A 144,179-nucleotide genomic window follows, 5' to 3' on the forward strand; every position below is an offset into this window, starting at 1 on the left:
CCCTGGTGAAGCTATGTTGACTGCCCCTCATAACCCTCTTATCCTTGATATGCCTTAAGATGGCACCAAGGATAAGGTGTTCCATCACTTTCCCAGGGATGGAGGTGAGGCTGACCGGTCTATAGTTACCCGGGTCCTCCTTCTTGCCCTTTTTGAAGACTGGAGTGACATTTGCTTTCCTCCAGTCTTCAGGCACCTCTCCCGTTTCCCAAGACTTGGTAAAGATGATGGAGAGTGGTCTAGCAATGACTTCTGCCAGTTCCCTCAGCACCCGCGGGTGCATCCCATCTGGACCCATGGATTTATGGATGTCCAGATTGCTCAACTGATCACTAACCCATTCCTCATCGACTAAGGCAAACCTCTCCGTCGACCTGACTTCATCTAAGGTCTCAGGGGTACAGGGCTCTTCAGGACAGCCTGCAGCAGAGTAGACAGAGACAAAGAAGGCATTCAGTAACTCTGCCATCTTTGTATCTTCTGTCACCAGGGCACCCATCCCATTCATCAGTGGGCCTACATTGCCTCTGGTGTGAGTTTTGTCTGCCATGTATTTGAAAAAGCTCTTTTTGCTGTCCTTGACCCTTCTCGCCAGGTTTAATTCTAAGGAGGCCTTAGTCATCCTAGCTGCCTTCCTACATCCTCTAGCAGCAGCAGCCTTATATTCCTCCCAAGCGGCCAGCCCCTCCTTCCATGACCTGTAAACTCTCCTCTTCCACTTGAGCATACCCAGCAATTCCCTATTTAGCCACGCAGGTCTCTTGGCCCTCTTCCTTGACTTCCTACGTGTCGGGATGCTCCGATCTTGAGCACGGAAAAAGCAGTCTTTGAATGTCAACCAACTATCTTGGGCCCCTTTACCTTCAAGCAGCCTTGCCCATGGGATTTCCCCTAGCAATTGCTTGAAAAGGCCAAAGTTTGCCCTGCTAAAGTCCAGGGTTGCAATTCTACTTGCTATTCTACTAGTCCTACCACACAAGATCCTGAATTCCACCATCTCGTGGTCGCTGCAACCAAGGCAGCCCTCAACCCTTACTGCTTCCACCAGATCCTCCTTGTTAGTGAGGATGAGATCCAGCAGCGCAACTCTTCTGGTCGGCCCATCCACCATTTGCAGGAGGAAGTTATCATCCATACACTGGAGGAACCTCCTGGACTGCGGCTGGGTTGCCGAGTGGTCCTTCCAGCAAACATCAGGGAAGTTAAAATCCCCCACGACGACCATGGCCTGTGACTGTGAGGCCGCTCTCAGCTGCCTGTAGAAGGCCTCGTCAACTTCCTCACCCTGATCCGGTGGTCTGTAACAGACACCTACAACAGTATCCCCCCTGCCAGCCTGCCCCTTAATTCTCACCCACAGACTCTCAACTCGCTCGTCATCTGTCCCTGGACAGAACTCAGTGCATTGTAGTTCCTCCCGCACATAAAGAGCAACCCCACCACCCTTCCTGGCTGGCCTGTCTTTCCTGAAAAGGACATAGCCCTCGACGACTATATTCCAGTCATGTGAGCTGTCCCACCACGTCTCTGTAATTGCCACCAGATCATAGTCTCCTGACTTAACACAGGTTTCCAACTCCTCCTGCTTATTTCCCATGCTGCGCGCATTGGTGTACAGACATTTCAGGGAGCAAGCTGAGCACACCGATTTCACCCTAGGATTATAGGAGGCCTCCCAGTCTTCATTAATTCTGGAGCACTACCCCACTGGGGCAAGCCCAGCAACAACCCCGTCCCCCTTCGAATCTAGTTTAAAGCTCTCCAAATGAGCCCTGCTAATTTGTGCCCCAGCATCCTTTTGCCTCTGTGAGACAAACCTTTCCCACATGTCATTGTCCAGACTGGTGCCCTATAAAACCAGCTGTTATCAAAGAATCCAAAGCCCTGCCTGTAGCACCAGCCTCGAAGCCAATTGTTTATGAACTGAATCTTCCCATTCCTTCCCACATCATCAGTGGAAGATGGAAGGAGTGAGGAGAAGATCACTTGAGCCCCAGACTCTTTCACTATCCGCCCCAAGGCCCTGTAGTCTTTCTTCATCCCCCTCAGACTGCGGGAAGCAGCTTCCTCCCCACCTGTCTGGAAGACCAGCAGCGGGTAGTAGTCTGTCGGGTGCACCAGGTTGGGGAGCGCCCTGGTGATATCCCTGATCCGGGCTCCAGGCAGACTACACACTTCCCTATGATGAAGGTCAACTGCATATTGGGCCCTCTGTTCCTCTCAGAAGGGAATCCCCTACTACAATGACCCTTCTTTCTTTCTTAACAGAGGCAGTCTTGAGGTGCAAAGTCGACCCCCTTTTCCTGTGTGGCCTTGTGGGTTGGCCTTGCCCCACATTCTCACCTACCTCTCCTTCAAGATCCAGGGCCTCAAACCTATTACGGAGGGACACCTGGGGAAGCAGGGCAGGAAGGGGGGATGGTTTCCCACGACATCGAACTGGAACTCGCTTCCAACCCTCATCTTTTTGGTCCCCTACCTCTGCGCAACAGCTACAGGGCAGGGGCTGTCTCGGGCCATCCCCCTCTGTCTGAGAGGGCAGGGGATCCTTCCCCTTTTGGGGGGTATCTCCCTGTAACCGTTCCAGCTGGCACGCCAGGGAGTTACTCCACCAGTCGATCTCCCTTTCACACTCCCTGATAGTCCTCAGCGTCTCAACCTCCTCCTTAAGTCTTGCCACCAGGCTAAGCAGATCTTCTACCTGCTCACACCTCACACAGGTGGAATGCTGTCCTCCCTCCCCCGGCAGCAGCAGGCTCTGGCACTCCCTACACCCAGAGACCTGAACAGCCACTGTTTGGGACGGGGTCTCTGTCTGAGTTGCTGTAGTCAGCTTACTGCAAGCTCTCTTTCTGGAGGCAACCATATTGGTCCGCAGTCTGGGACGGCAGCAACACTACCTGCTTGCTCCTCCCTGCGCCCGGTGGGCAGCGGCTGCCCTCTCAAAGGGTTTTTCAAGGCAAGCAGCAGGAGAGTGGTCACCGTCACCGTGGGAACGCCCCCCGCCACGTCAGCCTCTCTCTCGCAAGGGCTGCTGGGGCTTCGGGGATCGGGAGATGTCGGGAATCGCGATGTCTCTGCGCTCTCCCCTCTGATTTTCCTAATCTCCGTTGACCCTCGCGGTCTCTGAAGCGTGCCGGCTGTGGCTCTAGCTAGGCTAGCTCCGATCAGCTGACTGATGTTTTCCATCTCTGCAAGTAATACACCAATATTTTATTTTTAGATTATTTTAATACTTTTTCTTGCAATAACACTGCACAACAATCAATACTGATTGTTCAGCTTGCACTATTTTATAAATAAGAATGAATTTAAACTCCAGTTGCTGCCTGAAATTATATTCATTCATTTCACGGCATTTGCGTGCTGGGCAAAAAATAAAGCATTCCCCTCTTCCATCTGACATTTTCCTTTTAAACATGAATTGCTTTTCCCTTAATACCTTATGTGAGATAATTGTGCATTAATGGCTTAGAAATTTATAAATAGCTGGCAGTGACCAGGAGGAGTTATTTTCAGTGGACTCATACAGACTATATCTGCACATACAAATGTTGATTACTGCTGCTTTTACTTAATTAAATTAATGGATGTAATCGTAGTAATGTTTTACTTTCATTGAAATGGATAAAGATGACAAATAGCTATGAAGTTGAATCTTAACTGCTTGGACTATGTCCTTGTTAGCTCTGTGGGTTGTTTTTTCTTACAAAAAAACTTTGAAGAAGGTTTCTCCTGCTCTTCCTGTTACAGGTCTTCAAAGTTACTCTTAAATCTGGTTATGGGCATTTTCAATAAAACTTGCTGCCGTTTATGTTAATAATGTTAAGGTGTACTTGAGAAATAGATGGGCCTTGTTTGTTCTGTAAGACATGCTGTACTTGATACTGAAAGAACTAGCATCCTTCTGTAACCATAAATAATCAATCAGGCTTATATCTCTGGAACTACACAGATTTGAACTTTGAAAGCAAATACTTTGAGGACTGTTTGCTTGCTGTCTTAGCTAAAATATACCCTTTCAGTGTGCAAACATGTTTTATAGCTGCAAGGATGTTACGTCATGAACCAAATGTAGAAGGTTATAGCACCGTATGTGAATAATTTCACATTACATATTTGATGTTCTCACAGTTCTTAAAGAGTAAAAGGCCTATGGTATTAGACAAGACATTCTTGTAAATAAAATGACAACAAGAAATCATAGTCTTCTTGGGCATTTCTTAATGTGCTACAGGAAGGGGGAAAAAAATGACAAAATTGTTAAATCTACTTTTAACAATACTTACAATTTATTATTCAATCAACTAGGTTGAATACTAGATGATCTTTAAGGTTCCTCCCAAACCAAAGCATTCAATGATTCTTTGTTTTTACAGTGTGTTCTGGAATTTTAGGGAAATACATAGAACTAGCTTTTACCTGTCTTCTGATACCAAGGCTTTCCTTTTTTTATGTTTTACTATTTGAAGGGTTGGGATATTTTATTTTTTTTTTTTTTTTAATCTTGACAGAAAACAATTCTGAAGTTTTATTGGGCAATTTAATAGAAGGTTCTGTGGTTTAGGAAACAGTTATCGGTAGACCCTCATTTACAGAAAACAAACAAATGAGGTGTTTTGTTTAGATTTAAAATAAACTCAAATTTTAAAGAATGCTACAACTACAAAGGAATATTAAACCAGTTACATCTGAAAATTGTACCTATAAAATATGAAATTTTTTATTATACATTACAAGACAGGAAAATTTGAACTTCTAGGGAAAAATTTGATGAGCTTTATCACATAGTAATTGACATATACTAAAACCGTATTAGTTGGCATTATTAAAGGTCCAAAGGCAACTCAGGAAATGCCATTATTGAGGTTGGTTGTGCTTATTTCTCTTTTATATGTGTCATCAGTTATTTTTCATCATGTGGCATTCTTATCAGGTTTCTCCTTTACTGAATGAAAACTGGCCTACGCTTCATAAGTAACTACTGTCCTTGTCCCATGGGCGGCCATACATCTCATTTGTTCTATTCTGCTCAAAGGGGACTATCAAGTGTTATGTTTTCTTTTTGCCATTCCTATGGTGCTCACCACTATACAGGATGAGTGTTTCACAATAACCTTTGTGAGAAAAATCCTCATTGCCTAAAAGTTTTATTTATATTTTACAAATAAGATGCTGAAGTATAGCTACTAAAGTAATATTTTCTATCTGAGATATGTTGCTGTAAATTCTTGGTCTTAAGACCTGGTCTTGCACACCAGGAACATTTTTCCACAAGTTTCAAGATCAAAAATTCAAAACTATATAGATTATGATTACTACTACTTTAAGCATCTCTAATAGAAGTAGAAATAGAAAACTGCTTCCCTGAGAGGCATACTTTCTGTTGGAATTCCATCTCTGTATCAAATAAGGCAAAAAATAGGTCACTATATAGTAGGCTTGAACCAATCCCAAAACAAGTCTATCCAGTGTGTAACTGGGGAAAATAGAGCAGTATGAACTAAGATAGTTGAGCACATAGGAATTACTAAAATACTTGGAAATTTCAATAAGGAAGAAAATTTATTCCTCTCTTTCAGCAGTGCACAGGTATAGAAGAAGGCCAGGTTGAGTTCTTAGCTAGAAAGGAGTGCTTTTTTCTTTCTTCCATCCTCATGTATACCAAGGATGGTCACGTCACTGTTTTCAGAAGATGATAAAGGATGGTTTATGTACCTTTGGCATCATTGTGCATAGTAGTTGTCTAAGGATTTTCTGCTGGGTGTGTCATCTGACATTTACAAAATTCTTTCATTAATATGAATGAAATATGTTTGCTTCCCATGGCAAGCATATATATTGTGTGCATGCACATGTCTATTCATCTAGGACACACATATATACAATTACATATGTATGGAATATTGATGTTAGAAATAATTTCTTTATGTTCAGTTCTGCCTTGAATGCATCAAAAGGAGTGTGGTCAGCAGGTTGAGGGAAGTGATTCTCCCCCTCTGCTCTTGTGAGACCCCGCCTGCAGTACTGCATTCAGCTTTGGGGACCCAACAAATGAAGGACATGGACCTGCTCAAGCAAGTCCAGATGAGAGCCATCAATTGCTGAGGTGAGTAGCTCGAGAGAGACGCCTTCAACACTGGAGCGGGGGGAAGCTCAGCTTCCAGGAGCCTCAACTCAGAGCGGAAAGAGCCACCAAGAGAGCCTCAAGTCCTCGACAGGACCTGCCCAGAAGCCGGCAGCTCAGCTGAAGTGAGCACCTGAGTCACAGAGGGCGGAACCAGGAGCAGAGGCGGCAGATTTAAACTGGGCATTATAGACCATTGCCAGTCAATTGCTGAGGTGAGTAGGTCGAGAGAGGACGCCTTCAACACCGGAGCGGGGGGAAGCCTAGCGTCCATAAGCCTTAACTCTGAGCGGAAAGAGCCACCGAGGGGGCCTCAAGTCCTCGGCGGGACTTACCCAGGAGCCGGCAGCTCAGCTGACACAAGAAGGGACTTGCAGGGGGCAGCACCAAGAGGGGTGGCACCAGCCCTGACTGGGTAAAAACCTGTCCCAGGGAGCACGTCAAACAGGGCTAGTTAAGGCAAAGTTTGTGAAGCCTTGCTATCAGCTGGACAGACAAATGGAAAAACCTGATGCCTCAGCTACAGGAGCTGACCGTGAATACCCCAAGCAGAATGAGATAGAGGAAGAGAAAGAACGAATAACTGCAAAACATCACTTGGGCGCATCTGAAAAGTAACATCCTGAATATGTGTGCTTTTAAAGTAGCTATTATTAGAGGCTGTGATTTTGTGTATAAAACCACCTGTATTTACTTGGTAGTTGCTAATAAGAAACTACACCTTGTATTGTATAGATTTGTCACTTGTAAAAGAGATGTTAGAGTACGGAAATTTGCAGTAGTTGCTAGAAAAGTGCTAAGGTAAAAGCTAGAAAGATTTTAATACAATGGTAGTGTTATAAAGCAGGTAATGGAACAAATTAAGAGGGTGAGAGAATTCCACTGGTAAGAAATTTCTTTGGCTAGTCCCTCGCTGCCATCAGCATCTTCAACATGCTGCTGCACCCCGTAATAGTTACTCTGCTAATGTAAATTTGTGTGTGCCTTGCTGTAGTAGCGACTTGTTACTGGATAAAACAAAAGGGGGGAGATGTGGAGACAGTGTTCTCACGGGAGAATGCATAATCGGTACATAAACTTTGAATAGTCCTGAAAGATACAGCAAGGCCATGAGAGGCTTGAAGAAGCTTAAGCAAGCAAGATAAGAGGCTGGAATTCACCAAGTCAATGAGAACTGTGGACTGTTGGCAAGCTTTCAAGGTTGAGTTCTCACACCTGTGTTTAACCAATTATATGCTAGTCACTAAGGGTCTTCAAGGCACGTATCCAATCATAATATGCCAAATCACTGTAAGTGCTTCAGCCGGGGCCTTGGCTCAGTTAAACAAGCTAGGCTGCTGTCTTGCTAAGCAGACAAATGCTACATTGAAGGCAATTTCTGATTTGTTGTTTGATGTTGACTCTGTAAGACATGCAACGCTGCAGAACCTTTTGTTGTTGGAACAGGGACATGGGTGTGAAGAGTTTGATGGAATGTGTTGTATGAATCTTTCTGATCATTCTAATTCAATAAATGCACAGCTGAAAACCCTGGCTCAGCTTACCCAGCAATTGCAAGTGAGCAATGACCTAGGGATAACTAAATGGTTGTCCTCATGGGGCATTACAGGTTGTCTTAAAACACTGCTATTTGAATGACTGCGCTTATGTATCATTGTTATTTCAATCCTTGTAGTTGTTAGACTTGCTTATAGTTGCGTGGTGAAAACAAGTAAACAGAATGACCCACAATGTTTTGCTCGCACAAAAGAAAAGGGGGGAATTGTTGCAGAATGGCTCCAAGAGCAAGGCCATGGATCCTTAGAGGCCTTGTGCGAGCAAGGCAAGGTGTAGGCCTCACAGGTAACAGGATACCGGATGTGGGAGGAGGATGTGAAGGAAGCTGTGTAGAACTAACCAATACTGTTCTGACTAGTAGGCGTGGCTAAACACCACGCGGATATAAGCGAAGTGCACCACAAATAAAGTAGAAGTTTGCTTATCACCCATATTGGGTTGGCGTGTCTTGCTTCTCCTCACCACTAACACGAAGGGTGGTGCCATAGTCAGGGGTTTGGGTATCTTGAACAAGGTACCCACGTTTGTAGGCCAGGTCTACTGGGGCTGGTGGAGCTGGTTTAATGGAAAGAGTAGTTTTGGTAGGAGTCTTGCCTGGACAAGGATGCTTTAAACTAAATGTGTTGGGAGAGGGGGGCATCATTCCATCCCAACACACCCAGTCAGTTGCCAACACCTATAATATAATGCTTGGAGCAACGCAGAGATATTCCAGCTGCTCCAGCCAATGAGCAGGCTTCATTTGGAGCTCGGCTCAGATGCCTCTATACAAACGCCTGTAGCATGGGGAGCAAGCAAGAGGAATTAGAAATGTGCGCACGTCTATGGGGGTATGATATAATAGGCATCACAGAAACGTGGTGGGATGGCTCCTATGACTGGAGTGTTGGAATGGAAGGTTACAGGCTTTTTAGAAAAGACAGGCCTGGCAGGCAGGGAGGGGGAGTTGCCCTTTATGTTAGGGATAGGCTGGAGAGTATGGAACTCTGTCTGGGGACAGGTGAGCAGTTAACAGAGAGTTTGTGGTTCAGGGTTAAAGGGAATATAGCTATGGGGGACATTACTGTTGGGATCTGCTACAGACCGCCTGATCAAGAGGAATCTGTGGATGAAGCACTTTACAGACAGATAGGAACAGCCTCATGCTCGCAGGCCCTTGTTCTCATGGGTGACTTCAACCACCCTGACATCTGTTGGAGCAGCCCGGCACAAGCAATCCAGGAGGTTCCTCGATTGTGTGGAAGACAACTTCCTTTTGCAAGTAATAGAGGAGCCGACAAGGGGAGGTGCCATGCTTGACCTCGTGCTCACCAACAGGGAAGGGCTCATTGGAAATGTGACGCTCCAGGGCAGCCATGGTTGCAGCGATCATTTGAGATCCTCAGGACAGTGAGAAGAGCGTGCAGCAAGGTCACTGCCCTGGACTTCAAGAGAGGAGACTTTGGCCTCTTCAGGAACCTGCTTAGTCAGGTTCCATGGGATATAGCCCTAGAGGGCAGAGCGGCTCAAGACTGTTATAACAATATAATAATATAATATAACCCCCATTTTTAAGAAGGGGAAAAGGGATGACCCAGGGAATTACAGACTAGTCAGTCCCACCTCTGTGCCTGGCAAAATCTTGGAGCAGATTTTTCTGAAAGGAATGCTAAGCACATGAAAACCAGCAAGGTTCTTGGTGACATCCAGCATGGCTTCACTAAGGGGAAATCCTGCCTGACCAATTTGGTGGCCTTCTATGACGGGGCTACAGAACTGATGGACAGGGGTAGAGCAGTTGATGTCATCTACCTGGACTTGACACTGTCTCACACAACATCAATCTGATGGATGGACCACTTGGTGGATAAAGAACTGGCTGGATGGCCACACACAAACAGTTGTGGTCAATGGCTCAATGTCAGGCTCCAGACCAGTAACGAGTGGCGTCCCTCAGGGATCGGTGTTGGGCCCGGTCTTGTTCAACGTCTTCGTCAGTGACATGGACAGTGGGATTGAGTGCGCCCTCATCACGTTTGCTGATGACACCAAGCTGTGTGGTTCGGTTGATACGCTGGAGGGAAGGAATGCCATCCAGAGGGACCATGACACAATTGTAACATGGCCTGATGCCAGCCTTCTGAAGTTTAACCATGAGAAGTGCAAGGTCGTACACCTGGGTCAGAGCAATCCCAGGCACAGCTACAGGCTGGGCAGAGAAGTGATTCAGAGCAGCCCTGCGGAGAAGGACTTGGGGGTGTTGGTTGATGAGAAAATGAACATGAGCAGGCAGTGTGCGCTTGCAGCCCAGAAAGCCAACTGTATCCTGGGCTGCATCAAAAGCAGTGTAACCAGCAGGTCAAAGGAGGTGATCCTGCCCCTCTACTCTGCTCTCCTGAGACCTCACCTGGAGTATTGTGTGCAGTTCTGGTGTCCTCAACATAAAAAGAACATGGATCTGTTGGAACAAGTCCAGAGGAGGGCCACGAGGATGATCAGGGGCTGGAGCACCTCCTGTATGAAGACAGGCTGAGAAAGTTGGGGCTGTTCAGCCTGGAGAAGAGAAGGCTGCGTGGAGACCTCATAGCAGACTTCCAGTGTCTGAAGGGGGTCTCCAAGGATGCTGAAGAGGGACACTTTGCTAGGGACTGTAGTGATAGGACAAGGGGTAATGGATTAAAACTTAGGGAACGTTTAGTTTGGATATAAGGCAGAAATTCTTGACTGTAAGGGTGGTGAGGCACTGGAATGGGTTGCCCAGGGAAGTTGTGAATGCTCCAGCCCTGGCAGTTTTCAAGACCAGGTTGAACAGAGCCTTGGGTGGCATCGTTTAGTGGGAGGTGTCCATGCCCATGGCAGGGGGGTTGGAACTATATGATTTTGAGGTCCTTTCCAACCCTACCTATTCTATGATTCTATATAGCCACTACATTTTCTTCAAATGAATTTGTACTTTGGGCCCACTTATTTTAAAGTGCAAATACACTGAAGGCAAGATGTATTTAGCTGAGTACACTTAAAGTTTTTTTCTGTCAATACCACCTACTATTTTCCTGGTCTACTTTCTTCTTGATACTGTTAAAGCATGTTCTTGAAAATTATCCTGCGATGATTCAGCAGCAGTTTCAATATAAAGAATGTCAGGGATTGCTGATCATTTGCATTTGGAATTATAGGGTGGGCATGAAGAATGTCATAAAATTTAGAACATATGAGTCATTGTACCAGAAATCCAGTGGTTAATAAAGCTTGTTTTTAATGGTGATCAGTTGTGGATGTTTGAGAAAAATGAATGTATAAAGTGAGCATGTAGTAATACCTTTACACAAGTTACTCCTATGGTCACTTGCAATGTAAAATCACAGGGCTTCTTGTGTGGTTGCAACTTGCATTGAAGAGCTTTTCAAACATTTCCTTTAATAGTTTTGTAATGCAGTTAAGCAATAAGTACCTAAAAAATCTTGAAGTAAAAGTCCAAAGTTTTAGGTGTGTTTTGTGGCTGAGAAATGAACTTCTTTTTGAACCTGGTGTTTGTTGGATGTTTATTAGATGTTTAGTTTGTTATTAGTTGTTTGTTTATTAGATGATTCCTGTTACATTATTGAAAAACACAGCAGTAGATATTTTATATCATTCATATTTTCACAGATATTTGTCACATTTCTGTCATCTGAAGAATATTGACCTGGCTCATTGTAACTCACAAACAAACCATTTTCTATTTTTGAGCATCCCTTAACCTCATTTTTCTAGGTTTACAAAATCATGTCTGCGGTAGAATGTGATAAGGACTGCAATAAAACCTTCAGTATAAGGACATGACAGACAGTAGCATAACAGTTTTTTGTTCTTTTCCTAATAATGCTTAATATTTTATTTACTTTATACTGTGCCACAGTTTTCCCACAATTAACTATTATAACTACAATGTCTCATTTATGAATAACTACGTCCCATCACTGCATCACTTCACATAAATTCATAATGATTTTATCTGTTAACTTACTGTCTAGTCATATATAGCTGCTATGTGTCACTTCAAATCTTAGGTCTGGCCCCTTTATTTATGGGTCCTAAATGTAATAATGATAACAAATAAACTTTCTTACCCCATTATTCACCTCCTTTTCCAGATCAGAAGATCAGATCATGAAGGATTCTGCTTTTAGCCTTCCTTTACTATGATTGTTGAATATGATCATTGCTTTTCTGTCTTTTGCCCAGATGAGGGCTTTCACTTTTATTCCATGGCAGCTTAATTTCTTTAGGAGTTTTGGTGAGATACCTTGTCAAACACCATTTGGATATTTAAGCAGACTATGAAATTTGGAATTTCCTCCTCTACATGTGACTGCCATGCTTCATAGCAAGTCAATGATATTCCTGAAGGTGATGAAATCTTGTGACTTTCCTTGTGAACAATCAGATTACTATACTCTCTGGAAACCAGCCAAAATTACAAATGTTCATGACGTCTGTAATTTTTTTTACAATGATGACATTCATGAGGGGAGATGCATACTAGAGTTGTGGATTTTAATTGAGTCATTCTTTATGCACCATTGTTAAATATACCGAAGATCCTCCATAAATTAAAGTTTGTCAACACTGTCATGACTTCCAAAAGTTTTCAGGAGTAACTGATTACTTAATTTCTTGGATCTTCTATATTTTTTGTGACTGTACAGCTGAAAGTCACACTTCTTTGTCATCCTATAATGTTTGTAACATAAAATATGCTTTCTAGATATAACTATTGGCTTTCCTTTAACCTTTTAATGAATATTACACACTTAGAATGTGTTCTGTTTCTCCAAAAGGGATAAACAGAAGACAAGCTTGCTGAAAGTTTCCACACACAGTACCTAAACATGGGGGTGTGTATACTTAGAAAATATTTTTCTTCTAATGCTTAATCAATAATGAAATTGCAGTGTTGCAAGCACTGATAGAAATGCTTACTAGTTTTTTTGCCAAATTCAAAATATATCTGATGCCTGGTTCGTAGGCAAAAATCAAAGAAAGAGTATTTGACATGTATCTTTTCAGAGAATTGTTTATTGAGGTTGACATCAACTTAAAGACAATGAAGTTTTCTCAAAAGTTAAATGTTTGGTTTGAAATATTTTTAAAAAGTTCACATTCAGAAAAATACAGTTTAAAAATTATATTTTTATTTAATAGTTATTACATCCCCTTAAAATGAAACAAAATAAAAATTAAAAAAATCTTATCTCCGACTTCTTGTATTTGTTGATTCCCTTGTTGTTATTACTGTATTTCACATCTTTATTTATGTGAAATGTGTCTTTTCAGCCAGTTCAAGCATATTCAAATAGAGTTTGAATAAGCTTCTAAAAAAACTGGAGTGGCAATAGAGAAGCCCATTGTTGGAAAAAAAATGTATTCACATGTCTCCTTATATTTGCTATTATCTCATTTTGTTTACTATTTACATAATGGTTTTTGACATAATAGATAAGGCTGTTATGAACAAGAGAAATTGTTTTAGCTTGAAGATCTGCTCATCTTGCTGTAAACAGATTACTGTTGGTGATTTCTGTGCTGTTTACATGAGTTTTATAGTGATAACACCATGTTTAAAGGCTTCTGAGAACTTCGATAGTCAGATCTCTAGTTCACTCATTTGACAAAAAGTAAGGAAGCCTAAACTCTTTATTTGATATGCTTGTACCAGATAATACTATCAACTAGCTTCCTAAGAAGTTCATTCATTTGTATTTTGAATAGTTAGTGATGGGCCAAAATAGTTGTTTTTTCCCAAATGTTGGATAAACCTAGAACACCGTAAAAAAATTCATTTCTGTTAGAATAAAGGCAAATCAGTTTGAAACAAACTGGGGCAGTGACTGGATTCACCTCCATTGTTCATGATTAGCATAGTGAGCAGCTCCGTAGCCCTTAACAGGCATTTTTGTAGTTACTCCAGTAGGATCAAATTATAAGAGGTTTGAAGGAGAATAAGATAGTAAATTTGGTTCTTTTTTCTTCGAACTTTGTGTGTTAGGTGGCAGTAATGTAATTGCTGACCAGTTTGGCCTGGGAATACTATTGCATGTGGTCAGCGAAAAAAATGGTGGAAATTTGACACCTTGTAACTAAATGAGTGAAAAATATATACAGGACTATCAACTGGTGGATATTGCCCAATGATGTTCAAAATGTGGATTTTCTTGATTTAGGTGCTTATTTTATTTCTTTTTTTTTTTTTTTAAAGTCTGTTTTAACAGTTCGTATGATTAACCTTTTCCCTGAAGGCCCTATGAAGTATCATTATTTTCGTTGTTAACATAAGATTTTGTACGCACCTCCTTTGACAAAATTCTTTCTTGGGAAAAAAAAAAAGAAAAAAGAATTTGCAATAGATTCGAAGAACGCTAAAAACGTAGGGTGTCCAGCTGCAATAGTTTTGATATGTTTCTGAATTCATAAGGTCTGTCTCATAAATCATTTGTAACTTCCACCTAAAATGCAATATTAATGTATTTTCTCATTATTTGGTGTGGTCCTGTGATATTTTTGTCAGAAGAATGCATAGAAAAGTCATTCAGACTAAACAGCACTAGAGTCTGGCTTACTGCACATTGTTGCATTTTGTTCAGTTTCACAGAATTTCACATGGCAGGACTTAGTGGGTACTACTTGGGAAGCAGGTGTCCTATTTTACATTTTCTCCAATTTGAAATTCTGGGAGTTTTACTTTCCAATTCCTTACTATTGAAAGGGTTCTAAGAAAGACATTGAGATAGTGTCATTGACTCCTTTCTTCTACCTTTCCATGACATCTGATCCTCATGACTTTTATCTTTTAATATATGGCCTTACATTTGACTAAGCTGTCGTGACTCATCTCTATCATGTAAAAGCATGGAGAACATTGTGGACTATTCTGTGACTGTATATAATATTAAGAACTGGACTCAGTTGCTTAAAAGATCTAGTTCCTAAAATAAATTAGATATAAGAATGAATTATGACTTCCTGAATGTTTTTTTGTGATTTGTCTGCACAGGTGACTGCATATTCCTATGCCCACTTTTACTAGACTGAGGTATTTGCACAGTAAAAAGCTATATATTTGCACAATGAAATACTATTTGCACAGTAACATGTATGTATGGTGCTGAAATTTATGTTTTTTCCTTCTCCTAAAACATACTGGGAAATAAAACTCCAAGAATATGGCAAGGGGTAAAAACAAATTTTCATTTATACTATTTATATAATGATTTTAGTTGTATGTTTATATGTTGTTATATAGTTCCACAATATATACTACTATTTTATTGAATAATGCATTCAGGATTAAATTTTAAATACTAGGTTTAAATTGTGCTGAATGATTACTTCCTTAAAAGTAGTGATAGACAAATATTCCATGGTTATTATTCAAAAAGAAGTACTGTAATGCAAATCAAAATGATAAGTCTTATTTGACATTTGCTGATATGTTTAAGGAGTGACGGAGATGTGTGCATTTTTTTTTTTTTTCTTTCTGGAAACAAAACAGAGATTCTTACCAAGTTATATTTCAATGTGTTGGCTGGACTTGTTTAACCAAAATCTTGTTCTAAACAAAGAGGTAAATCCCAGGTTTTTAAAATAATTTCAAAATAGGCTGTATTACAGCGTGTTTTATCTTCAGTCCTAATACATACCCAGTTAAATATGTAGCATGTCAATTGTCTCAGTGTTACTGCAGGCAGCAAACACTACTGGAAGTGTGCCTTTTGGCTAGTTATGTATTTAATAGATGAATTTTCTTCATTTGTTTCTATTACATGCTGTTGAATGACAAATGGAGATTAGGAAGGAAGAAAGAATTAGGTCCCTTTCACTAGATAATCATAGAGAAGATCAGCTGCTTGTACGGCCTGTGAGAGTTTTACAAAGCTTTGTAATGCTGATTATCTAAGAAGTTTTTTAATATTCTCAGAATTATTTTCTTTTCAGGTATATAAAAATTCCTTGGTTAATGAAAGTATTATTGGGTGAAATCAAGAAAAATCCATAATCTTCATAGGTTTTTAATAGATCAGATAGTTTAACTTGATATCAAGTCAATAAAAGTTTGGTCTCCACTACATCAAAATAGCTTTCATAATGGCACTGCGTTCAGCTTTCAACTTCATTGGATTTAATCACTCCATTAAGGAGAAGAAATATCTCATCAAATAAGAATGCAGCATTGAATTTTTGGAGGGACTAATATGTTTTCAGTATATGTTGATTTTATGCTAGTAAGAAGTTAAGAGAGACAGAGAAGGGATGATCCTTTAGATACACTTCTACAATAAATAAGTAAATAAGACTGTATACCATCCTGCTTTTCCTCTGAAATTATTTCATCTGAGCAATGTTTCAGAAATGCTGTGCTTGTTTACCAAATAGATTTGCATAATATAAAGATTGAAAGAAAAAAGAGACATCTTCAAATGTCTTGGGATACCTACTTTGTTTTGTGATAGCTAAAGTATGATTTCTGCTACAGTTGGTTAGTTACTCCAGTTTCTTTTCAGTAGACTTTTCTAAGCTATGAGAAAACTCAGTAAACTGGGGGGGGGCAGGGGTGGGGGGTGTGAATGTGTGTGCCCGCTATTTTTTCTGACACTTTGTCAGCCTTCAGCCTGATGGCTTTAAAGAAAGTTAGTTTACCCTCAGATGGCTGCCAGACAACACATGGTATTTTGTCATCAAATGATTTATCTTTGGGAAAGGCTAGTGCTTAAAAATGTTTAAGTACCTTTTTAGACTTTATCCATTGAAGTTACAGATCACCTCTGGTGATATAATTATGATTCAAAATGGAGAACTATAGAACAAATAAACTCAGTATTTTAGATGAATTTTCTGTGTTTGGTGGACTACCTGTACCAGCATGTCTTTACAATAAGGTAATTCCAGTTGAGACAATTTTGTTCATCTTTCTAGAAAAGAACATCATTAGTTCAGCTCAAAAATAAAACAAAATTTCCTTTAAAATGGCAAATGTAGAAAGTAGAACTTTTGAGCAAGCAAATAGGTCTGTAACTTGGTCCTCTCCCAGTGAACACAAGCACTTCAGACTGTTTTAAATGTATGGAGAATACTGCAGCATAGAAGTACTGTTGGCTATGCTGTCATTGGAGAAATTTCATGTTCTCTTCAAGCCTGGAACTCATGGCCAGAACAGGCAGGCAAGCATCAACATAGTTGTAAAAACTGGTTTATTTCTTAAAAATAAATACAAAAATATAAATATAAAACATTGGCAGATAGAATTTGATGAAATGAAGTTGCACAAACTTTTTTTTTTAAACCAGCTGCATATTACACTTATTAACACCACATGTACATTTTGTTTTAATTTTAATGTACAGAACAGGACATACTGGGCTTTTTCTTCTTTGCCATCTTAAAAGCTGCACTTGCAAGGATAGGACATGTACCTAACAGAAGCGGCTTGTACATGAGGTTGCTGAAGGGATTATCACCCTGTTCAAATTTTTGAAGGTAAGATATTACTTATTTTACTTACTAAAATGAACAACACTGAATTCCATAGCTTTGGCTCTTGGAAGGTGGTTAAATAAAATGCTGTCTATATTCCAAGTGGCATCCTACTAGAAAGAATGAATGACATTAATGGACAAATTTTAAACAAATTTTAAAAGGAAACCATTGTGCTGAGTGGCAGGAAAATATTCCTGGATATTAAATACTGTTGAGTGCAGAAGGTGTCTGTAAAATTACTTCCACTCAAAGGAAACAAAAATGTAGCCTACTGTAGGTTAAGAAGTGTCTTTGTCACTTTCTCCTCCACCATACATTTCAGCTAGCTTATTAAACCGAGGGCCCCATTCTCGCAGGTAATCATAGTTTTGGTCTCCTTCAGTAGTAGCTGACTCTAAGGAGCTCAAGGATTCAGCTATTGAATCATTCCCTTCATAGGCATAGGTTGCAAGCGAGTCATACGGTGGAGCAGAAGGATCAGTATCATGCTCTTTTAGCCTTTGGTTAATGAAATCTCGGACATCTGTATTATCTGGTGCTGAAGGAGTCCTCCGTGGTATAAATAATGTTTCAGGGATAATGTCTCTTCGAAGCTTCTTATCCTCGATAGCTGCAGGATTCCTCAGTGTACCAATATCAAAGGCTTGGGTGTCTTCCTCTCCACCGCCTTCATCATTATAACTCACAATGTTGTCTCTGATGTCCTCTTTAGAGAGGATCAAAGGCTCCTTCTTTCGTTGCCTCTTCAGAGCAGCAAACAGCACCACAATAACTTAGAGAGAAACAAAGAATGGGTAAAGATCTCTCTAACAGTTTCTTAGTAGCAAATCCACTGAGTACAAGAGCTGTATTTCACCAGTTCATTTCTGTCTAATAAATGGATAGACACATCTATCTGTATTATGGTAGCACATTAAGGTCTATATCAAAAATTGCTATTTTGCACACACATTGTGTGCTCTGTTTCACAGAACCATAAGCTTGTCTACATGTTCCTTCTGTAACTTCAATGAGTTTTAAAATAGCCAGGACTATTCTGAAGATCTTTTCCCCTTTTGTTAATCTCAAAGTATACTGTTAAAAACTGATCTGAGGTGAATTATACATCATTATGTGATATTCTAAAACCCACAAAATGGATGTTTTACAAAACTTAATTTTTTTTTTTTTTACTACAGCTGGATAGGCAGTGCTTTAATCTAGTAAAAATATTATTTACAGGCATCTTCTGTTTGAAATACATACTGCATGCTGACTTCATATAGTTATTTAAATAAAAAAGAGACATTCCCTCAAAAAATATTAAAATGAAAGACATTAATTTTGATTATGTTATTCCTTTTCTCTGATCATTTTTGGACAACTAGATGAAAGAACAACAATGAGCTTCTGGGTTCACACGGACAATTTTAACAGTCTGGAACTGGAATTCTTATTTACAATGCCCAATTCACAGACAAACAGATTATTCTTTTTTTTTTCTTCAAGTTGCAATTAAATTCTTCTTACAAAATCCATGATTATTAATTTTCACAACCTGCAGCTCTGTAAAATGAATCAGGCCTGAAGCATCTGTTCATGGCAGGAAGGATGCCTTTCTTTTTCTTACCTAGCAGGATAATGATGCAGAGGAGAATGGCAACCAGTGCCCCTGTGCTGAGTCCAGCAGGGAGAAGCAAGGCCTCAGCATTGCAGGACTGCATGTTCCCCCGGCTGTCGCAGGCACACACTCGAATGGTCAGCGTGCCAGTGCTGCTCTGGATTGGGTAATCGTTGTCCGATATCACCACTGGTAGAAGGTAAGTACTTATTTCATGTCGACTAAAGCCATTCCTTCTTGTCAAAATTCTGGCAGTGTTATCTAGATTGATTGAAATATACTGTTGTAGAGTATATGAATATAAAATGCATATTTACAGTACACGCAAACCACCATATTTTACACAATTGGTACTATTTTGAAACTGTTCCTGATATCTCTTTTCCTAACAACATTTCCACTTGATCAGAAAGCTACTTATAACTTTATATGTACATCTGGCTTGCTCCTCTGTGCCTCTGCACCAGCTTTGAGTGTGATTTGAAGAGGATTTCTCAAAGCTTAAAATGTTTTATATATTAATGCATCTAGTGCAGGACACAGTTCCAGTTCAGGGCTGAATTCCTGAAATGAAGTGGCCAACTGAGAAAAAATAACCTTCCACTTCACACTGTTTAACATGAACTCTGTTCTGAAAGATTGTTTCTATGTGTCTTCTCTGACAACACCCATAGGAAAGCTAGCTGCAAACTCAGTATGAGATTTTCCACACCAAAACACTTTCAACATACTGTAGAACAACGAATTATGTACCTTAGCATGTGGAGTATATTTTTGGGGGTAAAAATTGTTTTAGGAATTCAGAAGATGTGAAAGATGGTAAGTATTCCTGCACCATTTCGAGAAGTGAATTTACTGATCTCTATTTGCAGCATACAAATCTTAATTGCATGCAGTATACTTCAGTATCAAAAGCTGTTCACTGAGGGGCCAGAAGGCAGGAAAGGAAGAGAAGGAATGAACAATAGGGAGAGACTAGTTCTTCTAGGGCCACGACACTAGAGTGTGAGCCAGCACCTGAATTGTTAACTTTTTAGTCCAAAAGAGAGAAAATACATATTATCTTAATTAGAAGGAAAAATTAATTTTCATCATACTTCTGGATCTCTTGAGGTAAGTCATTAGCCACCTTGCCAGCCAACTTCAGGCTGGATTAAAGCAATCCATGTGCGAAAAGAATTACAAATAGGAAAGAAATAGCTAGGTCTGTACCTCTATACACTCAGGACCTAGGCAGCTTTATTTAAAATGCAATTTTTTTTTTCCCCCTAGTTTCCACAATGTGAAGCACAAAGTTTTCCTTTACTGCATACTTCATTGGTTTGGGGTATTTATTTTCACTCAACATCAAAAACTGTGTCTGGCATCTTTAAATTACTGTTGCTGGGGATTTTAGAAAGTACCCAAACTATTTTGATCCTTCATTTTCCCTACTGTTAGAATTTTTTTCTGCTGTTGTTTGCAGCCTGTTATTTCCTGAAATCTTCATTAGGAATAGAGTACTGCTCCTACCACCTCTATGCCTTTAAGACATATGAAGGCCAATACCATGTCCTCCCTCATTTATTTCTTCTGTAATCTAGAGCCCTCTCAGTTAGTCATACTGATAATGAAGGACAAAATGGGTGCATAGTTCCACTCCCCCAACAGAACCTTCTGAAAATTTTCTCTGATAAAGAAAGATTGACAAAGAATCAAAAGAAAAGCCGAAGTGTCTATGTGCTCAGAACCATTCTTTTCATTAATGGTCACAAAGAAGAAAAACAAAGACTGTGGAAATCAGAACTATGCAACAGAAGGCTGAAGAGAAAAACCTGAACTTGCCAGCTGAAGCCATTTTTGAAATCTTTTTGACTCCTTTGGTCAAGCATTTCATCTGGCTCTTCACACCAAACCAACACTTTTACTGATTTTCTTTACAACTTCTTTTATCACATTTTTGCCATGCTAATTTGTGCCACGTTAATTTTTGCCTCCCTTACACAGATAAAAATGTGGAAATGTACACGTCCCAAACCACAGACATTCACACAGAATTATTATTATTGCTAGCAGCAGCCTTAACAGCTTTTCTATATATTGACAGAAATCAAAAGCAGATACGCACTCCAGGAATGTATGCCAGAGAGTAAAAATAAAACTCTTTCTGTGAAACAGGCATGAATTTTACCTTCATTATCCTGAACAGTGAAGTTAGGGTTAACAGCAGCTAAACTGAAGAAAAATTTTTGTCCACCAACAGGGTCATCTTTGTCTACTGCACTTATGGTTTGAATAAGCTGCAGGGGAAAAAAGCAAGCAAACAAACAACAAAAAGCCCAACTACAACTAGGTTTTTGACACAGCTGTATGATTAAGAAGACTTGAAGTGTCAGACAACTTCATATTCAGGCTATACACACTTAATCTGTAGGTCATATTAACTGAACAAATGTTAAACAAGTGTATATAAAACCAAGATTTTTCTATTTATTAGTATACCAAAATACCCCAGTAAGATTCCTGAGAAGAAAAATGCCAGTTGGATTACATACATTTTGACTCTTGTAAAACATTGTAGCAGACTCTACAGATGCACCACCTCAGAGTGGAATGAAATTCTGATGTCACAATTCTCAGAGTAAGATGGATCAGGTCAGATCAATAGTTGGACTGATTGCTTTCTGCAATGACTACAAAAAAGTTTGGGTATTTAGGGGGAAGTAATGGCAAGCCCTTTACCAGCATGTATGTGTCAGGGTGTGCATGTGTGTGTGTGTGTAGAACATATGTGTGTGTTTTCACTGAAGTTTCTGTCAGAATGTCCTTTCCCAAACAAAATGCATTGTTTTACATATTTATTGCTTTATTTCAGAGTGGTTTATTTTTATACCATAGCAATAAAAACTGTACCTATGGCTGAATTTTTGTAGAAGCAGGCATGAATATCCAGTTATGTTCCTACGTTGGGTAACTTGTAGAAAATAGGTTGACCTTTAGCATAGATAACTTTTATTATTCATTTCTAATCCATTATTTTAAATTGCGGTGTTTTGTCAATCGTGGAATTACATCCGATTTCTGACACTACTTATTCCCTGTGTCATAGTTGTTAAACCCTGTTTGTTTTTCCTCTTCCAGTTCTTCCAAATGCAGCCACTTCTCAGTATCACAGCTTTTGTCAGGGCTGATCATTTTTAACATCAATAATTGCAATGTACTCCTGTTTGCCTTAAAAATGCATTACTAACTCCCAACTTCTTTCTGTGCATCCAGAATACACATTTCTTCATGAAAACAAATTTCTTCATGAGGCAAGAGCTGGATTTCTCTTAATACAGCTGCTTGCTTGCTTTCTCAACTGGAGTTTTGTCTTTCTCTAGATTCGTTTTCTCATATAAACATCTAATAACTCAGTTAACAAAAAAAAATCCCAGATAATACAAGCAAAGAATACTACTTGGGTTTAAGTAAAGAACCTTTTAACTATTTAGTGAGCAAGTAGCAAATAAATATTTAGAGGGTTTTGCGAAATTAAGTCAAGAAAACAGTAGTCCATTTTACTTCGTAACTGAAGACCATGAATGCAGTCACTGAAAATCAACTCTTCCACTTCTGAGTGTCCATACAATTTAAAAGGAGCATGTAGAATTTTTTTTGTAGCCTAAAATCTTTTACAGTTTAGAGGGATTGTTCACCTAGTATGGCACTGCCAACCACTATCCCTTATCAGAACAACAGACATCAAGAAAAGAACTCATATTAATTCTTCCATCCCTCACTTGTTGTAGCAATTAAAGCGCTCTGGGAACGTGTCTGTTCAAATAATGATCATGTTTAACCTTATGAAATAATTTTGAGGCAAATTCAGCTAACTTGCTTGCACTGGGGATTAAATAAGCTTGTGTTTTTTGTTGCAAGCATCATTTAGATATGAAAATGTAAGGATAATTAAAAAATGCCAGCAAACATTTGGTTGACTAAATATTACACAGTGTCAGTTTATTTGCTGATACATTTCATTAAAAGACGAAGTTTTAAGGATGATCTTAGTGAAAATGTTTAGATACATTGTGACATTTACAGCACCTCTAAGTTGTAAAATACATCACAAACAAAAGCATTATTTGCTTTGCTATTCCCAATTAGAACCTAAACTTTAAAATGCAAATTTATTTTGCAAATGAGGATATTACTGGAATTTCGCACTGGAAGTGCATTGCTAGCTCCTTCTCAAATAAGGCCACGTACACATTCCAACAGAGCAAGTACTCATCTGTTTGAGTATGGGTAGTTCTTGCAGTGTCACTGGTGCACTCGAGTTCCTCCTGTATGTCATCACAAGGAACATGCTATTCACCAGATTGGGAGCTCAGTGCTAGTGAAGTTTATTTAAGAGTTGGCCTTTGGTCTTTGGAGTGAGCAGCACCTTTCTGTTAACTTTTTGAAGCACTGCATGGTCACTTGTGCACTTTCAAGGCCTGTACATGAAGCAAGCTTCAGACAACACATACAAACACAACATAAAAACGAGCAAGAGGGAAAACAGATTCCTCTTGCATTGCTGAGAAATAATAAAAGTAGAGATGTAGTCAATTATATAGGTTATTTTGGTGATTTTTTTTGCTAGCCTACTCCATCTTTCCTGAAGACAATTACAGCAGCATCACAGATTTGCGTATCCTAAGATATCTTACTGACAGTTGAGCAAAAAAGAGTTATCACAGCTTCTGTTTAAGAGAAGGTTGAGGTCTGGAATCTGGATTTTTCTTGAATTTTTTTAAAATTTTTTTTTAGGTTGTTTTGTTGTTTTTTTTTTTTTTTCTTCAAAATAGCTCTATTTGTTTTACTTATTTTCTCCACTCCCCTTTATTTCACTGCTTCTGATCAAAATGAAGGAGACAATGAGCATCCCATTGTGGTACAGGAAATGCAGACAGTAAACTCTGCCTTAAAGGTCGTCTACAACACAGTGTTAGAGTAGGACAAAGTGGTGAACAACCAAAGGGAAGTAAAGAAAACTAATCAGTTTCCCATTTAAACGTCACAACATCCTTGCATCAGGTGCAGGTGCCCATGTGCTGTCAGCACCAGCAGCACCGAGGCCCTGCCCGGGCGTCCCCTGTGCGTAGTGGCCGGCGCTGCCAGGCGCCAGACACAGCCGGTCCCAGCCGGCTCCAACGGCCCCACCGCAGGACAGAGCTGAGCCCCTCAGCCACGGCCGGGTGCCTCGGGGAAAGCCTGGGTAAGGAAGGGCAAACGGTGCCCGGCAGCCAGGGCTGAGGGGAACCGGGTGAGAAACAGCCCTGAGAGCCCCGAGGGCAGAGCGGGAGGAGGGCAGGAGGGGCTCCGGGCGCCAGGGAGAGATGCCCCTGCGGCACCGGGAAAGACCCCGGTGGGGCGGGGGTTTCCCTGCAGCTCTGGAGAGGACCACATGCTGCAGATTTATCCTGAAGGACTGCAGCCTATGGGGAATACCCACAGTGGAGTTGGGAAAAGTGTGAGGAGTAAGAAGTGTCCCAGGAGGCTGAGGATTCAGCAGCTGTTGTCTTTTTCTCTTGGTCGAGTGGCTGTGTGGGCACCTAGCTGCTGTCCAAGGTCAACTCATGCATTCTTTTTCTTTTGGCAGGTCATTTACAAAGGGAGAAGAAAGGGCCCGTCTTCTGACCATTACTATAGTGAAAATGAGTATGTAGAAAAAACATTCTCAGCTTCTATGTACAGTCTCTCTAAAGCAGGGCTGAATTCTGTTTTCTACACTGATTCCTTTTACCTTAAAGAATCTTTGAAGTTGGCTGCTGAGCTGCCAGACGTGTGGCAGCTGGGAGCTGACAAAACCAGTGGGAATCCATCTGCCCAGATGCCCAGGCCTTAACTCTTTTCACCTAGGGGTGGAGGACAGCTGAACTTATTTGTATACTGGGCCATAGCAGTCCGGGAATTTCTCTCCTTTCTTCCCCTCAGCTCCTATTGAGTCAGCCTTGTACAGTTCCCACGGATGTCTGTGTCCCTTTATGCCATCACACCAAGGGTGTTCTCTTTTTTGGGGGGTCAAAAGAACAACCACCATTAAAATGAGACACATCCCTATATATTATAGTGTGTGTCTATATATGTGTATATATATGTGTGTATCTTCTATATATACATCTATGCAAATTAACTAAATGGAAATTTCAAGGGAAAATGAAACTGGAAAACTATAATACTCAGTAAAATGTTTGTCAGTGGGAGACAAGAAATATTTAAATGAATAGCACAGAATTCATGAATGGTGAAATATTGTAATAGTTTCAGTGATCTAACAGAAGATTTCAATTTGTTCAAACATGATTATGAAAAGGTGAAAGGAAAAAAAGTTAGCATAAATATGGGAGGAATCAAACTCAGAGCACCATGTTCAGTATGGATTGGTTAGATTCAATCTCAGGACAGCCTGAATTCCAAAATAACAAGTCTAATTTATGATCTGCCAGTAAGCAAGAAGAATATAATTACATTCAAATGGACTATTCATGTTATCTTGCATTGCAATTCTTTCTTTTCCTGTGGGTTTTTTTTTTAAATCACTTGCAACTTAGATTTTCTTTAGTAAAAAAAAAAGAAGTTTATAGGCCTTTTAGTAGACTTGCCACTTTTTTCCTGATAAAGGAGACACTTCTGAGGTCTGTAACAATTTGAATAAACATTTATGGATACATAAAACTTACTCAGCTTTTCATTTTAGCTTAAATGATTGTTGAGCGTTATTTAAACTTTTTGACAGCTTTTTCTGAATGCAAAAAGAAAACCAGTGGAATGCAAAAATAACTTTTATATTCTAAATTATACTGATCTGAATATTCTGGATAGCTCAGAAAAAATAGAGTTCCTCAAAACATGTTTATATGATAATATAATTGTTCTAGTGAACATTTCCTGTTCCCTCTATAGTCAGTCACCTGGACAGAGTAAGATTTGTGGATTAATGCATTTATTTTTTTTACCCAGAATTCTTTCCATGAAACTGGAAGAGGAAAATTCAGTGCTTTTAATTTTCCAATTCTTAATCTGTATCTCATATGGAAAATTATTACATGTTATTTTAGAATTTATAGAAGACATTGCAACTGTCAAAAGTTCTGTATGTTTAGTCACTGATTTCTGTTCACCTAACAGCTTGAATTCTCTTGTAACTGTCATGCCAGACAAATGCCCTTGCTTAGTATCATTATATATCTTATGCTTTATAAATTTGGGCCTGTTCTAATTTCCCACTGATATTACTTTAGAAAGAAGAATGGCAACCTGAATGTAAAATTCGTAATACAACCTGAATGCCACACCTGTAGGACTTAGAGAATTAAGATAAGTTGGCACTTCTCCCACATTCTGTTCAAAGGTGCTGAAATGATTGCACTGAGGTGCTACTGCTGCCATTTTAAGGGATTTATTATTGGCTGACTGTACCCTTGGACATGCGGTGCTGTAATAGGAAAAAAGTTTTTTAACCGTTCTAATAAGCAGCTGCCTATTAGGAGCTAGATAATAAGCAGTTCAGCCATTACACTTAAGCTGAAGTACACATTCTGTATCCTCTAAGAGGCAAAAAAAAGTATTATGTTACCAGTTCAGAAAAATGTATGTTTTCTTTTCACAAGTTTTTGGTGCTATAATAAAAGATGTCTAACATAAAAAAAAAGGTGTGACAGATGTATGTAATCACCATCAAGATGGATTGAAATACATCTGAAATATGTTATTTGATAGTTTTTAAAAATATAGAGGAAACATTTTGTAGTTGCATGTAACATCTTACTTGGTGAAGATAATAGCAAAACTAATTATGACCATGTCTCTTGGATATACCTACTGAGGATTTAACAGTAGTATAGGGTTAGCTAAACTAAAGTGGTAATTCACACACAGATGCTTTTGTAATATATTGATATTTCACTCTAAGCTTCACCTACAAAGCTACTTTGCTTTCATTTTTAACATTTCAAAAGCTATTTCAGACATGATTCCTCGCAGGTGACAGGCATGATCTACAATTAAGTGCCATAGCAAAACTGGAAAATGGGAAGTGTTTATCAAAGGCATACCTGTCCAGCTCTCGCATTTTCACAGACAAAAGTATCATAGAATACTGCAAACTGTGGGGCATTGTCATTAACATCCAAAATTCTTACATAGACAGGAACACGGGTGGCATCTTTGGGGTTGTCTGACAGAAGAGAAAAAAATTAGTTTATTTTTGTACTAAATGTGTTCCAGTTTCTTACAAATTTCATGAGCAATAGTCATAGAATCATAGAATGGTTAGGGTTGGAAAGGATCTTAAGATCATCCAGTTCCAACACGCCCTGCTAGGGCAGGGAAGTCATGCAAGATTAGGAATGAAACAGGTCAAAATTTAGCATACAAACTGATACCAGATACGAATCAGACCTCCTGAAAAATAAGATGTTTTGCTTAGGGTAAAAAGTAGATTAAAAGTATTGGTATCCAGTGAGCAATTAAGATTTCTATGTGAAAACAGGGACTGCAACTGTTAATAATTTACGCAAACGTAGTATATGAAAAGTATGCCCACTACTGTAATGACAAATTTGGTTATTTGGTAGGCTCAAGAGTATTATTCTGCTGTAAGGTTTTTATTTTAAAATTATTTGCCATTTGTTTTACACAGAAAAGATGTTACTGACTTTGAGCATTGTGCTGGTTTTGGCTGAGGCAGAGTTCACTTAAACCACAACATGCATATATGTTTTGAAAAATTTTCAAGCCTGATTTTCCTTTCTTGTGCTTTAGTAAGGGGGAGAAATTCCATCAAAGCCAATGAAAGCATCCCCCAAATAATATGGCAACAAATTGATTAGAATCAGAGTTTTTATGTTTAAATAACCATAAAAATGTGAATGTAAATTTTCAAACCTTAGGTTAAGAAACAAGAATAGTAACCTCCCCCTCTTGCCAAATGCCAAACCCTTATTATTACTTAAATGAGTTCTCATTAGTATAGGTTAATTCTGGAATACAAGTGTCCCTATTCTCACTTGCTGATCTAGTTGCCATACCAAGAATCTGAAATAATACCTAGGAGTAAAAAAAGTGCAGGCATTCCTTGGAATTCTCTTGGATATGATTTTGAAGCTTTAATTGAATGGGATAAGTAACAGTAGAGATGAATCAAAATTACAGTTTTTTTTTTTTTCTCCTTTTAAGCTGCTTCAAATAAAGCAGCAAACTTTCAGGAGTAGCTGGCGTTAAGTTCACTTGTTATTAATAACACCTTTGCTAAAGAGTGTGATGTGGATCTTTCTGACATCCTTGGTTGTTTAAAATGTCAGGTTTCAGGCAGTTTTTCATAGCCTTTTGCATTCTTGTACTAACTTTCCAAATAAATTCTGTTTGTAACACTGCTTTCCCATTGCATCATGCTTTACAGATAATATATTTAAAGACCTAAATCTCCCCAGTCACATTTTTCTCCAAAACTAACATACCACTTTAGAGATTGCTAACACTCCAAGTAGGTCCAAAATGTAAATATGTATAAAGTAACCCTACACGGAAATACATTTAGCACTGTGATACAATCATACAAGGATACTAAGCTTTTCATGATATAAATACTTCTAAAAAGTACTTGTACAATGCTGGACAGCACTGTGAAGTACTGTAAGCTCGGGACAACGCATTGTGAAGGAAAAAAAAAACACAACAAAAAAAAAGGCTTAAAAAATAAAAAATACAGCTATCAGGTGTGCTCAGTACAAGCAGCCTATTAGTCTGGACTGTAGAAATGGGAACAGGCCCTGCAGTGTAGCTCTTGCCAACCTTGTTTCACTGCTGATGAGCACTTTTTTTTTTTTATTTTTTTTATTTTTTATTTTTACTGATACAGAATTAACCCTAAAAAAATGCCAGTGTCTTTCAACACAAGTGATCTTCACTGGCTGATTTAAAAAATCAGAGCCTTGTCCCTTAGAAAATTGTCTGTTGGGTGATTATTATTAGTTAATAACATAGCAGGCTTAGGAGGATTTCTGCTTTTGTATTTCTAGTTTTAACATGAAAATATTCCAAGAAATGCTACAGTATTGGGATCAAACTGAACCTAACTTGTAAGATGTATTGATTGCAAGAGTTGTAAGTGTAGATACGATAGGAAGAGATAATGAAATTATTTCTAAGGAAATAAGGAAAACATTAGAGAAAAAAAATAGATTATCATCCTGACCTCTGCTACCTTAAAAGCAAAATCATGTCACTGTGCTCAAAGAAAAGTAATGAAACAGAATTTCATTTCAGAATGAACTTGAACATTAAAGATCAGTGTTGGATGTAGGTGAGAAAAAGATACAAGGAGGCAGCTGCTGTTAACTACCCCCAATTTACTTTCCCAGAATATGTAATAGAAAGGGGCAGGATGGAAGGAAGAGAGTGTTTTTCTCATGAAGTCACAGCTGTAAACTTTGCAGGCTAAGGAAAACTGAAAGGAAGAAGAGACCAAATTGGCTTACTGATCTCAGCTGCTATAACACTAAGATTGTGCCATTGTGATATCTCGCGGTCAAGTGGCTTAGAAGTATAGATGGACCCATTTCCAGAATGAATATTAAATATCCTGTCAAGGTCAGTATGACGATCCAGAGAAAACCTAAATATGGATAAAGAAAGGAAAAGTATTGTCATGATAGAAAATAGAGGAAAGCATACGTCAATACAATTTTTAGGTTCTATGTATTACATTACAAAGGTCACTTTTGAGAACACATATATTTAGTTTTTATAAACATGAAAATTCTCAAGGTTAATTCCATAGAATGAGGAATAAAAATTGCAAGAATTTCATAAATATACAATATATCTGAGCTTTTATAGACATATGAGAATCATTAAAAAAGCCAGAATTTCAGTATAAAAATTACAGGATTTTTTAAACCTGAAAGGAAAATTGTCTTTGATGTACTGTTCTTTCAGACTGAGACTGACAGCTAATTTATAAGCTTTTCAAAATTACTGTTATAAGCTCTGCTTCTGTACTTTAGAATGTATTAATTTACTGGAGCTCAAGTTTAAAAAAAATCAAGTTAAATAAAGTTCACATGCAGAACTTTCAAGAATATAATGATGTCAAGGGACATTCTGTGTTGCTATAGTTGCTGTACTTCCACAGGCAAAAAATTCTAATACAATATGGCAAAATGTATTGTTCTATTTTTTTTTGTCAATGTTTTTCCTTTTTTCTTTTTTTTTTTCTAATACTTAACACTGCCTTCAAAGTTAGGGTTGAACCTTTGATGTGGAATTTAACGTAGGATTCTGGCAGAATTGGGCCAAATTAGAAAAAAATGTCTGCTAGTACATGTGTACAGTACAACAGAAACAATTGCTCATATTTCCATGAACTTTTATGAGGGATCTAAATAGTTCATTAAGTGCATCTGGATTTATTTACACTATTCAACTAAACTGAACCAAATGAAAAAAAAAATGCTATAATATGAAAATAATGTCTGTCACATTTTGGTGGGTTTTGTTTGCTCACTTCACCACATACAGTAATATAAATATGTAAACCAAAAAAAAATTTCAACAAATAAGTGCAACAGGAAGTTGTTTGAACTCAATTTATAGAAAGCTGAACTTATAATTTTAATAAACAGAAGCTAATATTTTAAAATTAACAGAAAACCAGAAATAAAACCACAAACATGAATCAATTTTACAACCCAAAGCTACAAGATTTTTTTTAATAGCAGTATTAATGTATTACACAAACTTCTCTAATTTCAAAGTATGACACTTTTCCAAATCCTTTTTTTTAAATGTTAGCTGTTAATTTCTGGGGTAAACAGATAGTACTTTGTATTTAGTATTGATATTGTAACAAGTAAAATCCTGTAAATACTTATTCTAAGTAATCATTGTTTGAATGAATATACAAGGTTGTTCTGCAACTTGAGGAACAGAGCAAATACTAAAGAGAATTTGATCTGTGCTATGCAATTGCTTTAAAGTTCTTGTCTTCAACTAGATAGCATTAAATGAAAGCTAATGAAATTACTGTACTATGAACAGCATTATCAAATATATCTTTGATTTTTTTCTTCAAGCAAATTAAATCTAGGTTCAGTCGTCCCTGTCACTTTTTAGAAATTTCTTTGCCCTTATTATTGGTTTGCCTCACCTGCCTCTTCTAAATTTTCTGTGAGAGAATGAAAAGAAACATAAACAAAACATAGAAAAATTACATAAAATAATCTTTAGGTTGCTACTCTGTGTAAATAATAGTGATGATACCTGCAATACAACCTGATTCATCAAGTTGTGTCAGAAACAAATTAAGCTAATGCTCCAAGTTTGTTCTTTTTCCAGTCACAGTTTAGAAAATACAACTACTAAAACTGTCAGTTGTCTCATGCAATTAGAGTGGGTAAAAATGTAATTCTAAGTTATTTTTATATTCTTCAATTTCAGATGCTTGCTGTTGTCGCCTATCTTTTCCACACACACGAATCACCATAGAAGAAAATTAGATTCAGTTTAATTTCCTAATCCAGTTTTACCAGCTGGGCCTCATTAAGAAGTATGTGCCAATTGACTTTAGAGTCAGTAAATAAGGTTGTTTTGCCAGAATATAATTTTTGTACTTTGTTCAGTATTTCAAGACAACACACATCCAACTTGGACAGTGTTGTTTACCTGTTTCTTAAGGCTTATACAAACACACCCACCAACCTCACCCCTGCAAAATATAGCTTACTACATTCAGCTAGATGCAATGTAGTATGTAGGATCTAATAGTAGCAGAAAAAAATTAAAATATATTAATTTTTCAATGTCTAACTTCTTACTGGAGTATTACCTTATTGGACTTGAGGCCGAATCAGGATCCCGTGCCATCACCGTTCCTATAATTGTCCCCAGCTCAATATCTTCATGAACCTCAAAAAGGTAAGAAGATCTGCTGAAAATGGGAGGTTCATCTACATCTTCTACAGAGATTTTCACAATAGTTGTATCTTTGAAAGGCCCAAGATAATAGAAACGTGGATCCACATGGGTATTCTCAGCTTCTACTTTCAAGGTATAAAGTCGTCTTGTCTCATAGTCTAGTGGCTAAAAATGAAGATGATAACATTCATTAAATTACATTATATATTGACAGATGTTGACTCACATACATAATGGAAACTGAAAAGGACTCAAGCTTTGTCAGATCCTGCCCTGGGCTGGGAGAATCCCAATACAGTTTAAATTTTCCACAGCAGAGTAAAAAATTTCCATTGTTTTTAGAGGAAGTTCCTTTTCCTAAGTATTATTTGAATTATCATAGCACTACCAACAAAAAGATTTTTCAGTAAAAATCTACTGATTATTTACATAATTTTTCAGTCATTTCATGAGAATATTTAAAACTATCATACAAACATTTAAAATACTTGAAATACAGACTTAGAAATAGTGACATTTCAAAACAAGGTATTAATACTAATATTTCCCATGAAATACTAAACTCTTGGATACACAAAATGGCCGGAGTATCCTTATTGTCAAACAAATGTAAGTAGCCTTAAATATCAGCAATGTTTTATGTTTCTTTTAAGGAAGGGAAGGTGTGTCAAAGTTCTCAATATGTAGAGAAACAGTAAGAGCTTAATATTTTTCCATTTCATTTATTTTAATGAATCCAACATCAGGGATTTTTTTTTTTTTTTCCCAAAATAGATTTGACATTTTTGTCAGCGGTTCCTTTTTAAAATGGAAGAAAGAAAGGTTCAGGATTACAATTAGGAACCATTTTGAGTAGAAAAGAACCTTTATTCCTTCAAACTTTTCTGTCATAGATGCAAAGTGTTAGCTAATTAATGATAGGAAATGAGCAAGCTGAGAATTTACCTTTCTGACACAAAAAGACTCCCTGACCTACCTCAAAATCTCAGGGAAATAACAAACTGGTGGTTTTCATTCATCAGTGAAAAGGGTGATAGAAGACTTGTTTTGTTTTTTTTTCTGCCTACCTGCTTTAAAATACAAATTAATATTCATGAAAGATACCAGAAATTTAAATATTCTATTTAAGAGCAGAAAGTCCAGTGAAAGAATGAGTTTCCCCTTTGCCCCCAATATTTTTTTTTAATAGTATTTAGAACAGAAGGGAGAATATCTATGACTATAACAGAAATGCAACACAGTGCTGCCATTTTACCTAGATCTGAGACTATCAGTGTGTTTTATAAAGTGCAGCCTGCTGCTGTTAAGAGATGATGGTGTCAAGCCTATAAGAAAGAAGCCATGTTAGTTCTCCTTTATTCTAACTAGCTGGCTTAATTTGAAGGTGTTTCATGAAGATGTAAACTTGCTATGAGTACATTCACGTCAAGTTTGGACATATCTTCAGGCTATACTGCAAAACCTGGATTATGCTGGTATTCCAACATATCACTAGTAATTAACAAAACTGTCCCAAATATATGAAATTGTGGCAAAGCAATTATTTTGGCTGTCAGAATTTGTTCAGAAAAACTTGTACAGAAAAAGCTTTACTACATCAGGTATTAAATTCAGACTTAGTAACCTATGGGCTCAGTAAAGGAATATTAGCTGTAGTTGTTCACCACTGAAAACATAATGATAATCAATGTGGAAAAACAGTTAAAAAATATTGGCATAAATGAACAAACTGAGGATATCTTCTTCCTTGCTAGTTAATGCTGTTTTCTGTGCTGTTTAAATAAACTACTTATTTATCAATATGAGAAAGCATCCTGAAAATTGCAAAGCATGTCAGATTGTTGACAAAATAAGATCTTGTTCATTAGTATTTTTGGTGACATTTTTGGAGCTGCTGTGTTATAACAATTTTTTTTTTTTGTGCTTGATCAAGTTATTAGACTTTTTTCAAGACTATTGTTCGAATATAACAGCAGTCTGGTTTTCTTCAGTGTGAAAAATCGGAAGCAAGGAAGCAAGCAAGGAGCATCTCAAGGGAAGCCTTTGCAAACTTCTAGGAAGTGAAAACTGATCAGGCCTCTAACTCTGTATTTTAATTCCTTCCCAGATAAGCTGCAATGCTGACTATAAACATAGAAGAAAAGAGATTTAAAAGGAACACACTGATCTTTGCAGAACTTACCTTTTCCTTGTTTGCCATATCAGATATGCAGATACATTTTACAGTAGTGTTTAATTTGCTGTTCTGTGCTTAAGATTTGTTTTAAAAGATAATACAAACAGTATTTTATGTTAGAAAAACTGCCTGTACTCTTCAGAAACACTTCTCAAAATCGGTAGGAGAAGGACTTAGGGACTTCTGGAAGGGAAATTCATTTGAGAAGTTGTTGAGGATCAGGTGAATTGCATTTCTAAGTGTGAAATCTTACACTTCTGGAAGTGCTTTGACATGCAAGACAGAGGGCAAAGCTAAAGCTAGCCTTGAAACAGGGACACTGTCATTATTCACTGTTCATATGTTAACCAGCTGATGTGTCGGAAATAGGAGCAAAACAATATAGCTTGCTACTCCACTTCTGTGAGTGTGTTTGTGTTCTGGCATACACTGGTAACCTCACTTGATAAGAATATCCTAGAGAAGGAAAACATGTCTCGCAGTAGTGAGTGAACTTCATATTGCTTGCTGAAGAAAATAGGTTACACGAATAGTAAAGAAGCGTATTTGAAATCAGAGATAATTAGTACCAACACAGTGGGGATGGGCCATTTTTTATGTACTTTTCTGGAAATAATGCTTTAAATCTATGCTGCATCTCAGATATTGTTACCACATGTTACTTACAGTTCATCTTAAAAGAAAATAGTACCTTACTGATAGGGGATGCTTGCAAACATTAAGCAGTTAGAACATTTAATCTTATGATCTAGACACTTTTTTTGCAGTGAACATTTGTGGCATAACATTGACACAAAAATCATTTAGTGAATGTTCTTAACACCTTTCGCACAGTTATGATGCCTTCCTGTGTGTCCTTTTGTGTCACAATATCAAACATATCTGTTCCATCGCCATCTATTATTCTGTACTGTACTTCTGCATTTTTTCCAGTGTCTGCATCTGTAGCTTTGACGCTGCCAATGGCCGTCCCAACTGGGGAGGACTCGGGGATGCGGAGGTGGATGGTACCTAGCAAAGAAACAAAGAACCACTCAGGAGCCCCATAGGTGTTAAGTAAGACTGTGTCACACAATTGCTGACAGCATATTGTTCTGTATCTTTTTATGCTAGAGAACTCGTCAATTAATACTGGGGGGTGGGCAAAATGTGAGGCAGAGAGCAATGCAGAAGAAAACTTTAGGTAAAAGATTGAAAACAAAATCATAGGAAACAAATTAATTGAAAAACATTATTGAAAAGGACCTCTATTCTATCTCAAAGAAGAATCAGCTAGGTCTTCTGGTCTATGTCATCCCTCAAATATAATCTGAAAAGACTGCTCTCTGTTCTTTTCAGGCTTCACTCTGCCTCTTTCCCCTTAATATCTAAGGTATTTGGTTAACTTTGGGACACATCTATATAGATGTATACATTTATATTTGGGATATAGTAGATTTTACATCTATTTTATCATGGAAGCAATACCAAGAACAGAATCCCGTTCTCTGGCCAAGTCTAAGCAGCAGACTGACATTTCAGCTTTCAAATTTAGATAGTCAGATACAATATTAAATACATTTGAATGACATCTTAATGCAGGATAAGTTTTTGAAAATCCACAAGCAGACAGTATGTCCATACTTGTTAAACCAGTTAATTCATACTTAAATAAGGCTTATGAATATTGCAATTTTGGTTTTGTGCTACTTTCCTAGCTCAGTTGTATTCCTTTATTGTGGTCTCATAGAGCTGATAAGAAACATAGGAATAAAACTGTCACCATTCAGACATGCTGCAATAAATTAAAATAAGTATCTTACCATACTTTTTAGTATTCTATGTCCTAGCCTTACTGTGAAAACTGTAAATAAAAGGGTTGAGACCTTTGGTCCCATCTGTCAGAACATATGGTAGGAAAACATGTGGGACACATTATGCACTATGAAGAACTGTCAGAAAAAAGTTTTTAAATTAATGCAGATACAGCTGTCATTACAGAGATGAAAGTTAAGTCATCAAAGCTCTATTGAAAAACATTTTCTTCTTTATCCTCAGTTAACTGTTCCAAGATTTGCTTTTTTACTTACAGACTTCCTAAGGTAAGTAAGGTGAGTTAGAAAGACACTTAACAGTAACACAGAAGTGGAAATGGTAAAGGCCAGCAATCGCAACAGAAAAAAGTTGAACAGGCTACCCAAAACGCAGCACATTTACAAGTCATTACAAATAAGAAGTACAGAAAAGTACATAAAGTGAGTCATTAGTTTTGTGCAATCGGGAAGAATCATAGGCAGAGACCAGTGGCAAGGCAGAATGGGAAGACCACTGGCAACATGATCTTGTAATATCTTCAGGAAAGCACAGGTAAATCATGTGGAGATTATGCATGTCTCTCAACAGACTATATTACAAACAGGATACAGAGTGATATAGGAACTGTTTTTGTTTTGGAGAATATTCACTGAAAAAAACATATTGTTTATTGGGACATTTAAGACTTAGTTTCTCATTCTACAGAACTCTTTTTTTCTGTTTCAGTATGCTGTAGTTTGCCAACACAAAAAAAAATCCCAAACCAAAAACAAAACCAAAAAAAACAATAAAAACCAAAAACTCCAGCAAAATAAAAAAAACCAAACAAACAAACACCACATTCACATTTGTAATTAAATGTTGAATGAAAAATATTGAAATTTCATTTCTTCATATAATTTTACTTAGGCAGCTTTTGACATGAAACTGATATATTTTATGGCCACATACACTCCACATACTATGATTTTTTTTTCTCAGTTACATTTTGGTGTTTCAGTTGAGTGATTCATCTTGCATTTGCTCTGACATTTTCATTACCTTTCTCTAATACATAAATCTGTGTACTTTGCTACATTAGTGCATAATCTGTTTGTAATCACCTGATGGTTAAAAAAAAACGAACCAAAAACAGAAGAAAAACTCCTCTGCTCCAATTAAGTATTTATTCAGTACTGTGAGACTACAATGAAAGACCACCTTTTTCTCAGTTAATATTTGTATGTCATAGTTAGTTTTATAGTGTGTCAGCATTCCCCATATTTTTTTCTAAAGTGCTTAAAACTACATCCCTAAGCTATGCTTTTGTGGACACTACTTTGACTCCAACTGCAATAACTAGCTCTACAAAGCGATAAGAGCTCATATCTTTAATTACTAAAAAGATAGTTGAAACACAGAGTGAAAATAACCAGAAACCTATAATCTGAAAGATAATTTTATAACAAAATATTGATTTAGAGAAATCTTCACCATAGTATGAGAGACTGTTTTATTGTATTTGCCACTGAAGATAGTTAATGCACTGACTAAGTATTGGATGCAGCGAGTTTTAAAAACTGTATTATAACACAAACTATACCAAACTATAGTTATTCATGCAAAATTCTGCTGTCCACCCTTTTTCTCTCACTTCTTCTTCAAAGAGAGTAATTGTCTGCATTTACTCCAGTGAGTTATGTTCTTTCATTTGTCTGTCAGGAATAAAAATGGGAGAATCAAGGAAAGGAAAAGCTTTTCCATGTACTGAGGAGAGTGAAAATCAACTGGAAGATTAAAGTCTATCCACTTATGTCTGGAAATAACTTCAGACTGAAAGAATGAAAAAGTAAACTTATTCATGTTTACCCTTCTACCCATTTACTCTCGAATAGGCATATAAAGTAAAGGTGGATATTTTTATAGAGTAAAACAGTCTACAGTCTCACAGAAGATCCAAGTTGCTATAACTCAGATGCACTGAGTTTCAGTCAGACTCTGGCTCCAAGGTTTGTAAACAACTTTTTCCATTTTCCATTTTTTCCATTTATCATTGTCCAACACCATCTCCTTACTTCTGACAACACTTGAAATATTACAGTTGAAACAAAGCTCCAATACCTGCTACATCAGGTCCTTATCTGACTCAAATATGATGTTGGACTGCCAGATAAGTCATGTAAAATTGGTCTAGAAAGTTGATTCTATCATTCTAAGTATTAATTTAATGCACTGTTCAAGAAACAAGAAAAAAGGCCAACCCCAGGTGGAAGTACCAGCATTCCTTGCCTCCATGGCACCCGAGTTACCATATGCAAGGGCAACAGGACAAATTGTACATCAAAAAGTTGTGGAAATACCAAGAACATAAAGTAACAAATTACCAATAAATTCTGTCCAGAATAGGGTCTGTGTGGAAATGCACAAACTGTAAGTATTCAATTGGTCATGATTTTGATACGAAATCACATGGTGATAAATATCTTAGCTAAATACATATATATTAACTACAGTGCCAAAATGAACAAAATTTCATACTGCATTTGTGCTATAAAGAGCATGTAAAAATCAGAATCATTTGAAGCCAATTTTGTTATTTTGAGCCTGAAAACTGATAATCAGTAACTAGTGGATACAGTAGAGTTATACAGAAGAAAAAATAGGTGATGAGGATACTTTGAATACTTTAACTATTAAATATGTCCAAACCACTAGCAAAAGGCTTCAAATGTATTTAAAATGCTTCACCTTTAACAAGCTTGATGTTACATAGTTTAATATTTCAATTTTCCATAGAGACCAAGCTTGTTTTTATATTTTAGTTTGAGGATAAACAGTCTTGATAGCTGTACTATCGGAAGCTAAAAAGCATTATAAAGAGCACTGGTAAACTTAAGCTGTAAAAAAAAAAAAAAAAAGTTAAATGCCTTTTACTTTGGGAAATGTTCTATTAGGTTTTGTAGCACTGTAACTGAAAAAGTTCAAATCTGCTTGATTCCCTTCAAGTAATTTCTTTTCCACATTCTTCATGATTAAATATTTAAGCAGATACTACAATTCAAACATTTCTGCATATTTAGAATTACTACATGTTTTATTTTCCAGTGGGGGAGTGTGTAGGATTTAAGCAATAGGTAAGGAAAAAGAACATTGCTCTAATGCTCTTACAAGTCCACCTACCACTCCCTCCCATAGTACTGGAAAGTATTCCAGATTTCCTGCAGTTATATTTGACCATGTAACTAACAAGCAAATGCTGTAACATTTAATATACTGCTTTAACAATAGTGAATAAATCAGTACATAAGCCTTTTGTTCATGTGTGCCCCATAATCTAGATTTACTGTAAATTAAACCAGATGGTGATTGCTTAACTCTTCACTTTGAAGCTCTTACAGTGCAAGACAACTATTAAATGCAGCTTACTCTGAGGGAATCGAGGTGGATTGTCGTTGACATCAGTCAAAGTGATGTTGACAGTGGTGGTCCCTGATAATCCACCCATCTGGCCTCCCATGTCCTTTGCCTGGATAACTACTTGGTATTGCTCCCTGTTCTCTCTGTTCATGTTTGGCAAAGCAGTCCTGATGATGCCTTAAACAAATAAATAAATATAAAAATGTTAACAATCTCTTTATTTTTTATTTGCAGTAATCTGATGCATCTTTTTTTTTTTGCATTAGTCTGTGAAATATGTTTCTAAAATATTCACATTTTAAAGTACAAATTTCTGTTCATAAGCTTTATGAATAGCCTTCAGTACAGTCTTTTTGTTAAACAAATTTGCTCTGCATCACAGCTCCCTTTCCATTTCATGCTAAAAATGATTCAAGATATTTATGCACAAGTTTTATGAGTAGAAAGGACACCTTTTATTAGTGCAAGTGGAATCATTAAGAAAAAAACATTTTCTAGGACACAGACCTTTATTCTTGCCTTTATCATAAATGTTGCTACTTAGATCCTAAGGTATCAATAGTATCACTGTAAAGTTATTTATAATTCATAGTGTCAGCTGTAATAACTCTGTTTTGTATTTATTATAAGAATTATATATTACGAGAAAAAAACAATAAAGATTGTTTCATTTCAGTTAGGTTTCTTTTTTAAATAATTTTTTTCTTAGGTGATACAAGATTTTTAAAATGAAAAAAAGCCAACAGTTTATGCTAATGGAAATAATGTCAATTTGCCTGACCTGTTTCTGGTTCCACAGAGAAATATGGCTGTCCCTGAAGTATGCTGTAAATTATTCTGGCACTGTTTCCATATGAAGGGTCATCAGCATCCGTAGCTGTAACTTGCACCACAGAAGTACCTGAAACATCCAAGACAGCTTAGTTTCACATGGTACTAGGTAGAGGTCCCAGAACATCATTTCCCATGCAAGCAGACCACAAATAAAATTTCTAATAATGTTAATTGGACTTCTCAAATATATTTATGATCTATAGGCAGCTTCAGTACATTCTTCCCTATTTCCTACATGAATTGAATCTAAACTTCCCACAGGTGTGCACAAATACAGGCTGAGCAGAGACTGGATTACGAGCAGTCTTGAGGATAAGACCTTCGGGGTGTTTATCAGTAACAAGATCAACAAGAGCCATCAGTGTGCGTCTGCAGCTGAGGAAGCAAACCTCATCCTGGGCTGCAGGTCGAAGGAGGTGATCACGCCCCTGTACTTCACTCCCATGAGACCCCACCTGGAGTAATGTGTTCAGCTTTGGGGCCCCCAAAAAAGACATGGAATTGCTCAATTTGTCCAGAGGAGGGCCATGAAAATGATCAGAGGGCTGGAGCAGGACTCCTATGACAAGCTGAGAGAGTTGGCTTGTTAAGCCTGGAGAAGAGAAAGCTCAGGGGAGGCCTTGTAAGAGTCTTCCAATACCTAAAATGGGCCTAAGGAATGCTGGAGAAGGACTTTTTACAAGGGCATGCAGTGATAGGACAAGGGGGAATGGCTTTAATCTAAAATATTTAGATTAGGTATAAGAAAGAAATTGTTTACTGTGAGGGTGGAGAGACACTGGAACAAATTGCCCAGAGAATTTGTGGCTGCCTGTCCTGGGTTCAGCAGTAGCAGTCATTTTTCTCCTTCTTAGTAGCCGGTGCAGTGCTGTGTTTTGACTTTTGGCCTGGGAACAGAGCTGATAACACCGATGTTTTAGTCTGACCAAGGACGTTCTGAGCCTCATGCTCTGCCAGGGAGGAGGGAAGCCGGGAGGAAGCAGCCAGGACATCTGACCCAAACTGACCAAAGAGGTATTCCATACCACAGCAGGTCATGCCCAGGATGTAACTGAGAGTTACCCAGAAGGGCTAGGGCACTGCGGGGTTGGATGAGGTATTAGTCAGTGCTTGGTCAGGCTGGGGGGTGAGTTATCGGTCGGCAGGTGGTGAGGTGTTGTATTCTCTTCCCTTGTTATTTCTCTTATTATTATTATGGGTGGTAGCAGTAGTGATTTGTGTTATACCTTAGTTACTAAACTGTTCTTATCTCGACCCGTGGGAGTTGCATTCTTTTCAATTCTCTCCGTCCCTCCGGGAGTACGGGGAAGGAAAGAAAGAGGGAGGAAAGGGGGGGAGTGAGTGAACGAACTGTCTGGCTGGGTTTAAACCACGACACTGCCCCATGCCTGAAGTGTTCAAGACCAGGTTGGATGAGGCTTTGAGTAACCTGGTCTAGTGGAAGGTGTCCTTGCCCATGGCAGGGGGGTGGGAACCAGATGATCTTTAAGGTCCTTTCCAACCCAAACTATTCTATGATTCTATGAAAATAAATCTCAAACAATTGTATTTGCTATGTAATAAGATGTGTATAATAGTTACTGATGCCTTAGTCATAATACACGTACTAATTGGTGCAGTACACATACACATGAAACAGAACAAATCATACCAGCTATCCTCTCTAGCTGCAGTGAGCATGGCTGCATATACTCCCAATAAAATCTATCACACACTTCTGAAAATTGTAGATTTGACCCTTTTCCCTTTAAAGTCTGTGGGAAGAGATATGGGCTCCTTAATTTCATCACTCACACAGCGTGGTTTACTCAGTGGGTTGTGCTCAGGGTAATGTGTATCCCATTACCCAAAAGCAGCAAGGATGAACTATACTTTTAATGTTGCCTCAGCAATATGGCTTTTGCTTCCACCAGTCAGGTACCTGGTAAGAAAAGTGCAAGGGCAATGCTAGACTTCTGTGCTCCATTCAGGAAGCAGAAGCTGCCACTTTCATATTGGCTGTTGCTTGTAAGAGAAAGAGAAATGTGGTCTCTAGACTTACGCTGAGAGATGAGTAATTATTACAAAAAAAAAAAACCACTGTCTGAAACTATGCAAAGAAGGTAACAGGAGGAGTATATCAGGATATCAGTTATGTTGTGCACATCAACTGTCAAACCATCAGCTTGCCTTGTTTTGCTTCAGTTCAGTGAAGTCACTAAAGATGCTAAATACTATAAATACACTGATCTAATCAGAAGGCCAGACCAGAAATCTGAAGACGCTGAATATGATCAGTCCTGTTGGGGGGTTTAACAGCTGCAGAGTTAGTGTGACTTAGCCAGCACCACCAGGTATGGGTGTTGCTATGTCTTTTACACAGGCACAGGTTGCTTCTGATGAAGTTTATGAGTCTAACCTAAGTTCTATAGGACTGCATAAAGGAGACAGTGATGTGGACAATCTGAAACATATAAGAGCATTACAGGAGCTATGTTATTAGTAAGACCTATGAATTCTGTAATTTTCTCCTTGTATACTTGCAAATTTATTATACAGTAAACTAGAACTATACGGTGATGAACTAGGCCCAGAAATAAACAGTCATTTGTCAGATTATTGTAGTTCTCAGAAGGCATATTTTAACATAATTTTATTTATAATGTTAGAATCTCCCTAGGGTCCAGTACTATAATAGTAATTAATGTATTTGGTCCTTTTTAATGTGTTCTTAGCAAGCATCTTTGAACACCATACAACTATTAATGACTTTGACCTTACAGTGTAGACAAATTAGATAAGAATCACTGAAGATAATTAACTAGAAAAAGAATCCACAGAATATCCATTGTAAAGCAGAATTTGAAACTTACATTTCCTTTTCCTTACTCCCACTTATGTGATATTTAACTAGAGCATGTACCCTCCATAGTAAATTATCCATACAAATAACAAGTTTAATTAATAGGAATGTTCTGCTCTTTCTAGTGAAAAGCGAGGGAATAATAACACATGTTCTCCCCTAAAATAAACTGTTTAATGCAGCAGAATAACAGAGAAGAAGTGGAAAAGGCTCAATTTTCTGAGAAATCAATGTCAGAAAGGTCTTTGGCTACATGGTACTCCTGTAACTTTGAAAACAATAAGCTGGAAGCAAGTACATCAGTGGGTATTTCTAATTATTTTATGACGTTCCTTTAAGAAAAAATGTTTAATCTTGGGGGTATTTTTGGGGGGTTTGGTTGGGACTTATTTCCTTTTTTTGTCTCCTCTCCTGATGGTAGGATTTGTGTGCAGAGCAAAATCAAAGTCTGTAAAAAATCTAAAAAATGTAATACAATATTTTGGGTTTTCAAATCTTGTTATTATGGGTATTCTGAAATTCTAAGTCAGAAAACACAAAAGGTTTGGTGAGATAACTGTAAAAAGAAACAAATCTTTGTTTATAGGAAAAAAAGAAGTAAGTATTATAAGATAAATGCTATGGCAGAGAGGACTAAGGACTGGGAATTGGCAGAATAGCACTAATGAGGGAGTGTACAAAAAAAAAACTATGGAGAAAGACAAGCAAGTAGCTCTAACTGCTGTCTAAAGAGAAAGGCAAAAAGAGAACCACAGATAGAGATGACATGCTAACTGTGGGATGATACCCAACCTGTAACTCACACGTAAACCGAGAGGGAGATTACACTTTATGAAGCATATACTGATATCACTAAGTCAGAAGCAGAAGAGACCAGTGTGGGAGCATGACAGATTGTAGAAACAGCACTGAGAATATGGGATGCAATAAAGATAAGAAATGATTAGAAATACATAGGCTACAAGGGATGAATAGAGAAACAGCAACAAATAAAAGAATGTGATGATTAAAATAAAAAAAAAAGAGAAAAAGAGAGGAAAAAAAAAAGAGGTCTAAACAGCAGGAAGTTCTGAAAACTTGTCTAAAAGATACCAATAGGCAACAACCATGGGAAAAGCTGTATGGAGGAAAATAGACTGATCTGCGGTACTGAAAATAAACCTTCAAATGAGCAGAAAGAGACAGATAAGAATACGATGGACAGAAGATTTCTGTTAAATCCATAAGAATATTCTCAGTTACAAACTTTGAAAGTAAGGAAAAGAAAAAAAAGTGAAAGAAAATAAAACATCTAGTAATCATACAAAGACTGCAGGAGAACAGGAAGGATGTCTTTGAGGATACTGACCCAGATCCTAAAGTTGGCCCATTATCTCTGCCTTTACTATGACTAACGAGCAGCAGGAAAAAGTTGAACAAGATGACGAAGAATTAATGGGCTTTCCTTCAAATACTGTATTTGATAGTAGAAACAGTCATTCTCAGGTATCCATCTGACTAATACCACAGCTTGACTAAGAAATCAAGAATTCTGCTTCAGGTCTGAAAGAGGCTGGTGTATGGCTACATCATGATTTGGTAACTCAAGGATGGGGGAAGATGGAGTAGATAAAGACTTAATAGTCTCTTACCTCCTGGCCCCCTTTGTAGTACCTTATAGTACAAAGCATTGTAGGATGAAGCAAACCCTGTACTCCAAGGGGTGCACAGATTTCCTAATGCTTCTTGCACATTTTTGCTACTTGCACACTTCTGATGCTTTTGGTGAAGGAAGCAGGGCATTAGGAAATAACAGCCTTCATTTATGAATTGGTAATGAAATCCCGGTGATTAAAAGTTTATCAGTTTAACAGGTTATTAATCCTAGAATCATAGAATAGTTAGGGTTGGAAAGGACCTTAAGATCATCTAGTTCCAACCCCCCTGCCATGGGCAGGGACACCTCCCACTAAACCATGTCACCCAAGGCTCTGTCCAACCTGGCCTTGAACACCTCCAGGGATGGAGCATTCACAACTTCCCTGGACAACCCATTCCAGTGCCTCACCATCCTTACAGTAAAGAACTTCCTCCTTATATCCAATTTAAACTTACCCTGTTTAAGTTTGAACCCATTACCCCTTGTCCTGTCACTACAGTCCCTAATGAATAGTCTCTCCCCAGCATCCCTGGAGGTCTCCATGCAGCCTTCTCTTCTCCAGGCTGAACAGCTTCAACTTTCTCAGCCTGTCTTCATACGAGAGGTGCTCCAGCCCCCTGATCATCCTCGTGGCCCTCCTCTGGATTTGTTCCAACAGTTCCATGTCCTTTTTATGTTGAAGACACCAGAACTGCACACAATACTCCAGGTGAGGTCTCACAAGAGCAGAGTAAAGAGGCACAGGATCACCAGTTTCAACCTCCAAAGTAATTAAGTACCGGAGATGTGATATACTGATGAATGATATGTGCAAACTTGCTGAAAATGTAAGAAAAGAAATCCAGTATCTCTGAACTCTAGCTCTTATCTGCACTATACAATGTGGCTCTAAAAGCAATGAGGCATATGTAGTAAGATATGCTACAATGTCTGTCTTCTTTCTGGTATTCAGGTAAGCGCATACAGAACATCTCATTACTGTGGTTGAAGTACGCATGTGTATAAATAGACAACACAGTTGCAAACCTGCAGATCAGCTATGTTTTTGACACTTCTTAAAATAGAGATAAGAAGGGGTCCATAAGGATCACCAAGTCCAACTTCCTGCTCCTTGCTGGACTACCTAAAACTATATCATATTACCAAGAGCATCATCCAGACCCTCCTTGAACTCTGACAGGTTTGGTACCATGACCACTTCCCTGGGGAGCCTGTTCCAGTGACTGTGTACCCTCACTTCCCCTGATGCAGCTTCATTCAATTTCCTCATGTCCTATCACAGTTCACCAGAGAGAGAAGATCAGCACCTATTCCTTTGCTGCCTCCCTTAAGGAAATTGTAGACTTCAGTGACCCCTCAGCCTCCCTTCTTCAAGCTGAACAAACCAAGTGACCTCAGCTGCTCCTTGTAAGTGTTGCCCTCAGGACCTTTAACAATCTTGGTTGCTCTCCTCTGGACACACTCATGGTGTGATGTCTTTCTTACACTGAGATACCAAAACTGCACATAGTACTCAAGATGGCACTACAGCCATGCAGTGTAGAGTGGGGCAATCACCTTACTCAACCAGCTAGCTATGCTGTGCTTGATGCACCCCAGGACATGGTTGGCCTTTTTGGCTGCCAGGGCACACAGTTGACTCAAATTCAACTTGTCATCGATCCAGACCTACGGATCTCTTTCCACAGGGCTGCTCTCCCAATTTGTATGCATAACCAGGATTATTCCACCCCAGGTGGAAAATCCTTCACTTGCTGTGATTAAATTTCATATAATTGGTGGCTGCCCAGCCCTCTAACTTGTAAGTTAAGACCTCTCTACCCTTGAGGAGTCCAGCTCCTCCTAGTTTAGTATCACTGGCAAACTTACTTAATGTACATTTGACTCCTGTACACAAAACATTTCTGAAAACATTAAAGAGCATTGGGTTTAAAATTGAACCCTGAGAAAACTCATTGGTGACTGGCCCCCAGCCTGACATAACCCTATTTACTGTAACACCTTCAGCCTGACTTGTCAGCCAATTGCTCATTCAGTGTATTATGGATTTGTCTAGCTGTGTGCTGGAGAGTTTTTCACATAATTTTATCAGACAATGAAGTGAGACAGGCCTGTAATTACCAGGGTCTTCCTTCTTTCCCTTCTTGAAAACTGGGACATTTGCATTCTTTCAGTCAACTGGGACCTCTTCAGACTTCCAAGACTGAAGACGACTCCCAGATTTCTAATGAATTCTATTTGTCTCAAAAGTTCTACGCAGCGAGTGCTTCTAGAACATTTCTCCCCTTGTCCATTTAGCCTTTAGTTTTGAGATTACAGAGTAGATTTTTTTAAGTTGGAAAATTCAACCAGAAACGAATCAACTTTGAGGAATACCTCTTAAAATCACGACATCCGCTCATGGACCACAGATGAACACATGCCTCTAGGGATCAGCCATAAAGCTAAAAGCCATAAAGTGAAAAGCAAATTCTACCAATGAGATAGTCAGTAGTCTAGCAGCTGAAATACCACATTTATGAAATCCAGGAACATGGTAGATTTTAACCTAGTTATAATTCTCTAAATCAAGGTAATTTTATTGACAGAACAGTCTTATTTGTTTCAGTGTAACTATCTGGGCAAGACACAGGGTTGCTACTTCAAATGCATCCAAGATTTTTTTTTTTTCTTTTCTTAACTGTCATCCTGGGTTCAGCAGTAGCAATCATTTTTCTCCTTCCGAGTAGCTGGTGCAGTGCTGTGTTTAGGCTTTAGTCTGAGAAAAATGCTGGTAACACACCAGTGTTTTAGTTGTTGCTAAGTAATGCTCCCTTTGGTCAAGGACTTTTCAGTCTCTCATGCTTTGCCAGTAAGGAGGGGCAAAGAAAACAGGAGGAAGCAGAGACAGGACACCTGACCCAGACTAACCAAAGGGGTATTCTATACCACAGCACGTCATGCCCAGTATATAAACTGGGGGGAGTCACCCAGAAGGCCCAGATCACTGCTCGGGTCGGATTGGGTATCAGTCGGAAGGTGGTAAGCAATTGCTCTGTGCGTCACACAGCACTGTTTTTTTATTGATTTTTTTTTGGTTTGGGTTTGTTTTTTACTCTTTCCTTTTTAATTTTATATTCTCTCTCCTTGTTATTTCCCTTATTAGTAGCAGTAGTAGTAGTTTCGTATTATACTTTAGTTACCACACTGTTCTTACCTCAACCTGTGGGGTTTATATTCCTATAATTCTCCTTCCTATCCTGCCTGGAGATGGGAGGGGAAGGAGAGAGTAAGTGAGCAGCAGCGTGGTTCTGAGTTACCAGCTGGCTTAAACGATGACAACTATCAGTGTAATTTTTGGGGTACTTTGCACTTTCAAATTTTTATGATATATGTGGATGTACAGATACTCTGGAACCTCACATCCTAAGTATTTTAGAATCACTGAAATAATGTCTTGGATATTTGAGAACACTTAAGAAGATGATCTTTCTGGAACTGAGACTGACAAAAGTAGGAATAAATAGATCATAACTGAATGTTATAAAATAGCATAGTATGTACACACTGAGTCATTTTCTTAAAATCTTTCCTTGAAAATTTTAAGCAATACCTTCTGGAGTTTATAGAAAGAACATAAGAATTAAAGGGAAAGCTTTAAGGCATCTTATTTCAACCCTACTGTAATCTTGCCATATGCTTCTCTAGAAAACGTAGCAATGCTTTTTCAGGATGCTCTGCCTGAAGCTATATACATTTACAGAAATGCATGATTCTAGAGAACTTATCAGTAAATTAATAAATCAGTATTAACTTTTGTCTATTTTGGAACAGTGAAGAAAGAAGACATTTCAGTTCTTTCTTTATGTGGACTAGTTCGATGGAATTCCAGTATGGCCCTATGCAATCATCTAATAGATTTCCTCCTCAATCTTTTTTTTTTTATTTATCCTTTATACTAAAGGAATGTTTGGACTTTTAGTAATTATTCAATCACAAAATAAAAGCAGATTGAAATATCATATTAAGAATAGAAACACACATTGCTGCACAGCTTGCTAGGGCCATTCTCTTTCAGTATTGTATATTTCAGTATGTGTTTTCTTGCACTTTTAATACTTTCCAAAAGCCATGAAACTAAGTACTAAAACTTCAATACTTGTATACATACATGTCTTTGATCTAATTCAAGCAGTGATAGTAATTAAAATTGTAATAAAGGCCAAAAGAGTTACTGAAGTTATTGTGTGTTTTCTGAATATTAGAACATAGTATTATATCTACAGTTATACAATAAATAAATGAATATTATTTTTTTAAAAAGAAAGTCTATATGTTTTTAAGCTTTTTTTTTCTAAAGAATTGTATGTACTAATTAATAATAGTTCATATTCCAAAATGCCCTTGTTTCTGAATCTGACCAGCTGGCATGATCTAGGCCACAACTTTGTAGTTAAGAACTCAAAATACATTACAAACATAAAAAAATTAACTCAAGCAGCTGTTTAAGATCTGTGAAGCTGCCATTCATGAGTGAGTTAAGAAAGGAACTGAAAGCGCAAGAGGATTTGTCCATACACTAAAAAAAAAACGAAAGCAAAGAGAATAAAGAAGGTGTCTATTTTCAAGCAGTGTATCAGCAGCACAGGACTAAACATGTAACTCTCCTCAGCAGTAGAAAGGGAAAGTGGGGACAGCTCTCCATTCAATACTTATCACCACCTGGGACCTCCAGTGAAAATGAAAGAAAAAAATTACTGAGCTTTCAACACACTAGTTTAGTAATCTTATTTCAACAGTTCTCCAGGAGGAGGGTAATTCACCACTGACTACTTCTATTTATATTTATGTCCCGAATCACTGTAAATTAGTAATTTAAATAGTCCAAGTAGAAATCACAAAAATGTCTTTCTGGATTCAATTTCAATATTTGAACAAATAAATCACATGAAAAATACTTAACCCATCAGGCAGAATTCTGAGCATGACTGCCTTTTCAGGGGATGGAGAAACTACTCATCCAGCAACATAGCACAGGTGCCTCAGTATAAAGCACTCACCCACTATTGACATTTCAGGAACACTAGCAGTGTAAATTTCTTCTGGAAATGTTGGTTCATTGTCATTGATATCATGGATTTTGATGACAAACTCAGATTCAGGTTCCACTGGTCTCAGAGTTCTTCTATTAATAGCCTGGGCACGCAGGGTGTAAAAGGCTTTCTCTTCCCTGTCAATTCTCCGAGTAGCATGAATGTCACCTGTTTTCTCATCAATTATAAAAAGAGTACCAGCACCGTCTCCTGATAAAATGTATTTCAGCGATCCATCTCCCTTGTCCTGGTCAGAATGAAGCTGAAAAGGAAGAAAAATTAGAGCATTTTATTTAGAAGTAGTTTATTTGTTTTTAAAATAATTATTCTGTATTAAATAATTCTGTGTACAAAAGAACATGTTTAATACCAACAAAACACAGTAAACTTCAGTCACCATTGACTGGCAGTCATGATGACATACTGAAGCATTTTTTTCCTAACAGCTCCAAGAATCTTTTGACTTGACTGCTGTGGCAGATTTAGCTTTGCAGCAACACCCGTTCTCTGCTAAGAAACCTCTGCAACACAGTTCTTAAAGAAGATTCTTATGTTAATACTGACCTTTTTCTTCCTCAAAGAGATCCTATTAAAAATTCCCAACCTGCTGTGCTAGTTATAAATTCACTACGTAGCTAAAGACATGACAGAATACACAACAATTAAGGAAAAGAAACCTGGTTTGATGTCATACTAATTTAAAAAAAATCAAAACAACACATATTATTTATCTTTCTCCTAAATTGGAGAACATTTCATTTCAAGTTATTATCATTTTCACTCCATCAACTAATGTAAGTAGCCTGAAGGAAAGAAACAAATTTATTAAGCATTCAGTATTGATTTAATACTCATTATGTAAGTAATATAAAGCTTAACTTCATCTCTTAATGACCTGTGGTACTGACTGATTTTAGTACACCCATAACAAAACAAAAAGAAATCAATATTACATTGCTTTGTTCAGAACAGCAACGCGGCTGGTTCATTCGATCTTTTGCATACACTAACCATGATTTCTGTTGGAAAGTTCCTTCCAGTTTCACTGATTGCATAATTAACTGAAAGAATTTGGCATTCAGATTTATTTTCATCAAGAAATGTATACTTTTTTCTTTTGGAGTTCAGCAGAAGTTTCAAATCAAGTAGAAGCTCTGATTACAAAAATGAACTGCAAATATACTTGCAGTGTTCCTTGCAGAATCCTGGATCGAAGCATTTTTGGTAGAAATTCAGAAATTTATCATGGTTCTGAACTTTGATTTTCTAAATAAGGAAACTTTCAGTTCAGAAATAAACCTTGGGAAACACTGTAATTATCAAAGAATGACAAACTTTACTTACATTACATATGTGTATGTTTACTTTACAAAATATTTCCTTAATCTTTATTTGATTCTAAAATGAAGAGTAGGAAAGTAGATGTTAAGAAGAATCTTTCCCAAATACATCTTATTTTTTAATTTGCCTTCTGTTTCTCTTGCTGAATTCAAACTGAACCTTTCAGGCCATTCTTACTCCTTTTTTGGGAGTGAACTGTGAACTTTAACCCCTCATGCTCTTCTCTTGATGGCCCATTAAAGATGTGACTTCTCACCTTTCTAAGTAACATTCTTTTTAGGGGACTGGACAGTATCTTGCAGGCTGCAGCCCATTATGTAATGGCATTTAGTGTAACTAGTTCTCAAAAGACTTGTTTTCTTCTCCAGAGAGGAGGCACCACCTTATCTTCAAACATATTGCGGTATCAGAGCTTACTAGTGGTCCATGACCAGCATGGTATAATACAGTATTTTCACAGCAGAATGATGAACAGCAATTACAGGAGGTTGCTCCTCCTTAGACATGTGTGCTAGAAATACAAAACAAAGGACTGTTTGAGCAAGAAAGATTGGGAGGAGGAAGAAAATCTTTAAATTAAATGCAGTTTTCTCATGTGCTTTCCAAAGACAGATCTGGTATTACAGATTCTTACAAAAGTTGATGATAGTACATTGAGGCTGCAATGCCTGTTCTTTTATTCAGAAATCAGTAGAGTCTGGAAAAATCCATTCTGATAAATTCTCAATCTCCAGAATAGCATAACCCCATGCAAACAGTTCCCAGGAATATTTAACTCATGAATCATGCATGTAAATTGTTTTGGAGCGTGATAGTTATCAAAAGCATGCCAGGAACTAGTAAAAAAAAATTTAGTAATTCCAGTAACCATATTCTGATGCCTGAGAATGCTGCTTGGCACTAGAAGCACAAACACAGTGTAGTGATCAGAACTAAATCAGAAAATGAAGAAAACCCCTACACCACATATATATATATGAACAATTTCAAACAACTATATTTTTATCCAAATCTGGATTTAGAGCTAAATTTTTCAGCATACTTATTTGTCTAATACGTAAGGTAGCATCAATGCTGATGGTTTCTTACTGCTCCTCTGTAGCTAGGTGCATGTCAAAAATTTTTCCTAAGCTGATTTGGAAGTTTACTTACTAAGTAAAAAATTCTTACTAAGCTGACGTTTTTGCACTACTCACCTCTTACCTTCACCAAATTCAAATTTTATAGCTTTTTTTCAATTATATTAGCCAAAACACTGGAAAAGGAGCTGAATATAAGATTCTGAGACATCCACATAAAGGCTTTTAGGGAGCTGGTAGGTGCATTTCTGAGTAACATATTTATAAGGAATATCAACCTGCATAGTTCAGAACAACAACTGAAGCTATAACACTTTGCATTTTCTAAAGAATGTTGATAATTTCACTTTGGATTGGTAATCCAATTTGAATTTTATGCCTACATATAACAGTCTATCGTTGTAGGAAAACTTCAAATTCAGAATGACATTTCAGAAGGTCTTGTGGGTGCCCAGGAAATAAAAAGCTACATATATGACAAACAAGGCTTCCAGAGATAACTAAAGGAGTGAAAATGTTTATTATGTGTAAGTTAGAAAAAGAATAACTCTTATTTAATTTTCTTAGCTCTTCATGCAAACCATACATTATCAGAGGGCTCAAGAAGGCTAAAGACCAAGTGCTTGACAGCCTTTAACACTGAATCTTTACCCAGTTCTGAAATGCACGAGCTGTGTGTCAGACAGCACTGCAAAGTTTTGTCATTTTACTCTAGTATTAAAAAAAAGTTCTGCAAAATATTTCTCTGCTACTTTTAGTATAAAGTGTTTCCTATAGATATTTTGGCTAATGGGCATCTGTGATTCATGTCAGCCAAGCTGAGAAAAAGAGAGACATCTGTTTCATTTAGAAATTTTATTGCACAAAATGATCAGCTGTGAAGATGTGGTTTTGTTTTTGTATCTGTCACTGATATTTTGCAAACTCCCGTTTCAGTGATTTTTTTTGCTGTTCTTCCACAGAAACACTTCCTTTTTCAGCTGTCAGTGAAACGTACTTTATATATAGTTTTTCTCACTGTATAAAAACCAGGGCATCTGTTGGTTTTATTATATATAGCCCCATTTCATCTTACAGGAACTGCAATTACTGTGAAACACAATTTTGCATATCTGTACATCTACCTAAATTGGTGTAACAAACTTTTAAATTGAGAAAGATTTCATATACATGAAAAAGGAAGGTACTGTAAACCACTGGATATTATTAATTCTGTTGCTAAAGAGAAGATAGTTAAAATTAGAGATGGTAACAAAATGGATTGTTATGTGAATGCTTAAAAAGTAACTGAGTTACCAATCCAAGAAAGAGAGAAAAACATGTTTTAAATGATGGATTTCTTTTTTCATTAATTGCAAGAAAAAAACAGTTCATGAATATATATTATCTTATTCTTAAAGGTAATGCAACCAAAAATAAAATGAGCTAATGAAAAGATGCCACAATCAAATTCAGCTCAGTATCTTTTAGATCTGTAAAAGATCATTGTGAAACTTCTTTCAGAAGTCTTTAGATGAAGAACATAAGAATTCTGCTTTAAAAATTAGTTGAAAATTATAATGTGTGGATTCTATGTTAACTGAGTTCCAGTGATTAAAATCAAACCTGCTAATTACAGCAGTGTGGGTTTTCTTACCCCCACACACTTTGAAGTCCATCACAGTCTGAAATCTACTGACTGAATATAAAGGCCACGGACTTTTTTTGAATAGCATACAAAGTGTTAATCCTATTTTCACAAAAAAGCCAGAAGATGCTACTGTGGAAAACAGAGAGAAGATTAGTTTAGTCAGATATTTTAACATGCAAACTACTTCTGGAATTGGAGATTATTTATGACAACGCCAGAGGAAGACTTTAAGATTTGTCACACCTATTTCCGTTTGAATTTGAGATTCAGAAGTCCCTCTATGAATTTTCAGTGATTGGTATTCAGATAACTAGAGACCAGAATATATGATTAACCAGCCTTTAGTATGAATTCTTACTGTAGGCATTAATACAGCTCAATATGATTTTTATCTTAATTTAATATGCTATATCATATAGGAGAACTTCCAATCATAGAATCATAGAGTGGTTACAGCTGGAAAGGACCTTAAGATCATTTAATTCCAACCCCCCGTTTATGGGCAAGGATGCCTCACACTAGACCACGTTGCCTGAGGCTCTGTCCAGCCTGACAGAGTTTACAGTTTTCTATACTCTTTTCCAAATAACAGACTATTCCATTATCTAACTAAACACATTTTTACTCTCCTACTCTATAATAGTAATTTTTATTTGTCAAATCTAGAAAATGGGATTCTACTTTCTTCTGCAATATGTCTGTCAACATTTCAATTTAATCCAAGTATCACAGAAACAATGAGACCTCAGTACACTCCTGAATTACTCTTTTTATATTTTATTCAAACAAGTCCTTAATTTCTCTTAATTTTGACGTCAAATTTCAGGGAAAATTTAGCCTATTAAAATGTAACCTATGAGCTGTTTTCTAAGTAATCACATTAGCCATGTGATGCCAAAATATACCTGCGGAAGCGTTCACAATTTCACTCTGAGTTTCAAGAGCACATATAATATTAGCAGATTCAACAGGATAGAATAATAATGATAGTCTCTCTAAACATAATCTCAACAGTGAGCAGATTTACATGAAATCAGCAGAAAATAGTTGACACAGAATTCCCACAATGAACATATTTATTTTAGCCATCATGAACTGAATTATTAAATGATGCAATTTAATATTAGCTACTCTTATTTTAAAAGACTTTCAAAATAGCTCATATCCTGTGCCATAGTCTCTTTGTTGCCAGATTTAACCATCATGGCTTTGAGACAGATTTTACCCACCAAAGAGATTCACTTACTTCAATTTATCCTTTAGGTAACATTTAAAGAAAATCTCTTCAGTGATGCAAGGTTTTGAACTAAGTTTTAATGAGACATGTCACACATTTCATTTTCTCACCCAGTTATGTTGTCACTTTGCCAGTCCTGTGCTATTGTGTGTTATTTAAAACGGGAGACAAGCGAAAAGGAAAAAGGCACATTTCAAAGGGAAAACTTTTGTGAGACTTTGAAAGATAAAACGAGAGCAAACTAAAATGGAAGCATAGCAAGCAATGCAATATGAGGAGACCTCTGAAATTCTTTTGTTTGCTGAGAAGTAGCAACAAACAGAAATTAAAAAGTCCAGTCTGCAGTGCATTTTCAGATTATATTAGTTTACTTTAAATTTATTCATTATACAAAGGAAAGATAAAAATCATTGTTACCATTTTTATTAAGAAACATTAGAGTAGTTCCTTGCTGTTCAAGATTTTTGTTTGCTCCTACCAATGTTTTAAAATAGTAAGAGATAAATTAAAATTAATAATAAGTTTAGGATTTCTTTCCACATCCCTGGTGAGTCAATATCTATGACAAGATTAGAAATATTATTTTCCCAGCTCCCTAAAATCTTCATGACAAAGTGATATCATCTTCAAGATTCTCAGTTTCCACAAAATAATCATACAGTAAAGGTACTTTCTCATCACTAGACTTGGATTTTTGCTCATTACTGTAGCTTTTTCTAAATGCTTCACAATCTGGAGAAGGTAGATGGTCCTGTCACTGACATAATGTTCTAGGAGTTCACCTGAGAAAGGTAGTTTCTTTTTTTTACAACACATCACACGAGCAACAAAGAATCTCATACAGATGCACTGAGTCAACATTCCAATAACCAAACTCCCTCCTCAAGCCAAGGTCTTTAGCTGATGTTCAGAGAGCTAGAACAAAAAAGTTTCAGCTTCATTAGATTGTTGCAGCTTCTATACCATAAGGCACACAAGCATTGAGCTAGCATGATCTAGAGACTAATTGAATTTCATACACCAAAGAGCTCTTGCATGAGCCAATATGCATGCTCTCTTCCAATTTTATTGCAGTAAACACAGTCCATACACCAGGTGGACACAGAAAGTAGAGAAGTGCAGTGAAACTGAAGGATTAAGTAGTTTCCAGAACAGTATCTCTATTCCACTAAGAATTGGCCTAGAAAGTCTAATAAGCTAAAGCAATACATATCTTTCATTTACTGAATTCAGAACAGCTTTTATATATTCAAAAGCTTTGGTTTCGTCTGTTTAGCTTTGGTTTTCTTAAAAGGAAAAGTCACTACTAATCCTCATGTTCTCTGCATTAATGACAACAAAGAGCTAATTAAGAAGCAATTTCAGGTAATTCCTTTTTTTTTGTTAAAAAGATGTATTTTCTTTTTTTTATTATAGCTTATATATGTTTTCCTAAAGTATTTGCATTATTAACAATATAACCATTAAAACAGCATTAGTTTTTTATATATCCTAATTTACAATTTTATTTATACTAATTTACAATTTTCACTATAGATAAAAAGCATTACACGCTTTTTAAACAAATGCGGAACACTATTAAGAATAGTAATGCTTAGTCATTCCTGACGCTGGAGGCCATTTAAAAACACATTAAATAAGACCGTCTTTGTTTCCACCTGAAATCACCATAACATGTAGCTTGGTAAGAGCTGTGAAGATTTTCTACCTTTATTATGTGTTCATTTCTCTTAATGAATATTCTAAACTATATATACATATGTATATCTTTGGAAGAGATCTATTTAAAGGAAACAACAAATATACCACAGAAAACTGAATGACAATGTCTTCCTACCAGGAAATGGAAAGTGCCAGCTAAGGTCAGGGTGTGTGTGTGTGTATATATATATATATATATATCATAGAATCATAGAATAGTTAGGGTTGGAAAGAACCTTAAGATCATCAAGTTCCAACCCCCCTGCTATGGGCAGGGACACCTCATATTAAACCATATATATATATTAGAATTAAGGAATAAAAACCATTAAGGGGATATTTAAATGATTTCTCAGTGATATCCATGATAATCATAGAATCATAGAATGGTTAGGGTTGGAAAGGACCTTTAGATCATCTAGTTCCAACCCCCCTCCCACTAAACCATCTCACCCAAGGCTCCGTCCAACCTGGTCTTGAACACAGACAGGGACAGAGCATTCATAACCTCCCTTGGCAACCTATTCCAGTGCCTCACCACCCTAACAGGAAAGAATTTCCTTATATCCAATCTAAACTTCCCCTGTTTAAGTTTTAACCCGTTACCCCTTGTCCTGTCGTAAAATTTAATCCCAAAAAAGGGAAGGAGAGTAGACATATTTTTCATATGTCTCAGGAAAGTAATGATGAATCTGAAACGATGCTACACCTAATATTGTAAGATTTCAAACAATGAGGGACAAAGATGCCTTCAATAAATCTTGGCTTCATTTATATCACAATGACATCAGTGAGGCTATTTATGTAATAGAGGCATATTCCAGAAGCAATGTATTGATATCTTAAAACCCTACAGATGTAGTCAGGATTTAAAGGTAGATCTGTGAGAGAAGAGAGGTGGAAAATGTGTAAACCCTTAAACGTAACTCACGCTTTTATTACCTATCAGTTTTCCCTCTCCTTTTCGTAAATTACGAAATCCATTATTCTAGAGAATAATATTTTCAAAAAAAAACCCAACTAGCTAAATACCAATTACTAAGAAAAGAAGTTACAGTTTCAATCATAAGATACAATTACATTACAGAAGGGTTGAGGATTGTAGGGATCTCTTCAGGTCATCTGTTCAACCCACCCCTCTTCAAGCAGGGCCACTTAGACCCTGTTACCCAGGACAGTGTCTAGACAGATTTTGAGTATCTCTAATGATGGAGGCTCCACACCCTCTTTGGGCAACCTGTGCCAGTGTTCAGCCACCCTCACAGGGCAGAAGTGTTCCCTGATTTTCAGAGGGAACCACCTGCATTTGATTTGTGCCCACTGCCTCTGGTCCTGTCACCTGGCATCACTGAAAAGAATCTGGGTCTGTTCCCTTTGCACCCTTCCTTCAGGTATTTGTAAATGTTGATAAGATCTCCCCTGAGCCTTCTCTCCATTAGGGAAGAGAGTTAAAGCACTCTCAGCCTTTCCTCATAAGTGAGGTGCTCCAGTCCCTATATCATACTTAAAGCCGTCCTTCGCGGGAGTTTCTCCAGTATGTCCCATGTCTCTCTTGTAATGGGGTGCCCAGCACTGGACACAGCAGTCCAGGAGTGGCCTCATAAGTGTTGAGCAGAGGAGAAGGATCCCCTCCCTTGACCTGCTGGCAGTACTTCACCCACTGCAGCCAGTAGCCTTCGTTGCAGCAAAGGCACCTAGCTGGCACCTGGTTCATCCTGGTGACTACTAGAACCACCAGGGTCTTTTCTGCCAAGCTGCTTTCCAGTTGGTCAGCCCCCAGCATATCCTGGTGTCTGGGACTGTGCCTGCCTAGATGCAGGACTCTGCACGTAGAATCATAGAATAGCTAGGGTTGGAAAGGACCTCAAGATCATCTAGTTCCAACCCCCCTGCCATGGGCAGGGGCACCTCACACTAAACCATGCCACCCAAGGCTCTATCCAACCTGGCCTTGAACACCACCAGGGACGGAGCACTCACAACCTCCCTGGGCAACACATTCCAGTGCCTCATCACACTAACAGGAAAGAATTTGTTCCTTGTATCCAATTTAAACTTACCCTGTTTAAGTTTTAACCCGTTACCCCTTGTCCTATCACTACAGTCCCTAATGAACAGTCCCTCTTCAGCATCCGTACAGCCCCACTTCAGATATTGGAAGGCTGCTATGAGGTCTCCAAGCAGCCTCCTCTTCTCCAGGCTGAACAGCCCCAACTTCCTCAGCCTGTCTTCATACGGGAGGTGCTCCAGTCCCCTGATCATCCTCATGGCCCTCATCTGGACTTGTTCCAACAGTTACAAGTTCTTTTTATGTGGAGGACACCAGAACTGCACACAGTACTCCAAGTGAGGTCTCATGAGAACAGAGTAGAAGGGCAGGATCACCCTGTTCAATCTGCTGGTCACGCTCCTTTTGATGCGGCCGAGGATGCGGTTGGCTTTCTGGGCTGCAAGCGCACACTGCCGGCTCATGTTCATTTTCTGATCGACCAACACCCCCAAGTCCTTCTCTGCAGGGCTGCTCTGAATCTCTTCTCTGCCCAACCTGTAGCTGTGCCTGGGATTGCTTCAACCCAGGTGTAGGACCTTGCACTTGGCATGGTTAAAGTTCATGAGGCTGGCATCAGCCCACCTCACGAGTGTGTCAAGGTCCCTCTGGATGGCATTCCTTTCCTCCAGAGTATCAACTAAACCGCATGGCTTGGTGTCATCAGAAACTTGCTGAGGGCGCACTGAATCCCACTGTCCATGTCACCAACAAAGATGTTGAACAAGACCGGTCCCAGCACCGATCCCTGAGGGACACCACTTGTTACTGGTCTCCAGGCGGACATTCAGCCATTGACCACAACTCTGTGTGCAGCCAGCCAGTTCTTTATCCACCGAGTGGTCCATCCATCAAATTGATGTCTCTCCAATTTAGAGACAAGGATGTCATGTGGGACAGTGGTGTCGAACGCTTTACACAAGTCCAGGTAGATGATGTCAACTGCTCTACCCCTGTCCATCAGTTCTGTAGCCCCATCATAGAAGGCCACCAAATTGGTCAGGCAGGATTTCCCCTTAGTGAAGCCATGCTGCCTGTCACCAAGCACTTTGTTGGTTTTCACGTGCCTTAGCATGCCTTTCAGGAGAATCTGCTCCAAGATTTTGCCAGGCACAGAGGTGAGACTGACTGGTCTGTAATTCCCCAGGTCATCCATTTTCCCCTTCTTGAAAATGGGGGTTATATTTCCCTTTTTCCAGTCGTCAGGAACTTCACCTGACAGCCATGATTTTTCAAATATTATGGACAGTGACTTAGCAACTTCATCTGCCGGCTCCTTCAGGACCCACGGATGGATTTCATCAGGTGCCATGGACTTGTGTACGTTCAGGTTCTTAAGACGGTCTTGAACCAGATCCTCTCCTACAGTGGGCCTAGGGTCCTCATTCTCACAGTCCCTGCGTCTGCATTCCAAGACTTGCTGTCTGTAGAGTTCCTGTCTGTAGAGTGCTTCATCCACAGATTCCTCTTGGTCAGGCAGTCTGTAACAGACCCCCACAGTAATGTCCCTCATAGCTGTTCTCCCTTTAACCCTGACCCACAAACTCTCTGTTGACTTCACCTGGGCCTTCATGATGTTCCTGTCAGCCCATTTCTCCAGCTTGATGAGGTCCCTGTAGATGGGAGCACTACACTCTGGAATTATCAGCCACTCCTAGTTTTGTGTCATCTGAAAACTTGCTCTACCCTAATGAACCTGGTCCAGTGGAGGCTGTCCTGGAAAGGGCTGGGAGCATTTATCTGCAATGGCACCTTGTAGACATCTTATGGACACCTCAATTATGTACAGAATTACAATTACATAGTGAAATTTAAGTGGATTTTATCAGTTTTGTATTAAGACTAGGTAGGTAGCTATGATTCACATTTAAATTAAAACTTCTCCTACCATAGCAGCATATTATATTCCACTATCAGACTAAAATACCAAAATAATCAGACTTGGATATAAATTTTGGCTCAGATCACACAGAGTATTACCTGTTACATATATACATAAAAGACAGCATCAGATCAGTGAACTCTATTCCTCAGCTACTTTTACAGGATATATGGCATAAAGCCCATCCTGATATTTGCTGGTACAAATTAAGAACCAAACTACATTGTAATTGTTTTCCTTTGCGATATTAATTGCTGTATTCAAAAATGTGGTCTATGTACTACATCACTGATGAAAAATTATTTCTAACTTATGTGAACTCTGGTAATCAGCCGATAGGCCAGGTCAATATTTCCATGAAAACTTGCATGACTTCTCCGGTATTTGTAAGACATCAGAAGCATGCTTTTCCTAATCTCCCTTTTCCTAATTTCCAATAAAATATATTATATTGGTTATGCTGTTGGTGTTTGGGTTTTCTTCACAGTTTGGGTTGTTTGGTTTTTGCTGTTTTGTTTTTTTTTTTTTAAATCTTCTTAGTTTGGAGATTTATCCTGCTTTATCATTTATACCAAAAATTCCTATTCTTTTATATTTGTCTATAGAACCATAGAGAATTTTTGCCTTTTTTTTTTTTTTTTTAAGAATTAAGCCAGTTCCTGAAGCTTTAGTTCTTGCCTTGTGCACTAGTAGTGCCTACTTTTTTCTTTTGGAAGTAAAAAGAACTGTATACCGTTTGTAGAATCATAGGGTTGGAAAGCACCTTAGGGTCATCTAGTTTCAACACCCCTGCCATGGCCAGAGACACCTCACACTAAACCATGCCACCCAAGGCTTTGTCCCACCTGGCCTTGAACACCGCCAGGAATGGAGCATTCACAACTTCCCTGGGCAATCCATTCCAGTGCCTCACCACCCTAACAGGAAAGAACTTCTTCCTTGTATCCAATCTAAACTTTCCCTGTTCAAGTTTTAACCTGTTACCCCTTGTCCTATCACTGCAGTCCCTAATGAAGAGTCCCTCCCCAGCATCCTTCTAGGCCCCCTAAAGAAACTAGAAAATTCCTAGAAAAACTTCCTAATTCTGTTTTATGGTACACAGTCTTCACAGCACTTGAAATATTAGTTCTTGATCCTTCAGTTACTTTGTCTTCTGTAGCACACCATTATCCCTTTCTGGCAAATACACCAGTATTACTGAAATTTCTACCATTATTCTTAAATATTAAGCCTTGATTAATCCCATGCAGCTCTTTTCAGTGTCACACTGCTCAGCAGTCCTCTAGCTACTGCATTTATTTTATTTAGCTTTTACTAGACAACATGACATTCCTGACACATAGCCAATGGTCTGTCACATAACCTGACATAACTAAAGAGATAATTATCATTTTCCTTATCTTCCAACTGTATTAGTTATCTAGCAAATTCATTACCCTTTTCGAATGACCAAAGACATCTTTCTGAGTGTTAAAGGTATTTTTAAGTCCTCTGAGGAATCCCCTCCGCTGGCACCCTCACTAGCATCACTATGTAAAAATGTGGTCATACTCTTGCACAGTACTTCTTACAGGTGACAGGTATTTTCAAAGTACAGGAGGACTGCTCCATGAAAATTTGCAAATAAAAACATTAGTATCAATTTACAAAAGTCCTGTATCTTTCCTGGGTCCGCTCCATCATAGGTACTATTTGGCTATACCCATTTAGCCTCTCCTGAAGCTCATATATTCTATTTGTCACAATTTAATGTTTCACAAGTACCTCCACTTCATTAAAAGTTTTCTTAAATTTAAGTAACATGGCTTGGAAAACTGCATAACCCTGTCTATCTTTTCTCTTTCCTTCCTCAAAATAGATTTTCTGCAAAATGACATTTCTTTAAATTCCTACTCTTTAAAAAATTCAAATAGAACCCTCATTTTTTTTCTCCCTGCTTACCTCACCTTTTACACAGTTGCATTAGTCATTTTTCTCACCATTAAAATTTAAAATATCATTTTTATCATTTCGTACTAAGTTAATTAATAGCCACGATTGCCTAAGTAGTAATACTTTCTGATTATTATATTCATGTCAAAATAATATTCCTTAAATAATTCTACTTCTTAGAGATCCCATTTGTAGTGAAATTAGCAATCATAAAGACGGAGACTCAGAAATTTTCATTTATGTGTATTTTATATCAAATGCCATATCTCAAAAAAGGGTACTCAGAAGTTCTTTTTAGAAGATGGAGTTCTTAATAGAAGAAATCTTTATTGCTACTTCATATCTGCATATCAGGTGTAATTTATTCTACTAATTTATTCTAAGATTTATTCTACTAATCACTGTATTGTAGCATTCTAAATCATATGTCATTACAAAAACTGATTAAAACTTTTTAGGAAAAAAGCAGAAAAGTATTTTTATGAAATAAAACAGTTTTTAAACTTAATGAGAGAAAAGATAGTTATATGTATATAGATATTTAGAAGGTCATCTGCATTTGATTTAAAAACAAAATAAAATCAAGAGACAGAGGGGAAAAATAAAGGCCTTAAAGGATCAGCCTTTGAACTGCTGCTGAAACTACTGGCTATTTATACATTTATCATGGTAAAAAAGGTGTAGGTCAAAAATTTCTAAAGCTCTCTTTTCTATCATGATTTTTAATTCCTTGAATGAATGCATGGATGTACTGTGGTGAAGCAAACTCTACTTTTCCTGATCTATGACTCTGAATATAGATAATTTCAGTTTTATCAGTTCTTTCTTTTTTGGAATATCTTTTTTGTGACAATCAGGCACAATTTTAAAATTAAAAGAAAAACTGAACTGAAAGGAACTGGGGAGCTTAGAGTAAACTACTCCCCTGTTTCTTTCTTGTACTATTTTGAAACATGATGCCATTTTAAGAACAATACCTAATCAGATACAACCTCCGAGTCTGGAAGCCACCCAAGAGAGATACAACTCTTCTCTCTGAAGGCAGCAAAATGCATCTTATTGGCGATTTTACACCTCTTGGAAGGTGTCATAGCTTAGACTATCTTCCCTCTAAATCTTCCCAACAACTGATCAACAGTATTGCAGGGTTTTTCTTGGAAAGAGCAGAATTGTCTCTTTTAGAAATTAGTTTCAAAGTGGCAAATCCCTGCTATTAGGGGATTATTAAGTGAAAAAATACCCAAACACATTTCAAAGTAGTTTTCTCAGAGACTGAGAATGGCAGTGGCAGAAAACCTATCCCAGTAACTAGTAGGACCATACTGAACATTCAGTATCATCACTTAGAGTTCTCATCAAATTGATAAATGTCTTGCACTCAAGCATCAATGTGAAAGAAAAAGTTAATTTAATTTTCAATTGATTAATAACTCTGTTTAGTAGAATTTATTGTTTCAAGACTTATTTCCCAAACTTTGTACTCCCTACAAGAAACAGTATACAGTTTTAGTTTGTTTTCCTTAAGGAGATAAAGCAAATAATGATTAAAACCACCTCATGTTTTCCAGGATCTACTGCATCTTCCACGCACTGAATTTCAATTAAAGACCATTAATAGTGTTAAACTTATGTTTAACAGTGTTAAACTCATTAAATATAATACCTAAGGTCACATAGAGGCCAAGGAGAAATAAGAACAGAGTATCAAATTAGCATTTGCTTGAAAGTTGAGCAAATATAACTTTTAGAGATGACATCTTGCTTCATTCACTATAACTCTTCCAGCTATTATTACTTTTAATAGTATGCAAAGTACACATAAAACTGTACCACAGAAGTGAAAAAAAGCCCTGGATTTAGTGTTTAACTTCAAGCTGTTGTCTACAAGCAGATTTACTTTTGTCTACCTAAGACAAAGATATGTCTACCTGAGCAGTGTCTCACAGTTATTTTTCATGCGGTTCTTCTCTATTTTGGAGTCTTGTAGTCTCAGAGCACGGTTTCTGTCTTCTTGAGACCATGGTTCAGTTTTGTCATCAGGGCATCACTTGACATGTGACTCAGAGTTGTCTGGCAATTAGGTAGGTATAGAGATACATGGTATGAACCTGGAACAAACACTGATTTCATTGCCAGTGAAGATTTGGTGCAGATACAAACCTGGAACCATGGCATTTCCCCTCTTTCACCATGCTAGTTGTTAAAGAAGACAAGAAGACGCATGCATTTTTTTACAGCTAGATTAGCTCTATTAGCCAGAGAGTTTTTCCCTAGCAGAACCCATGAAGGCATTGGCAACCTCTGAGCTCTCTTCCTTGTGTCCAACTTATACAGTAATAAAAATATGCAACACACTACCTTTCAGTTCTGTCAAAACAGATATTCTCTGCTAAGATAGTTTGGATGACACCACTGTTAGACTACTTTTCTTCTTTTTTTGGTTTACTGTTTTCATTTTTCTATCCTTGCCTATGTTCTTCCTTCCTTTCTGATATGCTGTAGCACAGAATCATGTAGTTCCAACCACCCTGCCATAGGCAGGGACACACTCCACTAGACCAGGCTGCTCATAGCCCCAGCCAACCTGGTCTTGAACACTGCAAGGGACGGGGGATCCAGAACTCCTAGGGGCAACCTGTTTCAGTGTCTCACCAACCTCACAGTAAAGCATTTCTTTCTTAAATCTAATCTACATCTACACTCTTGCAGCTTGTCTTATTACTACTGGCTCTTATAAAAAGTCTCTCTCCAGATTTCTTGTAGGCCCCCTTTAGGTACTGGAAGGTTGCTATAAGGTCTTCCCCAAGCCTTCTAGTCTCCAAGCTGAACAAGCCCTACTCTTTCATCTTGTCTTCATAGCAGAGGTGCTCCAACCCTGTGATCATCTCTGTGGCAACCACACACTGCCTGGTCAAGTTGAGCTTCTCATCAAGCAACACCCACAAGTCCCTCTTTTCATGACTACTGTCAATACAGTCTCTTCCAAGCCTGTATTTGTTCTTGGGATTGCCGCAGTGCAGGACCTTGAACTTGACCTTGTTGAACTTCACGAGGTTTACACTGGCCCACCTCTCAAGCCTTTACAAGGTCCCTCAAATGACAACTCTTCCCTCCAGCTTGGTGTTGTCAGCAAATTTGCTGAGGGCACACTCAATCCCATTGCCCATGTCATTGACAAAGACGTTGAACAGCGCCAGTCCCAATACCGACACCTGAGGAACACCACTCATCACTGGTCTCCACTTGGGCATTGAGCTGTTAACTACAGCTCTCTGAGCGCAACCATCCAGCAAATTCCTTATTCATCAAGTGGTCCTCCCATAAAATCCATGCTTCTCCAGTTCAGGGACAAGGATGTTGTCTGGGACAGTGTCAAACACTGTGCACATTCAGGTAGACGATGTGAGTCACTCTTCCCTTATCCACCAATGCTGTAACCATGCTGTAGAAGGCCACCAAATTTGTTAGGTGTGAACCGACCTTAGTGAAACAACATTGGCTGTCACCAATCACCTCCTTATTGTCCATGTGTCTTAGCACAGCTTCCAGGAGGATCTGCTCCAGGATGTTGCTGGGCACCAAGATGAAACTGACTAGTCTTCAGCTCCCCGAGTCTTCCTTTTTTACTTTTTTAAAAATTGGGGTTATATTTCCCCTTTTCCAGGCAGTGGAAACTTCACTGGACTGTCACAGCTTCTCAAATATGACTTATAATGGCTTAACAACTTCATCAGCCAGTTCCCTCAGGACCCTTGGATACATCTCCTCGGGTTCCATGGACTTGTGCACCTTTAAGTTCCTTAGATGGTCTCAAACCTGATATTCTACTGCGGGTGGTTCTTCATTCTCCCAGTCCCTGCCTTTGCCTTCTGTGATTTGGTATCTCCTTTAATACGTCACTTGTCAGCTTGAGCTACTGGCATCTGATGAAGCTTCACTGGTTTTATGAAACAAGTCTATTGCAATGCCGAGTGTTTCCGGTTGGATGAATGGTCCTATTAACTTTATCATTTTAGAGAAAAAGCACAATCCCAAAGCAGTCTGCCTGTTTCATTTGTAAGGACAGATTTTAAGCAGAGACGCATTCAATACATCCATCATTTCTCCTTAAAAGAACAAATACTGACACTGAACTCTCTGAGTGAGGCAAGTTACACTTGGAATGCCTTGGAACATCTACCCTCAGATCTGTTGGATGTGTCCTTAACCCAGTAATCCACTCCAGTACTATTTCACTGTGAAGCACTGAATTTTCACTGTAGTCTCTGTTCTTCTTCACCCCTTCCAGTGAAGATTTGCCAGTCTAAAGAGGCAACTGAGAATTCTCACTTGTGTTTCATTTACAGTCCCTGGCACATATGAGCAAAATTACCATCAGATAATTTGGACATTGGGGATTGGGGATTATCCCCTTAAGCAGCTGGGTTGCGTATGCCCTGAGTATGCCTTACCCAAATGACTTAGCTCCTCTTCCCTTGTTACCAGACAATACTTTTAAGAAATTCACATGCACATCTGTCCAAGTCTGGGAATCCACAGCCTTCAAACAAATATATCTGGCTTTGGCTTCCTGATGGCTTCTTCAGTCTTCACTAAAAGACTGGTGGATATTACAAAGCCTTTGCGTTCCTCAACAACTGCTAATTCTGTCCTCTGTCATCCAGAAAAAAACAGTGTCTTGTAGGTATACATCCAGTACTGTAGTTAACAAATAGTTCATTCTTTATGGGAATAAAAACTTACTATTCAGCCAGGTCAGCTCTTTGCCACCAAACAGTACCTTCTGCTGCTGTTTAATGAATCAAGATGTCAGAGACTTCAAAACACACTGACGTTTCCAAAGAAATAGCACATTTGCAAAAAGAAATTATAAACCCTCTACTCTAAAACTTCAATTTAAATGATAAATCTAACCAGTTTAGTCATAAACTCCCTACTAAGATGTATTCCAAAAGAGTCTGACAGAGTTTCATCTCAGAGCTCACTGAGAATCAATGAACCTCCTGGACAATCTTAAGGGAAGATTTTGATGCCTCTGTTATGGAAGAACAATGGTTCTTCTCGTGTTTGGAGAAGCCATTGTAGCGCCTGTATTCTGGACTAAAAGAAAAGGCAGAAAGAAACCAGTCCTTCCAAAAGAAAAGAAATTGAATCGTATTTGTTGATCTGTGCTGAAATATGTACAAGCAATGTACCCCCTCAAAGCAAGCTTCCATATCTTTGCCAAAAACTGGTGCCTTAAATAAATAACCCTCTTCACAGCCTATGTGTTAAGTCTTGCCGAAAAAGACAAAATTTCTAAATGTTGCTGTCCCTTAAGTGTCAATTTGACCCCACTGCAGTAACTTCAGTAAGTGAAGGTTTTTGAAGGTACACAGACGTGAACAGCTTGCTTTTTGCATTCCGTAGACTTACACCAAAAAAAAACCCACCAACAAAAAAAAATCCTAAGTGGACACTGTTGAAGGACAAGCTGTCCTCTTTCACCTTGGCAGCTGAGTCCTAGACACAGCAGATCACAATTCATTTATTCAGGTTGCAGAGTTTCTTCACTCCCATTCCCATTCTTTATTTATGCCTGTCACAGGAATCTGCTCTAGCTGAAAATTCAACCTCTACAGAACTTCAGAGCCACAGAGCTGATTTCATTCACCTGAAAGGGAAGACATTTTATGCTTCTTCACACTAAATACTAAGCCTGTGTATGAATAGTTTCAATTAAAAATCCTGCTTGTCAGTCTTTCATGGTACCAAAGGCTTTTATAAAATAAAGAGTTATGATAGAAACACTGTTCAAGGAATCAAAGTACAGAAGTTTTTAAAAGGGTTTGGTAAGTCTTCATCTTACCACTACAACAGAAACACTTCCCTGGGGTAGGTTTTACTTTTTTGCATCCCACTTGATGGTGAGCCCACTGAAATCAAGACAACATAGTCTTTTTTATTACCCTTTTCAAACCAGTATTTTTCGTAGCTGCTTCATCAGACAGGAAAGTCCAATCAAAATTCCTGCCCAGTATAGTTTCTGGCTTTCATTTCACTCGGGAAATTATTTTGTTTAATCTTTCTTTAAAATTGTTTCTCTAACAGTGACAACTCTATGCACGTCTGATCTTAGCTAATCTTTATCCCTGTAATTGAGACAAAATATGAACTTTCATTAAACTGCATCTTTTCACCTCCGATGTTGTCAAATTCTATGTAAAATATTTATCATTGGCATATGGACTATATGAAGCAATACTAAGCAACACATGCAAAAATTCCTATGAATTTACATGTAATTATATGATACATTTTATTTTGAGATACTAAAAACTACTGCATTGCAACTAAGAACTTCAGTCTCTCAAAGTACTGAAAAATTCATGTCAGATGACCCTTTATACAATAAAAGTACTAGGATAAAAATTTCTGGAAAATGTCACTATCTCAGAACTCAAACTGGAAAAAAGTATCTGCAAAAATGAAACAAATGGGTAGATCAGGTGAAATTATAAGGAAGAAAAATAAATTTTAATGTGGATTAAGAATTTATTTGTAAATTTAATTTTTAATGACTACAGATTAAGATGTTGTTATACAACAGGGCTTCCTTTAGGGGACAACTATTAGAGTATAAATTTTAGATTTAGAAGATTTTTATTTTCTGGATATACCTAAAATAAATTGAAGTTTTCCTGAACAAGTCTGAAAATGTGCAATTCTTCGTAATTAACCCACTTTATTTGAGAAATAATGGGCTTTGAAACTATATACCTCAAATATTAATCAAATGGCTTTTCTCATAGGAGGTTTAAGCTTCTTTTGAACATCCCTGAATTGTTTCTCTGAAACTGAGAAAAGTTCTTTTACTCATAATTACTGTCTTCTAGTATATTTTTGCCAAGATAACTCAAAGATAAACTGTGTAACACATATATAGGTCTGGTTTCCAATACCATTTTTATGGCTTTAACCTTTACTAGAAACTACAGTTGCAATTATTATTTGACGTTCTGCATATATAAAATTCACTTACATTGTTTTGATTTCTATCCTCAGGATCCTGTATATTACATAAAGGAAAGACTGACCATCCTCCTTTCTTATAATAATAATAAATACTCACCTGAAGAAACCAGTGAATGCCCCTAATCAGTCAGTCTGTACAGTGCCACCATTTCACAAGCATGGCTGACTTAAACAAGGAACTCTTCAGCTATTATGAGATTACCTATCCCATTCATTCACTGAACCTTATTTCCATCATGTTATTCGAGATAACAATCTCAAGCCAACTTAAAGAGGGAATAAATTAATGCATAAATTACACTGCAAATTGTAGACACTGGTTTCAAGAGAAATGTGATATTCAACAGTTTCTAAACTCCCTTGCCCAAATTGTAAATTTTTTGCTTTAAGCAGAAAAAAAAAGGTGAAAGCATAGTCTTGACTACTCCTTAAGTTTCTTCATTTGCCATTTTACCTATCTTTACTTAGCACTTTCCATTTGCAGACACTTATTTTCTCTCAAAGTAGTTCTGTGTTTACCAATACCCCTCTCTCTTTTTCTACTGCAGATGAGTTAGCCTATAAAAATGTTAACCATTTTCTCTCTAAGGAGTCTTTCTTCACTTATCATAAGTAGAAGAAAATTACTAAGTAACAACACTCACACTTTATGACTTGGGATCATAAATATTCGAAAATAATGCAAGGAAAAAAAAGCAATCAGCAGGTTTTTAAGTTACTTGAATTTCAGGGTGCCCTGCAGAATTATTTATTTCCTGAGACTTGTGGGAGCAATACACTTCCAAATGCAATAACTTAGTGTTTTGGTACAGTGACACATCTCATTTTATAGGCAAGGTCAATTTTTATAAGCTACCAATCTAGCCTAGATACAGTGGAACACCTGGGAGGCATGACTTTACAATTGCTAAGTGTATGAAATAAATATAAGGTTTATTTGCAACACTTTGGAAATGATTGTATCATTCAAACGATGGTGCTAAAATTACAGATAAAGCAACAAATAAAAAGTGGAAACAAAAAGGAAGTTTACACCTTCATAAGCCTGCACTCTTCAATTTTTACTCAATACTTAAATCTCATGAATTTTAACATGCATTTCCTTTCTCAATCCCCACAACATCCTTAGTCCTTTCAAGAAATACAGTTGCTGGGCTGCATCAAAAGGATCATGGCCCATTAAGTCGAGGGAGGTGATTCTCCCCCTCTGCTCTGCTCTGGTGAGACCCCACCTGGAGTACTGTGTTCAACTCTGGGGCAATCTACACAAGAGAGATGTGGACCTGCTCAACAAAGTCCACAGGAGGGCCACATAGATGATCAGAGGGCTGGAGAACCTTCCTGTGAAAACAGGTTGAGAGAGCTGGGCTTGTTCAGCCTGAAGACTAGATGGCTCAGGGAAGACCTTATAGCAGCCTTCTAGTACCTATAGGGGACCTACAAGAAATCTGGAGAGGGACTTCACAAGGGCATGTAGAGATAGGACAAGAGGAATGGTTTTAAACTGAAAGAAGATGGATTTAGATTAGATATTAGGAAGAAATTCTAGAAGAAATAACCATTTCTAGAAGAAATTACTGTGAGAGTGGTGAGGCACTGGAACAGGTTGCCCAGAGAAGTTCTGGATGCCCCATCCCTGGAAGTGTTGAAAGCCAGGTTGACTGGGGCTTGTGAGCAACACAGTCTAGTGGAAGATGTCTCTTGCCCATGGCAGGGGGGCTGGAACTAGATGATATTTAAGGTCCTTTCCAACCCTAACTGTTCTGTGATTTTATAATATAATAATATAAACTTAACATAACATATCCCATGCACCAGTATGTGCTGGGGCCCAAATGGATGGAAAGCAGTTTTACAGAAGAACCTTGGGGTCCTTGTAGACAGCAAGCATGAATCAGCAACTTGCACTTGCAGCAAATGTCAACAGCACCCGGGGCTCCATTAGGAAAAGCTTCACCGGGAGATCAAGAGAGATGCTCCTCCCTCTCTGCTCTGCCCTGGTTAGACACATCCGGAGTTCTGTGTCCAACTCTGAGTCCAGCAAAAGGCCACTGAGTTGATTAAGGGACTGGAGCATTTTTTGTAGTCTTCATTGATTTAATTCAAATATTTCAGAGTAAATTTAACTAACAATATTAATTTAGCGATTGTAGTACAACAAGCAAAATATATATATATATTGTCTGGAAATTTGCTTCTTACGCATTAGAATAAAACACAGAAATGATAGTTCTCTAGAAAGATTAGGTAAACCTGACAATTATACAGAAATCTGAATGAGAAACCTACCTTGCCTACATACTGATAATCAGATCCTGTGTATTCCTCTAAAAGAAAAAATTGGTTCCACATCCAGCCTCGCTTCTGGCGGTGAACTGTTTTTCCATCATTCCCTGATACATGTCCTCCAAAGCTTTTAGGTCTGAGATCAGGAGTCCTTCTGAACAGCATTTCTGTATGGCAGGGATGCGGCAGCCACATCCAGAGCAGCAGAAGTAGTAGGACTTGCTGTATTGTCATAGTTCTCCACTGCTGAATTTTTTCAAGCTGGTCAGCAATGAAGTCTACAGTTTTGTTTTCTGGACTTCCTTTTTGATGTCTCTAGTTGCTGATGCAGCCAAGCAGTTTCCAGCAACTCATTTCTGAACTGTATAAGGTAATCAACTCCTGAATGTAAACAGAGAAGAGACAATGTAAGCTGAAATACATTCACTCCCCAGTGTCCAACATCCCTGCTGCTGTATCCTGCAGATACAAAACATTATGACATAGAAAGCAACCTGGTTAGGAATATAAAGGTTATCCAGGTAGGGAGAACACTGTGAATATGTTAGGTAGTTGCTTCTAAAACATTTCCTAAGGAAAAGTAAGAGTGCCAAGAGATGACCAACTATAACAAACTTTCAATTTAGAAACTTCTAGGAGTGTTCTGTATATAGACTGTGGATTTAATATTGCTGAAACTTGCACATTAAATACCACTCCCTTTGCTTCAGATGTTTTCCACCTGACTTGATTTACATTAATTCCAGTGTTTTATTAATCTTACTACCAAGAGAACTGAAAAGCCAACACAAAGTGGTTTTAGAAATTGGGAAATGGTAAAACACCAGCTCTTCAGGGTATTTTAAATGGTGAAAGAGAACATCATATGCATCAGAAGAAACACAGCATGACCAGGAGCAAATTTTTAGAGTTCTTGAGATGATCTTGCAATATGGAGTGATGCAAACTTAGCCTTAAAATGTAGGAAGTGCTTAAAAAATGAAGGCCTTTTTTTGCAAGTATCCTGAATAATTAATTTTGGATAACACTGAAATTAATCTCATTCTGGGAAATGCTATTGCAGAGGAAAGGCAAGCCTCTCCTAACTCATCTTTATTTTGTCTCCACCTTTCTTTTTTTTCTTTTTTTGCTTTGTCTTCGTTTTTTTTTTTTCCTTCTGATAGAATCATGGGATGTTATTTCAGCAAGACAAATTTAGCCAAGCTCTCTTCACTTCTGTCCCAGATTGTTTGGTAATGTTTTGGTTCTGTATGGCAGGGATGTAAATAATAAAAACCTATGATTTGTCATGTTAATGGGGTGTAGTTTCTGCAAGTTTTAATCAGAGTTTGGATTTTTTTTTCTTTTTGCCATGTCCACAGAAAACAAAATAAATGGATGGTGGTTGCAGTTCCTGGTATATTCTTCCACATGTGGCACAAAACTCAAGTAGTAAAAAGCTTGGGTTGTTTTTTTCTCTTCTTTTCTGATTTTGATAGATAAGTAACATTGTACACAGCAATCCCATGTGTCCCCTGGTTTCAATAACATCATGTATAGCTCACTATCACCTTAAATATTTTTGATTTTTCAGAGTAGAGCGATGTAAAACTTAGGGGTTTTTGAAAAGGAGATATATTTTCTTTGTGGTCTTTTTTTTTTTCCCTACTTTCTTATTGCTATCATATATATATTCCATTATTCACATATTATTATTTGATGTAGAAGTGTTGTTAAATTCCTCTTGGGAAATAATGTTTCAATATTAGGAGTTGTTATTGAATTTCCTTCATGTTAAATTAGGTCAGTGGAAAGAAAACTTTGATGAAATTTGTTAAAGTTACAAAAGCAGCTAATGCACATGCACTTGGCAAGCATACCACTAAGGTCTTTTCCCTCCGTTGAGAATCCTGGTGAAATTCAGCTTCCTGCTTTAAATGCAATGATTTTGATAGTAATCTACGCTAAAGCAATAAAACATTTACCTTTAAAAATAAGATAGCAAGCAAGGAAAAAACAGACCCAAGTAATAACAATCAAATAAATAAAAGCACTGGAATAATGGAAATGTTTGAAGAGACTTAGATGAAGGAAACCTTTTAATATTTAACTACAGAAAACAGGCAGAAGTCCAAGTTCTGTAAGACGTTTAATATTTGGTTCTGTACTACCCTGCCAAAGCTGGAACAGTCAATGGAGGAAGATAAATTTATTCTTATTTTAATTTCCTGGAAAACTAATTAGAAAAAATGTCTAAATTTTGGTGAAAATCTTATCTTAGAAGAGGGTCTGAGAACTCAGCAGAATTCTAATACTTTTGCTGGCTTCAAGTAAGATTTTTTTTTAAGAACTGAAATAATTTTAAATAAGTAAAATAGTTTTAAATTAAACTGTTTCACCAGTTGTTCTCTTCAAGTTTCTCCTGCCACTTCTTCCAAAAGAGCACTTCTCAATTTTTTCCCACAATAGAAAAGAAAAAAAGAAAATCAGTATTTTTTTTAATTAAAGCTTTCTAAAAACTATTAAATATGTGCTATGTTCCATATTTCTGTCCTTCTAAATAATATTAAACTTCCTACAGAGGAATACTGTGCCCAACTTGGCTCTAGTTTATATAGAGTTTTGTTTTGGAATTTTTACTGAATTTTCTTGGCTCAATCTCTAGTATGGAGGAAATGGATCAATCATCACTGAAGCTATTTATCATTACAACATTATCTTTCAGCTAACAGTTTTAGAACAATTAGGCCATTCTCCCTTTCCACAGCTTAATCACTTGTGTATCTCTTAGAAGAAAACGTTTTATTGCATCTGCAACTGTATTCATGTGATTTCAAATGTCATTTTTGCAAAACTTGGAAAATACATTTTACTTACTCAGTCATGCAACCCCTATAGTAATTCGAAATCATATTCATACCATTTGAAACTCATGAGATTTAACTGACATCTAAGATGGGCCATGAGCGCCTCTAACTGATGTACTTCTCCTCAGACTTCCATTTACTGGTTGCTCCATGAGGAGGTCTTTCTTTCGTAAACTATTTCCTCTTTTTGTCTGTCTTTCTACATTAATGTATAGCTTCTTTTTGAGGTCAGCAAACTAAATCTAAAGTAAATAAATAAAGTAAGAAAAAAGTCAAATGCTTGTATACATATAATTTTTTACTTCAGAAATTTTATTAAGCTCCTCTCTTGCAAAGAACAGATTTGAACAGTAAAAAAATTTTACTTGGGATAGCTAACACTTATGAATTTTGTTCTGTATTTAACCTTGGTCAAACTTGAACTGAATTTTAATTGCATAACATTTGAAAAAGCTTGTTTAAAGAAAGATATTTATGCAATGCCATTTCTGTTTTCTCCATTTCTGTTTCAGTTGGGAGCTATTATCCATTTACATCTCTAATCGTGTCTTTCAGTCCTTTTTGCTATGTTTGCACAAAAGAAAGATATTTTTGGAACTGAAGATGCTTCATGACAAATTAGGTTAAACTAATTCAGAATTTTATGAGGAGAACAGTCTTAAATTTTATTATAATGGAAAACACAAGCATACTTTGTTCTTTTTGCCCTATTTCTCCAAAACTTTGGTGCCTTTCCAATCCCAGCATAAAGCTGCTACCACAGACTGCAGAGCCTCTTTCATAGTGTCTACAGCCATTAGCCATAAGACACAATTCCTACCATTTTGGTTGCCTCCTTGTAGGAGTTAACTTGGTAAGGTGCCTCTATATTTCATCAGAACTCTGACTCCTGGTTTATGATGTAGTAAATGAAATTAAGCAATCTGGATAGGTTTTGAAATAATAAGAACTATTTAACAATAAAAATAGAAGTAGGAAGGCAACTAAGTGCAGAAAAGCTGAGTTTTCAACAAGCCTGAGAAGAATCTCCAGCTCAGCTAATTTAGCTCTTTTGACCTATTTGTCATCTCTTTATCAAGACCAGGTATAAAGTTATAATGCTTTAGAGCACGGTATGATGAACAAGTTCTTTAAACAGACACCTCTGCAAAAGACCGTTAGTGAAAACACTAAAAAATATTTCCCTCTGTAAGTGTAACTTAAAGGTGTAAATTATCTGTTAAGAGAAAAAGACAATACTACTTTTTATAAAGATTTTTGTGTCTACCAGAAGCAAACTAATGAGATCTTCCAAATTATAAATTCTTAATGGATATTCTGATCTCATCATTCCTTGTATTATAGGTCTATGTCCCTTGCTTTAAACATTATATCTCAATGAAGTTGTCTAAAGCTGTTCACAATTTAATTACCTAGTTCTGAACTAAGGAGATAATTGGTAAATTGTAAGCCACTTATTTCATAGCCTCCAGTGGAACACTTGCACACTGCAGTGACCATGCTTTGAGTTATTAAATTATAACATGAATTTGCAAAGTAGTCATCTATACCTTTGAACTTTAGAACCTGGTCCTTTTTATGAAGTCCTGCAACCTTGGATCCACTTAGGAATCTGAATTACATATGTACAGTTTGATGCTAAACTGAAAAAAAAAACCCAAAAACCAGCAAGCAACTAAGTTCAAGAATTATGTATTTTAGTTAGTAATACTAAAACATATTTCTAGTAATACTAAAACATATTTCACAATCATCAAAGCTACTTCACTCAAATGAGAGTTTTTCATACTATTTTCGTAGTTCACAGGGAAAAAGACTGAAAAACAAGCAGAGTAAAAAAGGAACAAAGGAAAAGGAAATACTGCCAATTATAACTTTTCCTACAAAAGTAATATTTTCAGCAACAGTGAGATTACATAGAAGCATACTTTATGCCTTATTTTTAAGCATATTTATATAGTATACATCCTAATTGTTTTTATAAAAACAAATTAATATGCACTATAGTGATTCTGAAGTGGAAAAAGATTTAGTCTACCTTCCACTGGTAGTTCATAAATGTGATATCCAAAGAAATGCATAATATAACCCCAAGCAGACACTAAACTGAGGACAAAGAAAAGGTTAAGACCTCACTCCTCCCAGCTCCCCTGCAGTGGGGAACACTGTCCTCCTTCCCATAAAGGTTTCCAGATGCCTCATCACAACCCTTCCCTGTCCTTCTTAAGGAAGACTGATCTCCTCAGTCTTAAGACATAGCAGGGCATTGAAAGGGTGAGCAAAACAACAGAGAAAAGGCAACAACTACAAAACCACCAGAATTAAAATTCAAAGTATTCCCAAAAAATAAATGAAAGGTACAGGTTATTATTTTAAAAAAAAAGAGAAGTCAAAAGATCATAATAGGTTGCACAACATAGGAATAAACTACCTAGGCACAGCTCTGGAGAAAATTTAGGAATAAGAGTATAATAGTTCTGAACATTCTCAATATGTTGAACCTCTTTGTCACTCATCTTTAAAAAAAAAGGGGGGGGGGGGGGGGGGGGGGGAGAAGAGATATGCGAGCAGGAATATTATTCTTAAGAACTATGAAGTAATCCTCCCTCTCCACTCATTTCAAATCCCCTGTCCAGGTTTGAACATCACAGTACCAACATGTATATAATCAGAAACTAGACTAACATCAAAATGTTTAGGAAAAAACCTGCAATTTTTTAGGAAAGAACAACTACATCTACTTACTTACTCTACACGAAGAAAAAGGAAGAAGGTGGTAAGACTACTTTTCAGAAACCCTGATGAAAATAAGAAATTATTTTCAGTGCACACCATAGACAGTTAAAGCAACTGACTTTAATCGCAACAATGATGATTTAGGTCATGCATTAAGAAAAACTTCATATATATTTGCTGTGGTAGTCAGCAGCCAAAAGGAGATGTGACTAAAGGTTTGAAAGAGCTGTCTGAAGAAACTGCAGTCTGGCTGCTCTCATTAGGTTTTCCTACGTCTGGTATCACTGTTACCAGTGGCCATTTTATTCTCCTATATATGAATATCTATTATTCATTACAGATCAGCCCGACCCCATCCTTTTCCATTTATCTGATTTAATCTGATTACTATTGTGGGTTGAAAGCAACTTAAATCCTCTTGCTTGCCAGTCAGCATAGCATGCTTTTCCACAACAGATAATACAGTCCTAGCCACACAGTTCCCTCCCCCATTTTATAAGGTCTGTCCTACGCTGAGTCTCCCTCTATAAGCTTTTGGAGTTTCATTTCTTCCATCTATTGTCTGCTACATTCTCCCAGATAGTGAATTTAGCTCTTTCCTACTCTACCTTGAATTCACCCCATGTACCCCATCCTAAATGATTAACCCCTTTGTGCTTAGCCATGTCCACGCAGCCTTCTAAAACATCCATATTCCGTTATTAGTTTTTTTCATAAAGTAGCTCTCTACTTCATTTATTGAAAAAACAACAGAAATCCCACAATAGCTTTTAGTATTTGATTATACTTTTCTTTCTTCGTTTAACAAAAAAACCAAAACCAACCAACAACAAAAACTGCCTCCCAAAACACCTCTCACAATTAAACAATCAAACAAACAACTGTTTTGATATTCAGCATGCTAGGGGAAGGGGAGAAGAAAGTGATGGTAGAGAGGAGGACAGTTACCAGTTCTGATGGGCAGCAGCAAAAAAAAACAAGTTTCAGAATGTTGTTTTCTTCTCTGAAGAAGTATGAAATAGAAGGGGAAGAGTGATTTATCAGAGAAAGTAATCTGCATCACTGTAACATTTTAATTTAGACACAAAAGCATATGCTAAAGAGATTTTGTTAACACAACATTTTGTTTTTCTCATTCGTTACCTTCCATCTTTGACAGACCATGATATTCCTGGAAAAGATCAGCAAATTCTGTCTCAATATTGCCAAGAGCCCAGACAGAGAGATCATTGAATTTCTAGACCTGGGGACTTAATATTCTTCCTCCCTGTACTAAAGGGTTTTCCCAAACAGGGTGAATTGTAATGAATAATGCTGAACAGTTAAGAAAAAGACATTCTTTTCCTTCAGGACAGGTGGAATTTTAAATCTCCTAGTCTTTGCGATCCAATGATTTCACCTGCCAGCAAAATCTAAGCCTTATTAGAGAAACAGAATAAGCACAGAAGTGAGCCAAATATCTAAAAGCTCACCATAATCTCATCAGGAGTTTTTATCTTCAGCTGAGGCTGAAACCTCACAGCTTCAGAGAGCAGAGGCAGTTCACTAAGGCATAAAGAATTGGGGCATTGAGAGACCGTGCCTGCTTAGAAAACTGTGTAATTTAATAAAGTGTTCATTGACGTCCACACAGTGGCTCCTTAAACTTGTGTTAGTGCCTGTGCCTGCAGCATGGATAGTCACATTCCTGCTAAGTAGATGACAGTAGAAGGATTACATCCTTTCTTATCAGACAGGAAGAAATGGAAACAACCATTTCTCATGGAAACTCACAGTTGAAATGTAACAGAGACATATATTAAGAAAGTTTGTTAAAGCATGCGATTGTATCTCTTACATTTATTAGAATAAAAGCATAAGTATTGACAAAATGCTGTTTAACAGTCACCATAAATACTATATTTGACATTAAAAAACCCCCTCAGATTACAAGAAGGTATATTTGCAATGCATTTGAAATTTTTAACTATAAGTATTTCTTAAAATGCTTGGAGTTTCACCTTGTGTTCAATGCCTTTATAATTATTTTAGCATATTAAAAAGTGCTGCTATGGCTCTTTTTATTGTACTCATTTACAGCAAAGTAAAAGTCCCTTTATGAGGTGACTGCAGTTTGTTGGGCCAGGATGATATGAAATTATGAAAAAAAGACAAAATAAAAACAACAACAACAACAAAATCATAATTTCTTCACCATTAGTGAGTGAAATTATAGAGCCCCCTTTATAAATTTTCTTATGAGTTGTTTTAAATGTTAAACCAGGATCAGAAACCTCTTAAGAATATACTACATATACATACAGTGTATAGTAATCTGTAACTTGTTTTACCTAACATTATGCCATCTACAGTGCACTGTAAAAAAAGATGAAATATATCACATATTAAAATTAGGCATTGTAAGATTTGATATTGTCTGTGCAACATGAAACAAACAGTTGTAGGAGATATGCTGATATGCTCCTACATCATATGTAGGAGACATGATGATAGGAGCTAATTAGATCACAACCTACTTTTTCCCAAATGGTACTTGCTTTAAAACAGTATACAGCAGGCTAAAGCTGACATCTTTTCGAAATCAGTTTTACACCATGTTTTAAGTATAAATGCCTGCAATTCATATCATTAAAAAATCACTATAATTTTGCCTATCTTAGTAATGAAAAGGCTGGGTCTTGACTAGTTTGGAAAGAGAAACCTGCTTTTAAGTAGCACATCACCCTTACAAGGCATGGCATATGGGCATGATAAACTGGTGATGGACATGGGTCAGGTCAAAACTTTGGAAGTAAGGAAATGTTCTCTTAAGAATGCTTCTGTGTACTGTAAAACTCAACCAGCACTGTAATTATACTCACACTCAGAGAGCTCTTCACACACTTAGTAAGCATCCTTTATACATACAGTGGCACGGCTGTTTAACAACATAGAGGTAGACACATTGATCAGATAAATGAAATTATGCATGAAATTACTATGGACTCCACACCTGAATCAAGACTGTTCTGAATGCCTCCCACAATAGCTTTATAGTCCTATGCCTTATATAAACTCTATTACTGCCTCAGTCTTCAAGGTAAGAGAGGCCAATGCAATAGATTGAACTGGATTACCAGTCTTAGCTGGAAAAGTCAGATAAACTTGTGGATTTCAGAAATCTGATGATATTTATGAATATGTTTGTATACTGCAACTTTTCTGGACTTGTCTTTTAAGGTTGCTGTTCATACAGAGATGTATATGTTGGTTTCCTAGTTTTCTATATGCTGTATTTTACTGGTCAGGTTTTTTGATGTTGACCACAGCATCTGAGAAAGTACTAATAATACAGAACTATTACAGAGATAGTCTGTAGACAGTTACTGAATTTTTGATGAAGGCCAGTAAGGAAGTGCCTGCTTTTCCTGTCCAGATGTCATCTATGTAGAACACTGCTTGACAAAACAAATACTAAAAAATTATTATTTCAGTAAAAAAATAATTACTGAAGAACACTTGCACTCCCCATCTCAATAATGTTAAGAGGAACTCTTCCCAACAAGAACACTCCTCTGGAGAAATAGGTCACCAAATTTTACAGTGCTTTTTCTCATAACGTAATACATTCCACACACTGAGCTGTATGATTTTCTGATAAATACATGGGTGGAAATCAGCCTTGAACTGGAATGAACTTGCACAGATAATTGGTGAAAGGCTACATCCAGCTGCCAGAGGAGACATTTTTTCATTTTTTTTCTCAAAACAGGCATTCCATCTCTGATCTTTCACTCCTGATTTTCAAGGAGAACCAATAAAATATCTTTCAAAGATAAACCTGAATCAGAACTTCAAAACTCAGCTGGAAGCCAAAAACAATGGACTCAAATGAGTTTCTGGTTTTATTGCACTTTATAGTGTATCTCTCTCTCCTTCCAACCTCTGCATGTCTGCAGGTTATAAACTACCTAACCCTTCCTTTCCTTTGAGAAGTAAGTATCTTTCCTCTTTTATTTATTTATTTATTTATTTTCAGCACCCTTTTCATACCACTCTATTTCACTGATGAAAACTATTAATACGTATATATGTTTTTCTTTACAGAGCTCATGTAATTGACAGGTTCTAATTAAAATTAGATAAATCGTCCTCAAATTCTGTTTAGTCTGTAAGTCCATCTTTTCTATTTCAGATAAAAAAGGGACTCTATACCTGAAAGGATTTATTTTTTTTCCAAATACAAACAAACAGGCTAGTAAAATATTTTGATTTATTAAAAAAGATGTATTTCATCTGTTAAGTCCTTGGATCATTACTATTACAGCAATGCTGGCAGTCATTGTAGCATTCATTACTGCTTCACCCAAGATGCAGAGAAGTAATATACCCTTTCCTGTTACTCTAAGAATACAAAAATTAAATATTATTCTATTATTCTAGTCTGCTATTCTAGACTGTATGAATTCAAATCTCAAGCAAAGACAAAGTGGTCATCTGAGATTGCAGAGCAAGTATGTGGCAGGCAAGGAGGCAAACTGCATCTTTTGAAATGCCTGAGTGGTCTTTTATTCTTCCTCTTCTAAGAGGCTCCCATTCTGTTTCCTGTACTTATTTACCCTGTTTCAATCTTCTTTGATGAGGTCATCAAGTCTGTGAATAGTAATGGACTTACTATATTAGCCAAGTGAAATCATTCAGCTGCTCAGTGAGTGGGGGGATGTGGTAAACAAGAAAAATAGTAAGCTGCTCCTACCTCTAGGATAAAGTATGCTCTGAAGAGCTATAAATACAATGAAATTATTGTAGCTGTATAAGTCAAGTAATAGAACATTGACATAATTGCGTGTGAACTGATAAGCAACTAGAAAATGGAATAACAAGCAGAATTTCCTTAGTCCGTAGGAAGACTAACAATGTTTTATGGAAACTACTCTATGCTATTAGGTGAGAGAAGATGTACAGACCAAGAAGATGTTACTTTAAATATGAATAAAATTAATTTTAAAAAGGTTCTGGCTGTCATTAAGGTTTCTGAGGGTACATATGAGAAGTTTAAGTTGGTAACCTGTTAAAACATAAATGCAGAGGACTGAAAAATAATAGGAGAATGAATCATAAAATGTATAAAGAGCCCATAGAAACATACAGGAGAGACATTGTTCTCCAGCAAGAAGTTGCTGAAAACTGATATCACTGAAATAGTAAAAGTTTCCTATGTACAGGTGACCAAAAACTATCTGCTTTGCTTCTCCAAATGAAGAAACCTGTGTGTCAGATGAAATATTGAGTGAAGTTGCTTGGGTAAGCATGAGCAGGCTTTGTCTTCAAGAGATGTGATATAAGGCAAATTTAGGAAGACATTTGTGATTAGTGCATGAGCAGTTGTACTTTGAAGGTCTAAACATGGTTCCCAGTGTCTGGAGAATGAATAAACACATTGTGAATATGTGAATGAATGCACATATTGTCAATCAGGAAGAGTGAGAGTTAAAAAAGACCCTTGACTTCTTAATCTCGTCTCCCACCCTCAAATCTTGCTTAGCAGCAAGTAATGAAGTAGCAACATTCATGGTGTACAGCATGAAGATATTCCTGATTAATTACATTTGCAAACACAGGGATCAGGTAGCAAGTAAGAAGGTAGCTCTGACCCATGGTACAATTTAAAAGAAATTATTATCCCGATGGATGTGATGTTAAACTTTCTTTTCTCTCGGTTTGTCCTATATCATCACAATAATCTCATTAAAAAAAAAAATAATACAGGGAAGGAGGCTTTTTTTAAAGGGGGGGAGGGGGCTTTCCCCCCAACATATTTTCTCTCCAAATTGTGACTTTGTTAACTTAAAAATCATTCATAAATTCAGTACAGATGGCAGCTAATCAAGCAGAGATGTTAACGGAGGCCATTCTCCAGAAGACTGTTCTGATCACCAAGTCTCAGGACCTCTCACAGCTCCTCTCACTGAAATTATTCAACACTGTAGTCTTTTACATACATACATGCAATAAAAGGTAAGAGAGAATGACAGCTGCCCAGCAGTCATGCCATTCAAGAATGTCTCAGAGGAAGAAAAAACAAAAGCCAGGAAGAATATTGTATTATAGATGTTGCTAATCTGCATTTTGGCAGTCTCTCACCGCTTCTGCCTTCTGCTCCCAGCAGCAATTAGTACTTCGAGGAACCACACACACACACAAAAATCAATAAAATTATGCTTTCATCAGTAATTTCCAAGGTGCTAACACACACTGAAAGCATATTGTGAGACTTGCAAGACCTATTTTTTTTTTCATGTAACAATCATAAAGGTCCAGTTGCCCATAAATTTCAGACTAACATCATTGTACTATTTAGGGACTTGACAACTTAAGTGGTCTAAACTTGTGGACACCTGAGCAGGCTGTCCATGATCCATCTGACAGAAAAAAATGTCCTCCTTTTCCCTCTCCCCAAAGACCACTAGTATTGCTCTGAAACAATCATCCAACATACTGTATTAAACCGTTTCACTGTACCTAACAGAATATGACCTGCATTGCCTACCAATTTTAGGTTTTTAGGTTTCAGTTTGTTTGGGTTTTGTTTGCTTTTGCGTGTGTGTGTGTGTGTGTGTCAGAATGGCATAGAGTACCATCTCCACAGTAAATGAACTTTATTTTATAACATTCTGTAGTAAAAAGAATGAGGTTTCAGTATCATTTGCAGATAAATTCTATACGCAATTTCTTTGCAGGAGACAACTGAGAAAATGAAAGGACATTTCTACTTTTGTGAGCTTTTAGTGTTTGTAAAACAATGATGGGAAGGTGAGCATTACTTTGGTAACAGATGTTCTCTTTTTGTCCAAGCAGTCTTCTAAGTTAGAATACTGAAATATAGTGACTTGGCAATCAGCAGGTAATATACAGCAGCTGCAGTACCTATCACTGTATCATATAAAGCCAGCATTTGCTGGTGAGTTTTCATCCTTTTCGCTCAGAAGAAAGGAGAAATTCTACTTCCAGAACAAAAAAAAAAAAAAGGAGAAATATAGTCATATAAGCAAAGCAATAGTGTGTAATTATTTTTTAAAATCATCAGGAACTAGGATAAAGTAAATAGGTAAAGATAAAAAAAGGTGAAGTACATGTTATTTGACAGATTTTAGTGTTACACTGGTTTCTTTCTCAGATGACTTCTGTGAGATAACCTCAATTTCATGAAAAGTTTTGGAATCAGGATTACAAAAGTAGAGCTCTTCAGACAGTTACAGTTTTATCACAGGTGCTGAGTGGTGATGGACAGCTTATAAAGTTTTAAGTTACTCAGTTTGAGTGCAGTTTCTTGTTTGTTTTGTTTCTACTGCTGTATGCATGTGTGTATGCATAAACTTTGCAGACATAGAGATACATATTCAGTAAAGCATGTAATATTCCTGCTATATAAAGGTAGAAAAGTTTCTGTTCTGAAGGGAGACAAAAAGAAAACTGAAAATATTCAAGGCTTTGTTTTGCTTTTAAATTTATATTTTAGTCTTAATGTTATTCAACATTCTGTTTCAAGTAAACCTGCTGGGTTTTCTTCTTTTTGTGGTTTTTTTTTTTTTTTTTTGTTTTTTTTTTTTTCTGTAGCACTACAGTCACAGATTTGGTCTAAATGGCTGTTGAAACCTGTGTGTACAACTAATATTAATTGTTCAACCAATAATGACCAGCCCTCCACAGCCTTTGTCTTCCTTCCAGTGAGATTATTTTTGCCTAACAGCTCTCTTTAATCCAAACTGAAAATGCAAATCTGGAAGAGCAAATCTACTATATAGAGTCCTTGCTTGTCCACATCACACCCAAAGTGACAATGAATCTCCTTATTTCACTCAAATGATTCTCTACCTGCACCCACAAGAGCCAGAAAACAATTCACAAACACTGCGTATGTTGTAACAATTAGTTAGCAAGCAAACAACTAAACAGGGTGCAAGACGATTTAAGCCTACTTTATTACAATAGCAAGGTAACTGTCAGGGTTAAAGTGAAAATGGGTTCATATATTAGAGGTTTATCCAATTCCTTCTTTTGTAAAGCCAACAGATAATTAAAATTATGTATTTCCACAAATACAGTTAGCTACAAAATCAGTAATTTTTCTGACAGATTTTGGTGTAGGATTACACCTCAATTTCTTACAGCAATATACCTGATCTACTGTTAATTCTGTGGGTTTACCTAAGTAAAGAAATGATTTTATAATGCAAGCAGAATTTGAGATTTTCCAATCTTTATTTTGAATCTGAGATTAATAAATTACTACTATAATTTGAAACCAATTGTTTATAATTTAATTATAACTGCAATTCAATTAGAAGTCAAAGTATACTTCTACATGAAAAATACTCTGTTTTGTATTTAATTTGTCTGAATAATTATAGTCCAAGAGAAATACAAGACATTTAGATTATTGGATTTTTTTTGTATTTTATTATCTTTCCAGAAAGAAACAAAGCTGTTATATGTACAGCTAATAATTTAATTATTATTTTTTTTTAAACAGCAGTCTCTTTATTCAAACTTAAATTATTAGTGGTTAAAGATGTATTGATCGTCAAAGTTTACATCCTAAAAAGCAATTTTTTTTCCACAAAAAGTTTTAAATTGTTTTTACAGGGGCTTATTCCTACCTTGTGCTGTATCATATGCAACATTTTAATATCATTTCTGAATGAGTGATTCTGTCTTAGGCAATGTATGCACATTTTTCTCTATAGAATATTCTTCTGTAAATTTACCAAAGGTCTAAAAGACCTTAACTTAAGCAAGTTAAGAGAAATCTCTTTTGTAAAGATCACAAACAGGTAATCACGAGGAGACTGCAGAAAAATAATTCTCTAATTCCAAGAGTCAACAGTGTACTCAAACAAAGTGTCTACCCAGTGATAAACAGACTTCCATCTCATCCTATCCTCATAAGTGAAAAAATAATGATGTAAATACCACCTAGTTCCTTGAGGAAACTGCCTTGAACAAAGGTGTTATGATAGCTGGAATTTGATAGCTCTCCCATATTTAAAGGCAAACCCCTTCAACTATGCATATGTGGAATACATATAGGTATATCTGGCATACAGCTAAGATACTTTACATAGAATTTTTTGACACTATAAAATAATAGCTTCAGTTAATGGCAGACAAAAGATTTCTATAAAGCAATTAATACTTTAAAATACTCAGCTATGGCAAAAATAAATCCAACTTCATGCATAACAATAATAAACTAGATTGTTTCAATTCATCATTGCACTGATTTTGCCTAGGATAGAGTTAATTTTTTTTCACAGTAGCTCATATGGTTTTGTATTTATAACCAAAATGGTTTGATAACACAGGGATGCTTTAGCCCTTGTTGAGCAGTGCTTACACAGAGTTAAGGCCTTTCTGTTTTTCACACCACCCGTCCCCAGCAAGTATGCTGGGGGATGCACAAGAATTTGGGAGGGGGCACAGCTGGGACAGCTGACCCCAACTGACCAAAGGGGTATCATCAGATGATGTGCTCAGCAACAAAAGCTAAGGAAAGGAGGAGGAAGGGGGGCCATTCAGTTATGGTGTTTGTCTTCTCGAGTAACTGTAAACATATGATGGAGCCCTGCTTTCCTGGGGATGGCTGAACACCTGCCTGCTGATGGGAGTGAGTGAACTCTATTTTGCTTTGCTTGTAAGCACAACTTTCTCTATTAAACTGTCTTTAGGAGTTTTCTCACTTTTATCCTTCCCTTTCACTCCCCCCAGCTCACTGCAAGGGGATTGCAGAAGAGCTGTGTGGTGCTTAGCTGCCTACCAGGGTTAACCCACAATGTCCCTCCAGGGCTTGTTTCGGGGGGGGGGGGGGGGGGGGGGGGGGGGGGTTGGTTTGGTTTGTTTTTCAGAAATCTTTCAGGATAACAAGAACCAGACAACCTGTTCTTTTTTACCAACAGACTCCTGTAAATCACTTGCAAAGAGGGAAGCACTGTAGAAGACCACAGAACTGTTTGTAATAGACTTTCCTTAACATTCTTGGGTTGCAAGTCATCAGGAAAATCTCAGTCTTGTATCTTCTAATATACTACCATCTAAAAGCTGGCTAGGAAATAAATCCACAAAGATACAGATAGAAGAGTACACAGACACAGTATATTCAGATACTTTCTGAAAAAAAAATATTCTGGGAAGTGATAATATAGGAAATATTGACCATCTGCAATAAAATCACTCCTGGGGAAGCAAATCCATTTCCATCAAAAGCATACCATGACCTAACTAGTAGCTAAAGAACTACTGTTTTATCCAGTGCGCCTTGATATTTTTATTTAACAGCATCCAGCTTCTCACTTTTGGAAGGCTTATGTCAGGTTGAATCTCTGTCATACTGCTACAAATATTATTTGTTGCACCTGCCAAGAAACATGCATGGACCCAATACCACTGTCAGTGTTGTAAGCTGCAATGCTGAACATTTAAAGCTTCCTATTTTCATTTTTACAGGAAAGCAAGCTCTTATAAGAAGTTTAGGGCTTAGTTTGGAAGTTTAGACAAACACAGGAGAAAGGCTCCATGATGTCCTACATCCATTCATTATGGTCCAAAAGAACAGTGACTCCAAACTGCAAGTAAAAGTAATTCTTAACATGTTGTAAAGGTCACATAAATTAAACAGTAATACATCAAATCAACTCTTTTTTTCTTATGACTCCTTCTCTTCACTTTTGTATTTTTTTACCCAGTGTCATTCATAGTTACTTGCTCTAGCCTATATTGTGAACATTCATTGGTACATTCACAGCTACACCTTCTTTTCCTAACATTTTCATTTTATCCCTTGTGCTTCTTTTAGTCCTTTTCCAAACACTTGTTTGAGAAAGGCAGGCTAGCATAAGAATATAATGTCAATGAAAGTGTTATGTTACTACCAGAATGTCAAGGATCTTTTCTCAGTTTCAGCAGCAAAAAGCCAGCTACTTCAGTGACTGAAGTGTACTTGCTGAAGATATTCACTGGTGTCACTCAGAGTACAATGTGACATATGTATTTAAAGTGTATATTATCATATTTAGAGAATAGGGATTAAAACTATAGGGATTTTTTTCAAAGTGATGAGAAGCACAGAACTATGATGCTATAAAAAATATAGATGCACACATTAGCAAAACTTTGAGAAAGTGTCAAGCAATGATTTCCTCCCTCTCCTTTAAACACTATTATAAAGTAAAATAGAGATATCATCTGTAATAGCTGTTACATGAGTCAAGATCAAAGAACTCAAGTGTAAATTTTTATGTGACTATGAACAAACCTTCCAATTTGCAATGTCTTCATCACATTACTCAGTGCAATTCTTCAGAAAGACAGCTGTATGAAGGGGAGGTGAGGGGGGGAGAAGTCACCACAATCAATACACCAGCTCTAGAAGACAGATACTTGTTTAAAAATATGGCCATACACTGAATATGATACAACATAATTTTCACACTGTTGAAAGTTTTGAACCTTTCTGGCAACCTGGGAGGTAAGACTTTAAAACGCAACCAGACAATGAGGTCAGCAAGAAGTCATATCACAGATCGCTTAGATCACAGCAGCAGCACTGCTGCTGTAATTTCCATCTTCTGTCCTGACAGGTGCTGCACATGTGTCCCTTCTTCTGACCTGCAACTGGACAGCAGCCTCTTCAAAGCCTCCCTCCCTCAGTGTTTTGGCAAATCCTGTTCTGCAACTTTTCCCAATTAATTTGGAAATTTTCTTCCCCAAAAGCTCTATTTATGCAAACTGCTGAAGTCTGCTGCAAAGGCTCATCCATGACAAGATATGCAAATTTTGTTCCCAGTATCAACCTCTGTAACCACCTCTTACTCTTTTCATAAGCAAGTTTATTTTATTCATTATCTTTTAGAGAACCTTCTCATTAGGAAAGAAACACCAGTTCTATAGAATAATATTCTGGAAATAAATTTGTGACTTATGGTGTCACCTGGACTGCTTTATCTTCCTAATTTAGGGGATATTTTTCATTGAGCTATTACATAAAGATAAATTCTTTCTCATGGGACTTGAATGGAAATAAGGAAGATTTAACTACTAACTTGGCAAAAAGGATTATAAAGGAAGACAAAACATGGGTATACTAACACAAATATGTAATTTAGGCGAAGGAGGACAAAAAGAACACATGACAGCAAGTCAGAAAGGATGAAGAAGGTGCTGTATTAGTCATCTATCAAACATCTCTAACATCTGTACATTAATGGAAAAAATGCAGTAGCAAACTGAGAAGATCTTGAAGTCTTTTGTTTTAAAAGTTGAAAATCCAATCATAAACACAATCTAGAGCTGGTGAAGTATGCCACAGGACTGGAAGATTATGTGCAGGAAAGACAGAAGACCAAAGGATGGAGTAGTATTTTGAAAAAACACTATACAGCACAAACAAAAGCTGTTCTAGTGCAAAAGTGGGATAGGAAAGTAAAGAACAGACTTTGGCTAAGTCACTGTCACTACATTCAAAATATAGGGAAGCAAGCATGTAAAAAATATAAAATATATTGTATTGCTAAATATAAGTATATAAAGAAATATAAAGGAATAGCAGGCAAAGAAAGGGGTAAAATAGACAGTCGTGGCACAAAATGAGAAGTCAGACACATCGAGGGTGAAATAATTCTGTCAGACCAAGACTAAAACCTTTGGTTCAATAATCAGTGGAAAAATAGTGCTTTTATGGGTAAAATTATGAAAGAGAATTCAGTGTCTATTTTGAGCAGCATTGCTCCTAAAAGTAAATTTAGGGCAAGTAGCTAGTACAATTAATATTGGCAACAAGATGTTATGATCTCAACATCAAACAGGAAAAAGTCAGGATAAAGATTAATTGAAGAACATCAATGAGAATGGCCAGTCTTTGCAATCCTTTTAGCTGTGTAACAAGCAAGTTCTGCAACTAAGATCCATAAGACATCAGTGAAATCCATAAACAATTCATTGGTGGGAAGTGATGTGAACTCCTGAAGGGGATGGAAAGACACTGGATAAGGTGTGCAGCTGTAAGAAGGCAACTCAGTTAAGATATGGGGCCTTTGTTCAGTGGCAAGACATTTAGAAAACCCAGCAACCCAGTATTGGCGTGCTCATGTGTTGATAAAATAAAACCACCTCAGCATGGGAATCAGGCTTGCTTCAAGACCACATACTTTGCACTGCAAATTATAGGTTTTTAAAGCACTGGGGCCTAATAAATTTACTAATGTATTTACTAGTTTTTTACTACTAGTAAAAAACATGAACTGGCTGAAGCAATTTCAGAATAATTATTCATTCTCTTATTTAAAAATATATTTTCCACTCCAATTCCACTCTAAATCTTTCTAAATTTCTAAATTGAATAATTATCATGCCTTGTGGACAGAGAAAAATCAGTAAATGTCAACTATCTTAATGCTAGTGAGGCATACAGATCACAGAATATGAATTAACAGCATCATCTGGACCCAAAAAAATAAACTATAAGGAGGTTTTATATAAAGGTTTATTACCTGTAAGAAAAATAAAGTATATCTTCTCTACTCAGGCAACACCAGAAGGACTTAGCTAAAACAATAAATATGGTTTTGAACACCACAGCTTAAAAGAGGTGTGAAGAAGCCAGGGTAAAAGAGGAGTCGTGACTATCCTGCCACAAGTGAAAAACTAGTGCCATTAGGTCAAAACAGAAAAGCAGGTGAGAGGGCAGAACAAGTTACAATTTTCAAATATGAAAGTCTTCTGTAAAAGAGACAGGGGATAATCTATTATCCGTATTTACTGAACATGACAAGAAGTAATGGTTGAGAAGATTTATAGCTAGGGAAAAAAACAAACAAAAATCCCAACACAAACCCCATCCCAGTGAATGATTTTTTATTTTTTTTTTTTGTAACTGTTATGATAATTACATCTACAGACAGAACTAGCACACATTTACATAGTACAATTCATCTCTTAAGACCATCTTGGAGATTAACTTCCCTTTCCACATTTATCTATCCTTAATCTTGTAAATGCTATACCCAGAAGACCAATCCTGAACTTCATTTTATTTACACTTAAAAAAAAAAAGTAATAAAAGGCTACTATACAGTACGTACTTCCAGATTTTTCACTTTCACATATTAACTGAGCAAAGTAGGACCAAATTATTTGAGCCAATCTTAATCATATAGACCCTGTTTTGTGAAATAAAAGTAATAAAAATGTCTTGCTAACCTAGATTCAACATAAAATAAGTAATATTTGCAGGCTGGCTTCCACAGCCCTCTAGGGATCAGACATAATTTGAAAAACTAAATGCCTACTCATATTTTGTTTAGCAGCAGCTCACTGTACATTTGCTTTTTTAGAGTTGTCACTTTAGACTACTGGATTTTCAGAAGTACCTTTTAACATCACTGGAAACAAGAAACACAGCTCAAGGGCCTAAACACACAATAGTTAATGCTTATATACCCGCTGTGTCTTCAAGGGAAAGAAGATGGAATAATCCCAAGTATGCTGAAGAAATGCTGTCAGAGAGGAAAAATAGTATGAAAACTGTAATCACGTTGCTATTAAGGATGGCCTGTCTCCAGTATAATGCTTTGATTCTTTTCAATATTTCAGCCATTGCAGACAGCACTTAGCTCTAATGTGATATGTCATTTATCATGAAATTTAAAACGTTATGTTTCCAAAGTTATTTTGGTGGAAAGAGGCAGAGCAAACAAACCAATATTTTTAAACATAGATTAAAAAACATAAAAAAAAAAAATCAACATTTTGTTAAATTAGTAAACTGATTCTTCATCAGCCTTGAAAGGTCTCAAGGAAGTTATCTTCCTCTTCCTACTTACAGACTAAGTAGAATGAGCACAGGTAGTGGGTGGGGTAGGTGTTCATTATTTATAATTCCTGAAGCTCTTCAGTGATGCTGAAGCCCTTGCTGCTCTGCAATCAACCAGGCTGTGCTCAAACAGATAGGACAGTACCTAAGCACACTGTTGCAACCTAAAACCCCCCATTACTTCATATACCTATTAATAGCTAATAAGTGATATATGATAAAATCTGACTTTACCATTATTTACATTTTCATAATTAACATCCACTATATGCTGAAAACTATCCAGGAACTACAGCTGTACAGCATGAACACTGCTGATAGCACCAAATATTCATATGAGGTCCAAAGCATATCATAAAATCCATGGTTTAAAATGAGCAAGAAACTGAATAAATACGAGAAATAAAACCTATTTGTAAGAATATGCAAAGGATTACAAAGTATCATAAACTATCCAAGAAGTACCTGAATGCGTGTACTAACACCTAGACTTAGTCTGGCTTTATAGGTAACTGGTTATATTTGCTACTCAAATTAGGTCTATCAAAGCTTAACCAATTTTTGTGCATCTTGGTGATAACAGCTTAGGAAGAGCATACCTGAAAGAAGTACCACAGTACTTAGCCACCCACTAGAACAGAAATTTTACATGCTTAGCCAGAATTCACATACTTTCTTTTAAAAAGTTCTACATTTCAGCTACATAATAAAATTTCTCACAGAGGACTTCAAGCTCCTTTTAACCTGTCACAGTGAACCCCAGTCTTGCTCACAAACCCCAGGATTTTAAAGTATTCAACTTTTATTTTGCTATATTACGTTGTACAGATGAAAGTCAAAGATCCCCATTTTGAAGTAAAAAGCAAAGAATGCAAGGAGTATGTCCTAAGCAAAGTACTCGACATGTAAAAGGAACACCAAAATACCAGCACCGGCATAGCACACAAAGTAGGTGATCAAGTTCTGAGTAACGGTTGGGCAATGTGGGATGTAAGAAACATTACAAAAACATCCCTTTTAATCTGGAAAGCTTGTGAAGAGAAACATACAGGATAACACAATAAACATTAAAATTTCAGGAGTAAAATATGTGGATTAAAAAAAAACAGAAACGAAAGTTTGTAATTAGATCTCCCTTATAATTTTAATGTATAGTCTTACATTTTTATTTAATAATTCTAAAATATTTGGCATTGTTTGACTTACAACCCTGTAGCATTTTTAGTGAGATAGCATACTGGTATTTTATTAAAGATGTAATTCTACATATTGCTTTGGATATGAACATTTCTGCTTAATGCACCCTGAAGCAAAAAGTGCAGTTAAGTACTTCCTAGGTAATAAGAATGATCAGCTCAGCGTATGTTCTCATTTTGCACTTCTCTTCTAGGACATGCTCTGATCACATGTATTGTATATATAATTCATTCATTCCACCTGTCTTCTGCATTTCACTACTAAAGCGGAATGCTCATCTTGGTCTTTAAATCAATTAAATCAACTCCTGACAAATACTGACTGGAAAAATAATACTAAGAATTACGTGGGGAATGAAAATTACCCTTTTATTAAAATCTAGGTGGAAACCAACAAAATGTCTGAAAAAACTGGAAGTCCTGAACACAATACTGCTAAGCACAAACTAAGACAAAGACAGATGATGCTGATGGTTAACATCCAGTTCTTATCAGAAATACAGAGCCATTTTATTCTTATTTTCTGTTGAGAAATTGAAGTCTTGGAACAAACCTTGGTTAAGGACTAAGCTGGCCAAAGCATGTGAGGGTGATGAGTGTGTATGTATCTGCACACTTTGTTTAAAAACATTTTAAACATATTGTTTAAAACAATTTAAATGTGCTAAAATTTATACAGATGACCAAACCCTGTCAACACTAATGGAAATTAAACCCAAGTTTAAGTAATTGACAAAATGCTGGCATCTCCCACACATGAAAGCACATTAACAACTTACCAAGGCACTCAAACTTCTGTAGTTTAGCGCATCCTCCAAGACTGCAATACATAGTAGGAAGTGGCTTTTAACCTTCCCTGAAGGCAGACTCTTTCCCTCTAATTAGAAGGATGGCATCAGAAATCTACTGACAATGAGGAGCTTCTGCAGTGCTGTCCAGCCCTGCATCTTAAGGTTCTTCAAATGCATGCCTCTTACGCATGAACAAATATAAAATATTTCAAGCATGACCTAACTGACAAAGCACCTGACTGCTGCTGTTAACCTAAATGCCTTTCAGAGAAAGTACACACAGAAGGAGGCACTGTAAATTAACTCTTATTTACCCTCCCTCGGGATTTTTGGGGGGGGTTGTTTTTTTTTTAAATGAGGAGCACGAAAGACTCTCCTATGGTCTTTTCAAAGTGCAAAAACTGTCTCCTTCTTGTGGAAAGCAACCAGGACTAACAGAAAAACAATAAAAGCAGGAGAGCTGATCTTTGTTACCATTCCTTTCACATGTAAATCAGCTATCACAAACTCCAAAGAGCCAGGACAGAGCTGTAACCTGGTCTAAGAGTACCATAAAACCACTGCAGTTTCTGAAGATTTCTTTTTTTTTTTTCCTTTGGCTGAGGAGAACTTGATTGAGTGCCATTGGACAGAGACAGTTCTAGAGACACAAGGTTTTAGTTTCTCGGAAATTTTTTCTTTCCTGCACAAGATATTGTGAAACTATTGCTGAATTACTGTTAAACCAGGGGAAAAAAAAAATATATAACATCTGCTAAGGCAGGACTTTTTGCTCTCATTTTTAAGGAACTGTGATTTCTTTCATGTTTCGTTTCATGAATTCTCTTTACTATACTCAAAAGTGACAACTTTCTCCATGTCAGTGTTTCACAGTGTGCTCTGCATCAAAGGCCATGGATATAAATCCATTGCAGGAAAACACAGTGCTATTTCTGAACCACATAGACAATAAAATTGTCTTATTTTTATATTCATACCTCAGAGAGAGCTTAAATTATTTCTACACTGTAAAAGGTAGGGAAGGAAAAAAGTCCTTCATTTGCACTGAATACATAGGCTTCTCTTCCTTTTCATGAGGAAACAGCCAAGTTCACTTTGGCAAAGGAAAGATCTTCTAACCTAACGCCAAAATGTAGATAACCTGAAATATCAGTGTCACTACTCTTATAAGGTTTCAATTTAAAAAGCATGTCCTGATTTGCCCTAAATATTTTAATCTCTCAAGGACAAAGCCATAGCGACAAAATCAGCCTGTTTCTGCAGGTGTCTGAAAAGAAAGTAAACCTATGTCTTGTATGTAACAACAGCACCCATGGTTCTTGGGATCCTGTACTTTTGTGACCTTTATGTCTTGTTTAGACTTTCTCTAGGCATTCAGGCCCTGAAACATGTCAGTTATATATAACTGCAGTTGTAGAGTAGGATTAATTTTCTTCTTTCACTGCCACAGCCTAGGTGCATGTTGCTTAGACTGGCTTGTAGTCACACTAGACATAAATAATTTTGACAGTCAGAAGAACACACTAAATTTATGACTTCCACAGCTCAGCAATCAACCAGATATGACAGTCTAACCCCAGAAACAGCATTAAAAAACATTTTTTCTTTTTGATCATCTAGACAAGGTTTGTGACAGGCACTTTTCTGTCTCCCCTTTATATACAGGATTTAACAGTTTCCAGCGTAAATAACATATTTACTTACCTACCTAAAAATTCTAATTAAATTATACACACTGGGATTAAAAGAAAAAAATGTACTATTCAAAGGTGTAATTTGCATAGAAAGCATGTAACGGATATGGCAACTGAGATGAACATGGTGACATGGGTTAGTGTGAGGTGTCCCTGCCCATGGCAGGGGGGGTTGAAACTAGATGATCTTAAGGTCCTTTCCAACCCTAACTATTCTATGAAGAAATTCCAGCAATTCCACTTCTTTCAAACACATGTTGTGAAATGGTACTATACAGAGTTCCAGGTGTTCCTGATTATAATCACAAAATCATTAATTTCTGTTTTCACAACCAGAAGTTCCACTGATTATTAAATAGGAATAATCAGTTTAATGGGCCATGTTTCCATTTCCCTCTGTAACTTCAATGGAGCCATTGATACTTCAGAATATTACATGTAAAACACTTTCCTAACTATCTACATTCTCTTTTTATCCCTTAAATTTATTTTACATCCCTCTTATCCACAAAACACTCTCTATAAATTCTCAACCACATGTCAACATAATTTCCGATCATATCCTTGGCCCAACCAGTATTTCTTCTATCATTGAATATCACTCCTCTTTTGCATATGGCCTGTTCCTTCATTTTCTGAAGGCTGGTGCAGTACATTCTCATGTGAATGAAGAGATACAACCTTGACAACACTTTCTCTCCAAGTTTCAAAATTCTTCTGTTCAAATAAGCCTTCACTCATTTCCTGAAATGGTTCAGGTATGCGCATCAATCAGCCCAAGAAACTCTGTTCCTCCACAACAACTACTGATTTATCACAGTTACATTTCTGCTTTTTGCACTGCATAAACACAACCACTATTCATTGGAGACTTTCTCTTTGGTAACTTCTGATATGCTACATCATCTTTCTATATACGTATTTGATTTGTTGCCTCTTTCCACGTTTCAAGTGAAGCATGCTGCCTGCCTTACAGTTTTTATAAGTAAATACATTTAAAAAAAAAACACAAATTGAATTTTAAAAATCTTTACAATATTTAACAGAGTCTACTTTTCCCCTCTTGAATAGTCTTTAAAATATTCTGCACTCAGTTTGAGTTAAATGTAGCCACATGAAAATTACAGTGCCAGGCATACACAAATGTGCATTCATCCAGAATAAGATGTTAAGAAGACGCGAGTTTGGTAAATAACTCGCTAGAAAGCTTTTTAAAACATCATTTTTACAGACCATTCACTGGTTACTTGAAAATGACAGAAAATACTGTTTAATGACTAAATACTGACTATACTTTTCAATGTAAGAAAATTTACACTCTACCAGGCCTAGGAACTGTAGTTATAGAAAATATCTCTGTTAAGCCTAGAAAAATCATAGAACGATATAGGAACTGGTTTTATATGGATTGAAAAAGCTACAAATGATATTTTGGATTTATTATTATATTTGTCATTATTTATACAAATACTGTTTAGAGTCATGCCTTATGCTTCACACCTTTCTATCAAAAAGACTATGTCACATATTTACTCTGGTCTTCCTTGTAAGGGAATGCCATGTTAATTCACTGGAATGGGCAATTGCAATTCTTTCTTTAATTCCCCATCAACTTTAATCTTGTGGGCAAAGTGTACTATAGAAGACACCAAAAGATACAGAAAGAGAGAGAAGCAAGTATGTTAAGTGTCAAGAGAATTCGACTGGGATCAGAAGGAAAAATTCTATCACATCATCACATACATGCACAACACTGCTTAAATTCTGTATGTTATTACCTTCATGTTATGATTCATCTTTCCATTCCTCTTGATAGGCAATGGAGTTTTATCTCTACCTAACCCAGCTAACCGCAATCAGAGAACTCACACAATCTCTAACCATCCAAAAGGAATGCTTCAGCTGTTGACTGATTTACTGCAGTCAGGAGGTGGCACAGTATACAACTGTATGCCCAGATAGAGACTGCTTATTAAAAATCGCATTCAAGTGACAAACATTTTAATACATATATTAACACATATTTTGTTCTAACATCATTATATTTTTATTTTCTGTATAAATCTAGAAAGCATGTAAGACACAACAAGGCAGTATTGACCATGTGTACCGGAAGTGATGGAAGTATTTGACATTGCAAGAGTATTTAGTTGGAATACTGCTTCTATTTAAAAGATGAGATTTTTAATGGTTCTTCTTTGATACTCATTTTTATTTATAGTACTTCCTCCTGCAGCTGGGAGGATATACTATCAAAAATACTGTATTTGTGTGTGTGTGTGTGTGTGTGTTTTGTGGCTATAGTACAGGACTGAAATTCAAAATTTCAGTCTGTATTCTAGCCCTGAGGTAATAGCACTTTTAATTTTTATAAGCTTGCATACCCCTTGTCTGAAAAAGGTTGTTATTATAACTCACAAAGCTATAATTTGCAATTGATCTTTGCAATTGACTACAAAATATTTGGATGTTATTTGGACCAGACTACAGGAAATGTCAAAAAAAAATAAAAAAAAATCATCCTTTCTTTTGAAAGAATGAGAACAACTGGCTTCAGTAAAAGCAGGACTGACATCTTGATTTTCTTTCCAGCTATTGACAGGGAGTAGTATTTTTGCATCTAGAAACTTCAGCGTGACTGGATGTCAGAGATAAATAACTAAACAAATATGGAATATCACATAGAAAAATCTTTAGGAAATTGAGTGAGAATGTGATCTGTACTGATTGCAGAGATCTACAAGCATTATCTTCAAAAACCCAGGTATCAAACTAGTATTCATTTAGTGCAGAAACAAAATCACTCATCTTGCTGAGTCCCAATGAAAATATCAGTAAAATAAACAGCATTCCTGTGCTGTTATTGCTTTGTTGGATGCAGGCTGGTATGAATTTTCCCCAAGCCAAAACTAGAAAATAAAATGAAAAACAAGAATGCTAGCACAGACCTTGGCTTTCTGTTAAACATTACAGAATGTTGAAGTGAATATTGCCTTGAGCTAGCTAAGTATTAAAGTATTCTACAGAGATTTAACACACTAATATAATAAAAATCTATTGACAATTACCTCAAACTAGTTGAGTATTTAAATATTCTACACAGATCTAATGCATTACAGACTGAAAATCTATTTCTATGTAGCAATTATAGCAAATTTTTGTTAAGATTTCTCAAATCAATATTTATAGTAATGCACTTGAAAAGATTAAAAAAAAATAGAAGAAGATGAAGCAGCAACCAGAGAGAGAGTTGTCCTGTGCATGACTTGGTTCACTGCTTTACAGTCACTATAAAAATTCAGACATATATATCTATCACCAAAGCAAGGTATTTTGCTGGTAGGCATAGAAACTGGACTAGAAAAAAGGATACCTCCTGGTTTAATGTAATTATCCTTTTGCCACAAGATGGCACTAAAAGATTAAAAATATCTGCATTTCAAGGTTCCCATCTGAAACAATGAACAAAATTTTCAGGAAATGTTATACATTTGGCTTTCTATTTGGTTAGCAAATTATGAACATCATTCTGCTTACTTTGACATCTGCTTACTTTGACAAACTGCTGAAATGTGAAGGCTTACCAGAGTTAATTAATATGGAGAAAATAAATGTTTTACTAAAGCTTAAGTTTCCTACAAATTGCAATGAACAAGCAATGAGCATTTAGTACAATATATTTCCTTTCAGAATACGGGAGTAAGAACATGTGCAAATGTATGAATAAAAACTAAAGCAGACACAAGACAAAGTAACTCTAAACCCATCAACAATTTTCAGTCTTCCCTAAAGGAAAATTTATCAAAGTTCTACAACATATGTGTTAAGAATTATTCTTTTATGTCACTTAATTTTACCTCCCAACTGCAATGAAAAAAAAAGAGAAAAGTTGATCTCAAATTTAGTGAACTCTGAAAAGAGCTGTCGTACAGAAGGTGTGAAATACTGACAAAATTATATTTCTAGCTTATAGGATCGCTCATTGTCAAATGAAAGCTCTTCTAGTCCCACCACAAAACATCATCCTTCTCAAAGAATAGTACTGTATGATAGGAAAAGGTCAGAGTGTGCTAACTGCACAAAACCAAAACGAAACTTCAAAGACTTCTGGGGGATAAAAATTTTCAAATCATAATTACTTCACTGGCAATTATTTCATGTACTATGTTTCATTTATCTGTCAAAAAATACAACAAAAACATTTGAAAATTGTTCACAGCCTTCAGCCAGAAACCAAGCGGAATATAAACCTACTAATTCACCAGCAGATTTCTTTAAGTCACTATAACTGTTTCCTTTAAGGAGAAAAGGCCCTGAACAATGTCAAGATTAAAAAGAACTATATTTGCATCAGCATTATCCAGATCTTCATTGACAGTATTTCTGATTGCACAGAAACATGTTATCTTCAAGCATTTTGTTCTGCACTTCATTTTAGCTCATATATTTTAAAGCACTAATGGATTACCCTTGACAAGTCAGTGCTTGATTACACATTAGAATCGAGATTAATTCTGTTTACTGGCATAGAACTGAATTTAATTCTTTAAAATATTCTTTTCGGGTTTGCAGCCATCATGTCATTATGACACCACATAATGTCATGATTTTTTTCATGTTACTGTCCTAGTAACCAATTGTCCACTTTTAATCCACTATAATGATATTAAAATGTCTTCTAAACTAGCCCAGGAATCCTTTTTTTAAGTGCTGAGGTATCAAGATTTTACCTGCGTGCCCTTTTTTGAAAGATAGATTTTAATATTCTAGAGCTAGAAATGGACTTTAACTGGAATACCCAGAGTCACACCACTAAAATTACATGATAGTCATACAAGACAAGACTGTCTGGGTGCTTTTCCAGAGACTGAGCTGGAACTTTTTAACTGGCAGCTGTGGGACTGATCCACCTAAGGCTGCTTTAATTCCATTAGACCTGGCTTTAACAGATGGTCCAAATGGCAAACACCTCCAACCCTATGTACACATGCACTTACTAGTTGGATTTTGATGGCTGCAGCCATGGAGGAAGGAAAAGGTGGGTATTTCCTCTCCTGAATGTAGTTAAACCAAAATCTGGCAAGAAAGCATTGCTGTGTCAACACAGGTGTTTGGTCCTTTAGAAAGTTGAACTGCTCTGAGCTTTACCATTTCTGTTCAACTAAGTGGTATTGTTATAAATGGAAACCTGAAAGACACATTGGTAAATGGCTCTTTGTAAGTTCTGCTCTAGAATACTAGTATAACAAGAATAATTTAAACCCCTGGATGTATTTAATTGTAATTACAGTGTTACTTTAAAAAAAAAAAACTTTGCATTTCAGAACTTAAATAACTGATTTCTCCTTCAATGTCACAAACTTCTAGGTATCCAATTTAGAATAGATCAAGCCCAGTGACCCTTCTAATTCACATCACGGATTTCAAAGTTCTTTTTTGGAGATTTATGCTTATCAAAACTTTTATGGGATTGTTACTACAATACACTACGTCTTAGCTAGTCTTTCATTTCTAACTCTCATTACTCTGACCTCAAATAAAAATCTAGAGGAAAACAAGCCACAATTAGGATATATTTCCTAATAGCACACATGTTTCAGAGTGGGTTCAGATACCTTGCCAGTCAAGGATAAAAAGCAGAAATCATAGAATCGTAGAATGGCTTTGGTTTGAAAGGACCTTAAAGACCATCCAGTTCCAAGCCCCTATCATGGGAAGGGACACCTTCCACTAGATCAGGTTGATAGTTTTGTCTCAGTTTTCCATTCTGTACATATATTTCACACACATATTAAAATTTTAGAAATAAGATCAGTTTCTTCTGATCATCAGAATGATTAACGACTGCCTAAATAATATAAATGAATTTAAAAGTAGTACATTTCCACCTTAAATAACATTTTCTCAAATTAATCAGTCAAATCAGGGTACTACTTCATTTGAAACTATTTAAGAAGAGAAATTTGAAGGAATCATGTAAGCAATGCAGAAATATATATTTAAGAAGAACACTGTTAAGAGATGAAAATCCATCTGTCCGTATTTGCACATCTGCCATTCAGACGTAACTACCAGGAAAAAGTAGATCTAGTAACACATAATACATATGCTTTTAAGATCTTAAGCACAAACTGTCAATAAAATGCCCCACGTATTAAGTCAAGGAGAGAACCAAATGTATCTAATATGCCTAGGGCTGAGTTCACTCATTTCAATCAAGATTTCAGCTTCAGTGGTATCTTGACCATACTTTCACTCAAGGGAAAGAACACATCTCAGCACACTAATGACAGAAATAAACTCTGTCCAACAGAGAGAAAAGAATCATACTGCCCTAGGATGGTACTCATAATAGCATTCTGTGTCCTGCTCTTTTAAGGACACTACAGGTTCCTGCCAAAAGCCTGTGGAAACTATTCCAATGGGAAGCAGAATAGAAGACAAAAATACTATTTAAAACTCAGCCTTGGGAAGTGGGAAGCAGCAGGGAACTGGGATGTATGTATGCTTAAGCAAATCTCAAACTATCTTTCATGTCATAATGTTGTCTTCCCTCTCAAGTCTTAGAAAACTTTTTTTTTTTTTCATTTAGCTGAAAAAAGACTGGGCATATACAGTAATTCATTCATGAATTGATGTCATTATTACTTACCATGACATGGTGACATGTCATAATGACATTATTACTTACCATTTAATACAGGACTGTTTTGGTTAAAGACTGTTGATAAAATGGTTGACTGCTGTTGATCACTGCCGAAACTCCCCTTATTCTATGACAGAGATTTTACAGATTCTGATGTTTATAGATCTTATTCTTGCGGGGGGAAGCTTTTTGATGTTTTGGGGTTTTGAGTTTTTTTGTTGTTGCCTTAAATCACGTGTTTTTAACTGTAGTTCATTACTAGATAAGCCAAGGGTTGGTTACCATGATTAATTAGTCTTGGTTTCATTTTTAGCAGAAAGTGATGAGGGCAGGCTAGTATCTCTACATAGCTTTCTTTGCAGGATAAAGATTAAAATGAAAGAAAAAATAAAAAGAATATAAAATACAACAGTACTGACATGCAAAAATCATAGAATCATAGAATGTTTTTTGGTTGGAAGGGACCTTAAAGATCATCTAGTTCTAACCACCCTGCCACGTTAGATCAGGTTGCTCAAAGCCCCAGCCAACCTGGTCTTGAAAATTTCTAGGGATGAGACAGCCACAACTTCTCTGGGAAACCTGTTCCAGTGCTTCACATAAAGAACTGCTTTTTCATGTCTAATCTAAACCTATCTTCTTCCAGTTTAAAACCACTCCCCCTTGTATTATCATTACATGTTCTTGTAAAAAGTCCCCCTCCAGCATTCTTGCAGGCCGTTTTTAGGTATTGGAAGACTGTTACAAAGTCTCTCTTGAGACTTTTCCAGGTTGAACAAGCCCAACTATCCCAGCCTACCTTCATGGGAGACACTCTAGCCCTCCACTCCCTACTAAATGAAAAAAAAACGAATCAAAAGTCTTCTATACTGACAATGAAAATATGAATTATAGCATGATGTAAATTTTTCATGAAAGGTTATTTGCATAATTTGTTATTAAAAATTATTCTTACAGGTGGAAAGAAAATAAAAGCTGAAATATTGTCAGCCTTCTGCTTCAAAATGGTTTAGGATTTTTTTTATTTTAAACATATTCTGTTGGGGAACGAGGGGTTTGTGCTTTGTGGTTTGTTTTGGGGGTTTTATTTATTCTATTTTTGGTGTGTATTTTTTTTGCAATTATTTCTAACTTATAGTTGTAATGAAAATCCTGGTCATCTTCTGAGTATCCTGAACATTAAAAAAACAAACAAAACCATCCCAAAACCACATTATTTTAAGAATTAAATGTTGCTCAACTAATTAGCATATATACACTTCTAGTGAATGTATTAAAATCTTCAATGTAGAGAAATCAATGACATTTCAGTCTACTTTTAACTAATTTTTGGGTGACACACAGATAAAATATATCTACAGGTCTTCAAGAAATCTTATGTATCATGGAACAGAGATGAACCCATATAGAAACTTTTAGATTCATACCCTGTCCTATATGTTTAGGCTCAGATAGTTCTCTAATAAAGAATGAAACATGAAAACATGATTATAAGTGCATGTATTTTTAAAAAATACAGAAAACCATCTGAAGATTGGAAGAATCCCTTTTTATTTCAAATTAAATATAGTAATACTATCCACAGCTTTCAAGCAAGACTAGAAGAAGGTTAGGTACACATTTCTCCACTTTCTTATTCTACCAAAAATACAGAAAGATATATGGAGAAAATATGACAGTACAGTCCCAATTCATAATTGAAGCCCATATGCCTCTCAAGGCTGTATCTGACAGCATTTTAAGGTCTAGTGAAGGACAGTATCGTTAAAAGAACATTATAAGAATGATAACTATATCAAGAAGAAAAAATACTATACCTAATAAACCACATGACAGAGTCAAGGAAATTTCAATGTCATGAGATAGGAAGTGGTCTCTTTTTTTCCCACCTTTCATAACCTATTTTCAAAAGGGTGTCCAGATCCCTTTTTAGGAGACTTCATCTGCGGTAGCAGTACCAGTATGAAGACCTCTGCAGGGTTCCAGGAGCCTTTGCCCTAGACAGTCCACTGCCCCAGGACAAGGGACAGAGGTAGGGGTGCTAAGACTATGAACACAGCAACATTACTGATATTGACCAAGTCTTGTATCTTGAACATTATGTGCACTTATGGTTCCAATTCCATTCACCATACAAAAGGCATGGGGAAAATGGCAGATGACTACTTGTAAGAGAGAAATTTATGCATTTATGGGATACTTTCTCTTAGGAATCTTAGAAGCAGGATAAACTTGACATCCTTCCTCTGTTGTGAACATTATGTCAAATAATTAATTACAAATACTCTAGGTTCCTACCTCTTTTCTTACCTTCATTTACAAACTCAAAGATTTTGTGCATGTATTTTGTTTTATATGTAAAATATGAAACATTTTCAAGAAATCCTACATACAAAACTCTCATGATTCTAGTGGAAGTAAAAATGAGGTGTGGACCTGTGATACTCAGAGGAACCAATGACAGAAGGTATAGCATCTAAGTTTCCTAGACACAGGCATATCACTGCTTTTTTTGTGCTTACTATTAGGATAGCATAACAATTAATAAGATAATATTTTCATTCATTAAACAGGTGTAACTATCATGTGAACAACAAACTGTGGTAGACACAAGCACGCAGTAACAGTTCAGTCACATATATTTTTATGTTAATTTTGAGAAAAAAAATTAACTGTCCCATTGGACACTACATTTTGAGCTTTGATTACAGAACTGAAAATTACATTAGTATCTATTTTTTACGTCTTAAAAAAAATGGATATTATAGCATTCCAGAGTTCAAGAGGATTGTATTCATTTTTAAGGATCATGATATGACTTGGCTAAGGGATGGTACATCATGTTCTTTAGGCAAGCACTGAATACAATACATCCAATCTGTAATGTGGCAGATGATGGAGTATTAACAGAAAAATCATAAACCATACATATATGTCTCACATATTATGCACTTCTTCAGAAGAAAATATATTTTTTTTATTTTCTGTAAAACACAGAAGAACACAGTTCTAGGTTTTGAGGAACAGAATTCTGGAAATACCTATTTTCAGTTCATTTTTTGAATTGTCATCTTTACAGAAACACACACACACATGCTCTTTTCTTTACATGATGTCTTACTGTTTGAAATATGACTCAAAGTTCACTCTGAGTTACAATTCATAGATACCATAGTGAAGTTACAAATAAAAAAAATGTTATGTGAAGAATGATGTGCATGTGGGAACAATATTAAAAAGGACACCTGTCATGTTGCTTTTCATTATAGCCCGTTAGCTTTCTAAGTCTTTGTATTCCCCTGATGCAGACTGTTGGTACAGAGATAATACTTCACACTTCCAACTAGCAGACTTGAGTTTATATCCAAGATCAGATGCCCTGTGACAGTACAAGCTGGGGAGTACCTCTGAGATACTGCTAGAGCTTTATCCCTCCTGTTGGACAAGCTTCTTTATAAAAAAAAAAGTGATAGATATCATCTATTCTATGAAAGTAAAGGCAAGAAATGGTAGTGGGAGCTTAAAGAAAAAGTCCAGTAATAAAAAGTTGATATAAATTAAAGGAGAAATTGTACTTTGCTTGCTAGAATGCAATCCCTGTACATGACAAAGGTTTTCCCTGTTTTGCCCCTACTGCACACATACACTTGAAGTAACTGGCTCTGACATTTAGTAATCAAGAAGACTGCATGTATAAAGAAATACGTATAGAGCTCCAGCTGGCAGATTTTGGCAGATCCTCCACATACTAAAAATTAGACTAATAAACTAGTAAGCAACCTATAAGCTCAACAGCTCTTTACTTGGGTAGTGTTCTGGCTTCCCACCAGATGAAAACAGAACAAAGGTAACACTAGTGCTCAGCCTATTTGGTTTCTTTTTCTGTGTGTAGTAATACAGCCTGATAACTGTAACGCACTCAGCTCCTAGAGATGAGGATTATTTTCTATTGTTCTGTTGTACAGCTGCTAACCAACACAAACAGGCAAGTTAGGGAAGTCACCATGCCAAAGACTCACAGCCGAAGAGCTGTAAATTTAGGGAGGAAAAAGGATGCAACATTCAACATAGGAGTTCCTCTAGGCCTGAAAAGAGATTTAAGGAATATTAGGTCAAGCCAGAATTCAGAAAACCATTGTTTCTTCATTGTTTCTTGCTTTCAAGTTTTTCCTGAAGTTGAATGGTAGAGGAAGTATAACCTGGGGTTGTGTTTTTTGTTTATTTGTTTTTGTTGTTGTTGTGTTGGTTGTTTTGTTGTGTTTTTTTTTTTTTCCTGTGGTGGTGGTAGTTTCTTTGTTTATAGTTTTTGGTTTATCTTCAAAAAGCAGGTGTTTGAGGGTACAGCAGGATGGGCAGCATGTGCATTGTCAACCAAGGTTTTAGTGAACTGTACCTTTAGTCTGCATGCGCTTTCATTGATAGCTGCATACCATTCAGAGTAATTGAGAATGTGCTATGGTATGGCATTCTTATGTGCAGTGAAGTCGCCCTTCATAATGTTTCAGTTTGGCATATTTAAACTGCTTGTAAGTACTGAAATTTTATTCCTGAATTTCAGTTTTCCTCTTTTATAATAAATGATACATCAATGAGTATGTTATAAAAAAGCCTATAGCCATTACAATGATAATATAGAATATATATTTATGTGATTCACTTAAGGCACTCACAGAATGTTTTTTAAGCCCTTATATACTACCCAAATCATAAGTGTTTCCCTTCCATTTCTGCCTATCACATAATATGAAAGAATTAACTGTACAACAGTTTTTTCACATCTATGAACAATGACGTACTGTGAAGTCCAATTATGACTGGTTTCAAGTGATAACAATGACTTAATTAAGAATAATATTATGCTAAGTCAGAAACTCCACTTCACTGCTACCACTCAACAATATTTCAACCTGAATTTGACCCCCTGCACTAGTGCAACCTAGTGGTGTGATAAGGTATAAAATCACTTTGCCCTGCACCCTGGCTGTAAATACGGTTAACAGCCATAGAAACTAAGTCACCTGCACAGAATTATCCAGATGAGACAGGCTCTCTTTCACTCACTTTCTTCTTGAGAAATCACGTTGAGATCAGGAAATTACTTTCTCAGAATCAGAGGTAGATATTATTTTCAAATTAATCTTTTCTGCCTTTTACATTTAATTATTTAACAATGAAAACGTAACATATTACTTAGCTGAAATTTGTATGAAAGTGTGAAGGTACAGATGTGTATCTCATTAATATCTTTACATTTAATTAATGATGAGCTCATTTGCTTTGACATATAACACTATTTTTATGCATTTTTCAACTACAGCTAAGCACAGAAAGGAACAGTAACCACAGTGTCTCCTGTGAGCACATTTCAGTATTTCACCAGTTTCTTCACAGATCCTTTGTTTATTGAGAACATGCAAGTACAAAGTTTTAGTATATCTACATTCATTTACTCTAATACAAAGCAAAAAGAGAATTTATGAATGTATAAGGTCTTATGTACAACCCCTTTCAGATATATTTTTCTATTTACTTTTCCATAAACTGTCACAAAGCATTATAAATTCAAGTTAAAATACCTGTATTATAATCATTCTTCAAACATTACAAAGTTCCTATCTACGTGTACAGAATCATCTTGACACCACACGAAAACAGACATAAAGCTAAACTAAAATTAACAGAAACTGCTACAGCAATGACCTCTTCATTCATACTTTTATTTAACTAAGTATTTAGAAATATGAGAAGATTCCCTCAGATGCAAACTAGATTACCAGTTTATAATGTAAGAAGTACTCCTCTCTTGATGTAAACCCATATTGACTCCAAAAAAGCTGTTTCTCAACTTTTGAGAAAGGTATCTTTTCAACTTGCCTTTCCCAGTTCTCTAAGTTCATTCTTTCAACTTCTCCTCTAAAATTGCAGTCTACTATTAGGTTCAAAAAGTAACCAATTAAAATAAAAGTTTGAGTAACTGGAAAATCAATAAATGCTTACATCAGACTCATAATATTCCTAGTAAATGGCAGGTTTTGAAAGGATTTAGATTCAGAAGAATGTTCCTGTCTTCCACTCCATGCTTTCCCCCTCAAGTAATATCAACATGTAAATGTAAAGTCTATTAGCTTAAGAAAAAACCCAACCACAAAAAAAAAAACGTTTTTTCCAAGCCTGCTTCCTTACACTGTGCACACATTCACACACTCATATATGCACATGCACACGCAAGTTGTATAATTCAAAAAATACCTTAAAAGCAATGGCTGTGCAGTTGGGGTAATACAGAGGCTTTTACTGAAAGATGATTACAGGCAACAGTTCCATTTGTGCGGAAGCAACAGAGATGATAGGTCAGTTTTAAAATGCTGGTGGCTATTTGTCACTGATTGCACGTGCAGATACATTCTCTTAAACTGAAGGACTGTTAGATTTTTACGGCTGCAATTAGTATCATGTACAGTATTAGCCGATTGCAAATTTCTAATGCACCTGACATTGCCATCAATAGTAGTTGGGAACACGGATTTAGCCTTGCATTGTGCTGCATTAATTTAATAGCACATCAAATATGGATTTTATTGCAGCAGTGACAATAAATGCTCACACTGGTGCAGATTAATTTTTACCTCCTTTCACCTTTTCCCTTCTCTCCCCCACCCCCTTTTACTGAAATCTCAAACCTGCCAATATTTTTCCCATTTGTGTGTAAATAGCTACATACAGAAATTTTAAATATTGCCTGAATGCTGCCTGCTATGCCTCTCCACAGGGATTTCCTTCGTAAGAAGCATTTGCCCTGAGTGTGTATAATCATTCTGAAATTCATTTCAGAGCAGAACAAATAGCAGCGAAAGCTGCAACAGACTTGCACAGGTATACAGAAAGTGAGGGCACATATGTGCATGTTTTGTGCTATGCTCGCAACAAACTATGAAACATTGTGGTTTTTTTTCAATTCTAGTGGTATTGTTCCCCCCCCACTGAATTTGCAAGAACTGAATACAGATGGGAACTGCTGCTCAAAAGCTAGCTTGTATAGTAGGAGGGAAAAAAAAAAATATATATATATAATATATATAAATATAGAATATATAGAATATATATAATATATATAAATGCTTAGTGTTTCAATCTTGAATAAATATGATACTGGTTTACTTTGAGGAGACAATACATAGCACTTATTTCCTATCCCTTGCCTCATTATTCCCAAAGCATTTTCATAAAATGTAAAAAAGTTGTATATGGCAGCACAATTCTATGCTTTGAATTAAACACCATACTGTTCATGCAATGGTAATAACAGCAGCAACTACAAAAAGCTTAAGAAAATCAAATTAAGAAAGGCTCCTACCTTTTATTCTGCTTCTGAGAAAGTGAAGTAGTATCCACCCGAATCAAACTGAAAAACGTGCTGTTAGGCTCCTTATTTTTATTTTTTTTTTTTTGCTTGTTTTCTCCAGGTATTTTCTAAGACTGATCCTACTTGGATCTAACTCAGGCTTTTTCTCCCAGCATCACGTAACTCTGGACAGCCGGAAACCAAAGCTAAGAGGGAGCTCTCCCCCTGACAGGCTCTCATTCGGAGCTCCTGATTAGGAAGAAAAAAAGACACACCACCACCACCACCACCACCACCACCACCATACACACGCAGCATGCCCAGACACGCACACTCGCACGCATACACACACTCTCCCTCCGAGTACGAGAACGGGAAAGCGAACATACGCTGCTGACGAAGCCACCGCACTTACCCTGGGAAGGTTGGAGACTAGGGAAGCGCAGGCTTTTCCAAGCACACAGTGATTTGCAAGTGAATGCGGTGGGAGGGTACAGCAAACGGAGGGTTTTTTGTTAAAGCCTGCATTCCTCCCTTCGCTGGCAGAGTGGTTCTGGGGTTTTGAAGTCTAAGGCAATCAGCCTCATCTGCTTAGCTTGTCGTAATAATAAATACTGAAAACACCACCACTTTTTGTGGTGTGTTTTTCTTGATTAAATATAACCACTTTCCTATACTACCAGTGATCTTACAGCAGTGTTCATATAATTTATGAGTATATATATATATATATATATAAAAAATTAGCATGGTGCCAAGTTAAATTACAACCTCAGACTGCTCAGATGAAACCACTGAGTAGCTGTTTTCTTCACTGAACTGCCTATGCTATTACATTTTTCCTCATGCATCACCAGTTTTATGATTAATATAAAACAATACAGGTTCATATATTAGGTATTCACATTTCCAGAAGTTATCTGAAAAAATAGCATTAGTAATCCCTGATTAATATTTTTTCCCCAGTTGATACTTGTGACGCCCATTTTTATTTCAGTTGCTGTATTTGTACTTCACGTTTTGCAATGTGTTTCTTTTCATCAAGTTAATCTGTGTTGGTTTCATGTTTCTAATACAGAAAATTGGATTTAGCACAATCCTTCTTGGATCATACCAAGTCCAATCCTTTCATTGTGATACTGTAGAGGGTTATGTGTACAGTAGTTAGGAGAGATTTAACAAAGTCACATAAGATTAAACCAATGGATGTCAGTATTGCTCTATCTAAAAAGCATCACAAGGGACTTTCTTTGGTTGTAAAAAAGTCTTCCAAAAAAAAAAAAAAGCTAAATTTTCTTAAAACAGGGTCTGAAAAATGTATTTGAGAGTCAGAAGAAACTAACAATGAAAAAGATTTTGTTATTAGGAAATCTAACCCAGGAATAGATAGATAACTGGCTGTTGTTAGGCTTGTTTTCAGCTGTGAACTGTAAGTTAAAAATACAGTTAAAAAAGAAAGGCAAGAACCCTATCATGCTTGGTATTAGTTCCTAGTGTAACCAACTGCTGTCATGCTGCCATTTCCCCAGATCTGTGACCATCAGCAGGAATGGAAATGACCACCACCTAAGCTCAACCTTGTGGCGGATGAGCAAGTCAGCATTTAAGTAACACACTGTACTAGCACGTGAACACACCATCTGCAAATAGAAGCAAAGCAGCAAAATGCCAGAGGGTGTGGGGAATATCTTTTTACTACTGTATATGAAATTATTTGGAATTGAAAAATTTATCTACCGTGACAGATTTTTACTCTTTCAAGGAAAGACAAGTTCATTAGCTTTGGCTGTCCCTGGACACATACATAATGCACATCTGTGAAAAAAAATTCCACTGCTTTCCTTCTCCATTTACCATAGTCATATCAATGTAAAAAATTATAATTTTCATGTGTCCATTTGCTCCTGGTTTCCAGAGACTTTCATTCTCAGTCCTTTCCCAGGAAAGGAGAAGACTGCAAAATCTAACTCAAGCTTCCTTATCTCTGCTACCATTTGACGTAACACTATGTAAAGATACATTCACAGTTCCCAGTGATCCATGTTGAATTGACAATTTTGAGACATCTGTGCTGTCTTCCAAGTTTACCCATTTATTTGTGCAAAACTGAAAGCATAAAGTTTATTTCACATTGTTTTTATTTCACATTTGTTTCATTTCACATTGATCTAACAGTAAAGATCATGGAATGTTCTCTTCTGGCTGTACCAACTGTGCTTCTGCCTCTTAAAATATCAGATCTAGGCTTGGGCCCAATAGTAGAAACCTGAAGATTGTCTTAGAATAAAAGTTGCACCTTCAATATGGTAATACACAAATTAAATTATAATGAGAGGATACACAAATATGAGGAAATGTGTACACACGGCTGCCAAGTAGCTCTTTGAATCTGGACTGCTTTTTGGATGATGAACAAAATATTGAGTGTTGAAAATTAAGGTTAAAACTTAAGTTCCTTTTAACATTGTCTCCCGTTATTTAAGTTGCAACCATGAAGTGGGAAATAATTTGTGTACATATACACAGTCTATTCTGCATATGCACGCACACATACACACACTTAACCCAAATTCTCTAGTGGAAAAAAAACAGCTAGTGGAATTATTCAGGAACAAGAAGTTTAAAGTAACTAAATGTGTGCTTACCCCATTTTCTGCAGGGTATTTTGTTATATTTCAGCTAGGTTTTTATTCAGCTAGAATGAATCAATCTTATCCTAGAGATACATTAATTTATTCAGGCATAGTCACTGCAAGTCACACTTGCACCTTTAAATTGGACCAACTTTGGGAGTTAAGGTTTAACTCTAGAAAAGTCATACTTTGTCACTAACTCCTGCTCCTGTTGATATGGTCAACTATTTAAAAGCCAGTATTTATTTATAATGATAGCATATGAATATCTAAGGCAAAACAGGTATATAGCCATGTACTTATTCATATACATGACAGTAACTTTAAAACAAGGTGGTATCATAAACTATTTTTAATGCTAATACTTCTCATTAGAAGAGCCCTTTTATAGTTGCTTATAAATTTAACAACAAATTATTTAGGATTGAATTTTCTATGCTCATGGTCTGCCTCAGGCAGAAATAGTTTAAAAACATTTCAGCCAAAATGATACTGAGATTTCAGAGAATGAGGAAAAAGTATAGACCTGAAATATTCTCACAGGATTAAAACAGCCTTCATGCTTTGAAGGCAGAATGTGAAACTCCACAGAGTGCAGCTGGCCTTTGAGTCACAGAAGCTTACCAATGGGGACAGATTAGGTCAAGGAGCATTAGAATAAAGGAAGAGTGGTAGGAGCAAAAGGAGAGGAGGCTGGCCTGGTCAGCAAAGAAACCAGCCTATTTCTGATAAAGAAGCAAGAAGGAAGAAACAGTGGCAGAACAGGGGTAAAGACATAAACTCAAGGAGACTGAACAAGGAAACCTGGGACAGGGGAAAAAAAAATACATAAAAATAATTAAAAAAGGAAGCACCAAGATAAACAGTCAGAGTTACATATCTTACCTGGGAGTGTGGGGTTGCTTTCTGCCATCTCTGTCGTCAAGGTAGGCAGCTTTATCCTCTGAAATGGTCTAGTATGACACCTACTCATACTACAGTGGAGATGCTTTTCTTCTTTCATTTCTGGTTGCAAACTTGGCAGAGATCCTGGAAACCAACAGTTGCATTTGCAGGAAGATGAAGTGTAAGAAGGATGAGGAAGAAAAAATCCAGAATTTTTCCTAAATATCAGTATCGGCAAATGTCTGTCAAACCTATTAGAATTCTGCCCACTTAGTGTTGGCCCACATGGGGGAAGAGAGCATATTAGTTCTTTTATGCGTGCATAATATAGATATCAATGTGGTGTTTTTAGAGACTCCAAAACAAGCAATGATCTGTATGGAACCTGATGATCCCATTCCTCTCGGTTTTGTTCCATGTTCGATACATTTTTAACCTCTATGAAATTGTACATCAAAACATAATAAAACCCAAGTACTCCAAAATTAACAAAGGCCATCTATGCATAATAGAACCCACAGAAAATATTATAGTGCATATATGAAAAAAAGCCGATTTATCACACACATCTTGTAATTACTTTCCATCTCCCTTCATAGAATCACAAAAGTACCCTTCCTCATTGCACAAGATGGACTGGTCTATGTGTAAGTCACAGCATGACAAGTTGTCTAGAAAAGATTGTCTTTCATAGTGTAGAAGCCAGAAAATTTGTAGTGAATGAAGCTGAACAGAGGGGAAAACACAAGTTTTCATAATGAAAACATTCTCCCTTGAACTGGACCTTATCTAATTCTCTACTACCTATGCCTATATGATGCTGAGTATGTCACTTGAACTAGGTTTCTCTCATGGGTGTTTTCCTGTTATATCCTATTATTTTTAAGTTTCTAACTGAAGAGCCGGGTCTGATATAAAGAGATGCTGAACACTCACATTTTCAGCACATACTGTGCTATAATAACAGAAAAAAAAAACTGTAAAAATTAAGTCTGGTATTCTGTGTCTTGTCACTAAGTCAGCTTGTACTTTTTACCATGGCCTCTATGCCTCAAATTCTGTTTTGTGGAAAAAGGGAAACATTGTGGCCCCATGTAAGACACTTACTGAGAGGATAAGATAATGCTTGGAAAACATTCAGCTATTATAATATTAATCACTACAAAAGTTGTGAAGAAAGTTATACAAAAGCAGGGTTTGAAAAGCGTAGGAGGGTTAGCCAATAATGCCAGACAGTCATGATGCCATCCAGAAGGACCTCAGCAGTCTAGAGTGATGGGCTGCCAGGAACCTCATGAAGGACCAGCTGAAGTGCAAAGTCCTGAGCTTCACAGTCCTGAACTGTTCACTGAACAGTCCCAGACACCAGTATATGCTGGGGCTGACCAACTGGAAAGCAGCTTGGCAGAAAAGACCCTGGTGGTTCTACTAGTCACCAGGATGAACCAGGTGCCAGCTAGGTGCCTTTGCTGCAAAGAAGGCTACTGGCTGCAGTAGGTGAAGTACTGCCAGCAGGTCAAGGGAGGGGATCCTTCTCCTCTGCTCAACACTCATGAGGCCACTCATGGACTGCTGTGTCCAGTGCTGGACACCCCAGTACAAGGGAGACATGGGACATACTGGAGAAACTCCAGCGAAGGACGACTTTAAGCATGATATAGGGATTGGAGCACCTCACACATGAGGAAGGGCTGAGAGGGCTGTAACTCTCTACCCTAGAGGAGAGAAGGCTCAGGGGGGATCTTAGCAATATTTACAAACACCTGAAGGAAGGGTGCAAAGGGAACGGAGCCAGATTCTTTTCAGTGGTGCCCAGTGAGAGGACCAGAGGCACAAACTGAATGAAGGAAGTTCCCTCTGAAAATCAGGGAACATTTTTGTCCTGTGAGGGTGACTTAACACTGGCATAGTTTGCCCAGAGAATTTGTGGAGCATCCAGCATTAGAGATCTTCAGAAGCTGTCTAGACATGGTCCTGGGCAACTGGATCTAGGTGAGCCTGCTGGGGCAGGGGTGGATTGGGTGACCTACAGAGGTCTCTTACAACCACAACCATTCTATGGGACCCTAGAGGCAAAAATAAAACAGACCCCACAGAGATGGATTTTTTCCAAAAAAGACATGAAGGATGGACAACACAACATAAAAACGCCACTAAGTGAGAACAAACAAACAAATAAACTCAACAACAACAACAACAAAAAAACCAACCAAGCAAACAGGGGAAGCGTAATGATAAACAGTAAAGAGAGGTGGTGGTAATATGGGAGAAGAGGATCACATGCCAAACAGCTTAGGTGCTGTGGAGGAACACATAGATAGTACTAGGATCAAAAGGCTGTTTATGAAGGAAGAAAGGGCAAAATACTTCACAGTACATACATTAAGAAAAAAATATCAACAGGGCACTACCCAGTCTAAAAATGTTACTTTTCTAAGAGTAACATCATCACTTCTTTCCATTCATACTAGCTGCAGCTTCTTCTTTGACAATAACATCACTTCCTGTAACTCTCCATGCAATCGCAGCAATGTTTTGCAGTGCCCTGACTGCTGTTCTAGATCATAGAATCATAGAATAGTTAAGGTTGGAAATAACCTGAAGATCATCTACTTCCAAATCCCCTGCCTTTGATCTATTATAATGGAAAAAAAACAGCGTATTTGGTTGAGTTCTTTGAGTTTCTGGCAGTTCTTTTTAACCTAAACACATATATTTTTCCAGCTATTGAAAGCCTTAAGCATGTAGCTGCCTCCAAAGAATCAACTACCCATTCTTTCATTCATTGCAGTTACTCCAGAGTGCACTCATCCTGCTATCTGCTAAACCTCTTTTGTTTTTATAAATCAACTGCCCTCCTATTCCTTTGTATCAATGTTCAAAATTCCTGTATTGGTGTTCAAATGTTCTCATGCTACAAAAGAATTTCAGTAAACTAAAAAAAAAATTAGTCACCTAGAAAATATCCATAAACATAGTATAAATGGAATGTAATTCATACAAAAGGCTAAACACACAAAAGATGAAATTACTAAGAAAGATGCCAGTAAAACATCTATATGCTATACAAACTTGTCTACAGTTTAATGATTATTGAAAAAGAATTAAACAACCATAAAGACAAATCTTTATGGATTATTGGTAGCATTCTTCAAATCACCTGTCATGGTTTTAGCAGTATGAACAGAGAGAGTGCTTTTTTTTTGAAATAATGATGTATTAATACAACAAAACAGAAGCCTTTAGATAGCACAGGTATCCTGTCATTTGGATAAAAAATACTATTTCTGCATAATACTACAAAAATAAATACAACAAAGTATCTTTACTTGACTTCACTAAAAGTATTCTGTGTATTTCCCCTTTTCAAGTCAGTCAGTTATTTTTTTCCTTAGTAATGGCTTAAACAGTGATAAAGTTCACTTGCAGATATGTCATTACACTGTGTAAACAAAACACAGCTATGCAAGATGTCTTTAGTAGTATTTATCTGTTACCAGATCTCTCTTTCTCTTGGTCTTTTCATTTCTTAGTTTCCATTCAGTGACAACTTCACCAAAAAGGTTACAAATAATTCCAACAACTTCTATCTTGATTCCCACCTAATATTAATATGTTTCTCTGCATTCACAAGTAAATAGTATTTTTATGCATTGGGATTATTTAGATGTTTGCTTTACCTGCATGGTTCTAATTTTACTATTGTAAACTAATGCTGTCATACCTGTATCTTTTTCAGGTTTAGTGCCATCCCATCACACTTAAATAAGAATGTGCATGGGGGTTGGTCTCTTCTCCCAAGTTACAAGTGATAGGACAAGAGGTAATGGCCTTGAGATGTGCCAGGGAAGGTTTAGGTTGGATATTAGGAAACATTTCTTCACCAAAAGGGTGGTCAGGCATTGGAACAGGCTTCCCAGGGAAGTGGTGGAATCACTTTCCCCAGAAGTGTTCAAAAAAAGTATAGATGAGACACTCAGTGACATGGTTTAGTGGTGGTCTTGACAGTCTTGGGTTAATGGTTGGACTTGATCTGAAAGGTCTTTTCCAACCTAATTGATTCTATGATTTTATGTGCATGCAATTGCAACTAAATGAACAAATACACAAGAAATCCCTCTTCCTTTGATAATATATCTGGAAGAAGACAGATTAAATGTATCAGGTTTGCATTTGGCAAATGAGATGGTGATGTGTTAAGAACAGCTAAACTGCTAAACAGCTTTAGATCAACTGCTCACACTTGAGCTATATTTCTGCAGAGAACAAGATCAAATTAAGCATAATTTTTCAGTTTGAATAATACCAGTAATTACATTTGTAGACAAAAGCAGACAGTAAAGCATAACCCAGCTCAGAAAAAAATACAAGAGTACAAAAAAGTGCTACATTTCAACATGTGTATAATGTTGCAGCTGTATCACATTTGGATTCAGAGAGACTTAGGGCCATTTTAAGCTCCTTATTCATTGAAGTGTTCATATGCAATTAGCAGGATACACACTGGCTCTCCTTTTAGCTTTAACAGATTATGAAAAGTGCTACTTTTGTGCAATCTTCTTATTGATCAAGAGGTACACATTAAAGTTAGGGTAGTAGGAGAGAAGTGAAATATGACAGGACTTGGCCTTTCTTATTGCTGTCTCTAATACATGTCAAGCTTCCAATATGCAAAGCAGGACACGATATTTTTTTTCTTTTTTTCCAAAGAACCTCTCTCACATTAACAGGGCACAAGCCAGATGAAGAAAAAACAAAACAACAAAAACAACCCCCCCATCCTTAGTTCTTTTTTAGCAGATCTTAAATGATTTGCAGTTACCATGTCCAGCTGCAACCAGCAGGTCTGGAAGTCCTGTTAGTAGTCTTTTCTATTCTTTTTAAGTTTTCACATATAAATTGTCCTAACATAAATCAGCCTTGTGCTTGTATTCTGCCTTTAATTTGAAACACCTCCTTAGTAGATCTTACACTAAGGACTGGATGAGAGTTCATCTTGGGACTTAGAATACAAAACTATGAAACAGCAGAGGTTTCTTATTAGCACTGGTTCAGGTATCAGTTAATGGTTTGCAAACCTAAGCATTTTCACAGTCTCTTGTGAGAGGATAAACTTAAAATTTAGGGAGAGGGAAGTTGTCCAATAATGGAAAAATGGTATGGCTTTTAATATTTCATGTCTTATGAAAAATAACAGCAATGATAAGCCCTCTGATGAAGATTAACCTGGGCCTTGGTTCCAAAAAATTCAGGCAATTGAATTCAGGCTAAGAAAGCTGGGGCTGTTCAGCCTGGAGAAGAGAAGGCTGTGTGGAAACCTCACAGGCAGCCTTTCAGTATCTGAAGAGGGCCTACAAGGATGCAGGAGAGGGACTCGTCAGGGATTATAGCGACAGGACAAAGGGTAATGGGTTTAAACTTAAAACAGGGGAAATTCAAGTTAGATACAGGGAAGAAGTTCTTCACTGTGAGGGTGGTGAGGCACTGGAACAGGTTGCTCAAAGAAGAGGTGAATGCTTCATTCCTGGCAGTGTTCAAGGCCAGGTGAGACAGAGTCTTGGGCGACATGAGCTAGTGTGGTGCGTCCCTGTCCTTGGGAGGGAATTTTGAACTAGATGATCTTAAGGTCCTTTCCAACCCTGCCCCTTCTATGATTCTATGAATATTTTTATCTGTTCTAGATAATCTGGAAAATAACTCAAGTCTTCTCCTGACAATAGGTTGAGGAGGGATTTCCCTATGCATTTTTTTACTCATTACCATAACTGACAAGTAAAACCATAAGTTTCAGACCATACACTTAAAATACATGCATTTAAATACTATAGAAGCAATAAGACCAAACAGGATTTTTACCAAAAAACAAATCAGATTAACAACATAAAAATCAAAAACTTCAAGATTCTTGTTAGAGCTATTTCATGCAAGATTTTTTTAGAGGCATGACACAAATCCACAACATATTTATGCATAGAGAATATTTTGTGAACACAAACTGACCAATACATAGTCCAATGTCCAGATGTGAGGACTGAGAGATTGGCAGTAAATTCACCCACTTCACCTCCTGTAGAAGTCTAGATAGCCAAAAATAGAAAGAGATAAAAAATTGCCTAGATAATTGGTATGAACAGCAAATAAGATTTTCTCTTAATTTTTTAGAAGCAAAGTTTGAATCATTTCAGTTATTACCATCATTATTGATGGTTCAATTTTATGTTTAAAGACTTAAATATTCTATGTGATCCGTGGCATTAGCATGAATTCCAGAAATGCTGTATTGAAAGGCAAAAGATTTTGGCAAAAATCCAGGCAACAAGAATTTGCACATATATCAAGAATAAATCAAACTTGGATGTTGTAGAATTTCAGTGAAATTCTTTTTTTAACAGCATTTTATCAAGTACATGAAATGACATGCACATCTCTTAGAGCATAATGTGACAGTAGTAATTGTGTCATGTAGTCTTATTGTGTCAGAACTCTCCTAGACCTCATGGAATCTGATCCACTGCATAAACAAAAGGGTTAATGGAAGGACTGATGCGTATTGAAACTGCCTTTTTTTTTTTCTTCAGTGCAATGTCAGAGTCTGATAAATTTGATGTTCGGAATATGAAAAGTCAGGATGCTCTTTCAGTCGAATGCATAATTATTACTGGATTTTTTTAATCTCTGTGCTTAAAGCATTCATCTGGGAGGCAGGAAGTATCAGTGACAATTGGTGTCTTATGTTTTAATTGTAAACATGTCAAAACCAAACAAGTAATATAAGATATAGTGGGTGTGTCTTCTCTTTGGAAGGCAAATACAGGTTTTTTACCGTTTACTGCATTAAACTCCAAAATTCTGTCATATTGAAAACTGTTTTGGTCTGACCTTGTAGCCATCCCTTACTAGAATTCTTGGAGCAGATCTTCCATCTCCATCCCACCAAATGTTCCCAGTTTGGTCTGTTCTGTCTTAATACAATGCTTTTCCCAGCCGGGCCACTATTTTAATGTTTACTCACTTCATTGTCAAAAGCTTTCAAGTTGCTTATGTTGACAGGGACCTCAAGAAATGAGTACACCATTGCATGAGACCCCAAATGTAATGAGATAGTCTGCAAAGAAACAAGACAGATGGCGTAAAAAAAAAAAGAAATAATGTAAAGCTGGTCCATGATAGAACTGGAAATAAAATTTAAGTTTTCTGTTGCCTAGGCTGCTATATTTTGGCAATACAATGCCTTTTGCCTAATCTAAGAGGCTACAGTTTTCTTCTTCCTTTGTGCTTTGACTGTCAGGTGATCTGACTTTTTCACAGGTAATGATGAATTTCTCCTCAGAAGTATATCCCTACGGTCAGTATCAGCACCAATCAGCCCCATCAGATTGCTGGATTGTCCACTTCTCTGTATATGCTTCTCTTTAGATTCCTCTGTGATAGTAATGTTTCTAAATCAACATTGGAAGATAATGTCTCAGAAAAAACAGAAATAAGTAGAAGTATTAATAAGTATCATAAAGGCAGAAAACTTGGGTGGGTGCTGACTGCTTAAGAGTAACATACAATGTTACTGATGTATTTTAGACCAGAAGGGAAGGAAAAGTTATAGTCTCAGTCTAACACAAAAAATTGTATCTTGGATAGATGAATATTAAATTACATGTACCAAGAAGCAGAAGGAAGTTTTAGTATTTTTGTAGTAAAGGGAAAAAGGCACCAGAGTGAAAAAATAAGCACCTTTTGTTAACATTGAAGTTTACCTAAGGTTCCCAATCACAAAGCCAAATTTCTCATCTCTATGATTTACTGTGAATTAAGGAAAAAATGCCCAAGAACAGTAGCCTATCGAATAGAAGGATTACAATGTAAAAAAAAAAAAAAAAAAAAAAATCTGTCAGATAATACACTGAAGCGGCATCTGTGCTAAACCAATGTAGCTGCTGATGCACACAGCATCTTTTTTCTTGTTTGGTTGTTTTTTTTTGTGGTTTTGTGGGTTTTGTTTGTGTTTATTTTGTTTTTTTTCCCCGCAGAGCATCATGTCTTAAACTTCCTCAGGTGAACAAATATCTTTGCTACAGGAATAGCAATGTCTTTCTCTGCGAAGGGGAGAAAAAGACAAAGTCAAGCTACCCGTTACAGTTTGTAAAACCATCATCAGAACTGTTTGTTTTCCAATCTCTGTATTCACCTGTTTTACGTATTTTACTTCCTCCCCTCCCAAACCCCCCAAAAATTTAGTCAAATCAGCAGCTCCTTTATTCCAAAAACAAGACCAAAGGCACATCAGTCAGGAGACTTTTAGGGATTTCTGTGTGAAACAGCACCCTAGATTAGAGTTCATGCTTGTTTCAGTGGGGTGACACAGAACTGCAGGCTGGGGAAGAGAGACTGTCCTTACCCAGCAGGAAAGACTTCAGAGTGCAGGTACTCTAACCCCAGGGGTAATTTACCTGTTAACTTCATCCATATTTGGATGACAGTGTTGCCCCTTATCAAGCCTTGAAACCTGATCATTCTGCATTGAGAGAAGAATCCTTCTCAAGTGTCACTGAAAGAATGTCTCATTTTCAAGACAGTCTGTCCTTTACTGATTCCAGCTAAAAAAATCAGCAGCTACCTTGTATGCAGAAATGTAATCATTAAGCTTTCTGGAAAAGAAAAATGTTAATTCTCAGCAGACAACTTTTAGCCAAATTACAGCATATTAAATTGCAATTCAAAATCACATGAAAGAGACAAGTCTCATTTTAGAAATGGATGTCATCAGAATAAGCAAAATACATAACTGAGACCGTGACTTTGCAGGTACCTTATATTAAAATTTAGTCCATGGTTAATCTGAGAAACGTTCATCATTTAATGTCAAGTTAGTGGTTTACATAAAGTCACTTTATTACCTTGGACAACTGCCCAATGAGTAAGCACACACATCATAAATATGCACACATAAAAATATCAGTACTAATTAGAATGGCAACCTTATTGGCCGACTCAACAGAAAAGGAAAGATTTGCTTAGGAGACAATATAGTATCTGACGCCAAAATAAAAATGGGTGAATAAATGTCAGCACAGAAAACTGCCTATCAAATCAGATGAGTTTAAAATTCATAAACAAATAAATAAATAAATATGTTATAATTGGTTGCCCCCAAATGAAATGAAAGCTAATACACACAGCATGTTTCTTCCTTACTGGTTTGCACGGCTTAGTCATAATAAGACAAAGGAAAATTCTTGTGAATAAAATAATAAGACACAGTTAAACCTATACTTGAAGATCACTGTATATTACTTTTGTGCACAGCTTTATTCTTTTTTTTCAGTAAAATTGTACAGTTTCAGGCATAAACAAAACCAAAAGTGTTATTTTTGGTTTTTCGTAGATATTTTGATAACAACAGATGTGAATTGTTTTCTTTTCATTACTACTTGAAGCTTAGGAATTGACACTTTGATATTATTCCAAAAGTAGATGTAAAACTTTTCTGGGCTGTATATACATATCTTTTAGCACAATGGTATTTCCAACTATTTCTTATCCTTTGAAAAATGCACTGATACATAAAAGCAAATATTCTGAATAACATATATTATCTTTCTAGAAACATAGTCCTCTTCTATGTGATATTTTTTATGCAGGATTCAAGAAATTACCTAAAAGTTATAGGAAGTGAATTTACATTCAAGCTCTGACCCGTCATTATTCCATCACAATAGAATAATAGAATCATAGAATAGTTAGGTTTTGAAAGGACCATAAGATTATCTAGTTCCAACACCCCTGCCATGGGCAGAGACGCCTCACACTAGACTGTGTCACCCAAGACTCTCCAACCTGGACTTGAAAAAGCCGTTTGTGGTAACATAAACCTCTAAACTAGGATTCATACTTCAGTCATTTAATGCTTTCTCTTTTTGCTGAAAAATGTCACAATGTAGCATAAAATGAATTTTGCATACAGCTTTCTAAAATTTTAGACTTGGGACAGTAGCAATAAAAAAACAAAAACAACCCAACAAAAACAAAACCCCAAACCAAAAAAACCTACTTAAGGAACACAGAAAACAGCCAACAGCTTTTTATATCTTACCTTCAAACTGGACATCAGCCAAGAAGCTTGGGTACACTCTTTTTTTAGGTCATTCATTGTGCTACATTCTCATTCCTAAGAAAACAAGTACTTGAGAGTTCCAAGCTCTAGCATTTTTAAATTATGCTTCTGTGCAGTATCACATGAAGTTATAAGGTATAATGAAGGCCTACGGGAGACTATTAGCAAAGGTATTTTTAGGACCTAGCAAATAGGGGTTTATACTTATTTTGTCATAAATGCCATGTACAGAATTAGTAATTAAGAGATACAGATGGAATAACAGGATCCTGGAAAACAGAATATCGTTGTACAACATTTTTAACATACTATGGCCCTTGATTAATTTTTGCTTTCAAGTAAGAAAAAAAAAAAGAAATTTCTTCAAATGTAGGTCTCAGGACAGTTAAGTTGCACAGAAAATGTGGTGCACTCAAGGAGACTACCATGATACTTCCTAGGTTTCACTGTGAAGAAGTTAATACTCCTGAATTTTTAAAAATTAGCATAATTTAAATGAGTGAAAAAAAAAGAAAATTTAACACTAAACTGAAAGCTATGAGATTGTGCATGGCACATCACTTACAATCAATGGCTTTGCTACAGAAAAAAAAGTGTGAGCAGGAAGCAGCTGATAACAGCAGAAAATTCCTTCTGTGGGTATTATACAATAGCTTGTAAACTGTAGACTGTCCAGTCTAATGGCAACTACACATGGCAAGTTCCAGAGATAATCACCCCAAATAGTTTCTATCATCAATGTCTTTTGTGAATTTTGGCCAGTCACTTAGCTATGTTCATCACTATGATGGAGATATTAATTACAGAATGAATATATTTCACCTTCAATTTATAAATGTTCATACAAAGGTTACAGTTTCCTTGCATTTCTTCTGCATAATTAATCCCTCGATTTCTCAGCTGACAATTTTTTTTCCATTGGAACTCATGCAATGCTGGCTAATTTTGTCTGGAAACATATGATATTGTATTTTTTTTCCCCTAATTGGGTGAGTCTAGCTTTTAAACAATTAAAGTTTTGTTACTAGCTACACATATCCACAAATTCCTAATTGCATTCCACAAAATATTTCCAGAAACATAATGGGAAATAATGCCTCTATTGTCATAAAAAAACATGAAATAACTTCAGTAAATATTGCCAAATAATAATTTTATTTATTTTTTTATTCATTGACTTTCCCAAGAACTGTAAGGAGAGTCATGCTAATGTTTGCACCATGTTATTAAGAAGCAGTTGAATAGCAATAAACGATACTGATTTACAATGAGTATACGCTTTTGTCCTGGGTTCAGCAGCAGCAGTCATTTTTCTCCTTCTTAGTAGCTGGTGCAGTACTGTGTTTTTGATTTTCGGCCTGGGAATAGCACTGATAACACTGATGCTTTTAGTTGTTGCTAAGTAATGTTTACTCTGACCAAGGAGTTTCTGAGTCTCATGCTCTGCCATGGAGGAGGAGAAGCCAGGAGGAAGCAGAGACAGGACACCTGACCCAAACTAGCCAAAGAGGTATTCCATACCATAGCACATCATGCCCAGGATGTAGAACTGGGAGCAGTTACCCAGAAGGGCTAGATCACTGCTCGGTCAGGCTGGGTATCGGTTTTCAGGTGGTGAGCAGTTGTATTCTCTTCCCTTGTTATTTCCCTTATCATTATTATTATTGGTGGTAGCAGCAGTGGTTTGTGTTATACCTTAGTTACTGGACTGTTCTTATCTCAGCCCGTGGGAGTTATATTCCTTTGATTCTCCTCCCCATCCCTCCGGGAGCAGGGGAAGAAAAGGGGGTGGGGGTGAGAGAGCGAGCTGCATGTTTTTTTCTGGGTTGCCAACTGGGCTTAAACCATGACAGCTTTCTACAAAGGGTAAAAGGGTAAAAGACTTATTATTTTTATAAGAATATTTTCAGATTTTTGTTTTACTTGGAGCTGGAAGAACAATTCTAAGGTTTGCAGTAAATTTGACAAAATCACCAACCCCATTGAAATGTCAAAAGATTTTCCCCAGATTCCAAAAATGTTTCCAGAACAATCTTCTACTCCACAGAGGGAAACTATACAGAGAGAGATGGAAACGGTGCCTGCAGAGAGGAGCACTTAACTTTTCACTGTGTCAAGAAACACATAGGGAGAAAATATTGCACCCCCCAAAAAAAAAAAAAAATAAAAAAATGAAACAAAACATTCTAGCCTGCTGAGTTGAGGTCACTGCAAAGCTGGGATTGGACAGACCTGCTATGGATCACCAGAAAGTAAAAAAGAAATACAAATAAGACAACTGTTCTGTTCATTAGAGACATGCTGCTTTTCTCAAAATGGCATTCTTTCTGGGTCAGGCTAAGAGAAAGTAAGGTTTTCTGGAGAAAGCAGTATGCCTTGTTGGTCTAACTTTCGTATCATCCAGGCAAGGTAAAATTATGTTATTTCCTAACAGCATGCTATATTTCAAAGACATTTTGGATTTAAATCCCTATTTCTCACTAAGCATTTGCAGATATGAAAGACAGAAATTAATCTTTTTTATAATACCCAGAATATCAAAAGCAGCACTCTTAGATACAGTCATATTCTGAAGTTTCTGTCCTTTTAAAATCAGTATTTTTTATTTTCAAGGCATATATTAGAAATGTCCCTTCAGATTCTGGGAAAATAACAACTGAGAGATGAAAAACCATTGTGTTTTACTAAATGATGACAGGTATTGCTACAGATAGCCTTGTAGGCTAATCTTCATATGACAGAGGTACATTTGGGTCATGTACCTACTGACTTTCTTTCTGATATGCTGTGAACATGCATGTAAGTAAATAGCCATATCAAGATCTACTCTGTTTCATGTTTTGGTTTTCCGTGTGTCTCTAATATAGTACAGTAAAAAAAAAAAAGCAAATAACCTGTCATGGTTTGACTTAGATAATAACTTATAACTGATAACTTAGAGCTATGCAGCTGCTCTCTCACTCCTCCCTTTTTTCCCCCCTGGCTCCCAGCAGGATGGGGAGGAGAATTAAAAGAATGTAAATCCCACTGGTTGAAATAAAAACAGTCCAGTAACTAAGGTATAACACAAAACCACGACTGCTACCATCAATAATAGAAATGAGGTAATAAGGGGAGAGAATATAAAACTAAACAGGAAAGGGAAAAAGAAAATAAACACAAGTACTGCACAATACAATTGCTCACCACCTGCTGACCAATACCCAGCTCAAACTGAGCAGCGATCTGGGCCTTACAGTTGACACCCCCCCAGTTTATATAATGGGAATGATGTGCTGTGGTATAGAATACCCCTCTGGCTAGTTTGGGTCAGGTGTCCTGTCTCTGCCTCCTCCTTGCTTTTAGTGCCACTCCTCCCTGGCAGAGTGTGAAAGAATGAAAAGATTTTGATCGGGGTAAACATTACTTAGCAACAACTAAAACACTGGTGTGTTACCAGCATTGTTCTCAGACTAAAGCCGAAAACACAGCACTGCACCAGCTACAAAGGAGAAAAATAACTGTTAGAACTGAACCCAGGACAGTATCCACCCCTAATTCCATACCATTTACATTATGCTCAGGTCCCACATTTTTCAATATACTATGGCTTTTTGTCTCACTAAATATGTATATATATATATATGTGTGTGTGTTTATACACACAGAGACATTCCTTAGTCCATGGACCATCCCTGTAATGTTTGCTGAGTTCATTCAGTCCATGATGTTGGGCTTCATATGTCGCAACAGGCTTTCAGGGCAGGAGAAATGGTATGTTTTGTGATTGTTGCTTGCGGACAACACTGCTGAACTCATCTGGTCACTGATGAGCTTGTCTGGTTTCATTAGAGTACTTTGAAGATGTAAAAAAGGAACCTTGAACATATTCTGATGGAAAGAAAAATCAAACTATTTCATTTTAACAGTAACTTATGCAGAATATTTTAATGATTTCAAAATGTATTGGTCTCAGCCTTATTTATAAACTCTGGAAGGGGAGGAATGAGTGGGCAGCTGCATGGTTCTGAGCTATCAGCTGGGCTTAAACCATGACAGGTTGTTTGGGTTTTTCTTTTCTATACTGTATTAGACACGCACAGAAAACCAAAAATGAAACAAAGTAGATCTTGATATCGCTATTTACTTACATGCATGTTTGCAGCATATCAGAAGGAAAGTTAGTAGGTACATGACCCAAATGTACCTCTATCATATGAAGATTAGCCTACAAGGCTATCTGTAGCAATACCTGTCATCATTTAGTAAAACACAATGGTTTTTCATCTCTCAGTTGTTATTTTCTCAGAATCTGAAGGGACGTTTCTAATATATGCCTTGAAAATAAAAAATACTGACTTTAAAAGCTAAATGCATTTAGCTTTATTTTCAAGCTAGAAAACAGCCTTGAACAATCTTTGTCTTTGAATAGGGATTCACAAAACCAGCTGCAAGCTAACCTTTACAAAAGGCTATTTTATTATCTACTTAGCTTGAGTATGAGCAGCTCTATTCCATGGATTAGTTTGTTTCTGAAGAACCACCATCCAATCTCTACTTCAAAACTTCTGCTGGATTTGTATTTATGTGGTGAAAAGAAGAGCAAAGAGGGATAAAGAAGAAAACTACAGTACAACAGATGTATTTGTTAAAACAGTGGTAGACTTTGGCATGTTAATCTCTTACCAGTTAACTGAAAGAGTGGGGAATTAAAAAAATATTGGGTCAGAATGATTATGTATGCAGCAGTAAATAATTTCTGTACAGGATGCTGCAAAGAACTGAAGATAAGTACACACTACAGTGCATTTTGAGATATACACTCATCTTGAGATGAAAACACAGCTTTTCGACAGCCAAAAAGACATAGTTCTGACTGAAGTAAAACTTTTAGGTGGAAGGTGAAATAGTTTTCAAATAAGGTATACTTTTTTAAATCAAAGAAAATGCGGCTAACTGCATGTACAGTTTGTCTTAAACTGTTCAGAGATTTGTCAGTATTTTGAAGGTATTTCTCTACTCTTTTAAATCATTTAGATACATATGCAGATATCATTTTGTGTTGTGTATCATTGTGGCGGTTTACAGAAGAAATCATAATAATGCACAAGCTCTTCTAAAGGTTCTATTTCATGATACATTAAAGTGCATAAAGTAAGATGATTATTTATATACAATCTATGAAACTTCAGGTAGAAAAACATGACATTGGTACATATATATTAAAACACCCCTATTAATATCAGCAGATTTTGAGATGGTGTAGCGGGAAGCTGTATCATCTGCATGTAACATTAAATAAATAAAACCCCACAGAATTAATGATACACAAAAAGTTGATTAATACTGAATCATTTTTATTCCAGGAAAAAAATAACAGACTATGCATCAAAAATAAAGGGGACAGTGAGGCACTCAGGAAACAATGACAGTGGGAGTGTATATCTCTAGTGCCACAAGAGATGCTGCCAGAAATTTTTCTAAGTCTTGTGACATTTGTATCATCTCTCTGACCATTTTCTTGTGTCTAATGAAGGGTGAATGCACACTAAATCTTTTGTATAATTTAGCTTAAAAAGGCAACCCACAGGAAGAAACAGTTGCACTGGAAATAACCCTCCTACAAATTTGTAAGATTTCCACCAACTCAGAAAACTATTTTTTTTTATTTACATGATCCTTATAAATATGATTTTCAATAGTTTATGTCAGCGTGACATCTACAAGGCCTTCAGTTTTTTGCCCCACTGAAACCAGCTTCTCCCACTAATCATATATCATTTTAGTCTGTGAACATCATTTATTTCAGCTCTGAGGTTAAACTCCAAACAGAATGAATGACCAAAAGAAAGAACTATATTCTTTCCCTTGACAGATGCACAGTTTTACTTAGAGAAGCATTAAAATGTCAAGAGATCTTGAATATTTATCTCAGTCTACTTAAACAGACTGAGACATTAGTTACAAAATCTTTAATGCTATAAAAACAACTGAGATATAGTAGGAAAGTGGCACCTATATTGTTTGTTATTTTGGTTTCATAATTTCAAAGAACACTTATTCCAGAAATAAATATAACACTTTGTCTGGGGGGAAAAATATTAAAAAGAAAAATCTTCAAAACACAATTGACAGGAGGCATTATTAGGTTATCCATTCAGTACTGACTGGAAAAAGAAGAAAAAAAAAAAAAATCACTGATTCGGCTGCCCAGGAGACATCCTCAAACTGATAATACTAGCATGCAATTTATTTTTCAAGTTGATTTTTTTCCTGGTAAACATATAAAAGTAATATAATAGTTAAACCTGAAGGGGTTAGGACACTCGTATACACCAGCAGCCATTACTTCTTGCTGGATTTGTACAACATAGTGTAGGTTACCATTCATAGTACACAGGCTATTGATATTAGAGAGGCATTAATGATCATGTACAATGTAAGAAAGATGATATTTGAACCTGTGTTACATTATTAAAAAAGATAAAAAGGATATTTCAACTCTCGTACAGGAAAAAACTTAGTTTAATTTAATCAAAGACAATTTTTTTTTGAGTGGAATGTGATTTATAAAAAATCATCAAGTCCCTGTCTGTGGAAACAGTAACTTTTTTCATTAGGACAGTACAAATTTTTTTTCATTCTGTTCTGTTGTGGGTTTTTTTGGTTGTGTTTTTTTTTGTTTGATTGGTTTTGAATTATGAAATTACTCGACTTAAACTGCTGATATATGCAATTGCAGTATGATTTCTTCATTTAATTTTTTGATACTTAGAGGCCTGCTTCTGAAAAGTCCAATACTATACATCTTAAGAACCTGATTATTTTTGTTTTTCTGAGAATATTTACTAGTAACATGGATTAAGAATACAGCTATCTGTGATTTAATTGGTGACTATCTTCTATATCTATAGTACATAGTTGTTTATATCTGTTTGGACAAGTCATTGGCTCCTACATTTGAAACTTCTTGGGAAGACCCTTGTCAAGAGTTCAGCTTCTTTTCAAACCGCCAGTGCACTCCAGGGTATTTTAAGTCCCTTAAGAGGCATAGTCTAGAATTTAGAGAAAAAAATACAACACTAAAATACAACTGGTAACAGCAAGTTATTCATGTATCTAATAATGCAGAACTCTGTAACCAAAAGGGAAAATATTTATGCTGTTACTGGCACATTCCCGTCTCTCATTATTCCTTTTTCAAGGTAGAAATATCTGGGCACATCAGAGCTACTATACATTACTCAAAATAAGAAGAAAAGGAAAATGCAGCAGAATGGCAAGTTGAAACCAACCAAATCCAAGGTTATCAGATAGTTGTCATAGGGTAAGTAAGAGTATCGGAAAACTTCATTTTCATTTATTGTCCTGCTTTGACTCTTGGCCTACTAGGCTTTCCATTATTCTCAGTCAGGTATCTAGTTGGCTGTATGTCACCTCCATTTTTGTCCTAATCTGGCAACAGGATACCCCAAGAGAGTTACCAACCTAGAATCACTCCCTAGAAGTGATTTCTCCAAATTAACCATACCGCTCTGTACTGCAGAAGGTAATTTTCTGAATTATACCAACCATCCCAAAGAGATACTGTGGAGGGGCTGACTGGAGCTGGTATTAAGGATGAAGGAAATAAACCAGAACAGTTTAAAGTCTCCAATGTTCACTCCACTCTGAATTTGTTACTTTTACATTGTCACTTACTGTTAAGCACCCACAAACAGGAAACTGAAGTGAACTTCTCTTCTCCTGCCTCATTTCATCTTTCTTACCCCTACAGACACAAAAGTTTCTCATCAATTTCAATCTTTTAAAGTTTCCAGCGATCCTTTTGTTCTCATTTACTTCTGGTCTCAAACTTTCCTTCGTATTTTACCACTTCATACCTTCTACTGTGTGCTCATTCACAACACACGCATAAATTCATCTCAGTTAAGTCTCCTCAGTTGTCACATCTTTCAGTTTATACACTCCTACACTTTATTTAGTGAAGTAGTTCTTCCTAGTAAGTTACTCATTAACAAAAATTATAATAAATTTCAGTATTATTGTGAAAAAAAATTAAAAAAATCATCCTCTTGCTTCTGACTTACATTAGAGGGCCACGCAGTGTAGTTAGTTTCTTACCTAACTTATCTTGGAAAAGCCTAAAAATTTTTACTTCTCTTGTTAACCTTCTGCATTTGGAAAGGCGCATTAAATAATGCTGTTTAACAAGTACACAGCTATACAGCGCTTCACATAAAAATTGTATATAATACATCAGAGAAAATTATTACAAGAAACTTTACAATTGTATCAGTGTTTGCCTCTTCTTTTCCAAAGTAATCGTTTGCAAGAATATAACACCTTGCTTTTTGTATCTGCATGATCTACACCACTCACCTGAAATGCTTCAACACTGTAGACCAGCTAATTTAATCATTCGGCACATACATACATTTTCTAGAACTTCAATACATTACTTTTACACATAGGGTTATTGAATAGTTGCTTAAACTTTACACAGTAAGCTAATAAGGAAAATGCAAGGTCAAGGTAATAGTAAAACTATTGCAGAAGTGCTGAGTCATCTATATAGGCCAAGAAAGACAAAATCCCATGCCAACAAAATGACTTTTCCATTCTACCAAGTTGTTTCTCTATATTTCACTAAACTTCTGAAAATAAAGCCCAAGTTTAAGTGTTGTTGAATTTCATTTCGCTGAGTTAATTTTCAAAGCCTTTGCCTCTGTAACTCCAGTTACTAAGAAAACCTTGTTCTCTTGTGAAAGATTCATTCTAATCTTAGGACAAAATAAAGAAAAGAAAATCCAAAGAAACAAAAATACAGAGAAGCGTTCCACAGATTTTCTTTATATTAAAGTCAATGTCAAAAAAAAATCCAATACAAAATTAAAAATCAGAAAGAGGAAAGTTATCAAAATGGGTAGCAGCACATGAAAAAAAATAATGTTTTGTTTTTGTTTTTTTGAAAGGAAAACAAGTGGAAATCTACCTTGGGTGAAACTTGCAAAACTTTGGAAGACATGTATTATGAACACACTAAGAAAATCATCTAAATACACAGCACTGAGCAATTATTCAAGCTGTTTCAATCAGGAGCTCATTTTTCTAATGATGGATATAGTTTTACTGCAAATTCAAACAACAAACTTTCTTTTAGAACTCAGTCCCAAATGCTATGCTGATGCAGCCCAACAATGATCTGAGTCAAGCACAGGCACAGGTTCAGGGACTCTCAATGTCATGCATGGGATCTGAGGCAAACCTCACTGTATCCCTGCCTGAAATGAAACTACCCAGAGATAGCCAAGGACTTTCAATCCCTTGTATTGTTTTATTGAAATGTAACCTGGATTAGTGGAACTTGTTTAAGCAGAGAAGGTTCAACTCTGTTGAGAGAGGCAAATAAAAGTTTTGGAAACAGACCTCGAGACTTTAGCTCTGATTTCAGCACAGCGCAGTGCAGCAGCATGTCTAGCATGTCTACTGTAACTACTGAACACACAAATGCCATCCTTCACAGGAAAGCGCAAGTTAAATAACACTAGGCAGGAGGAAAAAAAAAATAAATCTAGGAGAAGTAAAACCTGCTGAAACTGAAAAGTAGTTACTGGAAGGCAAAGGAAGCAATGTTAATAAGTAAGAGAAATCCTGAGGTGTTTTTTATTGACTGTATATCGAATCTCCAAAATTAGATAACTAACATGGTTATCTCAAATAATTTTAAAAGGATAATTTAAAGATATGGTATCTAATTAAAACTGTGATATTTTATTAGCTAGCCAAATACATTAGTGTTCAGTATATCTAGCTCAGAATAAATCTCATGTAAAGTAGGTAAAATAAGTGTATTTCAGATAGCTCCAGGCATCTGAGGCAAGGATTTAGACAGAAAGTACTTAAATAAAAAACATTAGCTGATACATGGATTGACTCCACAACTTGTTAGAGTTGTGAAGTAGGTATGCTTTATTCAGCTGAGGCGCATGGGGGTTGCTCCTCCAAAAGCATGCACATTCTCCTTTGTCACTCAGTGCATTTATATTACATATAATGATTACCTAAACATGAGACAGCTTCACACCTAATACATATGCAAAACCTATACCCGCCTAGTATTATAATTAGTTTTCTGGCATTCCTCCCATTGGTGCGCCTGTGCAGTGCCTCCTGGTGGTGGTTGGTAGGGGGTCGTGAGGATGAAGGCATGTAGTTCCTCGTCATCACCGCATGTAACCTCTTGCTTTCACGCAGACTCAATAGGGTTTCGGCTCCTATCCAAACTTCAGGTTCGGTAGAAGCCCGTTTTATGTATCTTAAAGCAGAAACTTGTCAAGTTTGCAAATTTTGTTACTCTGGCTATCTTTTGTTCCTTTTTTTTTCTAAGGATAGTATTTGAACAAGAATGTCTTAAATATTAAGCTATGAATCTTGTCTACTACAATTCTGCCTAGCAGCTGTAACTCCTACAGTTCTGCTTCACCATTCTAGCAACTTTGACTCCTAGGGTTCTGCTTCACCAAGCACAGTGACTGCTTAAGCAAGCAGGCACAGTGTTAACCCTTTGTTTCCCGGTATCATAATGACACATTTTTTTTACTATTATAGTGCAATATATTGAAAACCAGTAACATACAGCAGATAACCTGGGCAGATATGACAGAAAGAGAACTAAAAGTTTAAAGATCCATGGAAACTGATCTACTGGTCCACAGTGGTATGTAAAGAACTACATGTAGTTAACAATAAAATCCCTTTGAAAAGGTGTATTATTTCCTCTAAAATCTTCTGACAGTTGTTCTGATTCTTTGTTGCTGCGAGATACACATTTGCACTTTGTTGTTCGTTTTGTTTTTTTTTTTCAACACATGCAGTACTCTTATTAAACGGAAATACTTTAAAATAATAAAAGCATAGTGATTTTTTTTTCTGTCTGCTCACCCTGTGCCACTTATCTTGAAATGACCAAGAATACTATTGTGTCAGGCAGACAGTGTCCTTTTAGATAAGGACTGCAAAAATCCGGTATGTTACACTGAAACTGTTATATAAGAATTTGCTGCAAATTTGCTTCTAGTGCATTTTTATGCATACTGTTCTAGGATTAATTTGTCTACAAGAAGAAAACAAAACCCATCAAGTGAAAATAATTCCGAAGTTTAAAAAAAAAATATAAATAATCAAGCATACCTGGAAAGATCCAGTGGCTGGAAAACAAAAACAAACTCTGAAAACCCCTGAAACAAAATATTAAGTGGTCAATTTAGTTAGGCAATGAAACATCTACTAAAGGTACTGGTAAGATCCCTACACCTCACAATTTTTGGATTCACTACTATGATGGTCAAGGGCCCCCTTTTGTGCGACTCAAAAAACAGATGGAAGCAGCAAAGGGAGGCTGAGGACCTGTTCATGGTGAGTAGCGTGTTGATGGTCGGGAACAGCGCAGGGACCGCACCCCACGAAGCCGGGGGATGGTTTCCCGTGCTGTCTGTCCTGAGACCGGGAACATCAACAGCCCCAGCAAGAACCTGACCAGAGACAGCGGCACAACGCCTACGGCTGCCTGGCACCACACTGCGGCTCTTCAGGACACAGGGGGAACTGGGGCTGGGGCTCACCAGAGACCCCTGGCACCAGCTGGAACCTTCCAGAGCAGCTCCCGGCGCGTGTGGGAAGTGAGTCTGGGCCTCTGGGAGGAGTGTCCAGGAGTCCCTGACTGTATAAAAAAAGCAGCCGGCAGTGAGGCCGAGTGCTCTATCATTCTGGACTGAAACGGGTAAAAGATCTGTAGCTTAAAGGAATTGCAACTAAAAGAATTTCAACTTGCTGACCGAGAAGACAGCTCTGGATGGTGAGCATATTTTTTTCTATTTTTCTTTCCTTTATCCTTTTCTCCATCTACTTTCGCTCTTCTGTAAGAGCTTTCCAAGCCTTTTGTTTCTTCTGACACAATTTTAGGAAAGTTTGCAATAAAATCAATTTTTGTTTTGTTTTACAGTCTGGAGGGCTTGTGGTTTCTCCTGTACACAACTGTGGTAAGAGATCAGTTCCCTCCCCCCAGTGCCTGGAGCCCCTCCTGCCCTCCTCCCGCTCTGCCCTCGGGGCTCGCAGGGCTGTTTCTCACCCGGTTCCCCTCAGCCCTGGCTGCCGGGCACCGTTTTGCCCTTCCTTACCCAGGTTTTTCCCGAGGCGCCTGCCCGTGGCTGAGGGAGTCAGCTCTGCCCTGCAGTGGGGCCGTTGGAGGGGCCTGGGACCGGCTGTGAGCGGCATCAGGCGGCACGGGCAGCTCCGTGCAGGGGATGCCTCCCGCCCAGTGCTGGTGCTGCACATGTGCACCTGCACAGGGCACAGCATGATAGGCAGCAGTACTGTAAGCAGCATGTAAAGTGAAGCCCTTTGACAGTAAACCCAGCTCTGAAATCTCTTAATGTCATGTGGCTGAGCCTCCCTGCAACCTGATCTGGTTGGACCTGCTGTGAGCACAGGTTGGACTGGTAGACCTCCAGAGGTCTTGAAGACAGAAGTTTCAGGTCAGGGTATTTATCTACACGTTATACTTACTAGTGTTGGAATGCCTGCTTGCAGTAGTTAATGACACTAGAAACAACTCTATGAAATGAATAATTTGATGGTCAGGTCACTTCTAGACTGGCAAACACAGGCTTTGGGAGCAATGTCAAGTACCACTGAGGTTTTTAAAGAGCCCAAAATTCTTCTCTTGTTTGTGGGTGTGAAACTCACACTTAAGTATCAGTAGGAAATACAGTTTAGACAAAAATAAGTTTATTCTTCTGTAAAATGGAGTAAAATAAATAGATTACTGTTCTCAAGATCAGTGACATTTCAAGATACTCCAAAGATTAGCAACGCTGGAGGAGAGAGATTTAGCTTCTTAGTCTGCTTCCAGATAAATCTGAGATTCCTGATGAACTTTTGACTCAAACTGCATCAGCATAACTTTAGATTTTTTGCAGAAGTTTTACTAACTTCACTGGCAGTGTTTTCGATTACAAGAGGCACTTAAATGCTTTTCTGGATCAGTTTCCAGTGGGAGAGAATTGTTTCGGGACATGTCATTCAGTGACATGAGTAAGAGTCTGACTAAAATGAAAAGTCTTTTAGCTGTGCAGCTAAAAAAATACACGAGATCACCTTCCTTGTCTATGTTAGACATGCGCTGCAGGACACTCTCACTGTTACCAGTGCTAATCTAGATATGCTTGCTTTGAACTGATTTAAGCATTCAGCAGTTTGGAAAAAGGTGAAAGGCTTTAATACTTTCAAATAGCAGCTTCAAGTGGCACTGTTTTTAACAAAGTTGCCTTTGAAAGTAGCAACATTTCTAACAATAATAGTGATTTCTTTCATAATGGTAGTCTAAATGAAGCTGATGAATTACAGCCTTGAACTTCTGCAGAGCACAAAGGTCAACTGAAAACTACCATCAGTCAAGAAAACACACAGTTGTACATCCTAGTTTGAAGGGATGGGAATAGTGATATCCATGGATGCAATATAAATTAACATTGAAGTACCCAGAGTCTCACAAAGCTTCGTGAATTTTGATCATATAAATATAAAGCTATAGGTAATAATAAAACTTTTTTTTTTTTTTTGGGAAGGGGGGGTAATGGCCATTAATTCATCCTGTGGCCTCAAACATAGCCTCCCCACTGACCCACATCTCTCCATGCAAATGTTTGAATTGGGCACTTCTTTTGAAAGTAAGAGCTATTGCATTGATTTCTGAAAGAACCATGCAGAGACTAAATACAGTACCTTCCTCTGTTCATAGCAAAAATTTAGAACCCTTTATAGCTAAGAATAGGGTATCCTTTTATGTTTCAATTGTAGTGTACAGAAAAAAACTCCACAAACATGCCACACCAAAATAAAATTGAAAACCCAAAAAGCATGTTTTAAGTGCTTAGATCAAGCAGCATGGCAACTGTGATTATGCTTTAGAAAAGAGCCTGAAAAATAAAGCTAAGTTTCTCGAAGTTATTCCATAGCAGAAAAATAACAAACTTAAACTGCAGTGTTACTATTTAACCTGTTTAGCCTTCAAGCCCTAATAGAAATTGGATTTTACATCACAATGTGTTCCACATGTGAAAGGAAAACACCCAGCCCAGAAACACACGTGAGGATAAGACAAAACTAAACAAGTCTCAATGGTTTTGATGATTTAGGCGATATTTAGCTTCTGAAACACAATTAAAATGCAAGTTGAATATGTAAAGGTAATCAAATTAGAAAGATGGGAATTAATTAAGTTCTGGCAATGAGAATCCAGAATTTTCTTATGATAAGCCAGGCAAGAAATTATTTAATCAAATGTTGCAGTGACATTGGTAATACTGATCTTATTGCCCAGTTACCTTACTGAATGTTAGTCTTAAAGGATAGTCAAAGTTGAAAATGTTGAGAGGGAATTACCTGAACATTGAGAAAAGTATGCATGTCAGCTTCTAATAATTAAGTATTCTAGTGACAGTTTTTGAGAGTTTTTGAGAGTAAATTCTAATTTCTGTCTTCCTAAGGTTACCAGTCCTCATCCATTCACAGAGATCTTAAATGTTTTTATTGGTAAGTTGTTTTTTCTGCTGCAAGCATGAAAAACAAATTTTCTTCCCCTTTTTAAATGCTTCCCACCATCTAGAATACTGATGCCTCCACTGTCTCTCAGTAGTTCCCCCATGATTTCCTTATTAGTCACTTTTCTCCCTTATTTTAAATGGCAATCCCTTCCTCATCCAGTGAAAGAGAAAAAAAAAAAAACAGAACAAACAAAACCCTCACACTTTTGTATCCTTTTGAAATCTTAAGTTTCCACAGTTCTGGGGAAAAAAACCTCAACCAAACTTCCTCTTGGCTCACCTTACAGATCCTTTCAGTTTTCTATTGTCACATTTCTGTCCCAACTGATAGGGCCACTCGTGGTTTCAGAGGAGTTTTTCAGGCCATGTTTCCCTCTTAACAGCCCATATAGTTCAAATCTTAGTAGTCTTGACTCCTTTCCCTACACTTCAGGAATGGAAGTTAAAAGCAGTTTCAAACTGAAAGGGTTTTTTTTTCCTCCTTTTTCGTGATTATTTTCATTCCAAAGCATTTCTGATTTTTTTTTTTTTCACCTCAAGGTCATTTAGTTAAGTTAATGACATTTTTCTGATGAAATCTCTGAAACTATTAGTACTTCTATACTAGGCAACAGTAAGCAATACGTATTTAGGCAATTCCTACTCTTCTGCCTATTTTGGGTAGAATGTCTCATATGTATCCGGTGCTGATTGTCAGTGTACAGTGCATACACCTGAAATACTTTTCCCAAAAATGATCTATGAGCACACTTGCATTTCTGCCAATATTAATGCTTTGATGCTACCTTTACTGAAATACTCATCATTAATGTTTTTCTGTTTAAAGACAGATCCACCTACAACATTTAATTAAAAAATAAGTTTTATTTGAGTTTTAGTCCCCTTACAGAGGTCCTGTCCAGGGGCAAAAAAATTTTAGGCTGAACTTTGAAATTAATCTGAGGGAAGGACAAAGAAAAAACTGTGTCAGGCAGTAAAACAGTGGGCTCTTTCACTAATGACACAATGCAGGAGGAGACTAGTACTTAGTGAACCTCTGTAAACTATTGTGGAGGAGGTGGTTGACAATTACATTAGATAACCAAGTGTTATTAAGTTTATATGACTTTATATATATTTTGAGAAAACAGTATAGCAGCAACCTACTGAATGTAAGTTGGTAATGGTGTCTAAAAATTTAAGCAACTTGTATTGGAGTATCTTTCTGTCCCTGTTTCAGCTGTAACAGTCATCTATTTTTTTTTTTTTCCTAGTAGCTTGGTGCAGTGCTGTGTTTTGGTCTAAACCATGACACTTTCAAAACTTGTAATGAATCTTAATGAATTAGGTGTGTTCATCTACTGTTACAGAATCATAGAATCATAGAATAGTTAGGGTTGGAAAGGACCTTAAGAACATTTAGTTCCACCCCCCCTGCCACGGGCTGGGGCCCCTCACACTAAACTATGTCACCCAAGGCTCTGTCCAACCTGGCCTTGAACACCACCAGGGATGGAGCATTCATAACTTCATTGGGCAACCCGTTCCACTGCCTCACCACCCTTACAGTAAAGAGTTTTCAATGATACTTAGGACACTTTAAAAGAAAGAAAAAAAGAATAAATTCCTTTTGTCTTTACGCAAACAAACTCAGGTTGTAGCAGACCAGAAAGTTACAAGAAACAAAGTTAGAGACCTAAAAGGAGCCAATTTATTTCATGCAAGCAAACGAGGGTTATTTGGTTTTCAACTGCCATTTGTGTTTTGATCAGAAATAGTTTGAGATGTATGTAACAGGCCTGATTCTTTCCTTTCCAATCATGCTTTCCCTCTTAAGTAAATAATTAATACACTTCAGCTAAAAAAAAAAAAACAAAAAAATGAAACCAGCAGCATTGAATTTAAAAATTGTTATATAAGAATTTCTTTCCATATACTTTATATATTTCTGTGGGGTTTTTTTGTTTGTTTGTTTTGTGGTTTGTTTTTTTTTTTTTCCAAAATATATCTTAGATACATGGTAATGGCACAGCCTGAGAATATGGTCTTGGCACAAGCTGAGACTATTTGAAATCTCTGAATAGTACTTCGAAAGCATGTTGTGACTATAGTTCCTGAAAGTGTATCCTTTCTGTGATGACCAAAACATTACTTCTGAACTGTAAGAAATTACTAAAGCATTGTCAATTGTATTTCTTAATTTATGGCCTTTAATTAGTACATAAATCTGCTAAAGTAAAGACACATCCACAGCTGCAGGTAACGAGTTAATGCAGATGTTGAAGAGTGGGTGCATGAAGGCATGAGATGGACCTTAGCATAAGCAATGTAGCCAGTCACTTGGGCAACAAAATAACCTTACACTGATACTTGTTTTGCCCGTGCTATATAGCCTTGCAAACCGAGAATGCTTGTAAATTTTGCCCCCATTAAAGGTTAAGCCTATCATGATGGCCACTCATGAGTCTATACAGTCATTTCTAACACTTGGCACTTGCTATGTCCATCCTATAAGCAGCAACTGGGATTCCAATCCCTCTACATTTTTCATCCATTATTCATGATGTCCTGTGAATAAGGCAGTAAGACTGGCATAGTACCCTGAAACAGTGGAGTTCAGTTTCGGCTACACAGCTTTTCTTCAAGCAGCCTTCACTCGCTCCGTCCCTGCAACACTCATCTCTGATTTTGTACAAAGACTGACTAAACCTAACAGATTTTGCCTCTTAATTCTGCTTTAATTTTATTAATTGCCTGTAATAGTTGCTGGTGTAACACCTACTATTTCTTGCAACAGTAGCAGAGAAAAGAAGCAAAAAGAGGAAAATTCTTTCTAAACAAGGCTTGGGAATTTCAACCAAATTGTACTAGCTTTATAACTTAGGAGAGGCATGCCTTTCCAGGGCAAGCTTACATTCTGATTACAAAGCTTTAAGGAGTTTGTAGTATCATGAAAATCCTCCTGAAAACTCACTGTGATAGAATCATTTACTATTTATCACTGAAAGGGAACTTACTAACAGCACTGTGGCAATGCATTAAATACTCTGTTCTGCATATGACTAAGCAAATTAAAGAATAACTTGTTATAAATTAGCCAGATCCCTGAACTGGCTTTGTTGTTAGCATCAGTATTTCTCTATTCCATATATATAAAAAAAATAAAATTTGGAAATACTTTCATTGACTTGTACTAGTTTCGAGGTGAGAGTGAAATGCTGTTTAGCAAGAAAGAATTCCCTTTAGATAGACATGTGAGTGTTTTTAAAGGAAAAGACCTTGAAAACAATAATCAACTTAAAGCAATTTAGAGGGGGGAAAATATATTTTAACACGTTAGTATTGCAGTGTAATGGTAAAAAATTAATCTTGTAAATGCTATATGAATTACTTGACAAATTACTTTTTTACCAATTTTACAATAAAAGTGCATACTTACAAAGTTAGAAATAAGCATAACTTTTAGGCTATACACAAAGAGCATAATTTAATATACCTGCCGCGGCGGATTGTAACAGAAAACAACCTACCAGAAAATTCTGATTATTTTTAGTTGGATGGAGAAGAGATTCAGAGTAGCCCTGTGGAGAAGGACTTGGGGGTGTTGATCAATGAGAAACTGAACACAAGCAGGCAGTGTGCGCTCGCAGCCCAGAAGGCCAACCGTATCCTGGGCTGCATCAAAAGGAGCGTGTCGTGGTTTAAACCACGTGGTTGAACTCAGGACAGAGCATGACCAGCAGGTCGAAGGAGATGATCCTGCCCCTCTACTCTGCTTTTGTGAGACCTCACTTGGAGAGTTGTGTACAGTTCTGGTGTCCTCAACATAAAAAGGACATGCATGAGGACGATCAGGGGACTGGAGCACCTCCCACATGAAGACAGGCTGAAAAAGTTGGGCCTGTTCAGCCTGGAGAAGACAAGGCTGTGTGGAGGCCTCATAGCAGCCTTTCAGTATCTAAAGGGGACTTATAAGGATGCTGGGGAGGGACTCTTCATTAGGGACTGTAGGCATAGGACAAGTGGTAACGGATTAAAACTTACACAGGAGGAGTTTAGATTGGATACAAGGAAGAAGTTCTTTACTGTGGGGGTCGTGAGGCACTGGAATTGATTGTCCACGGAGGTTGTGAATGCTCCATCCCTGGTGGTGTTCAAGGCCAGGCTGGACAGAGCCTTGGGTGGCATAGTTTGGTGTGAGGTGTCCCTCCCTATGGCAGGGGGGTTGGAACTAGATGATCTTAAGGTCCTGTCCAACCCTAACTATTCTATGATTGGTCTGAATTTTTTTGTATGGGATCCTGCTGATGTAAGGATGCATTTGACCATTTGGAAGATAATGAAAGTTTCTAATAAACACTTGTTGACCAGGTTTTAATGAAGAAATTCAACCAGTATTAATGTATACTGGTAGGAATTAGAGTAACAACTTTGTTTTTTATGGGTAAGCAGTGGGATGCTAGAGTCTTAGTTTTCAAATGAGTCATGTGAAGTGAGTTGATGTTTACCTTCTGGGCTCTGAAATATGCACTTCAGTAAGGACCAACATTAGTAAAACAGGAAATGGGGAATGTATTACAATGTAACAGGGTTTGGTGTTGTTTTTTTTTTATTTTTGAGAGAAGAAGTCCACTCAAGATAACATATTAACTTTTGTGAAGACTCAAATTCTGGATTAAGAAATTACAGAACTAATGTTTGGGGTTTGGCCTAGTTTATATTTAGTTTCTCATTTCATATTACTTAAATGATCCACAATAGCCAGATTTTCTTCTAAGTTTGTGAGCATAGAACACTTGCAACTGTGCCCTGAAAGTTGTTAAAAAGTCAGCTTTCTGTTGGCCAATGAAAGTGTAAGGTCTTGATAGTTTGGGCATAAATACAGAAGTATGAGAGAGATAATAGTTTTTCTTTTAACTGAATGGGTCTGTTTAGTCTGTGACTCTTCGATTCTATCTATCACTATTGACTTACATGTTGCAAATATTGTCATAAGCTAAGAGACATCTTTCCAATTAGATATTGAGTATTACTGGTCTTGCTAAGAAATGAAATGTGCAGCTAACAAGTAGGTCTTCTCTGTCTCTGAATATTCTTCTATACCCCTTCTCCATCCCTGGAAGTGTTCAAGGCCAGGCTGGATGGGGCTTTGAGCAACCTGGTCTAGTGGAAAGTGTCCCTGCCCACGGCAGGGGGGCTGGAACTAAGTGGTCTTTAAGGTCCCTTCCAACTCAGACCGTTCCATGATTCCATGATTCTATGATCTAAACTTACAAAATCATTAAATCTCAAGTAGGAACTGATATCGGTCCCTGATTACATACAGAAGTGAAACCTTGAAACCTGACTCACAAGATTCTTGATTTTTGTTTCCAGTATACACATATGTATATAGAAGTACTTGTCTAACTAGCACATTAGTAGCCATCTTTCATATGACAGCATAGATTCTGATGCTGTCTGATACACAGTTGGCAAAAACCCTATACTCATCATGTGAAATGAGAATATCATTATGGGGAATACCATGCATTTTTAAATTACAAAAATAGTATTTCTGAAATGGTATTATGACTTGCAGGTGAATTCTGAGTAATTTCAGAATGGGCTGAAAATATTAGCTTTCTCGGACATTTTAGGTTAATGATGCTGAATTATTTGCTTATTGAGACATACTAGGATTTCTCACTATAAAGAGTGTTGTGCTCTGCTTGTTTTATATAAATTGTATAACACTCTCAATTCTAATACATAGGAAGATTTATCAAAATTAATAAAATTGGGATGTATAGTCTGGAAAAATTGCTTTCATACTAGAGTAGCAGATTCAGTGTACCAGGGAAAAATATTTTCTCTCTCTTTTTTGCAATAAGTATCATATACAGCCTGCTTGCTTTGCAAAATTCCCTCCAACTTTTATTTGAGTATACTCTATGGACTTAAAATGTTTGCAAGAGAATATTCATTACTTTCATAAAATCTTTTTTTTTTTTTTTTTTAATGTCAGTTCAAAGTTGAAAGATCAGTTAATAATAAAATATAATTGTTCAATTCGGTTTCCATACCAAAGGACTTATTGTAACTTGTAAAACAAAGCCTTCAAAAGCTAGAGATACCCATGTCAATACTACTTAAATTCAGTTAAGATTTTCACATGCTGGTAAACCATAGGGCAGTTTTTAAGTGACTCAGTCATATTTTCAACAGAAACTCTGCTTCTCTCAATGGGTAGATAATTTACCGAACAGAAAGGATAAATCGAGTGTGAATGATGTCCTTTTTCAGCACTGG

General features: G+C 36.9%; 1 protein-coding gene across 3 annotated transcripts; it reads right to left on the reverse strand.

Annotated features, from left to right (window-relative positions):
• Nucleotides 1-16,873: 16,873 nt before the first annotated feature.
• Nucleotides 16,874-110,257, reverse strand: CDH10 (cadherin 10). Of its 3 annotated transcripts, none has more exons than XM_062617688.1 (12): nt 110,114-110,257; nt 71,606-71,983; nt 49,421-49,715; nt 39,848-39,967; nt 39,076-39,243; nt 34,700-34,887; nt 31,612-31,865; nt 29,264-29,400; nt 26,840-26,961; nt 20,947-21,055; nt 18,786-19,037; nt 16,874-17,948 (listed from the first exon to the last, which is right to left on the reverse strand). In XM_062617688.1, exons 2-12 carry the CDS (start codon nt 71,834-71,836, stop codon nt 17,455-17,457), a joined length of 2,370 nt encoding a protein of 789 aa, XP_062473672.1. In that variant the 5' UTR covers nt 71,837-71,983; nt 110,114-110,257; the 3' UTR covers nt 16,874-17,454. The 3 variants fall into 3 exon arrangements, with proteins under 3 accessions (XP_062473672.1, XP_062473670.1, XP_062473673.1); XM_062617686.1 differs by lacking the exon at nt 110,114-110,257 and adding an exon at nt 109,711-110,073; XM_062617689.1 differs by lacking the exon at nt 110,114-110,257 and adding an exon at nt 75,999-76,091.
• Nucleotides 110,258-144,179: the final 33,922 nt, after the last annotated feature.

This window comes from Pezoporus occidentalis, unplaced genomic scaffold (genome assembly GCF_034315485.1).
Source record: "Pezoporus occidentalis ecotype Australia unplaced genomic scaffold, CSIRO_AGI_Poc_V1 ctg2, whole genome shotgun sequence".
NCBI classification, from domain to species: Eukaryota; Metazoa; Chordata; class Aves; order Psittaciformes; family Psittacidae; genus Pezoporus; species Pezoporus occidentalis.

Excerpts from the sequence above, each read along its gene's own strand:
- CDH10 (XM_062617688.1), bottom strand. The coding sequence starts at position 71,836 with ATGACAATACAGCAAGTCCTACTACTTCTGCTGCTCTGGATGTGGCTG. Across the intron at positions 49,716-71,605 it reads ATTATCAGTATGTAGGCAAG|CTTCATTCTGACCAGGACAA; the intron begins GTAGGTTTCTCA and ends CTTCCTTTTCAG. Across the intron at positions 26,962-29,263 it reads TGTTATAGCAGCTGAGATCA|ACAACCCCAAAGATGCCACC; the intron begins GTAAGCCAATTT and ends CTCTTCTGTCAG.